Below are 121,896 nucleotides of genomic sequence, written 5' to 3' on the forward strand. Positions count from 1 at the left end.
AATCCATACAGACATCAAATTCCAAAGACAATGAGGCAACATGAAGTTTATATGAGCTAAGGAGAGGGGTAGGGTCTGAGGAGACAAAAAGTAGGAAGGCCACTAGCAGGAAGGTGAAAGGAGATGTTTTGGAAAAAGTTTGCTCTATTATACAGGTAAGTTTCTTAGGTAAATGGGAGTTTCTGTTAATAGCTCCCTTTCTGGTACGGGCTCTTCTTTCCAATGTATATCCAGGCAGTTGAGAATCAGGAAGAGGGCTTTTCCTCCATCTGCTGTGTTCAGATTATATTTAACTCAAAATAGTGTTCATGCCAAGGAGACCCACCTTGGGGCAGCCTGCCCTTGTACAGCACAGTGTCATCTAATATCCAGTACTTATCCAAATTTCCCTGATTGTTACAAAAAAAACTTTAAAATAGCTGGTTTGTTCATGTTGGGATCCGAACAAAATCCAAACAAACATGCAGCAGCTGATGTTTATGTCACATTAGTCGCATTTAATCACAAAAATCCCTTTCCCCACATTTTTCATACCATTGACTTGTTGAAGAAACCATCACCCTAGTTTTAAGCCAGGTTTTAGTGAGATTTTCCATATTTGTCACCGAAGTAGTCTTACTAATCCAAGGGGAGAAATCTAAGGAGTGAAGAGATAGTGTCAAGAAGACAGGGGATTGAGCAGATAGAAGGGAAAAGGAAAAGGGAAGAGTTCGAAGTGATTCTTAGATTTCTGCCAGTGGCAACTACTGGGGTAGGAAAACACATATAGAACAAAAAAAGAAAGAAAGAAAGAAAGAAAGAAAGAAAGAAAGAAAGAAAGAAAGAAAGAAAGAGACTCTGTGCACACCAAGACTGAGAAAGCAGATGGGAGGAAGGGAGAGAAGGAGGAAACTACAAATAAAAAGCCAGAAAGGTAGAAGAGGTAGAAATCAGGAGAGAGTGGGGTCATGGAAACCAAGGAAATTTCAAAAAGGATGAAACAGTGGAAAATGCCAGATACCTGTAGGTAAACCAAGTAAGATGAGGGTCTAATGTGCCCATTGAATTTGACAAGTAGGTATGACATAGGCAGGCCAGGCCGGAGGACCCAGAAGGGGTCCCATAGGACCAGCCAAGGGGGTCCTTGGCTTCACGTAGGATAGAAATCAAACATCAGCTGGAAGGAAGTGAGAGCAGGGTTTACTGAAGATAGAGAAAGAATGCAGATACAGACAGAGCATCTGGGAAATTGGGAAAGGAAAGGAGAGTGAGTCTCTCCTTTGCTTGGGGTCTGCGGGGTTTTTTGAGGATTGTGGTCTCATGTACGTGTCCTCTCAGGCAACCAGGAACAAAGACAAAGACAAGTATCTAGGCATCCTCCATAAGTCATTTATGTCCTGCAGCCGGTGGTGGTTGTGTCAGGTATCTGGAGTCAGGGGTCTGGAAAACACACATGACAGTCTTAAAGTGACCTGGTCACTCCTCAGATGTTATCTACTGTGCTGGAAGCTTCCAAAGAAATCATGAACTCTTTGACCCTTACAAAGAGGACATACCTATTATAAGGCATGTGGGGTGGGGTGGGGGGGGGTGCCGGTCCCAGCAAAAAATAAAAATAAAAAAAGGCAGGAAAATGAACAAAAAAGCAATTCTTCATGGAGTCCCCTTAGTTTCCCTATCTCAGGTGCTCACTTGTGACCAGAGCAAAAATAGTTTCATCCGTCACCTCCCATCACACACTCTAGAATATTCTAAAAAATATTCTTTTAAAAAAAAAGTATGAGTTGAGCAATGTGGAATCCTATTCCCCTGTGCACTGATATCAGACAGTTTACATAGCACAAAGAGAAGGCAAAAAAACGAGTTAATTTGGATTTTATCATCCATCAGATGATTAGTTTTTTAAAATGACTATTGCTCACTCCATGATGGCTTGGATAATTGCTACAAAGTTCATCCCTTGGAACTTAAGTAGGAAGACAGTGAAATACTCTGCCTTCTTCCCCGTAATAAAATTCACTGAACTACCTAAGGCAAAGAAATACAGCTGAGGCGTGGTTTCAGGACTGTATTTCTAATCTGATAGGAGATGTTAAAACCAAAGAAATAAGCCTCCAGGAAGTCACTAGGGGATAAGCCAAACAAAAATGCATTTTCAGTTTTTCGCTTCAACACGTATTTTCAGTTGACTGACTGCCAGTAGCTGGAAAGCTGGTTCTGGCCTATGTCAAAGGCAGTGAAGTAAGTGCCCTTCATGGAGGTGTCCACTCATGGAAAATGGGAATCTACATCATGTAGGCTCGTCTAATGGTCACCCAGAGCAGCTTCTGCTGTCCAGGTGCCAGCTAGAGATAATCCCATGAAAGAAAAGCTGGCACCCGTACACACATGTTATTTTCTGGAGCCAATTTACATTTTGTGCTTTTGTCTATCTGAGCCAGAACAGCATAAACAATGCCAAACCCGGTTTTCTGATTATTTTCAGGCTGATTGAATCTGGCACATGACATGGTTTTATCTAATTAACCCACATGTGGTACAAAACAAAACAAATTTGAAATGGAAAGCTCTTTCTGCTTTTATTGAAAGACGGAGGTGAATATATAATTATTTTGTCCTTGTCTCTCAGCCAGATTTATAGTTGAGAGAGGAGGTCTTTTTCTACCAGATAGCAAAACAAGTTCTTTGTATTACCTGACTATTATAATTAGAATTTATTATGTTTGACATGTTCCCGAATCTGGCCCTTCCTTTTTCTCTCTCTGTTCCAAAAGGAGAAGAAATGTGTGGAAGACGTGTTCCTAATTGTGGTATAATAAGAAATATAGTTGATCTTTGCCCCTGGTTCCTGTCACAGATCTCCTAAAACCCTTGGAATTGCTTCAGCAATACAGAGGAGCATCTCTTGCTATCCAAACTGAGCTGCTTTGGAGCAGCCTGAGTTTATGCTAATGAGTGGCTTAGGGTGGGGTCCCTGGATAGCCTCAGGATAAGGGAGTCACAAAAACCAAGTAATTAGAAGGTTGCAAATTTCAGCCCCACCCACCAACCTCTGCGAAGGAGAAAGGGGCTGGAGGCTGCATCTTAGGCTGTTAAAAAGTGCTGAACTAGGAGATTTGATGAGCTTCCAAGTCGGTGAACTCAGGAGCATCTTGCACCCCAGTTCTAAGGGGATAGAAACTCCTGTGCTTGGCACTCTTCTGGACTTTATCCTATGCACCTCTTTATCTGGCTGCTCATCTGTATCCTCTATAGCATCCTTTAGAGGAAACTGGTTAACAAAAGTAAATGTTTCTCTGAGTTCTGTGAGTTACTCTAGTAAATTAATCAAACCTGAGGAGGCAGTCTTAGGAACCTCCAAATTCTAGCCAGTCTATCAGAAGCACAGGTAACAACCTGGACTAGTATTTGGCATCTGAAGTGAGACTGAGGTTGCAATTTTGTGGGTCTGAGCCCTTGGCCTATGAGAGGTACAGATATGAAAAAGGGAAGATCAGAAAAACCCTGTGGTATTCAATCAGAATCAGTGTAAATTCCGTTTTATATTTATCTCATAGTCTATCTGTATAAGTTTCTATTGCTACTATAAAATTACCACAAATTCAGTGACTTAAAACAATACTCATTTATTAATTGGCTCTTAGTTCTGTAGGTCAGAAATCCAAGGGAGTTCAGTTGGGTTCTATGTTCAAGGTCTCACAAGACTAAAATCAAGGTGTCCGTCAGGCTAGGCTTTTATCTGGAGGCTCTGGGAAAGAATCTGTTTTGGTCAGGTTGTTGACAGAATTTAGTTCCTTGTGGTTGTAGGACTGAGGTCCCTGTTTCTTTCTGGCTGTCAGACAGGGCCATTTTCAGCCACTGGAGGCCACCTGCATTCTTCAACATATTGTCCCTTCATCTTTATCTTTAAGGCAGCAACATTATGTCAAACCTTCTTGTGCTTCACATCTTTGACTTCTCTTCTGCTTCCAGCTGAAGAAAACTCTCTACTTTTAAAGAACTCACCTGAATAGGCAAGACTTACCTACCTGAAGCATCTGATTTGGGGCTTGAATGATATCTGCAAAACCATTTAAGAGCAGTACCTACATTAATGTTTGATTGAATAAATGAGAGACAAGAATCTTAGGGCAGCTATCTTTAGAATTCTTTTTTTCCCCATATTGTTATGGGAATCATGGGAATTAATCCCAATGGATTAAAATATCTGTATGGATGGATATGGAAGAGTGTGTGTGTATGTGTGTGTGTGTGTGTGTGTGTGTGTGTGTGTATTTCCTATGCATGTCTTTGGAAAGAGCTTAGAAACAATGATACCCCAGTAAAAATATATACACCTTGCACTCAAATGGTTTCTAAATATCATTCCTCACTAAATGGAGAGAGGGTTTCTTGGATAATTGTATGGTTAAAGCAGGAAAAGTACAAGATAAGCCTGGAACATCTTGTAACAGAAAGTGAGGAAGTACTCAAAAAATGATGGGGACATGTCAAAAGTATCAGGAGCCAGCATGAAGGGATTTCTCATTGGCCAAATGTGGCAATCTAAATAAATAATGATAATAATGGATTATACCCCATTGAATAAAATAGATACCCATGAGTCCTTATTTGTATAAATGGATATATAAGGGAGAAGAGAAAACTCTTCCTTAAAGCAGAATGTCACCTAATAAGTGTTGAAGAGATGATGGAGCCAGAAATTAATTTTGCAATCACAAATGACTCAGGAAAAAAATATCAGTGAATGTTAAAACCAGTGTGTAAAAGTCTGATGAGGAAAGGGATATTTACATAGTCTCAGAGTATCTTCCCACAAATGACAGACCAGTTGCTTATTAATTATTCATTAAGTATACAATGGAGAAATTGAACATGTACTATTTTCAGCAAACGATAATAGCATGACCAATATTGGAATAAACTGCCATAATACATTTCCCAATCTGATGTACTGCGGAAAAAAGACAACCTCTGTTGTATTTCTGCCAAAATGCATAGCTTTATTGGAATCTTGAGGAACCATCAGACAAACCTTTGCAAAGAACACTGCAGAATTACTGGCCTGTACTCTTCAAAAAATGTCAAGGTATGGGGCGCCTGGGTGGCTCAGTCGGTTAAGCATCCGACTTCAGCTCAGGTCACGATCTCGCGGTCCGTGAGTTCAAGCCCCGCGTCGGGCTCTGGGCTGATGGCTCGGAGCCTGGAGCCTGCTTCCGATTCTGTGTCTCCCTCTCTCTCTGCCCCTCCCCCGTTCATGCTCTGTCTCTCTCTGTCTCAAAAATAAAAATAAAACGTTAAAAAAAAAAATTCAAAAAATGTCAAGGTCACTAGCAACAAGGAAAAATTGGGAACAGGTCTAGCTTGAAAGAGATAAGAGTTATGACCGCTAGATTGTTCTAGACTGGATCTTTGATCACGAAGAAAGGGGGCATGGGGAAAACGTTTGCTCTTTGTTTGCTTAGTTATGAAGGATTTTTTGAGGCAAGTGGTAAAATTTAAGTGGAATATGTGGCCTAGATGGTAGTGTTAATTTCATGATTTTTATGTGTATACTATGGTTATGTCGAAGAGTGTCTCCATTTTTAGGAAATGCATGCTCAAGTATTTACGTGTAATGGGGCTGTGTGTTGCTGAAGGTTGAATTGCGATCCCCCAAAGAGATAATGTTGAAGATCTAACCCTATCCCTGTGAATGTGTCCTCATTTGGAAATGGGATCTTTGCAGATATAATCAAGGTAAAATTGAAGGCATACTGGTTAGGGTGGGCCCTAAATACGATGACTGGTGTCCTTACAAGGAAAGAGAGATTTAGAGGCACATGGACACACAAGGAAGGCCATGTGATGGCAGAGGCAGAGATAGGAGTGATACAGCTAGAAGTCAAGGATTTCCAACAAATACCAGAAGCTAGAAGGCAAACACAGAACACATTGTCCCTCAGAGTATCCAGAAGGAACCAACCCTGTCAACACCTTGATTCCAAGCTTCCAGCCTCCAGAAATGTAAGAGAATACATTTCCGTTGCTTCAAGCCACCCAGTTTATGGTACTTTTGTTACAACAGCCCTAGGAAACTAAGATAAATCAAATCACTTGCTTGCTATTAACAGCAGCATCTTATGTATATGATTTTCTGAACTTGGATATTTAAGAGGAACTGAAAGAGCTATACAATAATGTATTTCCATGTACATGTAAAAATATTTGTTATTTCCCTAGGCACATATCTTTTATCCACATACCAATGGAAGTCTTGCAAGTGATGTCACTGTGTCTGCTGTGGTCAGAATATGTGTGTTAGGGTTGAAATCCTAACCCCCAAAGGTGATGGCATTAGTGGGTAGGCCTTTAGAAAGGCAGTTAGGTCATGTAGGTGGAACCCTCATGAAGGGGCTTAGTGCTTTTATAACAGAGATTGACAGAGCTTTCTCCGCTCCTTTTGCTATGTGAAGATACAAAACAAGAAGTCTTACCCAGAAGGCCCTCACCTGACCATGCTGGCACTTTGATCTTGGACTTCCAGGCTCTGGAAATGTAAGCAGTACATTTCTGTCTATAAGCCACCCAGTCTGTGGTATTTTGTTATAGTAGGCCCAAACGGACTATGACAGTATCTTTTAATTTTTATTTTCTTACTGGATAGTATCTCCTTTAAAATGCCCAATACGATGAAGCAGAGTAAGATAGTGCAGAGGGTAGTAGAGAATTAGAGGAATTCAATTTGAAGCCCACTTTGGGAACTGACATAACACAGGTAAAAATGCCTAACCATGTCTGACACACACACAGTATGTACCCAGTAAATGTATATGTAAATATGTGTGCGCGCACACACACACACACACGTGTGTGTGTGTGTGTGTGTGTGTGTGTAAGAATTCTTATGCAATAGTTCTGAATTGCTTGCTTGAAATTAAAGATCAAGAAACTAACATTCTTCACAGGTTGTGTCAGGGTAAATAATGAGATAATAAATGGAAAATTTCTTTTTAACCTTGAACCTCTCCTGCAGAGAACATTTACATTATCCGTAAAAATGCTACCATCACACTACTGCATGCTTACAATACTATTTATAGATCCAGATTATTGGGTATGCCATTGTTAACTTGTTAAGTAATAACTATATATAAAAAAAAAACCTTTATGATTTCCAGTGCGGAAGGATCGCATTTGGCCCTGAAGTCATGTAAAAGCAAATGGGGAAGAGTGGTTTCACACAGAGGGAAACAGGTTCAGAGAGTCGCATAATTCGCTCAAGGTCATGCCGCTTTTAAGAAGAGACAACATGGGGAACTTTCTTGTTTAAAATTCCTAAAGTACCCGTGTCAGTCATCTCTTTGGAACACATCCTAGCCAGAAGTAAACACCTGGTTTGAAGCACAGATTGTTGATGGTACCAGAGAACGAATCCACCTATTACTATCATAACAGAATACTTTTGTTTGCTTCATTTATTTTCCCAGCGGGTTGAACATTCCTCTTGGCATATTCCGTAACTCAGGAGCATGGTTTTTTTTTAATTTTTTTTAATGTTTTTTAATTTATTTTTGAGACAGAGAGAGACAGAGCATGAGCAGGGGAGGGGCAGAGAGAAAGAGGAGCATGTTTATTTTCTTGGATTAAATACACCCCCTAGAAGGGAATAACAGCATGATGATGCAAGGCCATTTGCGTCTGAAAAGCATTGCTGACACACACAACTAGGAAATACAAAACATTGGTTTTTTGTTAGGGTCCCGACTTCGTGTTTTGTGGCAGCCTCTGTGTGAGTATGTGAGGTTTTGAGACCAAATCTACTGGGTTGTTTTAATCTGCCTTGAGCAGTAAAGAACCCCTATCTAGTACTGACAGAGTACGAACTGTGCCACTTTCCGCACATTTTTCTTGTTCTTCCTACTTTACAGCCGTGATAAGTTATTGAATGCACAAGGGAGTATGGCTGATGTGGGCTTGCTCTTCAAAATACTTTTATTTCTATAACACTGTGCCACAAAACTCATGTCATCAAGCTGACGTCCCCATATTCCAGCCACAAGAACAGTGTGAACTTCTCAGGGTCAGCTGCACGGGGGCCAAGCAGAACCCACAGAATCTCTGACAAACAGATTTCCCAGATGTGTGTTCAGAAGGAGTTTTGAAAGCACTGTCGAACCAGAAATTTCTTACATCCATAAACAATGTTTATATCCTTACCTTTTCCACATTCTCCTAAAAAGTGTCAGGTATTCCATTCACGGAACAGCCTGTGTTTTAGTACACTCTGTGTGCATATTTTGTTATCCTTTGTTCACAGGCCAGCCGATGAGTCTGCTCTATGTGGTACAACACCTACTCTATCACAAACCTCAAAAAAAAAAAAACCCCGAATTGTTGTTCTGCGAGCAGCCAGCACCTAGTCTAGGCCTAATGTTCTGAGAAATGACCTACGGGAAGCAATACAAATATAAGTTCAAGACTTCTCCCTATATATATATATTTTTTTTTTTTTTTCAGTCTTCTAAGCTGTTGTTTTGTTACAGTTTAGTAACCTCTCTGTAATGTCCTTCTGGACAAAAAGCAAGCCAAGAGCTGCTCCTAAAGGAGCTGATAAGGATGCCTTATGAACTGTAGTGTTTTTCATCTACAGTGTTGATTCTCAACTGTGGCTGTACATGGAAATCCCTGGCAAGTATGTAAAACCCCCAGTGTCCATGCCGTACCCCAGACCAATGAAATTGGAAATCTGGGGTGGCACCCAAGCCTCAGTGATTCTAAAGCTCTCCAAGTGATTCCAAAGTATAGCCAACATTGAGAATCACTGAGCTAGAATATAAAGAGTTGGTTCATCAACTGCAGTGTTGGTCAACAGCTTTTCCACCTTGTCTGTGATTGTGTTCCTGATCGGACTTGAGTTTCAGAGGTTCGGGTATGTCTGTTTGTTCTTACACTCTCAGTGTTCACCCCACACCACCAAAACATTGGCCTGACTCACTAATGCCCACTCCTGGATACCTATACATTCTTACTAACTCATGGGCCTAGATCTGGAGTAAGCAGGGAGAGAATTCTAGTTCTCCTTCGATATTGATGTTTCTCTTCCATAGTGATAAAATTCCTTCTATAATTTAAAACTAGGGAAAAGGACACCCAAATTCTCTTTTCTGTTTAAACTCACTTTCTAGGTAGTCTCATCCAACCACTTGACTTTAAAAACACTTTATAGAAGCCAGTATTACTTTGATTCCTAAACCAGACAGAGACCCAGTAAAAAAAGAGAACTACAGGCCAATATCCCTGATGAATATGAATGCAAAAATTCTCAATAAGATACTAGCAAATCGAATTCAACGGCATATAAAAAGAATTATTCACCATGATCAAGTGGGATTCATTCCTGGGATGCAGGGCTGGTTCAACATTCTCAAATCAATCAAAGTGATACATCACATTAACAAAAAAAAAAGAGAAGAACCATATGATCCTGTCAATCGATGCAGAAAAGGCCTTTGACAAAATCCAGCACCCTTTCTTAATAAAAACCCTTGAGAAAGTCGGGATAGAAGGAACATACTTAAAGATCATAAAAGCCATTTATGAAAAGCCCACAGCTAACATCATCCTCAATGGGGAAAAACTGAGAGCTTTTTCCCTGAGATCAGGAACACAACAGGGATGCCCACTCTCACCACTGTTGTTTAACATGGTGCTGGAAGTTCTAGCATCAGCAATCAGACAACAAAAGGAAATCAAAGGCATCAAAATTGGCAAAGATGAAGTCAAGCTTTCGCTTTTTGCAGATGACATGATATTATACATGGAAAATCCGATAGACTCCACCAAAAGTCTGCTAGAACTGATACATGAATTCGGCAAAGTTGCAGGATACAAAAATCAATGCACAGAAATCAGTTGCATTCTTATGCACTAACAATGAAGCAACAGAAAGACAAATAAAGAAACTGATCCCATTCACAATTGCACCAAGAAGCATAAAATACCTAGGAATAAATCTAACCAAAGATGTAAAAGATCTGTATGCTGAAAACTATAGAAAGCTTATGAAGGTAATTGAAGAAGATATAAAGAAATGGAAAGACATTCCCTGCTCGTGGATTGGAAGAATAAATATTGGGAAAATGTCAATACTACCCAAAGCTATCTACACATTCAATGCAATCCCAATCAAAATTGCACCAGCATTCTTCTCGAAACTAGAACAAGCAATCCTAAAATTCGTATGGAACCACAAAAGGCCCCGAATAGCCAAAGTAATTTTGAAGAAGAAGACCAAAGCAGGAGGCATCACAATCCCAGACTTTAGCCCCTACTACAAAGCTGTCATCATCAAGACAGCATGGTATTGGCACAAAAACAGACACATAGACCAATGGAATAGAATAGAAACCCCAGAACTAGACCCACAAACGTATGGCCAACTCATCTTTGACAAAGCAGGAAAGAACATCCAATGGAAAAAAGACAGTCTCTTTAACAAATGGTGCTGGGAGAACTGGACAGCAACATGCAGAAGATTGAAACTAGACCACTTTCTCACACCATTCACAAAAATAAACTCAAAATGGGTAAAGGACCTGAATGTGAGACAGGAAACCATCAAAACCTTAGAGGAGAAAGCAGGAAAAGACCTCTCTGACCTCAGCCGTAGCAATCTCTTACTCGACACATCCCCAAAGGCAAGGGAATTAAAAGCAAAAGTGAATTACTGGGACCTTATGAAGATAAAAAGCTTCTGCACAGCAAAGGAAACAACCAACAAAACTAAAAGGCAACCAACGGAATGGGAAAAGATATTTGCAAATGACATATCGGACAAAGGGCTAGTATCCAAAATCTATAAAGAGCTCACCAAACTCCACACCCGAAAAACAAATAACCCAGTGAAGAAATGGGCAGAAAACATGAATAGACACTTCTCTAAAGAAGACATCCGGATGGCCAACAGGCACATGAAAAGATGTTCAACGTCGCTCCTTATCAGGGAAATACAAATCAAAACCACACTCAGATATCACCTCACGCCAGTCAGAGTGGCCAAAATGAACAAATCAGGAGACTATAGATGCTGGAGAGGATGTGGAGAAACGGGAACCCTCTTGCACTGTTGGTGGGAATGCAAATTGGTGCAGCCGCTCTGGAAAGCAGTGTGGAGGTTCCTCAGAAAATTAAAAATAGACCTACCCTATGACCCAGCAATAGCACTGCTAGGAATTTACCCAAGGGATACAGGAGTACTGATGCATAGGGGCACTTGTACCCCAATGTTTATAGCAGCACTCTCAACAGTAGCCAAATTATGGAAAGAGCCTAAATGTCCATCAACTGATGAATGGATAAAGAAATTGTGGTTTATATACACAATGGAATACTACGTGGCAATGAGAAAGAATGAAATATGGCCTTTTGTAGCAACGTGGATGGAACTGGAGAGTGTAACGCTAAGTGAAATAAGCCATACAGAGAAAGACAGATACCATATGGTTTCACTCTTATGTGGATCCTGAGAAACTTAACAGAAACCCATGGGGGAGGGGAAGGAAAAAAAAAAAAAAGAGGTTAGAGTGGGAGAGAGCCAAAGCATAAGAGACTGTTAAAAACTGAGAACAAACTGAGGGTTGATGGGGGGTGGGAGGGAGGGGAGGGTGGGTGATGGGTATTGAGGAGGGCACCTTTTGGGATGAGCACTGGGTATTGTATGGAAACCAATTTGACAATAAATTTCATATATTAAAAAAAAAAACACTTTATAAGCTAATGAGTTCCAAACTTGTATCTTCAGTCTGGACATCTTCCTTGAACCCACACTTGAACTTCAACAGCTTACTCTACTTGGATGTCTAAACTCGACATGTCCAAAAGTGAGCTCATGACAATACCCTTCCTCACCACCAATACCAGAAACACCCGTCTCACAGCCTTCCCTAACTTCATTGATGGTAACTCTATCTTCTAAGGCTGAAAACCTACATATCATCCTTGACTCTTTTTCTACAAGTCAAATCTAATCTGTTTCTGTTCATCCTACACTTAAAATCCTGTTCATTATACTTTTAAAATATATCAAGAATCTAGGCATTTCTCACCACCTCTACTGTGTGTGTGTGTGTGTGTGTGTGTATGTGTGCACATGTGCATGGTACAAGCCAACATCATTTCTCATCTGGATTATTGCAGCTGCCTCTCAACTTGCCTCCCTGCTTCTACTCTTGCTTTCCTTCCTATCTATTCTCAAAATATCGGTGACAGTGACCTTGTTAAAACTTGCTATATCATGTTACTCCCCTGCACCAAATCCTCCAAATGCTTCCCATTTCACGCAGAGTAAAAACCAAAAGCTTTACTATAACTTAAAGGACCCTATATGGTCTGGCCCCATATTAGGCTTTTATCCTCATTTCCTAGTACTCTCTCCTTTTGCTCACATCAAACTTTTTGTTGTTTATCAAAGACAGACATTCTCTCACTTCAGGATATTTGACTATATTCCATTTTCTCAAGGCTGAAATTCAGCTGGGTTTCAACATGGGGCCCTAGGGAATGTTTTTGAACTGTATTAGCCTTTATTGGGTGGGACATATGCTGTGATTGGTCAGTACCTGTGTCATATTGGTTGTTCAATGTTTTGAGTATCAACATGCTCTTCCTGTACCCTTGCATCCCTGAGATCCCTGTTGAGAGGTCACAAGAAGATATTCCCTGGCCACCCTATCTAAAATTTCATACAAATTTTACTTCCCATTCAATTTCCACTTTAATTTTTCTACTTGTACTTGTATTAGTTATCCATTGCTGCATCATGTATTACCCCCAACATATAGTGGCTTAAAAAAAACATTCAGTATGTGTTTCCCCCAACAGTTTCTGGAAGGCAGAAATTCAGGAGCAGCTTGGCTGTGTGGTTCTTGTTCACGTTGCACCAAGATGTCAGCTAGAGTTAGAGTCATCTTGATAGGGGCTGGAGGTTACACCAGATGGTCGTCTTCAAAGTTGGAGGAAACTACTTAACGGCAAGAATAGCAGAACACAAGAATCATTGGGGGCCACCTTGGAGACCAGCTACCACAATACAACCACTGGTCCCCACAGGTTCACATGCAAGTTATCCTCATCTCCTCCCAAGACCCCCTCCCCCCAAGTCTCATGCCATTACAGCATCAGCTCAAAATTAGACTCTTGTTATCTAAAGCAAGTCTGGTGCAGGTGAGACTCCACACATGTAGTTCTTGTGTATAGCTCATCCAGTATGGTTTCTCTTGACCTGAGACCTGTGAAGTAAAGGGTCAAGTTATCTGCTTCCAACATATCCCACATAAAATGGTAGGATGTGCATAGGCTAACCAGTATAGGTGTTTACTCAAAGGGGGAAAATGGGAGGAAGTTGATGCCATTTGGCTATAGCGATTCTAAAATCCAGCAAGATAGGGGTTGGTACTTTCTTGATTAGGACTCAAGGCATGAGAATAATTGTTTGTGGCATTTGGCTACACACTGTGGGCTTTAAGTTCTGCCCTTTGAGTTATCTTTCCTTTTCCATGAAAAACAACCCATGTATGTGGTTGCTGGTGTTCCCCGCCTGATCTCTGTCATAATGAGACTTTTCATTTCATCATGAATCTGTCCCTTTCAGTCCAAACTGGTGGTATTTCTGAAAATGCAATTGTCTTAAAAAGTCTGAGGGGTTTTTTATAAATCTTACTTGGGCTTATCCCATTGGACAAAAACCATATCTTGTCTTCTGTCTTCTTTGGTCTTCTGCCAGACTGTTAAAGGACAACATTTATAAGCTTCTGAAAGTTTTATTCTTTGACTGAATGGTTCCTTGAGATATTTATTTCCTTGGATCGTTCTGATGTCTTAACAAAGGAATTAATAGTCACTCTCGCATTTTCCACTTTAAATCAGGCTTTCATGATGGTTCTCTGATTTGATCTCTTCCTGGAGCCAATTCTCAACCTTAGCATAGTTTGCCATTTACAGAGGTTGAGAACTACCAAAATCAGCAATTCCTAGCTCCTTTTGGGGCAATAACCTTTCATTTAGGTTATCTCTATCTTCCCACATCTTACTATAAGCAGCAAGAATGAATCAGGCAGGACCTTCCACCTTCTGCCTGGCTATCTCCTTACCCAGCTCACTTAGGTCATTAGGTACCTTTGCTTCCCATGTCACCACAGGTAACGGTGCTGCTATCTAACACCAAATAACAGGGACCCCTTCTATAATGTTCCTAAACTTGTGCCAGCATTTTCCTCAAAGACTTTCCAGCCTCTGCCCTCAGACCAGTTCTGAAGCCAAGCCCATGTTTTCATTTTAGACTGCACCACACTTCCAGGTGCTATAATCTATAAGTTGTTTCCTGCTGCATTACAATTTACCCCAAATTTGGGGTAGGAAGCGAGAATCACTGGAGGCTGGCTTGAAATCTGATTACCTCAGTATTTAACAGTATCTAACACATTACATATTTTACTTACTTGCTTTGTGAGTTGCCCATCTAGAATGAAAGAATGTGGCAGAGGGATTTTTTTTAATGTTTATCTATTTTAGAGACAGAGAGAGACAGAACAGGAGCAGGGGAGGGGCAGAGAGAGGGAGACACAGAATCTGAAACAGGCTCCAGGCTCTGAGCTGTCAGCACAGAGCCCAACGCGGGGCCGGAACTCACAAACTGCGAGATCATGACATGAACCAAAGTTGGACACCTAACCAACTGAGCCACGCAGGTGCCCTGAGGGATTTTTGTTGGGTTTATCCACTCCTGTAGCCTCAGTGTCTGGTTTATACTAGATACTCAAGAAATGTGTGTTAGGTGACTAAAGTAAGACTACACTTCCTGGCCTTTCTTGTAACTAGGTGTAGCTGTGCAACTAAATTTGACCAGTGAAGTGTGAGCAAAAGTGATGAGTACAATCTCTGGGTTGTACACCTAGAGGTAAACTCGCCCTGCAGTTTCCCTTTCTCCCTCCTCACTGGCTGGATTATTTATGCATTTGATGTAGATAAGGGAAGCACCCTAGAGAAGGCAGAGCAACACAATAGAAGCCTGGACCCTTGACACCATAGTAAGTAACACCATCACTGTGCCAGCCCTGGTCTGCGTGTGCTGGGACTAGCACCTAAGAGACAATTTCTAAGCTGCTAAATCACAGTTATTTTGAGTCTGGACTATTGCAGCTGAACCTGTAGTTTAATCTAGGTGACGTGAGTGAGAGGGGCTGGATAGAAACACCATCATGCCTGAAAAGAGCTTGAGGAAGTAAGAGAAATGGCCAACTAGCCCTTTAGGACGACGACTATAGAACTTCTCATATGTAGTATTACACTGTAGGAATATACCACCATTTATTCGTCGGTTATCTTGTCTTTGCCTTATTTCGCGTAGTTTTCTGGTTTTGTTAAGATGTAATTGATATCCGTCGCTGTATAAGTTCAAAGTATACAGCGGGATGGTTTGATTTACAATCCATCTACTATTGATAGGTATGTAAATAGTTTCTGTTTTAAACTCTGATGAATCAGGCTTGTACTGGACTTGGTGAGCACGTGAACAGTGGAATGTCTGGGTATGAAAATACTCGGCCTTAGAAGGTTCTGCCAATTTTCCAAAAAGGCACTAATTTACCAGTCCTCTAGTGGAGCACCAGAATTTCAGTTTCCCATCCTGACGCATGGTAGCTTTTTTTTTTTTTCATTTTAGTAATTCTGTTGAGTGTATAGAGGTATCTCATTGTAATTTCAGTTTGCATATTCATATATTTACTAGCCATTTGGCTGTCTTCTTTTTTTTTGAAGTTTATTTACTTATTTTGAGGAGGGGGGAGGGGCAGAGAGAGAGAGAGAGAGAGAGAGAGAGAGAGAAAGAGAGAATTCCAAGTAGGCTCTGTGCTGTCAGCACGGCCCAACGTGGGGCTTGAACCCACGATCCCAGAGATCATGACCTGAACCAAAACCAAGAGTTGGAGGCTTAACTGACTGAGCCACCCAGGTGCTCCTGCGAATTTAAATAGTATTGATCATTATATTTATTGAGGATACCATGTTGGATACACGGTACTGAGCACTTTATGCTTACCTAACATGTATGACAACTATCTTCAGTAGGTTTAGAACTCATTCCATTCTATAGTTGAAGAAACTGAAGCCCTGAGATGTTCAGTGGTTCACCCAAAGTCTCTCGTGTTATAAGTAGTGGAGACAAGATCTAAACACAGGTCGATCTGACAAAGCCTGAAGCGCACATGCTGAACCCTTGTTGAATAACACGGGATTCACTCCCTTTCTTCAGACTGCATGAAACTTCATTATTGTAACCATTTTCATCACCCTCCCTTTGTCAGAGATTGTTTTACTGGAGCCCCAAAAGAGAAGCCATATAGTTGGGTGGCTGCTGAGGACTACTCAGGAGAGTCTTGAACTCTAGCCGCTGTGGTATGCCTGCAGGGAATTCCTACCCCACATCGCACTCTTGGAAGCCTGCAAGGCCAAGGGAATTTCTAACATGACTCCTTTCTACAAGTAAAGTAAAATAGGAGGATCCTAAGTTTTATCCATAGAAATGGAACTCTTGTTGGCTGCCAGAAGATATTGGGGATGGAATACTGCCCCAAAATGTCTACAGAGTGCTCAGGGCCTTCCAGTTATGCCAACGGAATTCCAGCTTCACTGGGGACTGTACTCCTGTGACAGGCGTTTATATATTGGTAGGTAAAACTATATACTGCTTTATTTCTATTCTGAAAGGGATTTCAAGGTAAAACACACTGAGGATATAGCTCTATGATGTTTTAGCAATTGAAAGCTGGGAGCTGGTAGAACTAAAGTTAAGAACTCTTTGAGGACAAATTTAAGTATTATTGGAAAACATATAAAGTGCTTGCATTGACAGCTCAAAAAAAGCCACAACACGATCTTCCATTTGTATGGCATCAAGGTGCAATTTACGAACCACTTCCACAAATGTTATCTCATTTGGCCTTCACAAACCCCCGAAGGTAGATTGGACAGCTGGTCTGATTATGATTAATATTTCATCTTACAAATGAAGCAACCAAAGCTCAGAGAGTTTCAGTGTTTGCCCGAGGTCACAGAATTCTTAAATGGCTCTGCCAAGTCTCAAGTTCAGGTCTTTCTGCCCTTTGCCCCTATGCCATACTCTCTGTTACATACCTGGCTATACTTACAAAGGATGTGAATACCCACAGGAGTTGGCTTGGAGTTAAGACGTCAGGACAGTCAGAAGTTCCCTAAGAGAGGGCATTTTTGGAAAAGGCATAGTGGTGGGGTTTAAAATGGGTAGTGCTATGGAAAGTTTCTGTTTGGTTCATTTATCATGGCTAAAGAAACTCTTCAGGGGAATTTCTCTCCCATGCCACTGACAGAGTCTTCAGAACTTTCCCCAGTGAAGGGAAATTTCTTTCATCCCTGTAGCCAGCAGAGGTCTGGTGACAGCTACCATACAGTGTGACAACTCAGAGATGGAAGCCATTACGTTTTCCTCAGATATGAATTTATAAACAAAGAAATGCAGCCACCTTCCAGAAGATCGCAAATATTATTAAAAGCACATTTCTCCTCATTTCCCCAAGTGACAGTATTCATTGTCATCAGAAAAACAGAGCGAACAAATGTACATCTTTCCGTTTCTACACTATGAAGCTCACTATTTTAACACAGTTAAAGAAGAGGAATTCTAACCCAAATTTAGCATGTTTTCTATTCACAAAAATTTGACAAGTTGTACAAAGCACTGTCTATTGTAAAGATTATTTGACCACGTAATTATAGGGATGAATGTTGGAGTGCAACGGTTTTTATTAATGTTGATTCTAATAGGTTTACAGACTTTGCCATAACCGTTCTGGGAAATAAGACACAGCTGCTCGTGGGGAAATTATAACAAATGAAAAGCATTCCAAATTCTGGATTTTGTCAAAAGATATATATTGTCACAATCATCTTCCAAAATGTAGAAAGCTCTATGTGGACTCAGAAGACCTAAATTCGGTTCTGCCACAAAGTTGTCACACAATACTGGAAGTCACTTGACTTCTCTAAGTCTCTGTTTCCTTCTGTCTAAAATGAGGTGATCTTAATCAAGGGGTTAGCATAAGAAGGTTCTGTCTGTTCCCCACTGTAGCTGCTGGGTCTGATGGAGTGAATGGTCTGTGCTTATTATTAATAAATATTTATTACCTGAACTTAAGGTGACTTATAATTGTAGCATTCCATGATTTATGGCATAAATTTAAAGAATTTCCAAAGAATGTGATATTGCCACAAATATGCTCTTATGCAAACACACACAAACACACACACACACACACACACACACACAAAATGAGGAGTGCCTAGTAAAGTAGTCACTGATTCACGTAGATCCTTTGTTGAAAGAGAGAAATGAAATCTTTAACTGCTATCCTCACCCTACTGGATTAATCTAACTTTTTACTGCAGAATCAAATTTAAGGAAGCATGACTTTTTGGAATTTTCAGAAATTAAGATCTTTCTTTCTTTCTTTCTTTCTCTCTCTCTCTCTCTCTCTCTCTTTCTTCTTTCTTTCTTTCTTTCTTTCTTTCTTTCTTTCTTTCTTTCTTTCTTTCTTTCTTTCTTTCAAGTAGGCTTCATGCCCAACACAGAGCCCAGGGTAGAGCTTGAACTCAGGACCTTGAAATCAAGACCTGAGCTGAGATCAAGAGTCCAATGCTTAACCAACTGAACCACCCAGGTACCCCTAGAAACTAAGATTTTCACTGAGACGTTTTATGACAAGAAACAGCTGAGAATCTATGTCTGTATTTATTCACACTAATGAGAGAGTAATCGAAGGCAACTAATTTAAAAACCAGATATGTATCTTCATTTAGATCCTTGGAAGATAAAAGACATACTTGGATATGTTAGCATAAGCCCAAATTGGTGAAGTTTCTTTTTGATTTCATCTTATCTTTAATCTTATCCCAGCACGCTGGGCTAAAACTGCTCATTGTAGCCTTGAATTGCCATTTCCTATCAATGTCTCATTTTACAACGTTTTCCTTTGTGTATCCTTTTGAATCCTCTTTTTCTTTCCACTTTAGCTTCCCTCTTCCCCAACCAAAATATCTTTTGCTTAGATTAAACTCCTTTACCTAAGGAATGAATAAATGATTATTTCCCGGATGCAGTTACATTTTAAAAGAAAGCCATTTCCTAAGGGAATCTTTAATTGGCCAAATTTCAGGCCATTTAACCATCTCCCTAGATTTCAGGTAATCCCCCTTGTCCCTTAAAATATACAGGTAATTGTCTAGTACAATGATTCCTTGAACTTTCAAAGCCATGGAGCTCTTACTCAAACAAAATCAGGTAGCAATCCAGTAAATAGAAGAGATAAGGGCTGAGGCAGGGGTGGGGATCCAGAATCTTCTCCACTCTCCCTATTTCTCTCCACTAGCCATTGCTGCAGAGGCACACATCTCTGAGCAACCCTAGTAAAAGGCCAGCCCATATCTTCAGACAAATACATAGACACATAAGGTGAAAGAATATGTGATATGCAAATAGATAACCCACTGTCAAGTATCTTAAAGGAGCCTGTAATGTCTACTGCAATAATAAACCACATTCACATTTTTTAACACTTTAGGAATGTAGCAAAATGACAAATGAACAGAATAAGCAATCTAGATTTTGCCTATTATCCTCTATTTCTATTTCATGTTTGAAACTTGGGTGTGCTACGCGGTCGGGTTTTAAAATAAATACGGTCAACTGAGTGTATTCCTTGAAGTCAGCATTACTCGTACTAGTTCCTTTAGAAGAACTGATTTTCCTTTATTCAAACTTTGAATTGAATCCAATCACCAAAACAACTTCTTTCTTATCCTCTGAAATAAAAGTTCCAGTGGTATTTTCCCAGCAGTTGACAATTTGAAGAAAATTGCCTCCAGGAAGATCACCCAGATCCACTTTTGGGGGGACTCTGGAACTGCTTTTCTCACCCTGCAGGCACCTACAACCCGGAAGTTCCCCAAAGTCTTTCACCCTTGCCAGAAACCTGTCCCTCCTCTTGGTTACTGATGAATGGTTCCGCTTTCCTCCTATACACAAAGCTAAAACCTTATAGTTACCATCAAACAGCAACCATTAAGTTACTGGGACTCTAAGCTAGGCATATTACCTAGATCAGGATTTTCCAACCTCAGCACTACTGACTTTTTGGGCAGGATGATTCTCTGTTCTGGGAGGCTGCCCAGTCCATTACAGTATATTTAGCGGCATCCCTGGCCTCTACCCACTAGATGCCAGTAGACATACCCCTCTCCCCCTTCTAGGCTTCACAAAAAATGTCTCCAGGCATCGTCAAATGTCTGCTGGAGGCAAAATCAACTGCGTTTGAGAAGCGTTGATGTGGATTGTCTCTTTATTCCTCACAGTATCCCACAAGGTACATATTGTAACTTCATTCCACATAATGCAGATCAGGAAACTGGGCCTCTAGGGAATTGAGTGACTTGTCCTTGGTCATGGCACCGGTATGTGGCAGAGCTGGGTTTCAGAGTACCGTACAAACTGTCTCCCCATCTGTCCCATTTGCTACCTCTGGAGCTCAGGTCCCTTCTGCATCTAGTTTTTGTTTTTGTTTTTTTTTTAATCCAACTATGTTAACCTTTCATTTGGAATGTCACGGTTTTGTCCCCTCCTTCCTATTTCCCATGCTGTTGCCTTAGCTCAGATTTCCCACCTAGATTATAATAACTAGGCTTTTAGTTTCTCTCTCAGATTTCAGCCTCTTCATTTTTCAATCTGTCTTTCACATTGCTGATAGAACTTTCTCAAACATATTATTACATAACTGCCCTACGGGAAAACCTTCTGTGCCTCCCACATTGCCCACAGCAGGGTTCTCAAAAGGTGGTCCCAAACCAGCCCCATAGGTATCTCTAGGAAACTTGTTAGAAATGCAAATTCTTGGGCAAGCTGAGGGCTAGGCAGCAATGATTCTCCAGGCAGCCTTGCTAAGTAATTGATCAAACATTCAAGAAGTATTAATTTCATACCCGGTCTGTGCAAGACACTGGGCAATGATTCGACTATGGAATGGAGATTTTTTTCCTTCCAAATTTGGACTTGCAAGACTCTGTATCTGTAGGTCTGGGGGGTGAGTCTCAGCATCCCTATTTTTAGAAAGCTCCCAGACGATTCTGATGTGTAGTGGGTTGATCATGACTGTCCTAATGCTGGCTATACAAAAATGAGAGAAATCTCTTCCCTCCCATAACCTATGTGGTAGGAGACACGTAAACAAACGCTAATGCCGCCATCATAAATAACAAGAGCTTGCTTCCCCTCTTTTGGGCTTTCTTTGGCTTTTGATTTCACTTTTGGCTTTTGATTCCACTTCACATTTCCTTTAACTTGAAAGTATGTGCACAACAACGTAAGGCAAAATTTTGTTCAGATGATTTCATTTATTCACCTAATCTCTGGCGTTCCAAGGTTAATCTATTGTTCAGGGTCTCAAATTTCCAGCAGTAACCTCAAATTAGGGGTTACCTATTACACAGCCCTAAAGTATCTTTGAGGGTTCTAGTCCCCTTGCGGCTACCCCCTCATCAGGCGTCCGTGGTTGATCACAGGTCTCTTCATTATCCTCTAAGGTGGCTGCGAGACCTTGAACCACCACGGGTAGGGGCGGAGCAGGCTCACTTCTCCCCGCCAGGGCGGCGCAGCGAGAGCCTTCACCCGCGCTGAGGTCAGAGGGCGCCCGAGTGGAGCCCGAATGGGGAAGTCCTCCGGGGCGGCGCACCTGCCGCTGCTGGCGGGAAATCGAAACTCAAGCTGTTGAAACCGCTGCCCCTGCCCTTTCGAATCTCATCTCGAGACTCCCGAGCCGTCCCAGCCCGCGTCCCCGCCGCAGCAGCGGCCGGGCACCCGCGGACTCAGAGCTATGTTCACCCGCACTCGGGTGGTGGGCTCCGGGCTCGGCGCCCCCCCGGCCCCCCGCCCGGCCCGGGACCCCCCCGGGCGGCCTCGGGAGCCGGGCCAGCTGCAAGGTCCCAGACCGGGTTCGCAGGCGACCGCCCAGAGCCCTTCGCAGGAGAGCCCACGGCTCGCCGGCCAGCGGTGGTACGTACTTAACAACCTGGCTTGGGGGCGGGAGCCCAGACCTCAGACAGACTTGCGAGCACTTTCTTGATCATCGGAGTTTGAAACCACGGGGGCCCAGTAACGGGGTTTCTGAGAGAGTGCAGGCTCGTTTGCCTACCCAAAAGCTTTCAGGAATTACTACCTTATAAATTGAGTGTGCCAGTCTGCGGTTCTTTGCTAAATAACAGCTCTCGTTCCTTTCAAGAACATTGCTTCCCCGATTCTCGTGACTGGCTACAGGATTGAAAAGACGTGTGGAGAACTCGCCTGAGCTTCCTACGAACTTTACAGGTGTCTCCAGAACTCATACTCTTTAGCATGAATTATTGTTTTCCTTCCTGGTTTAAACCATCAATGCCCTTAAGTGGTGTCTCCGCGTCAGCTGCCAGGGCAAGGGCGGAGAGGGAATGTGTTATGGGGTAGATGCTCCAAATGCTGGCTCTGGGAGCACGCTTGCATCTCAACCAAGTTCCCAGATAAATGACCTCTTAGGACCAGAGGAGTGGGACCGGGTGAGGTCGAGAGTGGCCGCAGGGTTTCCTGTCATATAGGTAACCTTGACCTTGGTCTTTGGTTCAGAGTCTACAGTTGGTACCCTGAAAACGTTTGTTACGCCGCGTCAGTGATCCTCGCTTTCCTCCCAATGGAAGGAGCTTCTTTAACAGGATAGTATGGCTACACAGGGCTCCGGAAGTGCTGCTTCTGTGCATTGGAATCCTCTGAATAGTTTCATTTTCAGTTCCCCCCTTTCCATCAACTTGTAGTCGCACAAAAGACCTGCTGGTTGCCAAGGAACAGTGTATCACCATATGACCCGTAAACAGTAACTTTTCTTTCATCCCTTAACTTTGAAAGAAGTCATGAGTACTGGGCTTTCGATATTATTCCACTTAGGGTTGCCCTTAGATGGGGTGGGTGACCCAGGTGGTTGCAGTTAGAGATTGCCGCATTTGTCACCTTTGCGGAATGAGAGGTGTCTTGCTACGATAGAGGTTCATTAAATTCAAGTAATCTCAGTAAGCTGTAGCATTTAATGTAGCAGAGGTCATGGGCATACAGTCTCAGGTTGATGATGAACGCCCTTTACATGCCTTTTTGTTGTTAAAGAGCATCTAGTTAGATACAATCATTTATTTGCAAGCTCATATCATCTCATAAATATTAGCATTTGCATCTTTCTGTTTTTTCTTTTCCTTTTTTTTTCTTTTTTGGCTGTCAACATCCCCAGAATCTTGCTGGACCAAACTGCTCGGAAAGGGGCGGTTTTCTAGTTCATTGTCCAGGCCTCAATACCTGAAGACCTCACTGCATACTATTTTGTGATTTTTAAGATTTGCCGATAGACCATTAGAGAGTACATGGGAGAGTTGGCTTTCCCAGAGCTCTTTTATTTATTTTTAAAAAATGCGAACCGGTCGCAATAAGTAGAGCGTTATAAGAGTCATTCCCTTTTAGGTGTTCAGTAGAGGAGATCCTGTTTGGACCACTCCGAATTCTTACATCTCCATTAGTCACTTCTATTGTTTATTCTCACTTATATCCTTTAATGGAACTGGAAAACCAAGGAAAATGGTTGAATGGTAAATAATATCTTAGTAAAATGCACACACAAACCCTAAAAGAGGGCTTTATTCTTTTTTTTTTTTTTTTTTTTTTTTTGAGCAGAATTATAGCATTTTCTGGTGGGAAGTAGAGAAAAAGGAAGGATGAAGTGATTAATAAGCTTCATTTGTTCATTTTCAATATGCGCTTATTTACATGACAAAGGATTGGGATTTAACCTTGTATTGTGCACATCTTTCCATTAATTCCTTAGGGAAGTGCCAGTGAGGGCACAGGAGCATGGGCTTTGATGCCAGACTCCATGTTCTCATTCTGCCATTACTTGCTCTCTGAACTTCAGCAAGGTGCTCAAGTACTTTATGCCTCAGTTTCCTCATTACTTAAAATGAGATAATACCAACCTCTGAGGGCTTCTTTATTTGTGTGTAGGTGTATGCGTAGAACAGAACTTCATGCCTGGCAGGAAGGAAATGTCCAGTAAATGTGGGATGCTGACAACCTTAAATTCATTTAACAGATGTTAATTGATCAAGTACTGTGCCGTCACCCTGAAGCGGAGTATTTGTACATTGTAAAAACACACTGGTTCAAAACACCTACTTCCATGTGGAGATGTTAAGGCAATCTCTTAATATTTTAAATGACTCCTGAGAACCTCCAAATAGACTCTAAGGCAAGGCTGTGTTCTTGACTATGTTTGGATTTAAATAATTATAAGTGCTAATTCATGTTGGCTTTCCCAATTATTTTTAGTTGGTGATTTTTATCTTGTCCCTAGGTATCATAAGCAATTTACACAGACTTAAAGAGAAGAAAGGCTTATATATACTTTGAATCCAAAGTAACAATTTACCTTCACTGTCCCTTTCAATATTTTGCTTTTGTAAAAAAATTTTTTTAAATGTTTGTTTATTTTTGAGAGAGAGTGAGAGAGCACTAGCAGGGGAGGGTCAGAGAGAGAGAGAGAGAGAGAGAGAGAGAGAGAGAGAATCCAAAGCAGTCTCCAGGCTCTGAGTGTCAGCCCAGAGCCTGACATGGGCTCGAACCCACAGACTACAAGATCATGACTGGGGCTAAAGTTGGATGCTTAACCAACTGAGCCACCCAGGCGCCCCAATATTTTGCTTTTTTGTAAATATCTCCCACTCACTTATATAATTTCTAGATAAGTATATGATTAAAGCATGGGTTTAATCTTATATATGAAGAAGGAGATTTTTCACCTGACTTTACCCAATTCTGGGCAATAGACTCTTGCTTGTGATAGCAACACAGGGTTCCCTCAATTCAGGTACTTGTCTATAATCATACCCGGAAATAGTCCTTTAGCTTGATGCCATTTAAAGTAAATAAAAAGATATTCTGAAAATGAACCTATAATGTGGAATTTTGCTATACAATTTACTTTAACATCAGGTGAACTGAATTTGTATATAAATTAACATATTTGTGGCCTACTTTATGCTGAGAACTGAAGAGAGTTAAAGATAAGCAATAAAATAACACATGTAACAGTTAATATGTGAAAGTGTGTTATGTATATGAACTCAGTCCTCACAACAATCCTGTAAGAAGAGAGGATATCTAGCTCTGGATATTTAATTACGAATTCAGGGACAAGTAACTACTCAACAAGAGATAAGCCCTTATATGGCTTATAGTCTAATTGATGGGGTACACAGTTATTAGATAATTATAGGAATAACACTATATGCACTATAAAGGAAAGCCAGGGTCTAAGTTCGTCTCGGGAGCAGGAGAAGCGTTACCAAGAAGTGATGTTTGCGCTGCAGTCTACAGGCTGGTTAGAAGGCGTGTGGTTTTTTTTTCTGACATCAAACATATTATTCCAGCACCAACCAGCTTCAGTTCAGTTCAGTTCTGACACTACCCAGAGTGAGTGCAGACCCCACAGGTTAGAGCTCAGTTTCACAAAACTGCCCCTGTTTCAGACACCCGCCACAAATGGGGTCCCCAAACTACCCACACTTCTGCCTGGCTGACTACAGATGTGGGGGTTTCCATGACCTCTCTTCCCCTAGTTTTCTAGAACGAATCAGAGAAATCATGGAAACTGTTGTACTTACGATTACAGTTTTATTATTAAGGATACAATTCAGGAACAACCAAATGGGACAGATGCAAGGGTAAGGTAGGAGGGCGGGGCATTGCACAGAACTTCCATGCCCTGTTTAGGTGGGCCACCCTCTCCGCACTTGGATGTGTTCACCATTCTGGGAGCTCCTCAGTCCTTATTCAAGAATTTTTATTTAGCTCCATTACACAGGCATAGTCGATTAAATCATCCTCTAATCTCATGGTTGGTTTTCCTGGCAAATCACTCCTATCCGGAAGCATTCTGGGGTCCTCTCGTTAGCATATAATCAACACTCTTATCACGTGGAATCCCAAGGATTTTTGGAGATCTGTGCTGGGAACCAGGGTTAAGGTCTAAGTATTTATCTTTTATTATACCACAGGAGTTTATGTGGCCCCTATGACAGCCAGGGAAACTTTCTGTTCAGATGTCCTTCAAAAGAACTTACTGTGGGGAGCATAGTCAACTGTTAGCCCCAGCTGCCACCATCCATTATGCCCTTTGTTCTGAGAGCACTCTTATTCTGCACCCTTCCGAACTTTCCAGGGTACTCATGTAAGCGTGTTCCTGGCCTATGTGGGACTTCTCTATTGGGCAGCTTTTGCCAGAAGACTCCCCACTGAACTCTCCAAGATTTTCTCAGAACTATACAGCAGTCGGAGGCTCTTCCCGCTCAATCCCCGCCTCCCCTGTCTCCTTTCATAGGTATCAGACCTGCTCATGTTCTTGAGGCTTTCACTGCCTACCCGTGTGCATTCCACTTTGGTCCTTCCTAAGCGTTTTCCTCCAAAACATCTTGCATGTCTAATCCTGTCCTGATGTCTTCGAATTGGAGGACCGAAGCTGACACAGCCTCTCAGATACACCACAGCCCTGATTACTAACTGCTTAGACTCGATGCTGTTGAAGTGCTATATGAGTATACTAGGGAAACTCACTCCTTTTTCTTATTTCCTCCCTTTGCAGTTCTAGTTCCCTCATTTCCTCATGCAAAACTTCAATACTTTTCCCAGTTTGCTGTGCTCCAGGGAAGGAAATAAACCTGGTAACTCATACCCTTTGTCCTTTTCCCTTTGTCCTCAAAGTCTCAAGGAACAGTGAAGGGAAATAAAGGATGGCTTGATAAGACCACTTATTAATGGCCACTTCCCAATTTTTCTCTCTTTTCTCCTTAAAGAACACTGTGAAACATTAGTATTAAGCATTTTATAGATATAGGATGGGGTATAAAGTGGAATATATGATCATATAGTCATTAAGTTATAGCGTTCAATTTTTATGAGCATCACTATTGGAATAATTGTTGAGTATATTCTGAATCCTGAAATATAATGTCTTAGGTCTAAGACAGATCATCAAAAACTTATGTTCTTGACTCACCTCACTTGATTCTGAACTGGCTACATAATATAGTCTTAAATTAAGTACAAGTTTTTACAAATTTATAAGAACTGCTTTCGCTATTTCTTCTTCACCGCAATGCCCCAAATTTCTCTTCTGAATCCTCATATGACTCTGAGAAAGTAAGCTTTTGTTTATAGATGTTAAATGGCATGAAAGCATCAGGTTATTATTCCTCCCTGGGGATGGAGAGCTCCAGGCCCTTTTAGTGCTATGAAATAATAGTACATGGGAAGAGAAAAATCTATGATTGATTCCGATGAGTAATCTTCTTGACGGCTCAATATAGATGGCTATTCATTAGAGGACTATAACTCAATCTTCAGGCAAGGCTCATAAGCATTCAGAAAGTTTGTAAAACAACAGTGTTTAACTCTTAATGATAATTATATGGCTCAATGAGCTTGTTAGGTGTCTCAATGATTACTATATTCTACTAGCAAACTAATCAGGAGAACTCTGCCTATCTGACTTATTTTTGAAATGAGCTGTATGGCAAAGCATTCCAATACTGTGGTAGCTTAAAGTAAATTACTTGTGACCTAGAATAGTCAAAGTGGGCACCCCGAGAGAATAAAACCGAAATAACAATCAATAGCTTGAACTCTTATGTCTTGAACTCTTAACCATGTGCTAGACCTTGTACTATGCATGTCCTATAATTGCTTTTTCTTGATACAGTAAACACTTTGCCACTTTACAGTTGAGGAAACTGAGTCTTTGGAGATTAAATGATGTCCCGGAGTCTCATGGCTTTTTTTTTAGTAAAAGAAGCAGCACTCAAACCTGAGTCTATCTACCTAAGTCTAGATCCCGAACATGATACAGAGCGGGAGGAAGGAGTGGGAGCGCAGCTAGCTAAGCTTCCATCAATTGTCATATTTTCACATCAAGAAAATAGAAATTCTGTAGGCTAAAGGGAGTGGCATAGTACAAACGGTAATGTGACCTTTATGTACAGCTTTAAAATTATTTGGACAAAGAAGTCATTTGCAAGAATGAAGTTTCTGTGGGGGTTCTCTTGTCTCTGCTGCTTTTCTTAAATGGCAGCTTGGTGGGCTTGCATTAAAATAATTCTCTTACTGTTTCTGTTTATGAGCAACCTAAACAGCATCCTGACTTCCAGTGATCTTTCAGACTTCTGACCAAAGGCTAGTGTATGCAATGCATCTGACGTTCATGATCTGGTACAGGTGTGGGTATGTAGGAGTTTATATATAACTGAAGAATCTTCACAAAACAACTCTCACCTTTCTTCTATGTGATGAACACTGACCTTTTCTACACTCATTTGTTAAAAATAAGCCCGTTAAATTGGTTTCATGACCCATTAGTGGGTTACCTGTATAGTGTGAAAAGCATGGTTCTGTGCGTGGCAGAAGAGATTGCTGGGGTGGATGGAAAGGAGAGACAGTCTGGTTTGCTTAGATCCACTTTCTCTTCCTGTTTAGACAGGAGGATCGAAATTATGGTTGTGTTTAGAAGGAATTTCCAACTTTTCTGCACTGGATTTCACCCCTCGGTATGGAATACATCTGGCAGTCCGCCAAGTCTTGGGGCGCAATCACTTTTGCTCAAATACAATATCAAAAATGAGTGGGCATTTCTCAAAAAGTCTTTGACAGCTGAAACAGTGAAACAATAAATCAACAGGATGATGAAAGCCTGAAAATACATAATACCTGCAATAATCAGTAGACGCATAGCAGAAATGAGAAAAAAGAAACTTAGTTCAATTACACAGTAAGGTTACTTAACTCAAAGTCAGTAGAATGCTGTAAGGTTATACATATTGTTAAGGTTAATTGCGTCTATTCAGAATCTATTTGAATCTGAAACAAAAGCTTAACAGGAAAAAAAAAATCATCAAAGATGAAGACTGCTTTTGAAGGGTCTGTTCTGTATCAGAGAATCAGCTAATGACGATCTTCCTTTGTTCTGTAATGTTCATAATTTTCCCCCAAATATGAAACTTAAAAGGCAGTCCGTTAAAATCCGATAGAAAAACTAAAGACGTTTATCATCATTAAAACTCAAGGGCTAGTATTGCCCAGTGTATATTTGACTGGTGCACCAGAGAGTGGAAATCCTATGCCACCTAATCTTCTAAGCAAATCTGAGCCCCTGCTTGAAGTCTTAATTTTAAATATTTCCTCATTGAAAAATTCTTTTTTTTTTGGAATGTTTTCCCTGATTGTAAAAATAAAGTTATGTCTGCTTATTATAAGAACTCAAACATTACAAAAATAATATACAAAGTGAAAGTTCCCCGCAATTCTAATCCTTAGAAATAAACACTTCAAATGGTTTGATATGATGACATTTAAATTAATTAATTAATTAATTTTAATGTTTATTTTTGAGAGAGAGAGCGCATGAGTGGGGGAGGAACAGAGAGAGGAGACACAGAATCTGAAGCAGGCTCCAGGCTCTGAGCTGTCAGCACAGAGCCTGGTGCGGGGCTTGAACCCATGGACCGTGAGATCATGACCTGAGCCGAAGTCAGATGCTTAACCAATTGAGCCACCCAGGTGCTCCAAGACATATTTATTTTTAAAGTGTAGGCTGTGCTTTTTGACTCTTTAGGCCAAGTAGAAAGTCTTAGAGCCATTATGCCTTCTGATTTCTATTGCCAATAGAAGGTGACAGGCAGGAGAAGATATGTTCTCTTTCTAATCTTTATTTTAAAATGTGATTGCCCGCTAACTTACAGGCAGATTCTATTCTCACATTGATTTATTATTTAGTTGTTCAAGGAAACAGTCCTTGTTCTAACAATGGAATCTTGGATAATATCTTTTATGTAGTACTCTTCCCCCCCGTTTCACCTGACTATCTAATCATGAGGAAGTCATCAATGTTTCACATTCAGATTGTGAGGCATTCTATAAATTCTATTAGACAGTTTACCTGGTGTATTAGGGTTCTCTAGAGAAACAGAACTAATAGATTACATATATGTACTATATATTATATAGATTATCATTATAAATATATAATATTTATTACATATATAATATGTATTATATATGTAATATGCTTATATATTATATATGTTTGTATTAAGAGATTATTATTTCATATATATAAAGAAATTTATTATAAAATTATAAGGTATTGGCTCACATAATTATGAAGGCTGAGAGGTCCCACGATCTGTCATCTGCAAGTTGGAGACCCAGGAAAGCCACTGTGTAGTTGGAAGTTGTAAAACTGAGAGCCATGGTGTACATTCCCCTCTAAGTGTGAAGGCCTGGGAACCAGGAGTACCAAGGGCAGGAGATCAATGTCTCAGCTCAGCAGTCAGGTTGAGATTGGTTTCCACCTTCCTCTGCCTTCCTTGTTCTGTTGAGGCCCTCAAGGGACTGGATGATGCCCCCCCCCCCCCACCCCAAGAGGAAGGGCCATCTGCTTTACTCAGACCATGGATTCAGATGCTTACATTTTTCAGAAACACCCTCATGGACAACCCAGACCATGGATTCAGATGCTTACATTTTTCAGAAACACCCTCATGGACAACCCAGAAATAACGTTTAGCCAGACACGGGGGTATCCTGTTGCCAGGTCAAGTTGACACACAAAGTTAACCATCACACCTGGACTCTTCAGAATTGTTAGTCATGAAAGGAAGAAAAAGTCAAGGAAACAGTCCTGGATTATAGGAGTCTATAGAGACTTGTCAAAAAACAGGCGTGTGTAATCCATGATTGGATCCAGGGTGTGGTGGGGGTAGGGAAGAATACTTAAAAAATTGGAACAGTTTCGGGGCGCCTGGGTGGCTCAGTTGGTTAAGTGGCCGACTTTGGTTCGGATCATGATCTCGCGGTCCGTGAGTTCGAGCCCCGCGTTGGGCTCTGTGCTGACAGCTCAGAGCCTGGAGCCTGCTTCAGATTCTGTGTCTCCCTCTCTCTGACCCTCCCCCATTCATGCTCTGTCTCTCTCTGTCTCAAAAATAAATAAACGTTAAAAGTTAAAAAAAAAAATTGGAACAGTTTAGAAATTTGTACAGAGACTACATAGTAATATTAATTTCCTTGGGTGTGATAGTTTTTAATGTGTAAGTAGGGGAATGTCTTTGTTCTTGAGAGACACAGGTTAAAGTATTCAGGGTTATGCATTAATGACTCTGCAGCTTGCTTTTATATGGTTCAGAAAAAATAAACATGAAGGGAGTGAAAGAAATATGGCCAAATGTGAGCAATCGGTAAATATAGGTAAATAATATATGGGTTTTCATTTTACTAATATTTAAATTTTGCTTATAGGCTTAAAATTTAAGATACAAAAATAATTTCAGGTAATATTCTAAAGTTTGTTATGCCTCTCTCTTTTTTCCTTTATTCTTTTGGAATCTGGATAAATTAAAAGGAAGTTTGTCATGGAGCTATATACTTAAGATTTGTGCATTTTGCCTAAAAATATTATATCTCAATAAATAATTTAGCAAAAAACCTGGGCTGAGAACCATGCTGTCTTTTACAGAAGACTATATACTAATCTTTAATGAGAGATTTATCAACACTACTTTGTTTCATGTAGTGGTTCTTATGACTCCTAAGACATGGATGAAAGGAAAGAATCAGGAACTAGGATATAGATGTGAGCGGCAAATGCCAGAACCAGGAGGTAAAAAGACAGAAAAACTAACTCACATACATTGTTGAAGAAGATGGGGCAAAGAAATGGAATCGCAGCATATGATTCAGGGCTAGGTTTTATTACATATGGTAAAAGAGGTGTCATATTACACATAGGTTATATGTAATTATTATATTACAATTACATATAATACAATATCTCCAATTAGGTGCCTTGAGCAGAGATGGCTTTGTCTATTTGTTTCTCGCCTATGAGAGAGGTCTGAAGGTAGCTAGCCTACGGGTGATGTAGTACAAATAACAGGAAGCCATAATAGAACATATATTTTCTAGCATTGTCCTAAGTACTTTATGTCTGTACTCTAAGAAGTAGGTAGTGGTTAGCCCCATTTCACAGGTGAAAAAAATAGAAAAACTTAGTAATTTGCCCAAAGTTGTAGTTAGAATGTAACGGAATTAGGGTTTAAAGCCAGGCAGTTTGGCAATAGATTACCACTAATGTGGAGGTTTTATAGTCCCAGAGCACCAGATTGCTTTTGTCTTTCTGTTCTGCCATTTTTAAAAATGTTTATCTATTTTGAGAGAGAGAGAGAGAGAGAGAGAGAGAGAGAGAACGCACATGCACACGTGAGGGAAGGGCAGAAAGAGAGGGAGAGAATCTCAAACAGGTCTGCACTGTCCGTGCAGAGCCCGACACTGGGCTGGAACTCCCAAACCGTGAGATCATGACCTGAGCCAAAATCAAGAGTTGGATGCTTAATTGACTGAGCCACTCAGGTGCCCCTCAGTTCTACCATTTCTTTTCTTTTTTTTTTTCATTTATTTTGATAGAGATAATAGAGAGCAAGTGGGGGAGGGGCAGAGAGCGAGGGAGACAGAATCCCAAACGGGCTCCGTGCTGATGTGGGGCTCAAACTCAGGAACCGTGAGATCATGACTGGAGCTGAAGTCAAGAGTCAGATGCTTAACTAGTTGAGCCACCCAGGTGCCCCATTTCTGCCATTTCTGATGCATATCTTCCATATTCAAGTTGCCTCATCGACCAAGATACCTGTCTGAGCACCAGCTACCACTTCAGCCTTCCAGGTAGGAGAAAGCAACAAAAAAGCTTTTCCTGCCTGTTTCCATTTAAAGGAGCTTTCCTAGAAACCTTTCTCAATAGCTTCCCCTTACATTTCAGGTTTCCCAAACTTAATAGCATGGTCACACCTAGATATAAAAAAGGTTGTGGACTGTAGTCTTTTAATTGGGTACTTTGTGAAGCTGAATACTACAAAGGTGCCATTTAATAAGAAGGAGGTGAAAAATCAATGGTTGGGTAGGGCCAGCATCTCTCCTAGTTTAAGAATTGAGGAGAGTCAGGCACCAGAACAGAAATTAATCATTTGATCATACTGTTTCTGGGATTTTGGAAATGCAAATGAGATAGCTAAGGAAGAAAAATTTAAATGTCCACATTCCTGTTCAAAGTATTGATTTTTGAGGACTATTGTTTATTTATTGTTTTAGAGTTTTGTTCTGGTTAATATTCTTTTTTTTATTTATTTTATTTTTTTTTAATTTTTTTTTAACGTTTTATTTATTTTTGAGACAGGGAGAGACAGAGCATGAACAGGGGAGGGTCAGACAGAGGGAGATGCAGAATCTGAAACAGGCTTCAGGCTCTGAGCTGTCAGCACAGAGCCCGATGCGGGGCTCGAACTCACGGACTGTGAGATCATGACCTGAGCCGAAGTCAGCCGCTTAACCAACTGAGCCGCCCAGGTGCCCCACGTTCTGGTTAATATTCTGTGCAAAGCTGTATTTTTATGCTTTGTACATGGTGCAGTATTGTTTAAAACTGTGAACAATTGAAACACCTGACATAGTTGAGTGGCTACATTATGATGCATCCATGTTGTGAAATACTATGTAGCCATCTAACATTAAGCTTGTTACATGAATAGTTGGGAAAGCACCTACAAGTGAAAGTAAGACATAAAATTGGACTTAAAATATGTTTGCAATGGTGTAATAATATGTACAGAATATAGATTGGACTGAAATTCACTCAAATGAAACTAATTGTAATCTCTGAGGCGTGGGATTATGAGTGCCTTTTAAATACTGAAAAATATATTTTGTGATTTTCTTCTATAAGCATATGTCTTTCAAAATCAGAAATAAAAGATGAATTTTCTTTTTAAATGTTTTATGCAGAGATTTAGATAAAAATCCCTCATGCCTTGCATTTATCTCTGACCCAGGAGTCTCGTGGCTTTTGCCAGTATCTATGAAACAGTAACATGGCTAAGGTTAGCTTGTTAGGTTAAGCAAGTAGTTTGCAAGTAGGCTCAAATCAAGTCCCAGATCCAACATCTCTATGTTCTGAAAATATGAATTCAATTTCATACATTTTGCAAGTATACCTAACAGTTGGTCCCCATCTCCACTCCCATCATTAGTTTTTGGCCTCTTAAAGATGGTGAGTCTCAATGATACTATGTTTCATATATATTCTTTGTATCTTTAGAGTGAATCCTTCTTGCTTTTCTCAAAGCCCTTATCATTTATGTCTGTATATGTGTTTTAAGTGATGAAATGTGACATCTTTCAGGTCTACCCTGTATGGTTGTGCAGGTTGGTAACTACACAAACTTGTCTGGCAAAGGTAGTAATTTGGAGCTGAAATACATACCAAACCATGCACCCTGGTGTAGGGTTACCTCTACCTGAAAGAAGGAGCACTTTTCTCTCATTTGCATAAATTTACCATATCCCACTAAACCATGAGCCTACATAGGAATGCTGGGATGGAAGGTGTGTGTGTGTGTGTGTGTGTGTGTGTGTGTGTGTGTGTGTGTACGTACACCTTTTCGACTTTCCATAAAGTTATTCTATGCACAAAGGTGCTGATGACCTGTGGTCTCTTGCGTACCTTTTCCCTCTGGGTGTCTGTTCTGCCCTCTGGGTATCTATTCAGTTGTCCACCAGAAGCTGTGAGTTCAAGAACTAACTTGCTTCACATCAGCTTCTTGGATGTGTAGACAATGTTTTGGGCTCTGCAGATTTTGAGGTCAAAGAATTCATGAGCCCTTCCTCACTGGAGTTGTGGAGTACTGGATCAGGGTTGGTGTAACAGGTGTAGTGGTTAAGTATGATTTACTCAGCCGGATCTTGTTATTTTTTGTTTTTCTTGGGAATATGGTCTGTTGATTAAACTTTTGGAAACCTGAATGCTTCAAGTTTTGACACATGTTGGCTAAAAACAGTAAGCTTCAGATGCCTATATTGAAGGTCATATAACAAAAACCAATATGGAAAGCCATAGCAAGAAAATCCAGTGCCTTTGATTAACCAAAAATCTTTTTTTTCAAGTCCATGCAAGGTTAAGGTTTTCTTGAACTGAGTTTTTTGAAGAATGGTAGACTTTACATGTCTCCTACACTGCTTGAAAAGATCTGTTTGTTACTTAATCTTCTGTTTCTGAATTTTTGCTCCTGTGTTTCTTTTTCAGTCAAACCAGTGTTGTTCCTAATTAGAAATTTAAATTACATCTGCTGCAGTTTGTACACACCAGGGGATATATTTATGTAATACTTTTAGCCAGCCAAGATATTTTTCATAACTTCAGCATAACATTTTCATAGGGCGCTTATTGATGAGATGTTATAAAAATTGTGCAAGAATGGACACGAGAGAAGCAGTTGTGTAGCTCAGGAGAGACCTTGCAAGAAAACCATTTCTTAAATATATTTTTCTTCTCTCTCTTTTTTTTTTGTATGGCGCAAGAACACATTTTCTCTTTGTCTTCTGCTCTTCTTTATATGTTCTCCCTCAGTATGTCTCCTGGATGTGTGCTGTTGGAAAGTGAAAATAATCTTACAAATTGCGAGATTTCATTAAATTTCAATGAGGTAATTAAGGAAACTCATTTTCAAAGATATACATTTACTTCAGTGGCTTGAATGTTGCTTAATCGGGAAATGCCCAGAATACTAAATATAGGTAGGTTGGGCTTGTCTGGATCAGCATCTTTGAGAGTCAGGCTGTTGAAAGGGAAGACATGCAGGTTAACACAGCAGAGGCCCTTGCTGTGGGTGGAAATTAATTGGCTGAAAACATGAATAAGTTATACTTGTTATTCATGTCAAGAAAAAGGGAGGGGAGAAGGGACAGATATTTGTATCTACCAAGGCATTACTCTCTGCCACATGATAATAAAAAAACCTAAAAAGCAGATCCTTAGAAGTAGGCTCCTCTTTCCATAGCAAGTCAGAGGACTAGAAGCCCAAATACTTGCCATGCTTTCTTCTGGATATTATGTTTCAGATTTGGCAATTTCAGCCGAGAAAATGTTACTAAGAAGGTTACTAAGGAATTCTCTAACATGAAACATTTATTACTGGGACCTCTCCTTGAGCCTGGGGTTATGTTAAAAGGCTCTCAAGTTAACAGGCTTTGAATTTAGGGTTGGATAATTCTTTCCCTCTTTTCATGGCCCCACACTGTAGGCTACACAAATTGCGATAGATTGACCGCAGTTCCATTCCTAAAACTAAAGACGCTACTGTGATGTTATCAGACTTGAACATATTCAGATTAGATATTGTGGAATAAGATCTTTTACCTATAGCATGATTTTTCTTTTCAGATCTTTAACGAAATTTAAATTTTGGGCATAAGGGAGGCCCGTGGGACTTGGAAAATTCTCTGTGAAGCTGCTCTTGGTAAAGCCCTAGCAAAGGAACCCTTCTTTGGCCATGTCAAGACCCTGTCTTTTAAACCTCAGCTGGCTATACTTCTCATTTCTTTCCCTCTGTGACTGTCCCCCACCTTGAATTTCTACTTAATGTCCTCTTACTTTGACACTTGTTTGGATATTCTTGTGGTTTGCTCCACAGGCTTCAGAAATTGTTCCTAACTAAAATATAAGCTCCATTAAAGTGGTTGGTCTGCTTTTTCATATCTCCCTTCATTCTTCATAAACCCCTTAATGTGAGTCCATAAATAGGTGCTCAGTAAAGTAGGTTACTTTGGAAGTCTACCAAGAGGCTGGAAATGAGTGACGATCATATCTTCTACTCTCTGTGTCAAGCTGAAGGGTTAGCTGCAAACACCCAACTAATCTAAAACAGAAGTCCTGCATTTGAGTCTGAGTACCAATGCTTAATTAACCTTGTGACCTTCGGTGTGTATCTGTATCTATATCTTTATCAATGATTTAATCCCTGAATTCCCATCAGTCTAAATGTTCAAATATAACTTGATTGATCTACAGCAGTGGTTCTCACAGTGTGGTCCCTAGATCAAGAACATCAACATTGTGGCACCTGGGTGGCTCAGTCGGTTAAGCGTCCGACTTCGGCCCAGGTCATGATCTCGTGGTCCGTGAGTTCGAGCCCCGCGCCGGGCTCTGTGCTGACAGCTCAGAGCCTGGAACCTGCTTCAGATTCTGTGTCTCCCTCTCTCTATGACCCTCCCCCATTCGTGTTCTGTCTCTCTCTGTCTCAAAAATAAATAGATGTTAAAAAAAAAAAAAAAAAGCACATCAACATTACCTGGGAACTTTAAAAATGCCAGTTCTCACCCCTCGCCCCTGCCCCCAGACCTACTGAATCAGGAACTCTGCGCTTTAACTGACCCTCCAGGTGATTCCGATGCGTGCTAAAGTTTGAGAACTGCTGATCAGTGTAGAGTCAAATCCCTGGGATGGCGAGAAGCTCTGTGCCGCGATGTTGAGTAGGGTCAAATCCCTGGGATGGCGAGAAGCTCTGTGCCACGATGTTGCTAGACTTGAAGGATTGTGCAATCATGTCACGGCGAGCATTTAAATCCAGTACCTTGCGTTTCATCTTTAAGTACAATGGCTCACCATTGCATCATATTCAAGTGTGCAGCCATTACCCACAGAATTGCAGCTCCCAAGCTCCTATGAATTGAGGAGTGAAAAATCTTTCTTAGGGTGGACAAAGAATATGCAATGGACAAGGGATTAATTTTCAGTAGCAGCCTCCTCATTTTGTATTCATAACATTGTATGCATGTGAGGCTACAAATGCAATGTCTGCTGATATATGTTAGGTAATTGGGCATCTTGCAGCCCCATTTGCATGCAAAGGTGATTGTACACTTCCCATTTACAAGTCTAAAATTAAAGCCCAGTTTGAAGCAGGCTGAAGTCTCACTGCTAGGAAAATAACAAGATAAGGAAGAAATGACTTCTGTTAATCAGCACTTTTGGCCTCTACTGTTCAATCTTTGCTAATTTGTCCTTTGAAATTGTACATTCTGTGTTGACGAGAGAGAATTCTAAGAGTATCTGGGGTTTTTTTAAAAAAAAAAAAACCTTCACTTACAAGCTGATTATTCATAGCATTCCCCTTAAAATTGTACCCACACATATGCTGCAGTCTGTTGCTCTGTGAGGTATTGGTGCTCTTGTGGGGCCACATCCATCATCTCAAAGAAGAGCCTCTCTCCCCCTGCCAAACAGATTTACAGACTGGGTCTGTGGCATCATTTCATTTCAGTTCAGCCCACAGTCATCAAGCAGGTACCCTGTGCCAGGCATTGTGCCAGAGGCTGGGTGTGTACAGATCAGTCCAGTTCCAGCCCTCAAAAGCTCACAGTATTTTAACAGCCTCCTGGAATCTCAGTGTTGTGTATATTTGGTTAAATGCCATCTTCCCAGATCCGCACCCCATGAATTAAAATGCTTCAAGGATGCTGCTCTGAGCTCCTGATTCTGTTCTATCTGTGTCCCCAGGGGAATAGGAGACCTAGTAGATCCATGCCTAGGAGAGTCAAAGCCTGGAAGCACAAGATGTGGCCACGTGGCCACTCAGATGGGTCATGAAGACAAGGTGGCTGCGTTGCAAGTGGCATGTATTTCCAGTTTGTAGGAACAAAGAATGCATGAATGTTTTCTGTACTCCCAATGTGGGTCATGATGGAAGAGAATGCCCGGCCAAAGCCATCTCAAAGGGACTTGCCCCTGAGTGCCACCTGGAGGAACGGTGGATCCCTACAAAGACAGTTTACTAGAGCGAACTGTGAAGCAGTCCCTTGTCGGTCTTGATCAGTTGCTTTATATTTCCATATTTGGCCATGTGTACTTGTTTTACTTGACAACTAGATTGTCACCTCCCAGAGAACAGAGCTGGGTCTTAAGAAGATTATCTTCCACAGTACCTATTTGATGGTGATGATCATAAATACAGTATATTAGCAGCAAGAATGTCTGGAAGTTATAGGTATTAGTTTCTCATGATAATCAATTTTTTTCCTCTTTATTCCAGCACAGGCGCATATACCTTGATAACACCAAATGAAAACCGAAGAAATCAGATACAAAGGAGTATGTATATTTATTCATTTAACATTCAGAATGCTTCTCATCTTATAGAGTAGGATTGATTTACTTTGGTTTATAGTTTTATTTTCTGATACGTATAGACTCACCAAATCTTACAGAGTTTTTTCTTTTTTTAACTTTAGCAGCTTTAATTATAGCTTTTAAAATTATTCTATTGTTAATCCTTCTAAATTAGTTTCTCTATGTTAATAGCAGAACTCATAGCACAATGGCAAATCTCAGATTTCTGTTGGACTTAAACAATTTCACATCTACTGCCAATAAATTATCTAGTTCCCATGAAATTGGGTTGACTGCAGATATTTTTACAGGACTATGAATACTTGCAGAGCAGATGAATTATATATGAAACAGATCATGACATAATTTGTCCCTTTCTTGATCTGTCCTGTCCCATCCCTTCATAATGGAATTTTTCTTTAACCTCTGTGCTCCCATAATTTTGTAAGTATCAGAGTCTGCCCTCAGCTGTTTTTATTTGAAAGCGTCCATTTCCTTGTTCTAGATTACAACCTCTTTGAGGGCAGGGACTACACTTTACTCATTTTTGTCCTCCTTGTACCTAGTGGGTACATAGCCTATTTGAAGTTGTACCATAAAATAAATGCTGCCATTTAAATTACAGCATTATAACTTAGAGGTAGATGGAGAACTCAAGTTCAACCAGTTCACAAAGAAGTTATGAGGCCTGTTCAATTCAAGCTGTGGGGCTAGCACTGACATTCTGTGCTCTCGTGTATTAGATCTTTTTTTTTTAATTTAAAATAATTTTTTTTAATGTTTGTTTATTTTTGAGAGAGAGAGAGAGAGTGTGTGTGTGTGTGTGTGTGTGTGTGTGTGTGTGTGTGAGTAGGGTAGGGACAGAAAGAGAAGGAGACACAGAATCTAAAGCAGGATCCAGGCTCTGAGCAGTCAGCACAAGAGGCCAACACGGGGAACAAACCCACAGGCCGTGAGATCGTGACCTGAGCCGAAGTCAGACGCTTAACCGACTGAGCCATCCAGGTGTCCCTCTCCTTTATTAGATCTTGATAGGAAATTTAATATTGTGACTAAGAATGGACATACAGGCACAACAGGGAAGCAGGTGTCTAAATTAGAGACTCGACTCTCCACCAGACATGTTGCACCCTGGGTGGTACACCTGCATCAATGCAGAGTATGATGGTCACAGCTATGCATACAGAGACTGTGGGTATTGCCAGCAACTGAACCAGCGACCCAACTGAGTCCCAAAGGTTCTCGCATTTTACGAGCTTGTGATTTAAATACTTTCCATGAATTTATGCCTTAGTGTGGTCTGGATTTGGGGTATGTTTCAGAAGGTTCCCCCCCCCCCCCCCAATTAAAAATACTACATATGGACGTTTGAAACAATGGGGTCTAAGGTGGGGGAGATCTGGATGCGCACTGAAGAACAGAATTAGTATCTCGGGCGCCCCCTGCTGTCATGCAGAGTGTGTATTTGGGCAGTGAGCACTGCTCCACCTAGAGGAGGCTTTCCTGGCTGGTGGTATGGAGTGCAAGGGGCTGGAGCCCTCACCCCTAGTTGCGGTAAGCTTGGGGGACGTTCGAAACACAGTGCTGTGGGCATCAGAATTCTCTGGGGCTTTGCTTACTGTGTGCAAAGAGTTCTTACTGACATACGAATATTCTAGTTTTATACACACTCTCTATAGAAAATTCAAAAAGCTAATTGGATCTAGGGTTTTAAAAATGCCAGAATGAGAGGAAAAACAAAACTCCTTTATTTTAGTAAGAGGTCAGGATTTTCCAAATTTGGACTTTCAGTTCATACTCTTGGAGAGAGAGAGAGAGAGCCTAAGGGGTGGGCACAGCGTCGCCCCAAAGGGTGCCTTCCTTTCCTGGCTATTTTGTGCACTCATGCTTGCATGGAGTTAATTGCCCTCTGATGCTTGTTTCTTGTGCTATCAATGGAACTGTTTTCTTTTCACATTCTAATAATTGATGATTTGACATTTCTCACCTGGCTTAGTTGCTGAGAAAGAGCTGGAAAATCTTGAGAAGTGGAAAGAACAACAGCGAGCGAAGCCTGTTACCCTGGTCCCAAGGCGCTTAGGTAAGCCAGTAAACCAGGTGCCTGGATCTGGGGAGACAGGGCCACCCAGGGATCCTGTTAGCGCCTTGCCTGCATCTGTCTTTGAAAGTGCGTTATTGGTTTGGGGGTCATTGTGCTGCTTGGAATACAATGCATTTAAACTTGAAACTCTTAGGTATGCAGGTATGTTGTTTTGGATCTTCTGCGAGAAGCAAATGTATGATGCCCCAGTTATGTGGGAATAAAGTGATGGCTTAATTGCTGAATAATTTAGAGTCTCTTAGAGGATCACTTCTGAAGAAAGTACCTGGGACGCTGCATATGCCTTTTCATAGCACTAGACAGGATGGGAGTAAAAGCTATCACAAGCATATTAATCCTGGCAGTATTGAATGCTAATGGGAAAAAAAAAAAACAGATGGAGATTCAATTCTAAAATGAAGATGAGAGTGAGCTGGGGACACGGTGGTGGGTATAAAGAGAACTTCACCTGTGTTTTCATTCTACAGATAGAGACCTTTGGGCCCCCAGAGCACATGCCAGTGTGATGAATTGTGTGGGCTGCCTGTGCCTGGTGTTTGAATCATTCAACAGGGATGCCACCTAATGGGAATCATTCACATCCTTTCTTCGCTTTTCCTTTCTCCAGCAGCAGCTGGGAACTGAAAAGACTGGATACACGGTTCCCACAGATTTCGTTAACAACAAATGCATTAGAGTCAGGGGCTACTTACTGTCACAATAGTTTTAGGAAAGTATTTTTTCCAGGACAAAGGTAAAAATAAGCTAATTCGGAAATGATTTAATGGGTGAACGTAATGGTATTATCACTATCATTCCATTGTATTTCATGAGCGTCTAGGAGGTAAAAAAGAAAATCCTAGAATATATGAAACTTTGAGATGAGTTTGGAACAAAGCCTTCACATTCTTAGACATCTGACTTTCATTATTTCTTTTTTTAAATGTTTTTATTTATTTTTGAGCGAGAGACAGAGCGAGCACATGCATGAGAGCATGAGTGGGGGAGGGGCGGGGGGGGGGCAGAGGATCTGAAGCAGGCGTTGTGCTAATAGCAGCAAGCCCCACGTGGGGCTTGAACTCACAAACTGTGAGATCGTGACCTGAGCTGAAGTCTGGATCTCAACTGAGCCACCTAAGAGCCCCTTTCTTTATTTGTTTTAACTCTCCACTCCTCCCCTATTCATCTACCCTTTAAACTATTGGAATAGTTCCAGGAGATACTGACAGTGGCTGTAACATTAGATAATAGCTTCCATATTCCTCACTGTTTCTTTCCCTTTCCCCAGTTCCCCACAACAGAGACCGAAGGGCCACAACCGACTAGGCCTTATATATCTTTGGGGACTCAGAATAAATGTCTCTGTGGTGTGTTTATCAGTTCAATTACAAAAACTACAGTGAATGCAAATTGTTTTAATGCATCTTCTGTGCGAATGAATCTTTCAGAGAACTGACACTTTTAGTGACCAAAGCACCAGAGAATCATTTCAAAGGAATCTTTATAATACACATACCAAGCTTGCATAAACACCAAGAAATCCCTAAACGGCAATTCTTAGATGATTGGCAAGCTGCAAGGATTTCTGTCCCCGAATTATTTTAGGTTTAAGAGAGAATAGGCAAATAATGTCACTTCCATATTTTTCTCTTGAGTACCTCAAGAAAGAAAACTAAGGGGTATGGATTGACAGTCACTAACTAAAATATTAGTAGTTTTAAAAACCTGGTTATAAAGACTATGTAATTTTCTGGTGGCAAGACCCCTGAGGATATCCTACACTATGCTACTAAAGAATGAGGCAGTAGGGTCAGGAGAAGACAAGACAAGCAAAGCAAAGCATCATCAGCCTGAGTAGGCTAAGGAATGGCCATCCTCAAGTAGGAGGAATGTTCTAGAGTATTTTTTATTTTAACATTTTATTTATTTTTGAGACAGGGAGAGACAGAGCATGAACAGGGGAGGGTCAGAGAGAGGGAGACACAGAATCCGAAACAGGCTCCAGGCTCTGAGCTGTCAGCACACAGCCCGACGTGGGGCTCGAACCCACGGACTGCGAGATCATGACCTGAGCCGAAGTCAGCCGCTTAACCGACTGAGCCACCCAGGTGCCCCTGTTCTAGAGTATTTAAGACCGGCACTATTCAGCATGTACCATCAGGTGTAAATTCAGTCTAAGTGAAGACGTGACTACCCACATGACTGAAAACCTTTGTAGGATTCTCCTCTTCTTTTAGGCATATGGTACCATGCTCTGTCCAGAGCATGTTTCTCTTTTAAGAAATTCCCATCCTCTAATGTCTTGTTAAGAAAACTGTTTATATCCTCATTTCCAGGGGCACGAAAATGTTAAAGAAACTCATGGCGTAGACTTATCATGTATTAATTAGTCTCTGATGGCTGACATTTCAGCTTAATATTCATGTTTCACCTTTGTGACTTTTTTCCCCGTAGGTGGAAGCCAATCGGAAGCTGAAGTCAGGCAGAAACAACAACTCCAACTGATGCAATCGAAATACCAACAAAAGGTCAGAATCCATCTCTTTTAGTTCAGTTTTGGCAAGGAATTTGAGTACTGGCACTTTCAGTCGCCATGAAATAATACATTTACCAAAAGCATAAAACCTTGAAACCGATTACAAAAGGAAACTCTCAAAATCAAAGAAGTCAGGAAGTAAGAAATGAAGAGACGACTCTCTAGACTTCTTATCCAAGCCGTACATCAGTCAGCAGGACCCTTCACAAAGGGATTCATTTTTTATAGTTCAACCCCTGCCACGTTTTGAAGGTTTTGCACCAAGAACGTGGGTTTGCACAAAAGTAGTACAGAAAAGATTGAAGATGCCAGTGACGTTTTAAAAATAATGAGGCATATGAGTTTTATAATAAGGAAATATCATCTGCTGTCTCTCCTCCCCAACCTGGTGGGTGGGGTGGGAGGACAGAGAGACAGAGACCAAGGAAGAACCATGAGAGAAATGTCACGGACAGGAGATGCAGCCTGACAGTTCTCTGTGATCTTAGTAGTGGGAAATGCCAGCCTATCATCATGGCGAGGTAGAACACAAACAATACTGTAATTTGTCTCTCATCATAATTTCGTGTTCCAGAGGTTCAGACTGAAAAATAGTAACTGTTTTTTGTCCTCTGTAATTTCAATACAATTTAGCTAAAGAGAGAAGAATCTGTAAGAATCAAGAAGCAAGTGGAAGAGGCCAGAATACAACAGATGAAGGCAGTTCAGAGACAGAAGGTAAGATAGTGGAACGGATGGTGAGCTACCACTGACCGAAGGCTCCCTGTGTGTGCCAGGCTGTCTTCTGCACACCGCCCATATGCAAATTCGTTCAATTCTCGAAACAGCCTTACGAGTATAGATTATTCTTATTACTTGCATTTACAAATGAGGAAACCGACACAGAGAGGGTAGGTAACTTGCCCAAGGGTTCACGGCCAGTAGATAGGAGAAGTAGGATTCAAATACAGGCAGACTGGCCTCAGCGCTAGGTTTTTGTTTTTGTTTTTGTTTTTGTTTTTCCTGTGTTTGTTTAGTTCTTTTGAGAGAGAAGGAGAGAGAGAGACAGAGGGAGAGGGAGATGGTGAATCCCAAGCAGGCTCTGTGCTCTCGGTGCAGAGCCCGACGCACAAGCACAGCTCAAACGCAGGGAACTGTGACATCGTGACTTGAGCCGAAATCACGAGTTGGATGCTTAACCGACTGAGCCGCCCAGGTGCCCCTCAGAGCTGGAGTTCTTAGTGACCACACAATCTCACCTCCCAGGCAAGTGATCAAGTAGTGGCTGTGTATTTGACCAGAAGGCAAAGCGGTTAGTAACACCAGCAATTCACGGTGCACTGCCTTTTCCAGGGTGAGTGTTAGATAGGTGAACATGCCTCTCTTACCGGTGCAGGAAAAAGTGTTTTTTTTGCATTTGCATTTGCATTTGCATTTGCATTTGCATTTCAGTATTAGTGACGTGATAAAGCTCACAGTGATGTGTTTAGTTTTGATAACTCTTTCCGGAGCTTGGCAAAAAATATCTCTTAAAACATGCTTTTCTGCTACAGAAGAAGGAAGAATGTAGTGTTGTTCTACCCCCACCCTTCTTCCTCCTCCTATTCCCACAAGGTCCTAAGCTGTAGTAGGTTTTAAGTATTGGAGGTATGGGGGCGAGGGGTTGGCTCATGATACTGACCACCAAGTATGGCACCTGCTGCAAATATAAGTCATGGAAACGCACTTCCTATTCTTGCTGTCCTCCTGCCTGTCTGTCTGTGTAGCTCTTTCTCCCTCCCTCCTTCCCTTTCATTTTTTCTTTTAAAGATTGAGTGTTGGTCAAAATTTAAGCCTGGTTACCAAGCAATGGATATTTTTACCAGTCACAGTTAATGAAGCCAAAAGGTGATGGCCTGTAAAACACATGAGAGTGTATGAGCCTTACCTGCTGTTTACCTGGCTGGTGAGCAGACTGTCTTTCTTTATAAGGTGTCTTGTTATGTTGTATGATCTCGGGCAGCTCTCTGCCATGCCTCTACACTAAGCCCCACCTCCTCTTCTTCCCTCACGGCTCCGGGAACATCTGTCAAGTGCAGAGATGTGGGCTCTAGGGTAGAGAGAAGACTGGACGTCTGCATGCGGAACTGTAATGAGATGCTGGAGGTGTAAGACAAAAGAATATAGGAACTTTGCTCACAAAATTTGATTTGGCAGTCTGTTTCCAATTGATCAGCTATTACACCTTCACTGAAAAGATTTTTGTGACACTAATTTGTTTTTAATCTCTAAAAACATGATTTTGTCTTTCTACCTCTCTGTTCCCCATGCTTTTTCATCCAACCGCCCCCTCCCAATTTTTCTTCAAAGGGAAGTTCACACTTTGGTCTTGTGATTGTAGAGGAGACGGCCCCTTTACATAGTCCTTCTGCATTTCAGTTGGAACTAAGAAAATCGTCAGATCATCACCAGGAATTGAATTAAGAGTCTTGTAGATCCTGAAGAACTACTGTGTTGCAACTTCTTATTCTAAAAACCATTTACTAGTTGTCATTTAATACCCATAATTAGCTGACTTGTGGGTTATTTATAGCTCATTTCTTCATGGGATCAAATAATGTATACTATTCAGAAATGTTAGTGGCCGAAATGGTCTTCATTTTTTTTAAGCTTGTTTATTTATTTATTTTGAGAGAGAGAGGGGGTGGGGGAGAGAAAGGGGGCAGAGAGAGGGAGAGACAGAATCCTAAGCAGGCTCCACACTGTCAGCACAGAGCCCAACGAGGGGCCTCAACTCAGGAGCTGGGAATTCATGACCTCAGCTGAGATCAAGAGTTAGATAGATGCTTGGGTGGCTCAGTTGGTTAAGCGTCAGACTTTGGCTCAGATCATGATGAGCCCAGCATTAGGCTCTCTGCTGTCAGACTTATGTCCCCAACTCTCGCTCTGCCCCTCCCCTGCTGGTTCTCTCTCTCTCTCTCTCTCAAAATACGTAAATAAACTTAAAAAAAGAATCAGAGTCTTAACCAACTGAGCCACCCAAGTGCCCCTGAAATGGTCTTATTTAACATTGAGTAAAAGCAGCATTTTCCTCTTTCCAAGTTGTACTATAACACTAGGTGTATAACAATCATTAACTACAGAAATCTTAATTGGATTTGCTTTTCTAATGTGATAATTGTAATGATTATTGGTATAATTTTGTCCAAAAGTGAGAGATGGGGAGAGAAAGTTGATATGTTGATCCTTCCCATTCAAAAGATGTTCCTTGAACCAGCCCCATGGGCATCACTTGTTAGAAATGCAGAATCTTGAGATCCCCAAACCTTTGAACCAGAACCTGCATTTTAATAAGCTTCCCAGTTTATTCTTGTGCATATAAAATCGAGGAGCATTAATGTAATCTACATAACAAGATAAGGAGCAGCCTCCCCTGGTCCTTCTACGGACCTGATTTCTTTGGTTAATTGCCCTGCGCTGCCACCGTGACCTAGCTGTTCTTATTGTACATAAATCTGTGGCTTTTCATAGTAAATGTGAGCCTATTTAGTAGCGTGTGTCAGATAAAAGAAAAATGGACATTAGCCATCTAGAAATGGCATACTTCACATTGCCAGTGTGAAAATGGCCAAGGGAAGCAATAATGGCTGTGCTTATGGAGCATTTATTCTTTAAAATGCATGGCAAACACACATATGGACACCAGCCTGCAAAATACCGCCCTCCTCCCCAGGCGAATGGCTACTGTCCAGGAACTCCGAGTCAAGTAGAAGCTGAGCAGCCTGTTGCCACCCGAGAACCCCTAGCTTGGCCTCTTGTCTTAACCCTGTTGCCCTTCAGTTTTCCCCTCTCCCAAGAGGGGTCACCTCCCCCCCAACCCTGGGCCTCTAATTGCTTACCACCTGTGTGTGAGTGAGGGTCAAGTAGACTATTCTCTGCTAGCACATGGGGGTGTTCTTTGATCTTTAATAAGCAGAAGGTTGTGAAAGGCAGCCAGCCCTTTAGTATCCGATCTTGTCAATGGGTTCAGGAAGAGTTAGCTCTATAGGTGAAGGGGAAACTTGGAAAGGGCACTAGGATACGTTAGTCAAACTTTTATTCCAAGTCCTAGACTAGGTTGATGTTATGTATTCTTCCCCTGGTGTACGAGAGCCTCCTCAAATCCACCTGTGAGAGTGGATTGTTACGTTTTCAGGATTTTTGTAAACTAGTTGACTTCACTGTGGTAGCTTGAAACCCTCCCTGTTGGGAGTATTTTCACTACGGAAATCAGTAAACGCTACAAATCAACTTTCCCCTCCTCCTCTTTGCTAGAGGAGGTTGCTGAGTTTATCAGTATACCCCTGCTTGGCCCTAAGCGAGAGAGGGCCTCGCTCACCTCCCCCCACCACACACATTCCAAAGCCAAGTGCCTGGGGGCTAAGGAGGGCAACAGTTTCATGAAGTATCTGGCATATTATATGTCTGATACTTATTGACTTAAAACTAGATTATAGCCCATGTGGTAGGCAGAGTAATGACCCCTCCCCTGCCCCTCTGTTCTAATCCCTGGAACCTAGGACTATGTTACGTTACGTGGCAGAGTGGAGGGATTACATTTGCAGGTGGAATTAAGGTTGCTAATCAACTTACCTCCAGGTGGAGCTCTGCACTCTCCAGGTGGGTCCAGTGTAATCACAAGGGTCCTTAACTTGGAAGAGGGGGGCAGGAGATTGAGAGCGTGAAGAGATGTTAGCAGGGGGAGATTTGGCCTGCCGCTGCTGGCTTTGAAATAGAGGGAAGGGACCATGAGCCAAGGAATGTAGATGACCTCAAGAAGCTAGAAGAGGCAAGGACAGAGATTCTCCCCTGGAGCCTCCAGAAGGAAAGCAGTCCCGCTGACGCCTTGATTTTAACCCAGTGAGACCATCTTGGACTTCTGACCTCCAGAGCTGTAAGATTATTAGTAAACTCGTGTTTTTTGAAGCCACTAAGTTTTGGCAAATGCGGCTTCATAATGATGTTTTCATTTCTCTTCCTGGAATTCCATGAAACAGAATACCTCGAAAATTAGAACGTCAGAGTGAAAGGAAGTCGTTACATAAAAGCAGTGTACGAGTACTTTGTACATACGACTACACATACAGGGGTATAAGTACTTTCTTTGCCACTGGATCCTGCAACATAAGTAGACAGATTTTCATAATCCTCCCAGAAAGCCTTTTACCTACAATTCTGCACTGTGGGAGCAGACCTCCACTGCGGTTTCCCCCCATAATCCTATTGATTAATTAGGTAATACTTCGATTCCTCCTCCAACCCCCCCCCCCCCCCCCCCCCCCCCCCCCCCCCCCCCCCCGCTTTCATAATACCCACAAACTTGCAAAATGAAAACCTTCCGGTTCCGTGTTAAAGAACCTCCCTACCTCCCGGATTACTCTGATTCTGCCTTTGTTCTACTTCTGTTTGAAATAATATTACACAGTGGCATCTAGTTTGTAAATACTTTCACTTAATACACAGAACCTCCTGGGGTCTCATAACGTCAGAAAGGGCAGAAGCCAGCCCGAGATCTGAGTGGCACCTGATGACTCTCCTTGTTTTTTTCCGCTCAACCAAAAGTCATAAAGCTGATAGTTATTTGGAGCACCGGGAGTCACTGGGTTTTATGCCGGCCCTGAGAAACCTTGTTAGTTAATTTTCATGCTGTAAACTGAAGTAGGAACCAACGAGTAGAAAATAAGTAGATGCAGAGATGCATACTTATACACATTTTTAAGCAATCATGTGTCACTATTTCTAGCAAGCATGTAATAGCAAGGGCTAACAGTTTAAGACAGATTGCAGGGTAAAGCCACACTGAGGAACCACTTTCAATATTGTCTTTATAAATTAGGAAAAATGTCCATTTCTGACATCTCAAGGAACACTAGTATTTCCCAGAAATATGGTTCCTATGTTTTGCATTTCATGGTGGATGAATTAGTGTGGGCAGTTAGCGCCTATTGTTAAAATCTAGTAGGATCCTGTTAATCCCCTAACGTTGGGATGTATGTCTTTGAAATATAGAGGTAGTACTAAGAAGGTAAGCTGTTAGCTTCTCTATGCCTCACTTCCCTTATCTGCAAAATGGGTACAGTAATAATACAGTGGACCGGAAGGCTTAGAGGATACAGTATGTGCAAAGCCCTTAGTACAACGCCTAGTACGTAGTAATCACCGACTGGGGGTTCCTTAACCTAATTCATTGTAAAGGAAAAGAAGTGCTTTAACACTATCTCATTTGAGTCTGTTGTATCAAGCTGTTTTGTGGAAGGCCAAGAATTATTCTTGTGTTACATATGAATTGGTTCCATTTTTTCATTTTTACTAAACCTACACGAACGAGGTTGCTGGCGAGAAACAAACACACATGATGTGTGTGTGTGTGTGTGTGTGTGTGTGTGTGTGTGTGTGTGTGTTGTAATTTTGCCCCACCAGATTTGTGGGCTTCCCGCTCAGCTGGGTCTCTAACAATACCTACTCTGCATTCCTGGCCCACCCCTAAGTACCAAGATCTTCCTCTCCTCATGTTCTTCTTACTGTCTTCTTTCATTTTCAGCTCACGATCTCCTTTCTCACTTGCTAGGCAAAAAAGTCCATCAGGCATAAGCACCTTTATCTTCCTGTTTCCTTTACTCTTCCTTCGCTGTTTTTACTCCTTTCCCATCTCAGGAGAAAAAAGAAAGTGTTTTCTTCATTGCTACGATAGATGCTTCCACCTGTGTTTGTTTTCTCCTCTTTCATCTCCTCAGGAACCTTGCTGCCCCATCGGTTAAGCCTCCTTTTGTCCTGTTTTGTCCCTGTCCCACCCCCACTCCCTCAGTCTCTTGGTGTAAAATCCTGCTCAAATCTCTTCTTTTAAAAACAAAGTATCTCTCCCTGTTCTGGTTTCCTTTCAACTCCTCTGTGCCACGCATCGTGGTTCAGCTGCTTGAAGGCCTTTCTACCACATTTGGTTCCCAAGTGCCAGTCTGTGAACTGACTTCTAGCAATCACCTGAACCAAAGAATCTCGTGTTTAAAAAAAAAAATGTCCCTTAGCTGATGCTGAGCGCAGCTGGCCTAGGAACCTGCTGTCTTTGTGTTCTCCCCTCTAATTGTCCCTTGGTGGACTGAGTTTGACTTCTGTCTCTAGTACTCCACGGTACTGATCTAGCTAAGAACACCAGAGGTGCTCTTAATTGAAAAAACCACCACCACCAACAACAATGGAGACTCTTTAATTCCTACCTTACTTAAACTCTTCGTAATATCATAACTGTTAAGTACTCTGTCCTTCGAATTCCACCCCTCTGGATTTCCAGATCCGTTTCCCTCGTGTTTTTCTGCTACTGATGTTCTATCCAGGTGCCACCTGTGGGGCCGTCTCTCATCCCTGTGCCTGTGCCACCATAGTCTTAGGTAAAAGTCCTCACTTTTACACATTTAAGGATTAGTTATTGCTTGTGCTGGCGATTTTTGAAATCTGTATCTCTAGCCCATATTCCTGAGTCCCAGAACCATGTATTATACCGTATGCTCGATAGTTCTTTCCAGATGTTCCCCAAGTAGAGCTCAAATCCAGTAAGTTCAAAATGAAACTTCTGTTCATTCTGATGCTCTTAATGGCCACCCTGTACCATTCCCCCTTGCCTCACCCATTCTCTATGGATGTAGTCCACCTCCTCTTCTTTTCCCCCTGTCCTATTATATCTGGCCCCTGAATGTTTCTGGAATTTGCCCGTCCTTCTCTGTCCCTGTTGCCTTAATTTGGGACTCCTAATTTATGGGCCGATTACCGTGAGAACCGCTCCATTGGTTTTTATGTTTGTGGTGCTTTCTGCAGCTCACTTGTCTACACTGCTTCCAGAGTGAGCTGCTTACTGTCCTGCTTAAAATAACATAATGGCTCATCATTGCCTTTACTGAAGCCCAAACTCCTTCACTTGGCATATAAATTCTTTTGTAACCACCCCTTCCCTTTTCCTCAACCTTATCGTCCACCGTGTCACTACGAACACCTTTTAATTTATCCATGAGCTGCTCCAGGCTTCCTTAAATTGGCTAATTCTCTCATGCCTTTGTGTATTGAAAAAATTGTAAGTTATGGGAATATCCCTTCCCTCTCCGGGGCCACCACTAGCCCATCATTGCCTTTGTGCAAATTACAGGCAGATTCTTCATCCAGGTGGTCAGTTCTGTGGGTGCTCAGGTTGGTGATTGATAGTACTTTTGTGGAACATAGAAAAAGATACTTGTGCTGCGCTGAAGCACCCTGTGCTGGGATCTAGGGTTTGGTGAGCTGAATGCCAGCCCTCCTTTAGCCTCCCCAATCCCTTTGCCGGCCCCATGGGTAGTGAGCAATCTGTACAATGGAGTTAAGTTAAGCCCTGTTCCCATCACCTCTTCCTCCTCCTGGAAAACTTGCTTAGATTTGTCTAGAATTTCTACCTCTCGTTAGACCATGGTTCATATCCTTTAATTTGGTCATTAACCCCTTGGTGAATCTGAACAAAGCTATGGATGAGCCCACTCTCTGTAGAAATGAGCATACTCTTAACACAGAGTTCATCATGAACCTAGGGGTTAGAAACTACATTCTGAATGTCACTCAACTTGGCTCCTGTGCCCAGGGTGGGGTCTGCCACTTAGTAGACACTGAATGAATGTTCATGGAACTGTTGAAAGAGTACCTACTTCCGTGCTTTTTCTCTGTTCATATTATTTGCAAACCTCTAATCCTCCAACATATTTTACAGACTGTCATCGTTGGTTCCTTGTCTGCGTTCCCAGCCAGCCTCTGAAATTTTCCATAAGAGGCACTACTCTGCTCATATGTATTCTCAGCATCTAACATAGGACCAAGCATATAATAGGCATTTGATAAATGTTTGAGCAAATGAGATTTGGTAATATTAAATGATTTGTTTAAGGTCACTCAGTGAGGATGAATCTAGAGCTGGTTACAAAATTTTTTCTTTTAGACCCCATGCTTCTAGACATTTTATACTTGTGTATATATGTATAAGTATGGTTGGATGACTTCTTAACTCTGTGCAAAATGAAAAGACCTAAACAGTATGACCAAACTTAAGTATTTGGATTATTATACTAAAACAGCTCCTACGTTGTTAGGTATTGAATATAATTTTTTTTTGCAGATACTCTGGTATTTTGCAGTACTTCTCCATCAACCTCTGAGAGATAAACAGACCTTTGTTGGACAGAATTTAGCTACTGAATAACTCATGAGTTAAAGGTTATCAGTTATTCATGAGTTGAATTCAATGCTAATCTATTAGTGACAAGATTAAAACTGAGTTTCCATTTTGTGACCTTGCTAAAGGAGCCCCGGTCTCCAGATCCTTGTGTGGTTTTCTTGCCATTTTTGAAGTAGCATTTCTAACAGTAGTCTAATGAATACCTACTGCTTGCTTACTGTCTTTTACTGCCCCCACTTTTTTCCAGAGATGTAGGGGCTCCTCACAGTCCACCATTTTGGTCTCATGAGTCAGGATTTTTTTCTAGGTTGAGATCCTGTTGATTTATTTTCACAATTCTCTATTTGTTTGCTTCCTAGAACTTGTTTAATTAATAATCCAATTGCTTTGTATTCTAATTGGTTCCTTTGGCAGTAAATTTCGTTTATGTTTTTTTTTTTTTTCCTGAAACTGAAATCCTCTGTTTCACTTTTCAAAATGGGACCAGTAAATGGTTCTGTGTGAATGAAGACTTTTCATGGAAATGAACAATATGAACTGTTTTCCCCCCTCTTTGAAAGATGGGAGCCAAACTAATGTCAGGGTTTAGAAATGATGAGTTCCATTATTCCCTTTTCACAGGTCTTCCTGCCAGGAAAATCCAATTCCTTTTATTAAAGCAAACCCAGCTGCTTGCTGTCTCCCTTGGATTCATTTAAAAGTTCAAGTCTCTCCTGTGTTGTAGAATTTGTTTCAACTCCCCATTAAGCTTGTTTTCTAAGAACTTTACTTGTTTTTCATAGGCAAGTTTTAAAAAAAAACACAACAGTTTATGTCATAGTGAACAAAAAGCTCCAGGATTATTTAAATTGGATTAAAATATGCCAGAGCCTTGGTGACTGTAATCTCAAATATGAAGTCCTTTGTTTCTAGATTCTCCAAACAACTAATTAAAAAAAAGAACTCTTTTCCATTCCATTTTTTATGACATTTGCTGTTCAGTCTCTCAACAGCTTTAAGTATATGATTCTGAGTCAGAAGGGACTTGAGTTGGCTTACTGAAAATCTTTTTCCGAATGCTTTAGTGGGATGTGGGTTTATATGTATAAATTTTTTATGAACTACTTAACCATTGCTTATAATTTTCATTTAACATACTTGGTGTGGAAATTTCATGTTTCCCTTAAAACATCTTGAAAACACTTCTTAAAATATAAATGTTGCTATCATTTGAAGTAAAGAATGAAAATGTGAATACTGATTCTGTGATTATACCAATCAAGTTGGGAGAGGGGAACCATGGAAGGAACTTGGGACTCCTCGCTTTCAATAAATAGTGATGATGGGTCGAAAGAGCACATCTGGGAGCAAACCATAAGAGACTCTTAAAAACTGAGAATAAACTGAGGGTTGATGGGGGAAGAGGGGTGGGAGGGAGGGGAAAGTGGGTGATAGGTGTGGAGGAGGGCAACTGTGGGGATGAGCACTGGGTGCTGTATGGAAACCAATTTGACAATAAATTTCATACTAAAAAAAAAAGAAAAAGAAAAAGAAAGGGCACATCTTGGAAGTCCTGGTAGGTACCAAATTGAATAACTGAGGCCACTTGAACCTAAGGATTTGGGACCTTGGGTAACTTTAATACCACGATTCTGCCTCAAGTTTCCCTAATAGATTGCATTTTGATACTTGCAATTTCAGAGCAATAAACTAGAGGAGAAAAAAAGACTTCAAGAAAACCTCAGAAGAGAAGCATTTAGAGAGCACCAGCAGTAGTAAGTTTGTATCTTCAGAACTTTGTACGTTTATAGACATTGTTTACTCTGCTTTTGAATTCTAGGTAACTTTCCAAGACCTCTGGTATTGGATTATGGGCTGTTATATTAATTATATAATTGAACTCTGTCATTATGTAAGGTTTGAGTTTGGATACCTCTGTACCCACCAGAGTATTCTTCATTGATTTGAAATAATACTGCTAAATTTGAGAAATCCTTGATTCTAAATAACTTGGAGGGCTGATTCTTTGGCAATCCAAGGTACTTCTGATAATGTTGACTTTCAAAACACTGATATAAGGAAGATAATATTTGAAAAGAAGCACTCTCAACAATAGCCAAATTATGGAAAGAGCCTAAATGTCCATCAACTGATGAATGGATAAAGAAATTGTGGTTTATATACACAATGGAGTACTACGTGGCAATGAGAAAGAATGAAATATGGCCCTTTGTAGCAATGTGGATGGAACTGGAGAGTGTGATGCTAAGTGAAATAAGCCATACAGAGAAAGACAGATACCATATGGTTTCACTCTTATGTGGATCCTGAGAAACGTAACAGAAACCCATTGGGGAGGGGAAGGAAAAAAAAAAAGAGGTTAGAGTGGGAGAGAGCCAAAGCATAAGAGACTCTTAAAAACTGAGAACAAACTGAGGGTTGATGGGGGGTATGAGGGAGGGGAGGGGAGGTGATGGGCATTGAAGAGGGCATCTTTTGGGATGAGCACTGGGTGTTGTATGGAAACCAATTTGACAATAAATTTCATATATTAAAAATAAATAAAAAATAAAAAATAAATAAAAAAATAGGGATGCCAGTATCTCTCCCATAAGCCATTTGTAAGGATGAAATAAAATAGTTTACATAAATGGCTTAAAAGTACCTGAATTCTATGGAGACAGAAATGAAACTTACAGGAGTCCTTGTTGAATGGATGAGACAACTTATATTTTGTAGAGACTGGGTAGTGATTCTGGTCCCACCCAGAATTGGCAATTGGCTTCCACTTTCAGATGGATTATCATCTGACTTCCTCCTGTTCTCTCTTCCCATTATTGTACCTCATTTTCAGAATTTCAGATCATTCTAATGTGGGTGTGAGCATATGTGATGCCCTAACACGTGTTGCTCTTCTAAGTACAGGGTCCTCTGTTTTTCTCCTCGTGCCGCAATTATCCTGCCTCTATCCTCAGCAGCTGCTCCTTGCTTTGAGTCTCAGAGAGAGGAGTGGGAAGAAGTTTCTCAGGGCTTTACTTTGCTTCTTGGCAAATTAGGTTACTTGGCCTCTGCTACCCAGGCCACAAAATGGGAGATGGGGTGGGTTGGGGACAAGTGCCAATGAGTAACGTCATCTTTTTAAAGTTAAAATAGGCATTGCCCTCATCTGAGTCATTGATTCCATAGCATGTCTTTCCCCGCTGTTCTTCTAAGATAGGCATGGGGGTGAGGGAGCTAGTGGGAAGCTAAACACCAGGAAAGATGAACTGTCTTAGAGCTGGCAGGAGGGAGGCAATAGATTAAGGGTGTATTATTGCCTTTCCCTTCATTGCTTAGAGGATGGATGAGTGTATTTCTAGGCCAACCAGAGGAGTTGAAGGCAATAAGGGTACAGTTGTAGCCTAGAGACACAATAAGAACAAATGTATTTATCCCCGTGTCATTCTAGTTTTAGGCTGGAGAAGGGAAGGCCTGCTTGCCAACGAGGGGTCTTAAGTACAGGACAAGGAAGTTGAACAAACCCATTCTCTGGAGAGTTTTAAACATGGTAAAGTGTAGAATAAGAGGTTCTCAGAGTCTGAAAGGACATGGGAGGTTGTGATACTCAGTCACCTTTCTTTCATAATCCAGCTTTTTTTATTTTTATTTTTGAGAGACAGAGAGGTGGAAAGAGGGAGAGGGGAAGGGGGGAGAGAGAGAGAGAAGCCCCCTCCCCCCCCACCTCCTGTGTGCACAGGGGAGGGGCAGAGAGAGGGAGACAAAGGATCCAAAGCAGGTTCTGCTCTGGCAGCAGAGATACCCGTGCGGGGCTCAAATTCACGAACTGTGAGATCATGACCCGAGCTGAAGTCGGACGCTTAACTGATTGAGCCACCCAGACGCCCTGTCTTCCAGATTCTTGAGGTGTGTTTTACTAAACACTGGAGATCAATCACCCTTTTTCTCTGAAGAAAAAAGTTTTACCCTTAGCCGCCTCCTATACCATCAGTGGAGCTGAATTCAATTACACGCACATTTCACTCTTGCTCTTTCTTCTGCTTATCACGAAAGTCCCAGTTAACCAGGAAAAAGGAGTTGAGCAAAAATGAGAAGTATCTCAAATTGATTTTTAAAGCGTATTGAGAAAAGTAAAAAATAATGTGAGGGTTTTTTTTTTGAAGAGTATTTTGTTTTGAACTACTTTTGAAATTAAAAGACTAATAGCTCATGAAATGAATGATCATTATATAGCTAGAAATATGAAAGGGACTCCTTGGAAAACATGGACCCTCTGTATAACAAGCCTTTATCATACCTTCTTATAATCGATTTTTTATGGTACAAAAATTGTCTAGGAGAACTGTTAGGATTGTTTTTTAAATTTTTTTTACATTTATTATTTATTTTTGAGAAACAGAGTGAGACAGAGCGTGAGCGGGGGAGGGGCAGAAAGAGGGAGACCCAGAATCTGAAGCAGGCTCCAGGCTCTGAGCTATCAGCACAGAGCCTGAGGTGGGGCTCAAACCCACGAACTGTGAGATCATGACTTGAGCCGAAGTTGAACGCTCAGCCGTCTGAGCCACCCAGGCGTCCCAAACTGTTAGAATTTTAATAGCACAAAGATTTCACCAGACCAACCAGGCTACTCTCCATTCCCCAATGCGCCCTTCCCGCACCAAAAAATTTACATTATCCTGAAGCTGTCAAACCAAGGAACACAAAATAGAACACAGCTAAAATTCTTTGAAACCCGTCAATACCTCATGTCCTTGCTAGTTTCAGCATGCTGTGATATGTGGTTCAAATAGCAGACCAGGAATGGTGGTATGTGTGTGTGTGTGTGTGTGTGTGTGTGTGTGTGTGTGTGTGTGTGTGTGTGTGTTGTAGAGGAGTGCATCCATGGACTCGAGCAGACTATAAATCTAAGCTGCTGGAGAAAAAGCTCACGATAGTATCCTGGGGCACCACCATGAGAATCTTAATGTGCTCTTTCTTAACACCTTATTCCTGACTTCGTTCATTTGCTTCTGATTATTTTTAGTGTTGTCAATTATTTAGCTAACAGGCAGAAAACTAGGCTTTTATTGACATCCAAAGGGACTCTCCTGAGTGTAATAATGAAGGCAGTTTATTGAATGCCTGTGAGGTTGCTTTCTAATTGTACGCATTAATCTGCCCATGCAAGCTGGCTGGAAATACACAAGCAGATTGCGTGTGCAGATGGAGCACACAGGATGGCTTTTGTGAAAAGACCTCTGGAATGTACTTCTGCAGTACGGTCTTTTCCTTAAAAATCGAAGGACTGTGACTATTTCAATTGGCAGCTGAGAGCAGACCAGATTAATGGTGCATTAAGTCTGCTACCCTGGCTGGGGACAGATTCATTTCACAATTTAGAATTAGTTCTAGGATTCTTGAGCATGAAAAGCAAAGGGCAAAAATAGGCATCTAACCTTGGTGTAGTTTCCCCCATTATTTTTACTCTCTGTAACTACCTATAAAAAGTCAAATGTGGCACTTTTCAGGAAGGCCTTTTCTATTAATCATTATTACTGGTGGGTTTGAGGTGATAGTTAATAAACTTTTGATTGTGCTTTTTAAAAAATATCAAAGGGGGGCGCCTGGGTGGCGCAGTCGGTTAAGCGTCCGACTTCAGCCAGGTCACGATCTCGCGGTCTGTGAGTTCGAGCCCCGCGTCGGGCTCTGGGCTGATGGCTCGGAGCCTGGAGCCTGTTTCCGATTCTGTGTCTCCCTCTCTCTCTGACCCTCCCCCGTTCATGCTCTGTCTCTCTCTGTCCCAAAAATAAATAAAAAACGTTGAAAAAAAAATAAAAAATAAAAAAAATAAAAAATATCAAAGGGAGGATGTTGGGATATAGGTGATTTAAAACACAGAGTAAATACATCTCCACATTTAAAAATTTGAATGGTAGCTGATTTGGGGGGTTCTAGTCGTTTTTCTAATTATGTTTTTTACATATATAGAGACAAGTTTGAATTTTGAGCCTATTTAACCAGTGGCGGGGGCTCACATAGGGTGGGAGCAATGGGATACATTTTGTGTGTGGGTCTTAGGAAAAAACAAGGTTCTCTTAAGGATATGCTGGAGAGCTAACAATTGGGTATCTTCCAAACATTTGAAATGTTAATTCATATCTAATAACCATTTAAAGTAATAGATTATACATTTGCACAGTTTTTTTTTTAAATACAAAATGCTTGGCTCTTTGAAATAAGCAAAATAATAATAAAAGCTGCTGTATTGCTGAGAGCCTCTGGAGTATCAGGAGTATTAGGTATATTATATGCATTTTTTATTTTTTATTTATTTATTTTTTAATTTTTTTTAGCGTTTATTTATTTTTGAGACAGAGAGAGACAGCATGAACGGGGGAGGGTCAGAGAGAGAGAGGGAGACACAGAATCTGAAACAGGCTCCAGGCTCTGAGCAGTCAGCACAGAGCCCGACGCAGGGCTCGAACTCATGGACCACGAGATCGTGACCTGAGCCGAAGTCGGACGCTAAACCGACTGAGCCACCCAGGCGCCCCTATTATATGCATTTTTTAATCTAACTTTCAGATCAGCCCTATGAGGGGTATATCCTCCTCATTTTACAGATGGAGGGTTGAGTAAATTACCTGAAGTCCCTAAGACCATAAATGATGCAGCCAAATCTTGGTCTTGAGATTTGGGGGTCCAGGGGGGCTGGGGAAAAATAGGTCATTGAGAGGCATGATATAGTTGGAAGGTCAGGAATATCTGGCTAGCGTGGGGGGTGATAAGCCCTGGAGTTAAGGGGGGGGTGGGTAAAGTTCAGTTCAGAGAGCAAGATTTGGCCAGTGTTGACTTCTGTTTCCTTCTACCAAGATGTACATTTTGCCTAGGGTAGGTGAAAGAAAAACTGAGGAAATAAGTTGATTTTCTCTGATTTTCATCATAGATGAGTGCTATCCTTTTCCAGTCCCAACACTGGGTTAGTACCACACTTAAACTTACTGTAGGGTATGTGGGTTTTTGTGATCTTTCCAGGCAGTGCTCTGCTCCTACGTACTGTTTCCAATATTTCTAGGGGATGGGTGGGGGGGGGGGGATGCTTAGTTCTTTAAAAAACTAGTTGAAAAAGCTCTTGGAACCAAGCTCATTCCAAAACAGGACCTTCCTATTCCTAAACTGCCAAGCACTACCTTGAGCTCAGCCTGTCGATTGAAATGTTGGGAAGTTTACTTCATTTCCACCATCGGAACCATGCATCTCTTTTATTTCCATTTGAATAATAGTGTGATTAGGTCCTAAGAGGCACATCTTCATCTATTTTAGTTTTCTAAGAATGGAGGATCTAGGCAGGTCTGCTGAATATGCACACTTAGGCCCCAAGTTTGCCTTCTAATGTGCTCACAAAACTTCTAATGCCCTTCATGGGAGCTTGCAAAAGACACTTAAGGGCTAAATCGATCCCTTATCCATATGGTAGGCTTAAATCCAACTTCACATTTTATAATCCAAGTAAGGTGAATTGAAAGTCATCCTATTCATAACTTTCTATCTTATGCTAATGAAGTGAACTTATAGATACAAAAATCCCCTATCTATTTTGTTCAGAATAAGACTGAATATTTTATGGGAAATCTGATCTGAGAGAATCCTTGCCTACTGAATGTTAAATCATGCTGATGGTTAAGACCGTATCAATATTTCTACCACTGTCCGTTCTTCCTGTGGATGTCCCAGCACACATTAACTTTTTCATTCCCACTGCCACCACCTTCCGATAGGTATTCCTCACATTCCACTTGCATTATGGCTTCTGTCTCCTTGTCATCCCCTGGCATACTCGAATGGCTTCATTGCTGTCTTCACCAACTGTCTTTTTCTGTCAGTTATCTTACATGTTTTGTTGGATTTCATTTTCTAAAGCACGGCTTTCATCATGTCACTACCCTATTCTAAAAGGGTATTATTTCCCATTGCTTATAAAATGAATTCTAAACTTCTTAGCTGCATCTTGGGGGAGCTGTGGGCCACCTTGGTAAGAAGATGTCAGAACATGCTAAGATTTGGGCCTGTGTCAGGTGACTGCAGGAGACTTTGCGGAAACGGGGCTTCATTCTGGGTTGAACGTTATCAGGAGGCAGGGGTGATTGTGATTAGGTATCTTTATTTTATTTAAAAGGAGGGAAGACCTGAGTCGTTAATTGCAATTGTAATGTAATTGATAAAGAAGCACTGTCACACAAATCAGGTAGGAATTTGGGGGTGTTTGGTCACTTTGGTGGTTTAGACAGGTTCATGTATCTTTTTTTGCTCAGACATGTTAATGAGGGGGTCTTATTTTTGTCAATATCCATCACAGCCCCAGGGTGACTCTTTTGATGTTGATACTGTGTGAATTGCTTTCACCAGGAGAACACCAAGGCCTAGCTCTGAGTGCTAGACTAGCTCCTGGATGTCAGGGACAGCTTCTAGCTTTCACAATATGTAATTAATAATTAGTAAAAGGTGAGAGTTGACTAATGTCTCTTTTATAAACTAGTTTCCCTTAGTTATCTCATCACTGTGACCTGGTATACCTGGGGGGACATGTGTGCACCTCCCCTCCATCCTTCAGAAAAGCTGGCTGCAGAGCCAACTTTATCACTTCTGTGTGAGTTCTAAGATCCTTACTGAAAAAAAAAAAATTAACACCAAATGAACTCCGACCAAACAAAGAATGAATCCAAGAAAAAGGAAGGGAGTAGGTATTAGAACAGTTGTGAACAAAGAATATAGTGACATGTATAGTCAGGTATGTGATAGACTTTTCTCTTTTCTAAAAATTAAGAATAAGCATGATCAAATTAATATAGAGGATTTTAGTGCTAGAAGAGGCACAAGGAAGAGGAGATAGGAAGTAACGTTGAGTATTTTTTTCTTTGTACGAGTGAAGGCTTGTGAATTCCGCATATTGTTAGAAGACTAATATGTGTTTTATGTGTTTAATTATATGGGATATAGGAAATATAAAAACAGGTGAAAAATACAGTGAAATACAATGAATACAACGAAAATTTGATCATCGTAACATAAGGCAGAAAAGAGGAAGAACTATGAACAAGTCAGCAATCACAGAAAAGGTATACACGCCAAATCTCCTTATTAAAAGAAACACTCTCGGGTGGCATAAAAAGATGAAATTCTAGCTATCTGCTGCTATAAGAGATGCCATAAAACAAAAGAGATGAAAATAAAGGAATGGAAAGTATAACCATAAATGCTAACAATAGAAGGCAGATTAATTAATATCACTGTTAATAGGAGACAAAATTAAATTCAAGGTGAAAAGCATTCAACAGGATGAAGAGTATTTTATAGAGATAAAATATGTCAGCCAAAAGATAATGTGAATAATGGGTCTTTATCAATTTGAAACCTATAAAACAAACTGCTAAAGTCTGTAATATAGATAATGGATTTGTCACATTCTCTCTTTTTTTTTAAGTTTATTTTTGAGAGTGAGCAAACATAAGCGGGGGAGGGGCAGAGAGAGAGGAGACAGAGAATCCCAAGCAGGCTCTGTGCTGAGCCCACAGAGCCCGATGCAGGGCCTGAACTCATGAACCGCAAAATCATGACCTGAGCCAAAATCAAGAGTTGGACGCTTAACTGACTGAGCCACCGAAGCGCCTCACATTTTCCTTTTTACTTAACTAATCCTCCATTGAAATTAGCGGATCATGTGAACCAAAAAACGATACAAGGAATAGAAGATTTGAATAACAATCACTCAGTATGATTATATAGTTATAAAGTGTTGTACCTAGTTTATGAAAATACAAAATCTTTACAAATATTGACGTAACTACAATTGGCCTTGACTAAGGTTTCAGAGTTTCTCAGAAAATCCCCCCAGTACTCCCAAATCCTAGAGAACCACCATTCCTAAGGAAAATGTAATAAAATCATAATTTAAGCAATAAGAAATGTTAATGTCAGGGGTGTATGGCTGGCTCAGCTGGAGGAACATGTGACTCTTGATCTCGGGGTCAGGAGTTTGAGACCCATATTGGGTGTAGAGATTACTCAAATAAGCAAAAAAAAAAAAAAAAAAAAAAAAAAAGAAATTTAATGTCTATTCACATAATTTTTTTCTAATCACTTTTCTGAATGACTGTTAGGGTACAAATTGAAACCAAAGCTGAAATTACAAATTACTTGGGGATAAAAGAATACAAGTTTGAAAGTATCCCATATTATATAAATCTATAGAATGTGGCTATAAAATTATTTAGAAAATAGTTTTAAAAGCATTTAGTAAAAATAGAAACAAACTAAACATCGTATTAAGATAGTAATAGAACAATAAAATAAGTACAAATAGGTAGAAGGAAGGATAATGCAGGAAAAAAAGTTTTAAAATGTTTATTTATTTTGAGAGAGAGCACATGTGCAAGTAGGGAAGGGGCAGAAAGAGAGGGAAAGGGAATCCCAAGCAGGTTCCGTGCTGTCAGCACAGAACCCCACACGGGGCTCAGTCTCAGGAACCATGAGATCATGACCCGAGCTGAAATCAAGAGTCAGATGCTTAACTGACTGAGCCACCGAGGCACCCCCACCCCCCAAATTTGTTTTAATGATGTAGAAAACGAATTTATCATCTGTAAATTAACCCCAAAACTAGTTTTTTGCTTTTTTAAAAAAATTCTTATAAAATTTCAGGCCGATTTTGAACTTGTCTGATTTAAAAATAAAAAAAGAAGAGCCCCAAGGATAAGAAAGGAAGTACAACCAGAATTCTGGAAGAGCAAAATACTCCTAATTATCCTACTTCTAATTGTTAATTTTTTGTCACCCAGATTTCCTCATTTATTTCCTGGGGAAAATATACATGACTAGACTTGAAGCCTGAATAGAGTAATAACTAGAAGTGGAAGAGAAAATACAGTTTGGCTTTTACCTAAAAAAAAAAGCCCAATTGGGTTTTTGTTTTGTTCTGTTTTTGTTTTTTCAGTGAGTTCTACTAAACCTTCAAGGAAGGTGTTAGATTTCATTTGAAATCCTAAGAAAGAAGCCAGCTTTTCCAGTGAAGTCTGGAACAGGGTGATGAGAATGCTTGTTATTACTGCCCTGTAACTAGAGACTGTTTCTATTTTTAACAAAGAAATAATCTAAATATTGCAAAGAAAGAGATCGGTGTCTCTGATTATCCGTCTAAACCATCCCGAAGGGATCAACTAAAAAGTTACTGGACCTAATACTAACAGTTCAACTAACATGAATGAATCTAAAGCCAATATGCAAATATTTGTCTATCTTCTATACCATCAAAAACTCATTAAAAAATATAATTAAAGAAAAAGCCCATTTAAAATTATCATCCACTGTAAAACAGGTGAGTCGAATAGATAGATCCTACATAAGATACCTAAAAGAAGATGAAAATAAATGTAGACCATTAACTCTAGAAGGAAAAAAAAGTCAGTATTATAAAGATAGTTCTCCTGAACAGGACCTTTTGTGGAATTTGATAAATCAAGTTTAAAGAGAAAATACTAAAAAAAACGATACACTTGAAAGAGAGAAATTGAATGGGGTTGGGAGAGGCTTGTTGTACCAGGTATCATGTGTATTAATATAAAAGTATGGTAGTAATAAAGTGTTATCAGCATTATAATAAATCTATTCAGTAAAGAATCTAGAAGCAGGCCCATGAATATAAGGGCATTTAGTATTTAGGACTTCAGCTATTGATAAAAGTATCCTTTCAAATCAGTGTCAAAAAGACAATTTGACAAATTGTATTGAGCCAACACAATTAGAATATGATGAAGAATGTTTTTGGAAAGGAGATTCTACCCCCAAAATCATAAGTCACACACATAACTCAGAAGCCATAAGGAAAAATACAGATTTGACTGCAGGAAAAAATTGTGGTAGGTGACAACAGTGAACAGTATTACAAGTGAGTCTAGGAGAAAATATTTGCCTCAAGAGTAATGGACAAAGGCTTAATTTCACAAAGAACTCTTATAAATTAGTAAGAAAAAGACAACTCTAGAAAAATTGACAAATGGCTTGAACTAGCAGTTCAAAGACAAGAGATATAACATCAATAAAAATATTTAGCCTCACTGATGATCAGAGAAACATAAAAAATTTTATTTTGACACTGGCCAAAATGTAAATGTATTGATAGTATCTAGCATTAGGCAACGGGCTTTCATGTATTCAACTGTGAGCACCTGGTATAGATCAAGCACTATACTAGGTTACTAGGTTCTAGGCATGTATGATGAATAAAGCAAATCTAGCCCCACGACCAAGTGTGGAAATTCAGATAATAAACCAGATGACCAAGGAATATATAGGATAACAGACTATAATTCCTATGAGAGAACATAGGGGAAGATAATGATCTCTACCAGTGATCAAGAATACTGAAACTGGGAGGGGAGAATGTAGGGGAGACCTGCATCTCTGAGAAAATGACAGTTGAGTGGAGGGATGAGAAAGGAACGAGTCCTGCTGAGAACCAGGGAAGTGGGTCCTAGGCTGCGGGAGCAGCACCCAGTATATTCGGAAAGGAAGCTGATATATTTGGGTTGAAGTGGGGGAAGAGAGATCATGAAGTTGACAAGATTGATAGGAGCCAGAGAAATCATGCAGGCCATGGCATATAGTTTGGGTTTTATTTAAGCTACAGGAGCAAACCTCCAGAAGCTGTTTTATTGTTTTTAAAGAAGTGATTACTGTTTGCTGTGTCAAGAATAGATTTGAGGAGGCAAGAATGGAAATGGAGAAGCTAGAGACAACATTATGGCGGTAGTCCAGGCAGGAGTTGGTGTTGGCTCTGGTCAGAGTGATGTCCGTGTTCATGAATTTCATGTGAAGCCTGTCTACACCCCTGCCCCCATCCTCCTCCATGTCTACCATCCCCAAACACCTGATAGGTTATTTTTCCCCAAGTTTGATTCACTTGCTCTGGTGCCCATGCAGAGAAAGCAGATGGTCGACTTTATCTTAGAGAGTCAAAGACATTTGTAAAGGAAAGATTGTAAAAATGCACTGTGGGCTCTAAGCTGCACAATAAATAGAGATGGGTAGGAACTGATGGTGAGAAAAAGGGAGGAATGATGGCTTGGAAATCCCAAACCGGGCAGAAAATGGTTGGAGTGACGATGTTTGTGCCAAGAACACGGAATGATAGAAAGTTCTGTCCAAGAGTGGTGTTTGTCAGTTCTTCTGTTGGAGGGAGGATACTTGTTCATGACGGTAGAGTTTAGGGTAGGACTCTAGGAGTGTGGCTGAGGCAGACTGAAGAGGTGTTGGAGATGAGAAAATAAAAAGTGGAGCCGGGGAGCTGGAAGGCAAGGAGGAGATCCGGGACATCCATGTCTCCAACAGTAGTTGAGATGGGGAGGAAGCCTGGTCGTGATGAATGAGAGATGCTTCGGACCAGAAGGTTTGGAGTGTGTAATAGCAAAGAGGGGAGAAGAATGTAGGGTATACTGATGTCAAGGGCACTAACCGGAACAGACTTTTTTTTTTTTTTGCAAGTGATGGAGGGAGAAGTAATTGTCTGAAGTAACATGAGGAGCAAAGAAGAGGCCTGTGTTCCCACCCCCCCTCCAGGCACTGAGGAAAATGTATGAGAAATAAGATGCCTCCATTTAGGGAACTAGGAGGCAAATGCTGTCTTTAGGTTTTGTCTTCTCTTGGTTTCAGGTAAGGAAGAGAGCTGAGGGAGATTCCTTTTTTTTTTTTTTTCTTCTGAAATAATTTTCAGCTTAGAGAAAGGTTACAAAAATAGTACAGAGTTTTGCACTGAGACTTTCTAGCTTCCCCTAATGTTAATATCTTGTATAAACCATAGTACATTTATCAAACTAGGCAATTAAGATTGACACAATAAACTACAGGCTTTATTAGAATTTCACCAATTTCTCCTCAATGTTCTTTTTTCTATTTTAGGATCTGATTCAGGATCACATAATATAATTAATGGTCATGACTATTTAGTTTCCTCTAGTCTGTGACAGTGCCTCATTTTTGCCTTATGTTTCATGACCTTGACACTTTCAGTCAGTACTGGTTAGTTACTTTGTAGAATGTACCTCTAATTTGGGTTTATCTGATATTTTCTTATGATAAGATTGAGGTTTTAATTTTCAGCATACTAAGAGGTGATCCTGTGTCCTTGGAGCATCCTATCAAGAGGGTATATGATGTTGATGTCCTCATTACTGGTGATACTAACTTTCATTATTTGGTCAGGGTGGTCTCCACTGTAAAGTTAATTGTTTTTTTCCCTTTGTAATTGATATTTTGTAGTTGGTGGAAATACTTTAAGACTATTCTAATATCCTGTTATCCTCAAACTTTTCCCCACTGATTTTAGCTTTGAGTGCTTATAAGTATATGAATGTTTTTTGTTCACACCCACTTATATGAAACTGACTCAGTCAAAACCATCTCAGTTTAGTTTATTCGATAACCCATATTACTAAGCACAAAGCAGAGACTGAGGAAGAATTTGTTGCTGGCGCAAATGCGTATGTGAATGTAAGAATGATTACTTGCTCACCTAAACCTCACAGTGGCCAAGTTCAGGTTTGTGAAGCTATTGTGAAAGACAGGAAGAATGTATTGTTAGTCCTCCTAGAGAAGGATTCCTAAGACACGCTAAGATTGTGTTTCCAAATGTGTGTGATAGCATGATTTAATCATTAAGTCAGAATCATGTGGACCTCAGAGAATTACGCATATTAAATATCCATCGGTACCTCTATAGTAGATCCCAAGATCACCAGGGGTGCTTTTGAGAAACACGGGTTCCCGGATCCGATACCAGACATGCTGAATTGGAAAGTTTAAGTCTTGAGTCCAGGGCTTAACAAGAAGCAGCGTAGATGGTTCTTATGGTGTCAGCCGCACGTGGGTCTTCCTGTTGGCATTTTGGAAATTATTGCTCTAAGGAATCCAGAATGGTATCTGCAAAACTTTTCCCCATAAGCACCACAATAGTGTGTATGCTTTTTCTCTCTTTGAGAAGCATTGCAAAATCACAGAAAATATGTATCAATCACGAAGGTCACACTTACGATTTTGCCTACATTTGTTTCATTTTTAAAAAAGAAATTAAATGGTATAGTGATGGCTAAAGTGTTAGTTACCCTTTCACTCTCATCCCTTCCCTCTATTTTTTCTCTAACAGCAACAGTGTTCTGGTGTGTAACATTTGTCAGTGCCCTTCAGCAGAAGACCACCAGGGACATACCTGTAGTTGAACATTATGGGTTTATTACAAACAAGGAAAACATGGGACACCTGGGTGGCTCAGTCGGTTAAGTGTCAGACTTCGGCTCAGGTCATGATCTCATGTCTCATAGGTTCAAACCCCACGTCTGGCTCTGTGCTGACAGCTCAGAGCCTGGAGCCTGCTTCGGATTCTGTGTGTTCCTCTCTCTCTCTCTCTCTGCCCCTCTTCTACCTGTGTTCTCTCTCTCTCAAAAACAAACAACTAAAAAAGAAATAGGGAAAACACACACTATAAGAAATGGAGGGATATCTCAGTAAGAGTGTTAGAAATAACTGATGAGGATTTAGGTTTCAGTTAGGTAATTTGGGGAAGGGTCTAAAGAAGCAGGAGATTGCTCTAGATTGTGTGTTGTCGGCATGTGGGGACAATTCTGTGATTGGATGTCTCACTAAATGTTACCTATAGGGAGGACAGCCTAGATGACTATGACACTGTAATTGGTAAGGAAGTCTGCATTCATTTAGCAAGATGGGGGATATTTGGTAATTTGTGAGGTCTACTTGGGTAAAGTGGATATTCTGTGGGACCATTTATGTCCATCAGTAGAACAACATGGCTTAGCTGTAAACATCGGATTAGTTTGTAATAACATTGAGATTAAGATGTGTCAGAACAGTTCCTAAATATCTTGGGCTGCTTTTCTTTTTCTCATCATGTACATTGTTCCAATTTTATTACATATATGTGAATCCACACAAGGTACAGACTGTTGTTTTATGTCCTTCAGATACTTTGATCACTGTCTCATACCTTTACAACTCCTCCCCCCACCCCGCCCCGCACCCCAACTGGATACTGTTTTTTGAGATTTCACCGTATCGATTCTTGATGTAGATCTAGTTCATTCTCTTCTTCCTTTCCATTCTCATCTTCCCCTCGCCCCCACTCCACATCTTCTTTCTATCTCTGGGTCTCTCTCTCTCTCTCTCTCTCTCTTTTTTTAATGTTTTATTTATCTTTGAGAGTGAGAGACAGAGCACTAGCAGGGAAGGGAGCAGAAAGGGAGGGAGACACAGAATCCTAAGCAGACTCCAGGCTCTGAGTTGTCAGCACAGAGCCTGATACCGAGCTGTGAGATCAGGACCTGAGCCCAAGTCAGACGCTTAACTGACTGAACCACCCAGGTGCTGCCCGCCCCCCTTTTTTTTAAATTCTATATCTGGGACTCTTACAGCAGTGCTGGATTAAATGACCTTGTTCAGGTGTCTTTAAATACCTATGCAAGAGTTTCTCGAGAGTTGGTACCTAGGCATTATGCACATATTCATCTCTACTAAGCACTGTCAAATTACTCCCTAAAGTGGTAACACCAATTTTCCCTTCCATTAGCAATTTATAAGAGGACCAGTTTTGTAAGACACCCTCCCCAGTATTTGGAAGGTTCATGCTTTTTTATGCTCTGAGCCTAGGTAGCTCCTAGGCCTAACAGGAAGACAGCTCCAGAAGGAAGCCCCTTTCCCACCTTCCCCTCCCCTGACTAAAGTTCTGAAATAGCTGTTTAGCGGAATCCTTGAGAATCCTTGTTTCTCATCTTCCTCAACTCTTCTTGGCTGCCTCTTACACTTTTGGAATTGATCACTTAATTGAGAAATGATTCTCTTGTACATATTTCTTTTCTTTCTTTTTGTTTTTAATTTACATCCAAATTAGCATATAGTGCAACAATGATTTCAGGAGTAGATTCCTTAGTGCCCCTTACCCATTTAGCCCAGCCCCCCTCCCACAACCCCTCCAAAACCCTCAGTGTGTTCTCCATATTTATGAGTCTCTTCTGTTTTGTCCCCCTCCCTGTTTTTATATTATTTTTGTTTCCCTTCCCTTATGTTCATCTGTTTTGTCTCTTAAAGTCCTCATATGAGTGAAATCATATGATATTTGTCTTTCTCTGACTAATTTCACTTAGCAAAATACCCTCCAGTCCCATCCACATAGTTGCAAATGTCAAGATTTCATTCTTTTTGATTGCCGGGTAATACTCCATTGTGTATATGTGTGTATATATGTGTACACACACACACATATACACACACATATACACACACATATATACCCACATATACACAATGGAGTATTACACTATATATATACATATATATATATACACACACACACATATACACACATATACACAGTGGAGTATTACAATATATATATACATATACATATATATACACACACACACACACACACATATATATACACACACACACACATATACACACATATACACAATGGAGTATTACTATATATATACATATATATGTATACATATATACATATATACATATATGTGTGTGTATGTGTGTGTATATATATATATATATATATACACACACCACATCTTCCTTATCCGTTCATCCATCAATGGACATTTGGGCTCTTTCCATACTTTGACCATTGTTGATAGTGCTGCTATAAACATTGGGGTGCATGTGTCCTTCAAAACAACACACTTGTATCCCTTGGATAAATACCTAGTAGTGCAATTGCTGGGTCATAGGGTAGTTCTATTTTAGTTTTTTAAGGAACCTTCATACTGTTTTCCAGAGTGGCTGCACCAGCTTGCATTCCCACCAACAATGCAAAAGAGATCCTTTTCCTCTGCATCCTCGCCAACATCTGTTGTTGCCTGACTTGTTAATGTTAGCCATTCTGACAGGAGTGAGGTGGTATCTCATTGTGGTTTTGACTTGTATTTCCCCGATGATGAGTGATGTGGAGCATTTTTTTCATGTGTCAGTTGGCCATCTGGATGTCTTCTTTGGAGAAGTGTCTATTCATGTCTTTTGCCCATTTCTTCACTGGATTATTTGTCTTTTGGGTGTTGAGGTGATAATTTATTTATAGATTTTGGATACTAACCCTTTATCTGATATGTCCTTTGCAAATATCTTCTCCCATTCTGTCGGTTGCCTTTTAGTTTTGCTGATTGTTTCCTTAGCTGTGTTGTACATATTTCTTATGTTATTAGGGTAGTCTAGGGGTTGTGACAGACTTTAAAGTATAGAATAGTTTGAATACTATGTTGTTTTTTCTTGCTCATTTAAGGAATGGGTGAACAAGTTTGGGTGGAGGCCCTCTCCACTCAGATATTCAGGCACCAAGCCATATGGGCTCTCCTACCTTCAATATACAACTTCTGGGTTTGTGCTGGGGGTTGTCTTTACTCCAGCCAGCCAGAAAGAGAAAAACATATGGAGGTGCATGTGTAAGAAGTTTGTAATTAGTCCTGGAAGGGGTGTGCATCACTTCCTTTCACAGTCTATTGGTCAAGACTCAACCCCGTGGCCAACCTTAACTGAAAGGGAGGCCAGGGTATGTAGTCAAGTTGTGTCACTAGAATAAGAGAACATGAATTTGATGGACATTTAGCAGTCTCTGCTGCATCTGAATTGCATGGAAGTGAGGTTAGGATAAACTATGGGAATCACCTTAACAACAAACACAAAGTACCCTTGAAGATCTTAAGTTGGATGTGAGTGAACTAAATCTTCTAAACCAAGTCTGACTTAATTGGTTCATCCACTCTGTGGAGAGTAAAGGAAGGAGTCCTGTATTTATGCTTATGTCAGAATGATGAACAAAAGAGGGTCATCCCTTCTACAGGTGGCAGAGTCACAGGGATGACAAAGAGCAAGAAACTCCCAAGGGAAAGGTGACCTAGTGCTGCAGTCAGGGTTCTCAGTCTTGTTGGACTTCCCACCAGGAGATTCTCCTGGGGGGAGGGGCAGAGAGAGAGAGGGAGACACAGAATCTGAAGCAAGCTCTAGGCCCTGAGCTGTCAGCACAGAGCCCGACGCGGGGCTCGAACTCACCGACCATGAGATCATGACCTGAGCTGCAGTAGGATGCTTCACTGACTGAGCCACCCAGGCACTCTGAGATTCTCCCACTTTTGCCCTCAAGAAGGTTCTTCTGTATTTTATTTTTATTAAATGTAACCATAATTGCCTACAAGTATCCCAGGTCAGTTTAGTCAATATATGGAAATTACATTCTATACCTAGGCCTATACTAACAGTTGAGAAATACCAGTCAGTTAGTTTAGTAACTTGGAACGTGGCTTGTCAATATGGTTCATCTTTGGGAATAATCCACATTCTCCACAGACCCGTACTTGAATTCCTGTGGCAGTCCTGTGGCCCTGTCATTATGATTTAATCCTGTGGCGTAAGTGGGGCAGTGATAATTGGTAGAAGGGCCATGGCAAGTGGTTGGCTATGCAGGCAGTTTTGTCCTAGGCACCAGCGGGTAAGAAGCCACTGTCAGAACACAACGTGGGGCTGCCCGTCAACTTGGTCTGAGGTTCTTTCCTTGTTTATCGCAGTGTTTCTTTTTCACCGCTTTTCCTAGGTCTGAACTCAGGATATTCAGAAATCTCATCCAAACTTCTGGCAACTCTCTTCTTTTAACACTTTTGACTGATGACTTCATAAAGCCCCAGACAGTGGGGCAGCTTCCAGGCTCTGAGACTTCATTAGTCTCCTTGTCTATTCTGGGCAAGATAAGCAATCCTAGACAAATGGAGAGGCTATTTGTTTCCAGTGCCGAAGCCTTATGTTTCTCAGGGTGATGTACGTCGCTTACCTTTTTGCTCTTCCTTTCCCAGCTCAAGCTTCTGACCTTGTTCAAATGCCATGTTCTATCTAAGTAATTATTTGAAGTGATGTTGGCATCCCTGTTTAGTTTTGAATTCCTTGTTTTGGTTTTCCTCCACTGGATACCATTTATTTTTACCAGACCATTGATGCGTTTTTGGGTGTCCGTATCTTAAGTGCTTGACAAGTTGAGGACTAAAATATCAGGGGGGAAGAAGGGGGGTAACTGAGGGAAGGAGGCAGGCAGTGAGAGGGCTGTAAGAGGCTGGTGCAATATGCATTAGGCCTCCATGAATGAAGTATTTGGTTGTGCATCGGAAATAAGGGGGGAAAAATCCCACAAATTACATGGGGAAAGGACAAAGAAACGGAGATCAGTGGTAGGCCAAATGGGGAAGTCACTGAAATGAGGTCTAGGGAACAATTCTAGTGTTCTCTGCTTGACATAGGTGAGAGGAGAAATTGGGGTGATGGTTTGGGGTTTTTAAGGGAAAAACAAAGACCTTCTTAAAACTGAGGCTATTTCTCGGCCAATCTTTCTGAGCTGACAAGAGATGTCGGAAATGCAGGCCAGAACCAGCAGCATTTCTTACCTTCCATGGAAGGTACAAATCAAATGCGAAGGTGTGTATGTGGGCATGTGTCTGTGTAAGGGGCCATAACTGCTTTCAGAATCCCATAGGGGCTCCACGATCCATATGTGGTTAAGAGTTACAGGATTGGAGGGCCTGTATCCCGAGAGCAGCCAAAGCCATGAGGGCAGCGAGAGGAGAAAGCGGGCGAAGGGCCACAGGAAACCAGCGTGGAATGCGGTCTCACAGGGGACCCAACGTGCCACGGCTCTATCATGCGGTCTGAATGTCAGGCTTTAAATACTGAGACGGGAAGTTAGGACCCCACACTGTAGAATCTGAGGGAGCATTTATCTCCATGTCAAGGAGATAGAAATGAAATCCCAGTTTCACATGCCACAAACCTAATTTTATACTTTTCAGATGAATGTTCTTCAACAAGGCGGTCTTATGGTAGCATTTTATTTTGGTTTTCTACGCGACCTTGTTCTCACACTAACCTTTTGTTCTACCCAGGACACTTTAAGTCGTCACCCAGTGAATGTCTTGGCTAGTATCCAGAGGCACGATAAGTGATGATATTTCTGTTTTTATGAAGGCCCTAACACCTGTTTGTGTCCCTGCTAGCAAAACTGCGGAGTTCCTGAGCAGACTGGTCACAGAGTCGCCAGACAGAAGTACCTGTCAAAAGGCTCTTCATGACCCACAGTCTTCAACTTGGGTAAGTGGGAGGCCATGCAGGGTTGCTGTCTGGTACTTTATAAAGAGGCATTTGGTGAATGAAGGCTAAGGGCACAGAGTGAGCTGTGTATAATAGATGGCTGGAACTAAAGGCAGATGGACCTGGTCTGAAACTTAACTTCAGCTGTTGCTTCCTTGAGCTATAAAACAATGCTTGCACTTGGTTATCTACATTACGGGCACCTGGACTAAACACCACCCTTTGAAAAGCCTTTGATCTCATCCAGTCATCCATCCATTTATCTGTCCTCCAAATTTTATGTTTACGTAAGGTTACGTAAGGTCTACCAAGTGCATACAGTTTCTGCCTGGAAGGACTGTAATTTGGGTGGGACAGTTCATTGTCTGGGCTGCCGTGGGTACTGCAGGATGTGGGCACAACATGCTGGAGGTGTCCCCCAGACATCAAGACATCCAGAAATACCTCACATGGGAAGCCAGCAGAATACCACTGCAGAAATTTGTATGCTCCATTGGAGATCTTGGACATGATTCTTTGAGTGCTGAAGGCACTAAAACTTTTCAAACAGGGAAGGTTCAAAGTCAGGTTTGTATTTTAGTGGGGTCACACTGGTAACCATGTGAAGGATGGCTCTGAGGGAATGGAGAGGCAGAGAGGCCTCTGAGAGGTTCTGCATTAGTCCAGGTAAGGAATGATAAAGACATGAAATAGGGCAGTGGATGGGAGGATGGAGATGAGAGCACAGGTCAGAGAACCGTTTAAAAGGTGAATGGAAAGAGCCTACATGTCCATCAACTGACGGATGGATCAAGTAGATGTGGTTTATGTATACAATGGAATACTGCTTGGCAACGAGGAGGAATGAAATCTGGCCATTTGCAGCACCGTGGATGGAACTGGAGGGTATTGTGCTAAGTGAAATAAGTCAGTCAGGGAAAGGCAGATACTGTATGTTTTCACTCATATGTGGATCTTGAGAAACTTAACAGAAGACCATGGGGGAGGGGAAGGGGGAAAAAAAAGTTGGAGGGAGGGAGGCAAACCATAAGAGACTCTTAAGAACTGAGAACCAACTAAGGGGAGATGGGGGCTGGGGGAGAGGGGAAAGTGGGTGATGGGCATTGAGGAGGGCACCTGTTGGGTGAGCGCCGGGTGTTGTATGGAAACCAATTTGACAATAAATTATATTAAAAAAAATAAAAGGTGAAGTTGGCAGGGCCTTGGTTATTGACTGGTTAACTGGGGACAACAAAGTAAGTATAATTCAGGATGCCTCTGGAAATGGTTGTAGCTGAAAGAAAGGATGGGTTTAAGTTTTTAAGTGTGTGCTTTAGTGACCATGATTTAACATGTCAAGAAGCTATTATGACACTCCTTGGGATAAGTTCATTGTACTCTTACTTACAAATGTTTAAATGTTCCTCCCCCCACCCTCGTCCCCCACTTCTAAGGTGGTGCTCCAAAGTCTAAGATTTGCCATGGGTCCTGTCACATCTGTCCTCTCTCCTCTCACTGCAGGGCATGAAAGGACAGACTTGAAAACTGTAGGTAGAGAGCTAAATCCTGTGTAGAGACAGTCCTTGACATCTGTCCAGATACCCTGTGGCCGTGAGGGAGGGAGAGAAGACAGGAATTGGATAACTTTATCAACTGGGTGCTTGGCTGCCAGGATGGTCTTGACTCTGTTTGAAGGCTTCCCGAATCCTACGAAACACCCGGCAGAACGTGTGTGCCTGGCCTATTGATTTTGGTTTGTTTCTTCAATTTAACAAGATCATCCTGAATTTTAATATTGTCCATAACATGACTAATGTCTCCCAGGACTGCATTTTCTGTGGATTGATTAGTGCATTAGTCACAAGATCCTCAGAGCTATTAATAGAAAATATGGAACAGCATTGGACCCAGGATGATTCTTTATGAACTGCATTCAATAGCTGCTCCCATTTCGACAGCAAACTATTAATAATTTGTTGGTGTTCAATATATTTAAGTGACTTTTTTTTTTTTTTACCAATATTGTACTCTTCTTCTGTCTAATCCATCTGCATAGAATTCCTCTGAGAATGCTTTGCAGAACCATTTCTAATGCTTTAGTAATGACACGCCTTTACAATGCACTTTTGTAACATGGAAGGAAGACACCTGTAGTTTGCCTTAACTGTGGTCAATGTATAGAATGTCAACGCTGTGTGACCCCCATTTCTATGGGGGTGTGATAAGCTACAAGCTTTCAAGTTTTTTTTTAAAAAATTTAATTCTCACATAATGTACCTTTTCAGAGAAAGTTGTTCTTATTACATTTATTTACGTGTGGATCTTCCATGGGCAGCTGGGAATTTAATACATACTCTATAATTACATCAGTGGAAAAGACGGCAAGAATATTCCTTTAAGCGATACGGAAGAGAACTTCAGATCAAAGATACTTACAGTGTTTACTTACACATGGATTGATACAGTTCTCTGTACTGTGTGTGTGCCTGTGAGAAGTGCCAGAAAATATGCCCCCTTCCTCAGTCATAATCATTGAATATTTCTGGTTGTACACTAAATGGTTTCCAGTCTGCTTTGTTGCCTCTTGCCGCCTCCTCTACAGCGAATAGTCGTTTAAAAACATCTCATCCGGTTGTTCCACTGCCCGTGGCTCCCTGTATCTTCAAGGATAAAGTCAGAATGTCTTAGCTTGAGCACAGAGCCCTTTCTGCCCTCTGCCTTCCTCCCTTCCCTCACGACTCCTTTCTGTACGTAGAATCTAGGTCTTGGCTGCTCTAAGTAGGGTCCATGGACCAGTAGCGTGGGCCTCACCCGGGAGCCTAGAGGGGTGTAGATGAAGCTCAGGCGCCACTCCAGTCCTGAGTATGAAGCTGAATTTTAACACGGTCTGTGGCGACTTGTGCACACATTAATGTCTGCGGAGCGCTGCTCTATAGCTTGTGCCTTTCCAGCCATTTCCTCTCACTTCTGCTTGGAACTCCTCGTGCGGATGGTTTAATTTTTATCCACATGCCACATGTTTTTTCAAAAAAAGCCAACACTTGAAGGCCTGTGTCCCTTGCACTCCTTTAATCTCACTCCCGCTCCCAGTATTTTAAACTCTGTGTATTAATTTCCCATTGCTTATAAAATAAGGCCTGGGAGCGCCTGGGTGGCTCAGTCAGTTAAGCGTCCGATTTCGGTTCAGGTCATGATCTCGCGGTCCGTGGGTTCGAGCCCCACGTCGGGCTCTGTGCTGACAGCTCAGAGCCTGGAGCCTGTTTCAGATTCTGTGTCTCCCTCTTTCTCTGACCCTCCCCTGTTCATGCTCTCTCTCTGTCTCAAAAATAAATAAATGTTAAAAAAAAATTTTTTTTTAAATAAATAAAATAAAATAAGGCCTGGCGATGTAATGCACAGCCTGTGGCCACAGTTAACAATACCGTACTGCGTATTTGGAAGTTGCTAAGAGAGATCTTAAAAGGTCCGTCACAAGAAAAACACTTTTGTAACTACGTGTGGTGACGGATACTAACTAGACTTATTGCCGTGATCATTTTGCAGCACACACGAACGTTGAATCATTATGTTGTACACCTGAAACTAATATAATGTCATGTCAGTTATGGCTCAATAAAACAATTTTCCATCGCTGGTGTAACAAATTGCTAAGGACTTAGTGGCTCAACACAGCACAGAGGTATTGTCTTATAGATCTGGAGGTCAGAAGTCTGGAATGAGTATGAAGGGGGTAAAATCAAGGTGTCAGCAAGGCTGGCTGCTTCTGGAGACTCTAGAGAGGAACCTGTCCCTTGCCTCTCCTAGCTCTCCTTGGCTGCGGGCACTCTCGCCCCCTGGCATGTGGCTGCGTCCAACCTCTGCCCTCCTCCTCGTGCCGCCTTCTTCCTGCTCTTTGGCTTTCTTGCCTTCCTCTTACAAGGACCCTTGTGATTCCACCCGGATCATCCGGGGTCCTTTTCCATCTCAGAATCCTCAATTTCTGCAAAGTCACCTTTGCTAGATAAGGTGACGTTCCCAGCTTCCAGGGATTGGGAAGTGGGCATCTTTGGGGGGGCCATTATTCCTCCCACCACACTCGCCTAAGCGGTTTCTTTGTTATGTGGATCCACGTGCCTTTCAATGTATGTATTGCTGTTGCTTGGCTAACCAAGTTCAGATCTTGTTAATGTATGCCTTCCCCTCCATTCCCCTAATTATTCAGTATTTCAGGCTTTCTCTTACTGTCATGACTACATGAATTTTTTTCTCACTGCCAAGCCAGTTAGTATACTTCACCGTTTCTTTCTGTTACGACTTCTTAAAATTTTTGCTTTAACATTTGCTTGGTTTCCTCTGAACGTTTGACTGGCTTCCTTCAGATTTTGTGACCGTTCCACAAAGTGTCTCTAATGCAGATTTCCATACAGTTTTCCGTCTTGTGTCTGTCAGGTAACTTGTCAGTTTCGGATTTCTTTCCCTTCTGGAAACATCCCTCTTCTGCCTTAACCTGGCTGGTGGTTCATTTGGCCTCCCACACAGCGGTTGTTCTGGGACTTTGCTTTCACAGAATGGTTCTCAACCTCCTCTACACATCGGAATCATCTGGGGGACTTTAAAATTCACTGGTGCCTGGGTCGTACCCCCAGAGATCCTGCTGTATTGTGGCCTGGGCTTCAGGGCTTTTAAAGCTCCCCCGGTAATTCTAATGTGCAGCCTAGGATGAGAATCATTGTTTTAAAGTCATCTGGGGAATTGTTCTTACTGCTTTCCTATGTTGGGTCCCCTGATTTCTAGGCCTCCTGTCTTCTATTTTCTTGTTTTATTTCCTTGTTTTGATGGAGCATATTATTTAGTAGCTTCCCAGGAGAAGATGTATGGTCAGGTCATTGCATATCTGAAGGTATCTTTATTCAGCCCACACACTTAGCTTGTAATTTGCTGGTAAGTAATCCAAATTGGGAATCATTTTCCTTCAGAATTTTGAAGGCCTTTCTATTCTACTTTTGCGTATTTGTTCTTGAGAAATCCAAGGCCCTCTGAATTTCAGTCCTTATATATAAGGGCTTTTCCTTGCTTCCCCTGGAAATATTTTAGTATCTTCTTCTTTTTTCTGGTATTCTGTAATTTCATAATGACATGCCTTAGTATGAGGGTCATTAATATTCATTTTCAGTCTGGAAACTCATTTCTAGTTCTAGGTGATTTTCTTGTGTTATTTCTTTGATTTATTTCTCTTCATTTTCTCTAAGGAATTCTTACTGAAATCCTAGGCCTCCTGGATTTATCTTCATTTTTGCGAAAAAAAATTTTTTTTCTCTTTTAATTTATCTCTGACATTTTTTTCTACTTCTTGGCATATTGGGTTAGAAAAAAAAAAAAAAACCAGTCCTTTCCCCACTGAGTGTCTCCTTTCCTCTCACATGACTACCACATGCGCACTTCTGACAACAGATGTGGGGGGACTTGCTTTACCCTGAGTAATTCTGCGACGCCAGCTGGGGATCCTACAATTTAATTCAGTTCTGACACTGTCTATCTGGAGGTTCCCAAGGTAAAGGGACCCGCAACCCTGCCCTCCCCTTAAGATGCCAAATTACAAGTAGTAGGTCCCCAGGTTACCCACAACTTCTGTCTAATATGGCTACAAATTGGGGGTTCCCATGACCCCCTCCTGGGTTCCATTAATTTGCTAGAGTGACTCACAGAACTTGGGGAAACTTTTACATTTACCAGTTTACTAGAGGATATGATAAAGGATACAAATGAACAGCAAGATGAAGAGATACCTAGAGCAAGGTCTGGGAGTGTCCTGAATGCAGGTGCTTCTGTCCCTGTGAGTTGGGATATGGTGACCCTCGCAGTGTGAATGTATTCACTTACCTGGAAATTCCCCACCCTCAAGTACTTTTGGGATTTTGTGAAGGCTTCTTCACACAGGCAAGATCAATTATTAACTCCATATCCATCCCCTTTCCCCTCTCTGGAGGATTGGAGGGGATGGTTGGGTCTGGAAATTCCAAGCTTCTAATTGTGGCTTAGTCTTTCTGGTGACCAGTTCCCATTCAGGAGCGCACCCAGTGAGCCTCATTCGAACAAAAGATGCTCCTACTGCCCTGACGGCCTAGGAAATCACAAAAGTTTGAGGAGCTATGTTCCAGGAACTGGGGTGGAGACGTGTGTGTGTGTGTGTGTGTGTGTGTGTGTACATACACGTATATTTTTTTCTGTTTTCTCACACATTTTCTTGAGTATCTCCTAAATATTTTACTGGTCACATTTTTGTGAGGGGAGGGAAGATCTTTTTATTTTCCAAGAACTTCTTTTTTCTCTGTTGCTTCGTAAAAAATAGCGACCTGTTTTTGTTTCATGGATGCAATGTCCCCTTCTAGCTTTCGGAAGGAACCATGCGGGGAGCAGAAGACGACTCCAGAGAAGGGGGCCCAGAGGCTCACCACTTAATATGCAGCATTTTATACAGGCCTTTCATTCTCAACCTGGGTGTAACCACTGTGACCTTCTGTGCTAGGTGTGTCCGATTTAGTTTATCCAGAGAATACACTTCTGATTTACTGTCTGGGTTGGGAGAATTAGCGCCTGAATTCTCAGGGTGGGAGCTGGCGTAGGTACTTTCCTATCATCCATCTGTCATCCTTGATAGCTGTTCCATGCATGTCTTGGGCCCTCATGTTGTTCTGTGGAGAATATTGGCTTCTTGTGGGTATCCTACATCCCTACCAGAACACCTTCTGTTTTGCTCTTTTCCTCTTAGTCACTTACCATTTCTTCATCTACTTTGTCTTCATAGATTTTTGTCTGAGAATACAGATGTCTCTTGGTTTCTGAATGTAGAGCTTGTTTCATTTTCTCTTCTGTTTAGCATAATTAAAAAAATTTTTTTAATGTTTATTTTTGAGAAGGGGGGCAGAGAGAGGGAGAAACAGAATCTGAAGTAGGTTCCAGGCTCTAAGCTGTCAGCACAGAGCCCGACACAGGGCTTGAACTCAGGAACTGTGAGATCATGATGACCTGAGCTGAAGTCAGACGCTTAACCTACTGAGCCACCCAGGTGCCCTAAATTTAGCATAATTTTTGAGAGAAGGATGGTGCAGAAACATTTTTACTCCACCGTCTTGAAGTGGGGACTTAATGTTTGTCAGGGATTGATCTGTGATCTCCCAGGCCATCTCAGAATTCATATGTCGAAGTCCTAACCCTCACTACCTCAGAATGTGACCTTTCTAGGAGATTGGGTCTTTATTAGAGGTAATCAACCTCTAATGAGGTCATTAGAAGGGGCTGTAATCCAACAGGAAAGATGTCTTTATAAAAAGGGGAAATTTGGGATGGACACGCATAGAGGGAAGATGATGTGAAGACACAGGGAGAAGGTGGCCATCTACATGCCAAGGAGAGAGGCTAGACCCTTTCTTCACAGCCCTCAGGAGGAACCAACAGCACAGATACCTTGATTTTGGACTCCAAGCCTCTAGAACTGCGAGACGATAAATTTCTGTTTTTTAAGCCTCCTGGACTGTGGTACTTCACGGCAACCCTTAACAAACTACTGCAATGCTATTTTTCCTTTGTTCACACACTGCCCCTCCCCCTGCTTAGTCTGTTTCCTATTCACTCTTTAAAACACAACTCAGTGTCACCCACTTTGAGGAGGTGTTCTTGATCCAGTTTAATTAAATGTCCTTTTTAGCTTCTCAATCCTCAGTCCTCGCATCAGCCTTCCACACTAGGCTATTAGTGACTTGCTGTCTGAGAGATCATGTCTTATGACAGTGCCTGCACATAGAGGCTTAAATGTTACTTGTTGACTGGACGTATTATAAGCATAGCTTTTGGGGTAAAGCAAGTAAAAACGTGTATTTTAATTGAATAACAAAAATTTAGTATTAGTATTATACTAATACTTAGTGATAGTGAATACAATGTTTTCAATACAGTAATACTTCGTGTACGTGATCACAATGACAGAAATTTCTGGGATTTAGAACTGAGAAAAATAGTGATCAAAGGTTTTTTTCCCCCCTGTTATGTTTGAACAGAAACTTCCTGTCCTGCCTGGGAATCCTACCTCAGTAAGCCTTAAGAAAGCAAGTAACTTTGAACTCTTCATAGTTGATGTGCCATGTGACTGCCCTTTTAAATGACATTTTGTGTCTAATCCCTCCTTTTTTTCTCCTGAGTCAAAAACTAGCACCCATATTCTGATAAAAGACCAATTAAGTGGTTAAATTTTTTGTTTTGAATTTTTTCATTCATTTCGTTTATTCATTTTTGAGAGACAGAGTGCGAGCAGGGGAGGGTCAGAGAAAGAGGGAGACAGAATCCGAAGCAGGCTCCAGGCTCCGAGCTGTCAGCACAGAGCCTGACACAGGGCTCGAACCCGCGAACTGTAAGATCATGATCTGAGCAGAAATCAGATGCTCAACTGACTGAGCCACTCAGGGGTCCCTAAGTGGTGAACTTTAAAAGGAAGGTATGCAAATAGAATTTAGGTTCTCACTTAAGCCATCACATCTGCTTTCACCGAGTATTTTACTACTGCTTTTAATCTCTTGAGCAGAAGTTGTGTCCCCTGGTCCATTTTCCTCTTTGAGGTCGTATGTGGAGTATTTGTGGCAAAGACTAGCTTTCTCTAGTGTAAAGCGAAGAGATCACTGGAGAACCACTCTCCACTTTGAGTGTCTTATCACAGTCTTCCTGTGTTTAGGACTTAGATAGGAGAAAATCCGAGGATATGTTTGTCTGTCCCATGAAGCAGGGTTTGAATGTGTGAGGACTTGCTGAACACAGCTGGAGTTCCAACATTCCAGTTGGTAGTGCTGTAGATGATCCCATTCCGAAAGCCTCCCCTCTTTCTGGCAAGTGCCTATTATTTGATGGAATATAATATGGGTTTTTACAGTGACATAAATGGGGGAATGAATTAAGAAGTGCTTGAGAAAAATTATAGTAAGGAAAAAGGCGGGAACCAGCCTTCATAAGCTTTATGGATTATTAGTGTGAAGAACTAGGCCTGAAATATGTCGTCTGCTGCCATGATGCCTGCTGGTAGTTTTATGACAACAGTGGAATTTCCTACGTATTAGCTTATCAGGCTGCCCGCAGAGGGTGGGCTGCAAATCACTGTGAGCAGAGAAAGCATATGACAAATGAACAGACAAACTACTTGGAATCTCATAAATTCCAGAATGCATGGTCACTTTGCCAGTGTGTGAAACCGCGCCATGGTGGGTCAGTGGGGCTGAAGGACACCTTACTGCATGTGTTGGTCCTCCTAAGGCCGCCCCTTGAGACTCTAATTCAGCCAGAAGTAATGACTCCTGTGTTCCTGAACAGCCTTTGTTTTTCTTCTCAGAAATAAAAATAAGCTTCAGGTACTGCTTAGGGAGGCACAGACTTGGAAAGAAATGCATCTCTGGAATTCTATGGTATCAGTCACCAGTTGACAAGCTATTTAATAGGGTACCATTAATGAGCAGTAGGCATGTCAGTGCTTCTAAAGTCACTGTCTCTATTGCTTTTCTCTGATATTAAATTATCAGCTACTTGGAATATATATATATATAATATATATATTATATATATATTATATATATATTATATATATATATTATACACACACACACACACACACACACACACATACACACACACACACACATACAGAAGAATATAGCTTTGCTGGGCAAGGCCCACCTTCCAGAATCTACATGTGTGAGGCATTGTTTGAGTTCTCTATATGTTGGATGCAGCAGCATTTTAGCTGAGCAGCAAAGCAGTACGAAGGGCTGAAGGAAGGACATTCCAGGCAAGGATGAGAACAGTGGATTTGGGGCTTCAGCGTCAGGTAAACAGGAGTTTTAGATCCATCTTCGCCTCATGATCTTGTCAAGTTGTTTCACGTATCCAAGTCCATTTCCTTATTCACAACATGAGGATAATATCTACTTCATAGAATTTAAAGGTTAAATAAAATAATAGAAATAAAATGCCTGGCAGTTTAATGCATTGACACTGCCGTAAGTGATGTAAAGTCTCCTCTTCCTTGGTTAGCTTATTCTGAGTCCAGTTGGATCTCTGTGCTCTCTCCTTACCAGAGTCTAGTTAGAATTGTTGCCAGTTAGTTGGAATATCCTTGAAAAACATATTTAACTTTCCTCTGTTTCAATCCTTATCACTAGAAGAATAAACCATGTTGATTATCTCTGAGGGGACATTTTTTTTAGGCTTAATTAAACAAACATTTAGATCATCCTTTAAAATGTGCTGGATGATTATGCTTATACTAGCCTTCTTTTTATATATCCCCAGGGACATCTTCAGACGATATGCATAAATCACTCAGTAAGCAAGTGTGTATGGAGAGCTTAGTGTATGCTTAGTACAGAGGTTGAGTTATTAGAACCAGTCCCATGGTAGGGAGACTAGTAAATTGTGGTGGCGATGTTTTTCCTATGATTTTTTTTTTCTGTACATTCACAGGCCAGAAGCTGGGCTTACAAGGATTCTCTAAAGGAAGAAGAAAATAAGAAATTGCAAAAGATGAAGGAGGAACAACGTCAGAAGGTAGTCACAAGACCTTATTGCTCACTGCTAATTGTTTGATTGTAGTACTAGATAATTTTTAAGGTTTTCTGAACAGAAATACTTATATATATGAAAATTGTGAAAAAACCCATTAAATATAAAAGGTGAGATTTTGGTGTGTTTTAAGAGTATGGTGGGGTGTGGTCAAAACTTTGGGTCAAAACTCTCATGACACTTAGCCTCATGGGGTTTGCCGTCTAGTATGTGTGCTGGAGGGAGGCCAGCAGTTTGCAGAGAAGTTCTGATTTGCAAAATGTGATCACTGTCACTGCCATTTTTTCAAACCAAAGATGTATGAAATTACAAATCATGTCCAGAGAATAATGAATAATAGATATCCATACAAAGTTATGAAACTGGCTTAAATGTTCACCTAAAAATACACCTGTTATACAACAAAAGATACTCCACACATATATACGAATTTGTGAGGTATTCCAAATTATTTTGAGCAACAGAAATCAGGGAAATGAAGGCAGAGCTTCGTAAGAAGAGCACTTAAAGGGTAATTCTCGTTAGAATCTAAAACTTCTGGTATGTTGACTGAAAACATTCAATGTTGTGACTTGATGGTCATACCTGCCTTTCCTACATCTGCTCAGATGGGGCCAGCGGCTCCTCAGCAAGGGATCAGATGATGATCAGTGGTTAGCTCCAAGGCACCACCTCATTCCAGATCCTTTAAAGAAGCAAAATAGACTATTCAGCTAGTTGGACACCATTGCCTTCCCCATCATTATTTTCCAACTTGCCATATTGGTGGCTGATAAATCCTGTCCTTTCGTCCAGAATCTCTCTCAAAGCCATTTCTTCATTTGTACAATTAACTTGACTTCTAACTCCCATTTGATTTCCTTGATTCAGTTCAAATTATTTTCCTTATGCCTTTGCTGCACAACATAATTTATTATAGCAATTGTGTGTAAAATCGTTTTATGAAATAGGCTGTATGTATCGTCACTGCTATAATTTGACCCTTCTAAGTGCTACCCTCCTTCCAACAGTGGTCCACCCCTTCCTTGTTTGTTGTTTCTGCCAGCATGCAGTCTAAATGACTGTGTCACTCAACTGCTTTGTGCATAGGAGGTAATAATTAAATCATTGAAGGAAATAATGTAAGTTGTGTATTTAGTTATTAAGTTACTATGTAAAAAAGGAAGAAACCAGAAAACATTTTTATTCCTTCGTGTTTTTTTTAATATCTTTGTTTTGACAAAGACCTCATAATGAAAGCACAATTAAATAATATTATAGTAACAGTCAGCAGTAATTAGGACATAGAAGCTAAGTCTGGTATATACTCGTGGTGTATTTTCAATAATGTCTGTCAAGTGATAGGTAAATGTTAGTCTGTTTCTGTGACCTCTGAAGTCAATATCAAGTCCTGAGGTGTTTAGATACTGACGAGAATATTGTGAAGTCAGCGTAGGATATGATTTATATAAAAATAACTTCTAGTGAATTTTAAATAGTACTTTATAAAGTTTGGGGGCATATTTGGAACGTGAAAACCATTAAAAGTAGAACATTTCACAAAGAGAATGCTCAACAGATTAGAAAATCAGATCTGGGATTTAATTTTCAGGTTGAGCAGTTATTTTAAACAGTGAGAATTAAGCTTTTTATTTCTTAATCTTGTTTTTCTTCTAGAGTTAGACAAATATTGATACATACATATTTTCTGGTTATTGACTGAGCGTATGTTTCTTTTGCATAAATTATTTCCCTTTACTTACTGTAGCTTTCAGTAAAATGAATAACTTTGACATACACATAATTCCATCATTAGAGTTTTCAGTATCAGTAGAATACATAAAGGTATTTACCTTATTTTTATTTCTCTTCTTTTTTCCGCTCTATTATTTACATGTCCACAGAAGGGCATTTCTTGATTGGTAGAGTCTCATTCCGTATCACTTCAATGATTTAGCTCAAAAAAATAAGGATCATGTTTATGGTAAGAAGATACAGGGAAAAAAAACATGTATAACATCACATCTATTCATGTGTGTGTTCTTTTCATTCATTCAACAAATATTTAGTGAATTCCCCCTATGAAGTGAGTCATCAGCAAATAACCTAGGTTAGGTTGAGATGATAGCACATTTATTTTGTTCTGTGTCTCTTTCATATTCTTTCATTACTCTGGGAACAGTAGGTTCTTCTTTAAAGTTACCCTTTCAATATTTTACATTTGATTCAGTTTCTTCTAGAAATTTTTTTATAATTCCCCTTTCCCCCTATACACTCAATATGTTCTCTTTTCACTACTTTGTGTGTGTGTGTGTATGTGAACAGTTACACTTACTCTTGCCTTTCTAAAATAACCCCTTCCTTGATTCTGCTATCCTCAGAGATACTATCTTTTCTGCTTCTACCAGAAAAAAAAGACAAAGACAAAGGTAATCTTCCTGTAATCACATATTTATTAGCCATTTTGCCCTTTGTTCCTTATGTTCTGGTTTATATTTAGCAATGATCATACTGAAACTGCTCTCCAAAGGTAAATCCCTTCTGACCATTCAATTCAGTGGTCTTTTGCAATCCCTGTCTCTCTCTCTAACTCTGTAACAGTATTTAATACCACTTTAAAGCTTTCCTTTTCTGGCTTTTTTTTTCACTCTATTACTCTGGTGGATCTACCTCAGAGTAATCTATCCCAGTATTCAGCCAGCCAGCCAGCCAGCCAATCAACAAACATGTATTGAGCTCCTATTTTATTTGGAGTCTTTTGTAAGATGCTAGAGCAGGATAGACCAGAACCCTAACCTCCCAAAGTTTACTTTTTAATGGAGGAGATAGACAATTAAAAGGAGACAGAGAAATAAAACACTATATTTTTAAATTTATAGTGATCAATCACTTTGTAGTAATGAATGCTGTGAAGGGATAAATTGTGTGTTGTGATAACTTCAGGGTGATGTATTGAATGCTATCGATTGCCTGCCTTTCTCTTAAAATGCTGATTTTTTTTTCCCTCAGTATACATTTTACTTGGCATGGGCCATGTTTCAGAGAAGGCAGGCACTTCCCGGTTCCAGGGATCCAATCCCAAAAGGTCTAACTGCTCCTGGGAGTTCCATTCTCCTCAATGTGATTGGTTCAGCTATGGACATAGGAAATAGTTCCAACCAATGAGACTTACAGGAAACCTGTCATTTAGTTCAGATTTTTATCAATATGAAATGGACTAGTCTTCCTATTCGGTGATTTTCAGCTTTATTTCTTTTTTTGTCTTTTTATTTTGTCTGATTCTAATATTTTCTCTGCTAGCTTTTTTGTTAGAATTTGGCGATATCTTTTTCTATCACTTAATTTGAACCTCTCTGTGTCATTTGGTTTAAATTATATTTCTAGTGATAAAAAGTGGCTGATTTTTTTTTACCCAGTATCATAGTCTCTTTTAATTTAGTATATTCTCATTTATTGTGATTACTAGTGCTTTTGCACATATTCTTGGTACATAATTTACTTTGTAGCTATATTTTCTTGTTTTCTGTTCTTTATTTTTTTTTTTGATTCTTTGAATTTTCTCTGTTCCATTTATTTACCTTTCCTCTTTTCTTTCCTCTCCTCCTTCCTTTCCCCTGGCTCCCTTCCCCAGTAGTAAGAAATTTCAGTGTTTTTATTATTTTATTTTTTACTTTCTATAATTTATTTATTTTTTATAATTTACATCCAAGTTAGTTAGCACATGGTGCAACAATGATTTCAGGAGTAGATTCCTTAAGCCCATTACCCATTTAGCCCATTCCCCCCCACACACAACCCCTCCAGCAACCCTCTGTTTGTTCATTTAAGAGTCTCTTATCTTTTGTCTTCCTCCCTGTTTTTATATTATTTTTGCTTCCCTTCCCTTATGTTCACCTGTTTTGTATCTTAAAGTCCTCATATGAGTGAAGTCATATGATATTTGTCCTTTTCTGACTAATTTCTCTTAGCATAATACCTTCTAGTTCCATCCACATAGTTGCAAATGGCAAGATTTCATTCTTTTTGATTGCCAAGTAATACTCCACACACACACACACACACACACACACACACACACACACACACACACATACCACATCTTCTTTATCCATTCATACATTGATGGATATTTGGGCTCTTTCCATACCTTGGCTATTGTAGATATTTCTGCTATAAACATTGGGGTGTATGTGCCCCTTTGAAACAGCATACCTGTATCCCTTGGATAAATACCTTGTAGTGCAATTGCTGGGTCATAGGGTGGTTCTATTTTTAATTTTTTGAGCAAACTCCATACTGTTTTCCAGAGTGGCTGCACCAGCTTGCATTGCCACCAGCAGTGCAAAAGAGATCCTCTTTTTCCGCATCCTCCCCAACATCTGTTGTTGCCTGACTTGTTAATGTTAGCCATTCTGACAGGTGTGAGGTGGTATCTCATTGTGGTTTTGATTTGTATTTCCCTGATGATGAGTGATGTTGAGCATTTTTTCATGTGTCGGTTGGCCATCTGGATGTCTTCTTTGGAGAAGTGTCTATTCATGTCTTTTGCCCATTTCTTCCCTGGATTGTTTGTTTTTCGGGTGTTGAGTTTCATAACTTCTCTATAGATTTTGGATACTAACCCTTTATCTGATATGTCCTTTGCAAATATCTTCTCCCATTCTGTAAGTTGCCTTTTGGTTTTGCTGATTGCTTCCTTGGCTTTGTGGAAGCTTTTTATTTTGATGAGGTCCCAGTAGTTCATTTTTGTTTTGGTGGCCCTTGCCTCTGGAGACATATTGAATAAGAAGTTGCTGCAGCCAGGGTCAAAGAGGTTTTTGCCTGGTTTCTCCTCGAGGATTTTGATGGATTCCTATCTTACATTTAGGTCTTTCATCCATTTTGAGTTTATTTTTGTGTATGGTGTAAGAAAGTGGCCCAGGTTTATTCTTCTATGTCGCTGTTCAGTTTTCCCAGCACCACTTGCTGAAGAGACTGTCTTTATTCCATTGGGTATTCTTTCCTGCTTTGTCAAAGATGAGTTGGCCATACATTTGTGGGTCCATTTCTGGGTTCTCTATTCTGTTCCATTGATCTGAGTGTCTGTTTTTGTGCCAGTACAATACTGTCTTGATGATTACAGCTTTGTAATACAGTTTGAAGTCTGGGATTGTGACACCTCCAGCTTTGGTTTTCTTTTTCAAGACTTCTTTGGCTATTCAGGGTCTTTTCTGGTTCCATACAAATTTTAGGATTGTTTGTACTAGCTCTGTGAAGAATGCTGGTGTTATTTTGATAGGGATTGCATTGAATATGTAGATTGCTTTGGGTAGTATTGACATTTTAACAATATTTGTTCTTCCTATCCAGGAACATGGAATATTTTTCCTTTTGTGTGTGTGTGTGTGTGTGTGTGTGTGTGTGTGTGTGTGTGTGTCTTCTTCAATTTCTTTCATAAGCTTTCTATAGTTTTTAGTGTGTAGATTTTTCACTTATTTGGTTAGATTTATTCCTAGATATTTTGTGGGTTTTGGTGCAATTGTAAATGGGATCAATTCCTTGGTTTCTCTTTCTGTTGCTGCATTAATGGTGTATAGGAATGCAACAGATTTTTGTGCATTGATTTTATATCCTGAAACTTTGCTGAATTAATGGATCAGTTCTAGCAGTTTTTTGGTGACATCTTTTGGGTTTTTCATATTGAGTATCATGTCATCTGCGAAGAGTGAACGTTTGACCTCCTCCTGGCCGATTTGGATGCCTTTTATTTCTTTGTGTTGTCTGATTGCTGAGGCTAAGGCTTCCAATACTATGTTGAATAACAGTGGTGAGAGTGGGCATTCCTGTCTTGTTCCTGACCTTATGGAACTGAGACCTTAAGCTCTTAGTTTTTCCCCATTGAGGATGGTATTAGCAGTGGGTCTTCCATATTTGGCTTTTATGATCTCGAGTTATGGTCCTTCTATCCCTACTTTCTTGAGGATTTGTATCAAGAAAGGATGCTGTGTTTTGTCAAATGCTTTCTCTGCATTTATTGAGAGGATCATGTGGTTCTTGTCCTTTCTTTTATTTTAGTATATGTGCTGCCAAAGCGAGCACTGTCCTTTCTTTTATTGATGTGATGAATCACAGTAATTGTTTTGCGGTTATTGAACCAGCCCTGCATCCCAGGTATAAATTCCACTTGGTCATGGTGAATAATTTTTTTAATGTATTGTTGAATGCAGTTGGCTAGTATCTTGTTGAGGGTTTTTGCATCCATGTTCATCAGGAAAATTAGTCTATAGTTCTCCTTTTTAGTGAGGTCTTTGTCTGGTTTTGGAATCAAGGTAATGCTGGCTTCATAGAAAGAGTTTGGAAGTTTTCGTTTCATTTCTATTTTTTGGAACAGCTTCAAGAGAATAGGTGTTAACTCTTCTTTAAATGTTTGGTAGAATTCCCCTGGAAAGCCATCTGGCCCTGGACTCTTGTTTTTTGGCAGATTTTTGATTACTAATTTGATTTCCTTACTGGTTATGGGTCTGTTCAAATTTTCTATTTCTTCCTGTTTCAGTTTTGGTAGTGTATATGTTTCTAGGAATTTGTCCATTTCTTCCAGATTGTCCATTTTATTGGCATATAATTGCTCATAATATTCTCTTGTTATTGTTTGTATTTCTGCTGTGTTGGCTGTGATCTCTCCTCTTTAAATCTTGCTTTTTATTTATTAGGTCCTTTCCTTTTTCTTTCTGATCATACTGGCTAGGGGTTTATCAATTTTGTTAATTCTTTGAAAGAACCAGCTCCTGGTTTCATTGATATGTTCTATCATTTTTTTTTTTTTTTTTTTTGGTTTTGGTAGCATTGATTTCTGCTCTAATCTTTATTATTTCCTGTCTTCTGCTGGTTTGGGGTTTTATTTGCTATTCTTTTTCCAGCTTTTTAAGGTGTAAGGTTAGTTGTGTATCTATGACCTTTCTTCCTTCTGTAGGAAGGCCTGGATTGCTGTAAACTTCCCTCTTATAACTGCCTTTGCTGTGTCCCAGAGGTTTTGGGCTGTGGTGTTATCATTTTAATTGGGTCTATGTACTTTTTAATTTCTTCTTTAACTTCTTGGTTAGACCATTCATTTCTTAGTAGGTTGGTCTTTAGTTGCTAAGTATTTGTTACTTTTCTACACTTTTTCTTGTGGTTGGTTTTGAGTTTCATAGCATTGTGGTCTGAAAATATGCATGGTATGATCTCAATCTTTTTGTACTTGTTGAGGGCTGCTTTGTGTCCCAGTATGTGATATATTCTGGAGAATGTTCCAAGGGCACTGGAGAAGAATGTGTATTCCACTGCTTTAGGAAGAAGAGTTCTGAATATATCTGTTAAGTCCATCTGGCCCAGTGTGTCATTCAAAGCCATTGTTTCCTTGTTGATTTTCTGTTTAGATGATCTGTCCATTGTTGTAAGTGGGGTGTTGAAGTCCCCTACTATGATGGTATTATTATCAATGAGTTTCTTTATGTTTGTGATTAATTATATATTTGGGTGCTTTCACATTTGGAGCATAAATGTTTACAATTGTTAGGTCTTCTTGGAGGATAGACCCCTTAATTATATAATGCCCTTCTTTATCTCTTTTTACAGTCTTTATTTTAAATTCTAGATTGTCTGATATAAGTATGGCTAGTCTGGCTTTCTTTTGGTGACCATTAGCATGATAGATGGTTCTCCATCCCCTTACTTTCAACCTGAAAGTGTCTTTAGGTCTAAAGTGGGTCTCTTGTAAACAGCACATAGATGGATCTTGTTTCCTTATCCATTCTGTTACCCTGTGTCTTTTGATTGGAACATTTAGTCCATTGACATTTAGAGTGAGTACTGAAAGATATGAATTTATTGCCATTATGTTGCCTGTAGAGTTGGAGTTTCTGGTGGTGGTCTCTGGTCCTTTCTAGTCTTTGTTGCTTCCCATCATCCCCCCTCACCCCCCAGTCTTTTCTCCCTTCAGAGAGTCCCCCTTAAAATCTCTTGCAGGGCTGGTTTAGTGGCTACGAACTCCTTTAATTTTTGTTTGTCTGGGAAACTTTTAATCTCCCCCTCTATTTTGAATGACAGCCTTGCTAGGTAAAGAATTCTTGGCTGCATATGTCTCTGATTCAGCACATTGAATATATCCTGCCACTCCTTTCTGGCCTGCCAGGTTTCCATGGATAGGCCTGCTCTGAACCCGATCTGTCTTCCCTTGTAGGTTAAAGACTGTTTTTCCCTTGCTGCTCTCGTGATTCTTTCCTTGACTGAGTATTTTGTGAATTTTGAAGTGATATGCTTTGTTGATGTTTGGTTTTTGTTGGATCTAATGGGAGTCCTCTGTGCTTCCTGGATTTTGATGTCTGTGTCTTTCCCTAGGTTAGGAAAGTTTTCCTCTATGATTTTCCCTCATAACCCTTCTACCCCTTTTTCTCTCTCTTCATTTTCTGGGGCTCCTATGATTCCGATGTTGTTCCTTTTTAATGTCACTGATTTCTCTAATTCTTAAATCATGCTGTTTTGCCTTAGTCTCCCTCTTTTTTTCTGCTTTATTGTTCTCCATGAGTTTGTCCTCTATATCACTGATTCACTGTTCTGCCTTATCCATCCTTGCTGCTGCAGCATCCATGGAGATTACAGCTCAGTTATAGCATTTTTTATTTCATCCTGATTAGCTTTTACTTCTTTTATCTCTACAGAAAGGGATTCTAATCTGTTTTCAACCCCAGCTAGTATTCTTATTATTGTGATTCTAAATTCTGGTTCAGACATCTTGCTTGTATCTGTGTTGATTAAGTCCTTGGCTGTCATTGCTTCTTCCTATTCTTTTTTTGGGGTGAATTCCTTCACTTTGTCATTTTGAAGGAAGAAAAGGAATTAATAAGGTAAAAAAAATTAAAATTAAAAAATTAAAAAATTAAAAACAACACAAAATAAATCAAATAAAGGATGCTTGATCTTAGGTGTGTTATGGTCTGGTTGTTGAAAGGAGCTTGATAGATTAGAGAATAAAGGGAAAGATAAGAAAAGGAAAAAAAAGGAAAATGTTTGAAAATTTGAAAAAATGAATACAGTGTAATAGAAAAAAATGAAATTGTGGCAGTATAAAAATAGAATTTGAAATATTTACAAAAAAGGAAAACATTTAGTGGAAAAAAAATAAAGAAAAATATTTTTAGAAATGGGAATAAAAAATAAATTTTTTCTCTTTCTGTATTCAAGTATAAGAAAAGAAAAGAAAAAAAAATTGAATAGATGGACCAGCAAACAAACTGAAGTACAATTGAAATTACATCAATTTCCCCTAGAAGTCGAACTATGAAGCACTTTGTAGTCCATAAACTAAGCAGGTGGAGAGACTTGTGTTGTTCCTGAAGAGCAAGGTTGGCCAAGTTGGGCAGGGCTTAGTGTAATGGCCCCATTCTCCACTAGATGGTGCTGCTCAGCTTACTGGGGTGGATTGTTGTGGCGCCTGTAAGATGTGTATGCGCATGTGTGGGAGGGGGAAAAATGGCGTCACCCAGCTACCCAGTCTCTAGTATTAGAACTCTTTGCTCTCCTCAACCAGCAATCATGCTCTTTTGTCTCTGGCTTCCATCCACTCCCCGCTTCTACACTGTCTGTGACCAATCTGTTAGGTTGCCAGGCGGCACTTCCCTCCTAAGTTTTATCTCAGCTGCGGCTGAGTTTCCCAACCCCTCACCTCTGAGGGACTGTGGCTTTGACCTGCTCAGTCCCTCTATGGGAGCGTCTCACTAAGCAATAGCCGAGTACCAGCCAACCCCCAGGAACATTTGGGAGACCGCGCTGCTGATGTCCAGAGACTGCGGCTGGGTGCTAGCCCACTCAAGAAAAAGTTCCACGATCATGTAGCAGCGGTGTTTTGGGGGTTATGGAAAATCTCAACACACATCTGGTGCCAGGTTTCCCCCTTAATGTCCTTGTTCCAGCACCAGGTAATGTGGCTGTTCTCTGGGGTTCACTGGGACCTTTTCCTGTGGGGCTGCTGAATAGCCTCTACCAGATACTCTCCCAGCAGGGCAACTGCCTCTGCCCGTGTGGCCTGAGGACCCCTCGGACCTGGCTCTCTGCTCCTGGAGATTTGCCCTTCCCACCAGAGCACCACCAGTATCGAGCTGCGGAGTTTCAGACTCTGCACTCCCTGTTTATAGAGTCTTAATGGGATTTAAACTCTCTCCTTTCTCCTTTCTCCCTTTTTTTCCCAGTGCCTTGTGTATTCTTTCTTTTCTCTCTAGCCGCTTTTGGGTGAGGGGTGGGGGGTGGGGGGCAGTGAGGGGGGTGCTTTCCATGCTCACCCCTCTCTCTGTCCTCTCTCTGCAAGCAAAAACAGGTCCCTGCCCTCTGCGGCTGTCTCCCCTGGTTCACCTCTCCATGCTGCTGGTACCTGCAGAGTTCTGTGGTTCAGGTTGTGCGGATTGTTGTGTTAATCCTCAAATCAGTTTTCTAGGTGTGCAGGATGGTTTAGTGTTGATCTGGCTGTATTTCAGGGATGAGAGACACACAAAAAAAACTTCCATGCTGTTCTGCTATCTTGGCCCCTCCACCTAAGTGTTTTTATTTTTAATCTTGTATGACCTTTGACCCATTTAATTTCAAAATATATATCTCACTTTAGGGAAATGTCTCTTTTATGTTTATTCTACTCTATCGTCTCTGTTCTTTATTTCTGGGATGTGTATCAAATGGATTTTGGAAATCTGTTCTTTATATATCTTAATTGTTTTCCTGATACTTTCTGTCCGTTTGGCCTTTTTCATTGCGTTCTGGGAGAAATCTTTGATTAGATCATCCAGCTCACTAATTTATTTCATAAGTTTCCATTCTGCTTATTTGGCACATGTATTGAATTTGTTTCTTTACCAAGATTGCTGATTTGTTCATGACCATGTTATGTTTTAACAGTGCCATATTCTTTCTAGTCTCTTCATTGAGGGTAATTACACCAACATTAAAGTTTTCGATTTACTATTTTAACTGTACTCTTTTCCTTTCCATTTTAAGTTTTATCTCCTGTGGTTTTCCTTCTTAAATGTACGATTCTTGGTTATCTTCTTTCTTTGGGCGTGCTGTCAAGTGGGGTATGTGGGAGCTCGGCTTCTGGGAGGAGTAGCCTCTTTTCCTCCTATAGTCAGTAGGCGTCAGGGACATCGTCCCGTTTCTCTGAGCCCAGACACCCCTCCTCTATTCACTGGTTAGCCAGTGGGCCATGTCCGTGCTGTCTCCTGTGTAGTGCAAGTGTGGGAGGAGAAAGGGCCCCGTTCCTAGCTGCTCTCACTGCACTTCTCCAACTCATCCTCTTAATGACCACCTCAGTATTCCCTCCTGGAGCTCTTTCAGAAGCACAGCTAACTCAGTCCAGTTTATCCTACACACTTGTTTCCCTGTGTAAGTTATCCTGCCTCCTTCCTACCATTCAGGAACTTAAACTTCTGATAGGCCAGTTGCACGTACCGATTTTGCATGTTTATTGACTTCTGTGTAGCCATTTGGAAAGTAAAAACAAGCCAAAAAGTAAGAAAACACTGAAATAATTGGGTGGCAGAGAGAATTATTGTAGAATATATCAAAAAATTATGAGAGCATTTTATGGGGCGTGCTTGCAAAGTTGTATTTTGAGATGTTGTACTCAGAAAGGAAAAATCATAGCTTTTAAATCCAATCAGTACTGAAAAAGAAATGAATTAAGCACCCAATCTAAGAATTTAGAACAAGAACAATAAACGACACTGAAGGAAGTAATTAAGATAAGAAACATACATTAATAACAACCTCAAGAAACAGCTGTTGTAAAAATCCAACAGTTTGTTTTTTGATAAGGTCGCAAAATGAATAAATCTATGGCAAGTCCAATCAAGAAGAGATGAGTAAAAATGCAAATACGCAACATTAGAAATGAGGAGCCAGGACCGTACATTTGGAAAAGATTAAGCTTATATTACTAGAGATAATGGTATGCTAATAATTTGAATATGTGGATTAAGTGAAAGATTTTATAGGAAAATATAAAACTCTAAAATGACTCAGAGTTAAAATACATACAGACAATTGCAAATGCATGTGATCTGCAAAGTTTTATGAGAATTACTCTCCCTCAACAAGCTAAACTTGGAAAATTTTACAGGCAAGTTCATTGGAATTTTCAAGGAACAGTTTTTTTTCCCTATGCTTTACAAATGGTTTTTGAGCAAGGAAAGAGATTAATGTAGAATTAATATTGAACTCGAATCTCTATATGTCACAGCCTGATAAAGGGAGCACAAACATGGAAACTTGTAGAAATTAACATTTGAAAGAAAACTTTAGTTAATGATATTTTTTTCTCTTAGATAATTTACTAAGGCAAAGTAAGGTTTATTCTAAGAACATAAAGATGACTAGCTATATGTTATAACTTTTTATATCTTTTCTCTCCAGTAGGGTAGGTTATGAAAGAAAATCCATTGGATTTTAGCAACAACAACAACAAAAACAAGCATTGATAAATTTTAATCTTTACTACTAATTAACAACAACAAAAAAATTATCATGAACTAGATATTTAAAAGATTGTGTTAACATACATATAGTTTTCCAAACCAATAACCAACATTAATTCAATGGTGAAATATTAGAGCACTAAACAGTATCAGGATATCTGCAACACCTACTACCAACCAGTATTGTTCTGGAAATTCTAACCTAGTGCTTCATGGGTTAAAGTTATTTGATGGAAAAAAAATTTTTTTTAAAGCTGAAAACTCTTAACATAGCGTGGAACAAAGTTTGGGAATTGTTTTAGCTAACTTGATAAGGCAAAAATACAAAACGGACCTTTTCTAATTATTGGAAATAAGTTATTATTTTTGGGTGAGAGCAATTTGCCTGTACAGCCTAAGAGAGTCTACTGAAAAATGATTAGAACAAATGAAATAAAAGAATTGGTTATAAAATAGAGGAATCAACAACTTTCTCAAATATCAGCAAACATTAATTAGAAAATATAATAGAATAAAAAGTCCTTATCAAAAGGCAACTATGTAAAGAAATTACTCCATTCCCTCCCTTCCAAAAAAAAAAAAAAGTGAATAAGCCAAGAAAAAACCCCAGAACTTTCCTATGATCGTGTCAGTTTGAATAATATAGAGATGGGTGATGGTTCCGAGTGGTAAAATTCAATATTGTCATAACTATAGTTCTGTTCAAGTTAATTTGTGAGGTTAGTGCAACTCCAATAAAATTTTCAGGGGAATGAGGTGGTTTGAAAAGACTGTTTCTACATTTCAACCATGAGAATAATCACAAGACTAAACAAGAAGCTTTACAGAATATGGATAATAATTTGTGTGTGTGCTGGGGCAAGGAGAGCTTAAGGTATTAGCTGTTTAAAAATATCTGAAACTCCCTTGTACTGCTGTGTATAAGAGGTGAACTGAAGGGCTCTTTGACAATATCAAATTATAGTTTCCTAAATGTGAAAGTATTAGGTACAAAAGGTGTAAGTTTGTTGTGTGGAAATAATCAGAGGTCAGAGATGAACACAAGGTGTACATACAGTGTTGTTTATTTTCAAAATGATATTACTGGAAAGTTTGAAACCATTTGTTCAAGAGGTAAGAGAGGATTTTGAAGTTCAGAATACCATGGCGCAACTGCTGTGGTTTTTTTTTTTTTAATTTTTTTAAATTAAAAAAAATTTTTTTTCAATATATGAAGTTTATTGTCAAATTGGTTTCCATACAACACCCAGTGCTCATCCCAAAAGATGCCCTCCTCAATACCCATCACCCACCGTCGCCTCCCTCCCACCCCCCATCAACCCTCAGCTTGTTCTCAGTTTTTAAGAGTCTCTTATGCTTTGGCTCTCTCCCGCTCTAACCTCTTTTTTTTTTTTTTTCCTTCCCCTCCTGCAACTGCTGTGTTTTAATGACATGGGAATGTGATCACCCATATAAAAATGAAACAAATAAGTTTTATTAAAAATAGACTCTGGGTGAATTTTGAAGGCTGCCTCTTCTTCTTGTACTTTGTGCAGATTATTTCATCCCCCTAAGCTTTATTATGTACGAGAGTTATTTGCCCCGTGATACTGTTTCTAGGGTCAGCGGAGAGAAAGCTTGTAGAAAGTTTATCTTAATGCCTGGCACGTGATAAGCACGTGATAATGCGACCTGGGGTGCTGATAGGAAGTTATAATCTGTGTGTATAAATCAAGAGATGAAGGAAATACACTGACATGTTATCAGTAGAGAGATTTTATGAGTGATTATTATGTCTGGCTTTATCGCTTCTGTACTTTCTACGCTTTCTACAATGAATAAGTAACTTTTATGAGAAATATTTTTTTTAAAAGAAGAAAGTTGACAGGCAATATTTCTGGGCTGAGAGAGAGCTGTGTGATTCAATGATTATTAGTAGCTGGAAGTCCATATGTCTTTAGATTAAAATGCTAGAACTAACAATAATTAGTAAAAGGGGAATGCCCATTATTGCTATTTTTTGACTCCCCTACTTTACCCATTAATATTTACTTCCTCTGATTTGGTTATCTCCTCTTAATTTCTTGAAGTAGTTTCCACTTTGTTCCCCAGTGAAGGCCATCTTTGCCCTTCTGGGCAAAGGTATTCCTGTGGGGGGCCCCAAAAGCAGGAGTTCTCTGAACTGCCCCCTCCCCCTGGAGCTCTCTCTCTTCTATTAAAAAACATTCAAAGGAAGGGGTTCTTTAACATTCATGACATCACCTCTCCTGCTTCCACTGTCCTCTTCCTCTTGAGTTGAGAGAACATCCTCTCCTGGGAAAAGTTTGTCCTGGCCAGGTGATGGCACTTCAATGTTTACATAAAGCGGTCAAGCTGAACCATGTCGGAACGCGCCTCACTGGGATTCAGACATGATTTCAAAATGACCCTATCTTCGTCTTCAGTTACTGCACGAGAGCCTTCCTCTGGAGTATCCCTTTCCTTCTGGCCTCATCAGGTTTCTCCAGTGCCCAACTTTCACACACCTGGCTGTTGTGTGGTTGACCCTTTGGTTCAATGGACCACAGAGAAGTGATTTCTACAACCTCTGGCAGGAAGTGGTGAGCCCTCTACTTCTTGCTGTTAGCTTGGGCCCCGGCACTGATCCTTAGAGCTCCCCAGCCCCGTAGCCCGTCCTCTGGCAAGAGCAACCCCCCCCGCCCAACACACACCCCAGAAGCGTGAGCAAAGGGAGAGGCATGGATGGCTGTGTTGTCTGCATTTCCTCCCACCACTTTGGCCAATGTTCACAGCAGATTCTGCTGTTAGCATCTCCAAAATGGTATTTTATTTATCCTATTACTTTAGTGCCCTCTTAAGTTGGAGCTCTGTTAACGTAGGGAGACGTGGGAAGCGTGGGGAGACGTGATCTCTTTCCTCTGGGAGTCTTCACGACATGCTTGCATTGTTGAGCCACACCCAGCACCATTTACTGCTTGTTTCTCGGCATCCCTTCCTTTGTAGCCCCACGCCCTATTGCTTGAACTGGTGTTCAGCAATACATTTCTTTGGGCTCTGTCTCATCGTTGCTTCTGGGTCTGTCTCCCTCACTTGCACTTTGGCTTCCTTCAGGGTGGAGCTGTGTCTGTTTGCATCTGTACCTTCAGCATGAATCCAGGTGTCTGGAAAACGCTCGCTGCTTAGCAAATCGGTGTGGAGCGGGACAGGACTTGACAGCGCCTCAGATGCCGTGTGTCACATTCCTCCTGCTTAAGGCATTTTGATTTCCTTAACGTCCAAAGCTCAGCCCTTGGAACAAGAACCACTTATTTGTATCTGTCCAACTAGATATTGCACTTCTGTATGAGAAGCCAGTAAATGAACCGAGGATGTGTTTATAAGGCATGCAGATGCATCTGCAGTGGCTATCAATTCAGCAGAACAAATGAATTAGTCGAAATTATCCTTCGTGGTACCAAAGGAGAACCAGCCTCTTCCTAGTAAATACGCTTTGCTAGATATAGAATAATAACCCTGAGTGCGGTGACGCCAGAGCCTCCCCGCTGCCATCTGGACCAATGTTCTTGCATGGTGATGCCTCATCAGCTCTGCCCTGGTTTCCCGCCTGCTCTGGGTTTTCTCCTCTCCCTGGCCTTGCTCTGTCATAGGATGATGCGTGTCACTCTCTTCCCGTCCCCCTTTCTTCCTGCCTGGCAGTTCTTGGCTTCGTAATGTAGTGTTTTTGCTTTTTTGCACCTTCATGTATTAAAAACTGTATGAATTGATGAGGATTTTTTTTTTAAAGTTTGTTTATTTATTTTTAGGGAGAGAGCTGCGGGAAGGGCAGAGAGAGAGAGAGAGAGAGAGAGAAGAGAGAGAGAAGAGAGAGAGAGAATGCCAAGGAGTGCAGAGCCCGATGTGGGGCTCGAACCCACAAACCACGAGATCATGACCTGAGCCAAAGTTGGACTCAACTGACTGAACTGCTTAGGTGGCCCTCATTAGGATTTTTAAATAGAGGAAAACCTACAGAGCCGGAAATGGTCTCCCACACAGATAAACCTCTGTGGTTGGTATGAGAAAGTAATATATGCACATGGATTAAAAGTCAGAAAGCAAAAATTATATACGATGTTAAAGCTTCCTGCCCTGCCCATGCACTCCACGCTTCTCTCCCCAGCGATAATCACAGTTAACATTTTGGTGTATGTTTCTTTTTATAAAATTGTTTTAAATATGATACACATCTATAGATAAAAGTTGAAATGGATATATGTGTATCTTTTCTATTCACGCGGAACAGTCCCAAGAAAAGTGCTCTGAACCTACCTTTTTTTCTATTTATTTTATTTATTTGTCCCATAAAAATTTTTTTTTTTGAGTATTTGACACACAATGTTACATTAGTTTTAGGTGCACAACTTAGTAAATTGATAAGTTTATAATGTTATATGTTATACATTACAAGTGTGGCCACCCTCTGTCCCAGTACATCACTATTAAAATATCATTGACTGGGGGTGCCTGGGTGTCTCAGTTGGTTAAGTGTCCGACTTCGGCTCAGGTCATGATCTCGCGGCGTGTGAGTTCAAGCCCCGCGTCGGGCTCTGTGCTGACAGCTCGGAGCCCGGATCCTGCTTCGGATTCTGTGTCTCCCTCTCTCTCTCTGCCCCTCCCCTGCTCACGCTCTGTCTCTCTCTGTCTCTCAATAATAAATAAACATTAAAAAAATTAAAAAATATATCATTGACTGTATTTTTATGTTGTACTTTTTATTCCCATGACTTGTTCATTCCATAACCGGGAGCCTTCACCCATTTTGCCCAACCCCAAACCCCTCCACTCTGGCAGCCATCAGTTTGTTCTCTGAACCTTTTATTACTTAATGTATCTTAAAGATCCCCCCATAGGTACCTCTCCTTCTCTCCCATCTACCTTATTCTTTGTATCTCCTGCATTGTATTCCATTATGTAGATGGTTTAACTTTCTGGTCCAGTTCCTTATTAATGGGCAGAGACTTTCTCTTGAACTTTTACTGTTTCAGTAATACAACTGTGACTATCTCTATACGTATATCTTTGAACAGTTCTTCAAAGGATGTGTATGTTTTACATTGATTGTTGTTGCTAAATTGTCCTTCAAAAACTAAATTGGTTTTCACTAATTTAGATGTACCACCAAAGTGCTTGAGTGTACTTGATTCCCTGTCAATCTTTTCTAGTTTTTGCCAGTATGATAGAAAAGTTTTCTCTCCTTGTTCCGATATTTCTTGGATTGTGTGTGAAGATGATGACCATTTTGAATTTATAAGCAATCTGTACTTTGTGAATTTTCTCTTCCCATCCTTTAGTTCTTTTTCTGTTTGGTTGTTGTGTTTTGTTTTTTTTTTCTCATTAGTTTAGATGAAGTCTTATCAACCTCCTCAGACCTTTCTTGAGCCTTGATCTAAAATTGTAACTGAGTCTCACCTCAGTGTGTTCAATCCTCTGCATAGGATTACAAATGGATATATTTCCCACTTGTTTGTGGGTTTCTCTTTTTCTGGAGTAGAAACTCTTAATCATGGATCTCATCTGTCTTGTTCATTATTGTATCACCATCACATAGATCCACACCTGGCTCATGATAAGCATTCAGGTGTTGTTGAGTGAATGAAAGAATAATTGAATTAGCCTATATGGGTTATAAAAATTTTTTGTTTGTTTTCTAATTTTGTTTATGGAATTTTTCCCAGCGGCAGCTTTGGATTGTTTATGCAACCACATTTATCAATAATTTTCCTTGATGATTTCATCAAATTTCCTTGTTCCACATTTATAAATAAATTTACCTCTGCCTCCTTTAAAGACCCCTGTGGCTCCATCTTTTAAGTTCAACTGTTAGACCTCTATAAAATTTATTTTGATATTTTAAAAATCTAGTTTTAATTTTTCTCACAACAGTTGGCTAGTTCCTTGTCATTCGTTGAATTGGCTCTCCTGCATGCATTTAGCATACAACTTTATGGTAAACTACATTCCCACGGGTTTCTGGCCTCAGTCAGATTGTTTTAATTGCCGCAGTTTCATGATATGTTTTCATATTTGGCGAAGCTGATCTCTCTCCTTTCTTTTCGGTTTTTCATGGTATGATTGCCTATTAGCTTTTTTCCAGATGAATTTCAGAATCATTTTGCCAAGGCTGAAAAAATATTTTAAAGCAATGCATAATAGTATTCACATATACTCAGAATATATGCCTTGTATAGTTTTTGTCTCATGTTTCGAGCTGATGAGAATTTAATTTGTTCAGAATTCATGTTATTAAACTTAGGATGGGCTGGATATCAGAAGTTGCTTGTTGGAGAAATGCATGTGAGAAGAGTTGGCATCCTTTGGCAAGAGGGATTTTGATTTAGGCTGGATATGCTCTGTTAGAACTTTTGAGTGTCAGTGGGTGCTATATTTCTGGGTGTGGCGTTTATACTTGAGTGTGATGAACTCCTGACGAGTTATCCTTAATCTTAACTGCCTGTTTTGGATGCATCTTGCAAGAGACACTAGATACAAAAAAAGCCTAAACTTTAGTCTTTATTTTGCTACTAATGAGCCATTTAGCTCTTGATAAGTTAAACTGAGTTTCTGATCTTGTTCCCTCATCTGTAAAACGAGCATAATCTGCACTCAATTCATTCACTCATCAGATAATACCTTATTTTTCTGCCTACCTTTGGGAATTACTGTAAGGAACAAATAGCAGAATTCTGGTAACATTTTTGTTTGAAAATGTTAAGTCCTGGTTAAGCATTGTTCCTTGAAAAACTTTTCATTTGCTTACCTCCAGTCCCCCTCTCCCCAAATCCCATCGAAAAGATGATAAAGGAAAAAAAAATTAAAGCCATAAGCCAGGAAGAGCAGAAAAAAAACCCAAAACAAAACAGGCCAGCAATTGCAGCAAAGAAAAGAAATCGGCAGAATTTCGGGAGCTGAAAAGTAGAGCAGAAAAAGCCAAAACCCATTTGCAAGATGTAGTGAGGTGCCAGTTGAAGCAGTCCCAGTGCCATTCTGGAATTGGAGGCACCTGGTGCGTCCAGAGCTGGGGTTGAAAAGATGATGATGAATTGGAAGTCTAAATGAGGACCTGTAGGACCCCAGGAGCCCCTCCCTTGCCACAGAGAATGTTGGAAAATGTGGTAAAAATGAGGGCTGAGGAAGGTGATGTACTTGGGAGGGGAAGTTGGGACTGGGATGGGGGTAGTAATAGAGACATAAATCTTCTCCCATAGCAGGAAGTCAAAAGATATGTTTTTTAAAAGTTAAGACATAGAAGACTTTGCATGCTATTAAGAAGGAGGCAATTGAAAGGTGAAACTACACATAGGAATTGAAAGTGATTCTGTGGGAGGGGCGCCGGGGTGGCTTAGTTGGTTTAGCGTCTGACTCCGGCTCAGATCACAGTCTCGTGGTCTGTGGGTTTGAGCCCCACATTGGACTCTGTGCTGACAGCTCAGAGCCTGGAGCCTGCTTCGGATTCTGTGCGCCACCTCCCTCTGCCCCTCCTGTACTCGCACTCTGCCTCACTCTGTCTCTCAAAAATAAATAAATGTTAAAAAAAAAAGAAAGAAAGAAAGTGATTCTGTGGTTGATGGGGAGGACAGGAGCTTCTTCTTTTTTTTTTTTTTTTTTAAGTTTATTTATTTATTTTAAGAGAGACAGAGACAGGGTGTGTGGGTGAGTGGCAGAGACAGCAGGGGAGAGAGAGAATCCTAAGCAGGCTCTGGGCTGCCAGTGCAGCACCCAATGCGGGGCTTGAACTCAAGAACTGTGAGATCATGACCTGAGTCAAAATTAGTGGGTCGCTTATCTGACTGAGCCACCCATGTGCCACCTTTTATTTTTGTATAAGCCTTGGTAGTATTAATAACCAGCACGTTGCTTGGTAGACTTTTAAAACTAGGTACATGTATTATAGTGACAAAAAATAAAATGAAATAAATGACTTCATGCCATTGTAGAAAAGTGAGTCTCTAGCACAAGGCTTGCATAAATGCCTGTAGAATAGTTGAGTGAATATTATTCAGTTATTTAGAAAACTCTTTTTCCCTTGTTGATGGTGCTAGATAGGAATTAGAATTAAATAGTGTTCTTTATGGATTGACAAGTAATATATGTGGAATATCACAGTATATAAAACCAGTCTCTTTATTTTGAGGACTATAGCATGTCAGAAGGCCTTTGAATAAAGTTAAAAAAAAATACAAAATGTCAGTCTGGACTTTGGATTTACTTTATACTTTTAATTAAGGAAGTTTTAGGGTTAAAAATACATGTGTTGGTATGTTTTTATCAAGACGTGTCAGTATTTTCTCTACCAGAAAATTCTCTGACTCAGGCATTAATTTATGACACAGTCCTGATAACTCTCTTCCCTTTGCCTTTTTCTGTTTTTGAGAAGAGGTTAAAAATCAGTCTGCCTCAAGGAAGGCAGTTGAGTACTGGAGAAATCCTGGCACCTAGTTCTTTGGTTTAATATCAGAAACAGAGTAACAAAGTTTGGAAGTTGCCTCTTCTAAGAGAATAACTGGAATGTCAGAAGCAGAGGTCTAGTTGTAGTAACATGATCTCCTACCTGAAGCAAAGTACCCCTCCAGGGAGCCCTAAGTTCTGCTGGTATTAGAAGTAACGAGTCAATAATTGGTAAGTTGGTTATTTTCCAGGTTGAAGGATGTTTTACCAATGGAATTGTACTACAAAATTGAGTCCAACATTTATTTGCAAGTTACTATAATTTTGGGGGAAAGAAATGCTAGAGAAATACGCGGAAATAGTATTGTGTGGCATTTCTTCAAGAACTAATTTGATTTTTCTTTGTAAGACACAGGTGAGTTTGACTCACATTGCACTTTCCTCTGTGTATGTTGTACCTATTAGTCTAATATCTTGAGCATGCACACTGGCTTTTTAATCTTACGATTTTACACTCACAGAGCTATTGTTTGAGGCACAATCTTTTTTGCTACCTAGTTATATAAGAAAATTCACATGGAAATGGTACTTAAGTAAAAGTTTCAAAAATGAAATATTATACCAGCTAAGGTTAAATATGTAATTGATTTGGGTATCTTCTGTACAACCATGTTACTTGAAAGCCATATTTTAAAACTTTTATTGTTCGTAGAGTGAATTACTGGAATTTAACCGGCAGCAACAGGAGGAAGAGAGAACCAAAACCCACCAGGCTGAACACAAGAGGTATAAATGGCTAATAAAATTAGCATCTTTGGTTAAAACAATTACTTATAAAGTTTCTGCAGTTGTTTTAAGACATCACTATAGTTATATTGAATGTGTTTTAGAACGTGTATTACCTTTTTAATCTTTATATTATTGGGGTATTATATGTATATGAGGATGCCCACTGTTACGCGCATGTGCACGCGCACACTCACACACACACACACACACACACACACACACACAAAATCCAGTTTTTCTGGATAGGTGGCATAAATTCACACTAGAAAACAGAATCATGCTCTCAAGCTATTTATTTGGGTTCTACTTAATTTGCCTCCCAGGGAACAAAGCATTTTAATACTTTGAGATGATCCTTTACTGTTTGTAGACCATTTTAGAATAATTGAACTCATCCAGATGGTGAGATACTCGTACGAAAGCTCAGACAAGAACTATCTTATATTGACTAACATATTGGGGAAAATAGCTTAAAATAGAACCACGAAGCAAATTTCAAGTACTCTCTGTCTTATTCCTAACACCCAGTAAAATATCATACTGATATTGGCCTGGTATACTGACTCACATTGGTATACGGATATCATAGATACCTGCTATCTAGGGATAGATACCAGATACCAGATAGATATCAGGGATAGATACCTGATATCTAAGGATAGATATCTATCCTTATTCTAGGATTCTCCTGGGGGCACTTGGCTTATCCCAGTTTACTGCAGTGTGGTTGAAGATCTCAGAAGTATTTAATGTAGAGGCTCTCATGATCTAAAGGAGCAAATTCTTTTTCTAAAACCGAGTGCTTTCACTTACAGGTTTAACCTTCCCACTGTTGCTAATGTGTGGTTTTAAATTGTGGTGCTTTCATTTTGTAATTGAGACTTTAAAAAGTGTTCACGGAAGCTCCCGATTCTGCTGGAGCTGTGAACTATGGATGGGTACTCATATTCTTTTGACTGGATTGTTGTGCTTCCATAATCCAGTCAAATAGTTTTAAAATGTCAAATGTGAATTTATATGTTTTTTTCCAATTAAAAGAAAACATCAAAACTCTGAGACACTGGTTAGGCTATTTTGTTAGGTAAGGGGTAACGGTTACTGCTACCTTTGTTTTTGTTTTTATTTTAATAAAGTAGGTTATAAACTAGCTTAGTCTCTTATTGGTTTTTCTCATTTTCTGTTTAAAATTCTTTCTATTAAAAAAACTAAATAGGGGCGCCTGGGTGGCTCAGTTGGTTAAGCATCCGACTTCGGCTCAGGTCATGATCTCACGGTTTGTGAGCTTGAGCCCTGTGTCAGGCTCTGTGCTGACAGCTCAGAGCCTGGAGCCTGCTTCGGATTCTGGGTCTCCTCCTTTCTGTGCCCCTCCCATGCTCATGCTCTGTTTCTCTCTGTCTCTCAATAATAAATAAATAAACATTAAAAAAATTTAAAACTAAATAGTGTATTTCTTTAACACCGGTTGTTAGTGATAGCCAGTTATTTCTCTTTATTTCTCCCCCCCCCCTTATTTCTCTTTATTTCTGAGGACTGATTGGATTGTAAAGCTTTAAACATCTTAAAGATAGTGTGATATGTCACATTAATAGGCCCTGTTGCTAAGAAATTCATCTTCAATGGGCCTCCAATAAAAATGCAAGTTATTTGATCAGAGGTGGAAAAGATTACTTTCTTGTTATAGGAAACTTGGCCCTCATTCTTTAAGTGTATTTCCATACTGCTGCATACCTAAATATTGGGGGGGGGGACTATTTATTTTCTATACTTTATTTTCTCTTTTTATGGATTCTAGTTAAATATAGATACAAATTTAATAGGAAATCTCTCTGGGCAATAAACTCAGTAACCAGTTTTGAGATAACTGATCAAGGTTTTACACACATATTTTATGTTCTTAATCAGTTTTTGAAGACAGTGTGTGTTTGTATTGGGCTTTAGAGTTTATAGTGAGCTTTCCCATATTATATGAAAATACTCATTTGGTAGTCTTATAACGAATAAAATGGTGTGACCATTTCTGCTGAGGGCAGCAACACCAACTGTGTGTGTGTGTGTGTGTGTGTGTGTGTGTGTGTGTGTGTGTGTGTGTGACATAAGTCAGATTCTCTCCAGGGACATAATTTTATTGGAGTCAAAAAGACAATGTGCTTTCTACTGTTTAGAGGTGAGTGTTATAAGAGAAAGTTTATGGTATTCCTCACAAGTTTTTCAGTGTATCCAATACTGACTGAGCTTGGCTGCACCTGACCTGACCCATCATAACTTTTTGAGCAAGAGAAGAAAGTTGAAACCTCAGAAAGAAAAGACAGAGCATGAGGGTCAAGGACTTGAAAGGATCTGGGCCATGAGCTGCAAACTGGAGTGAATTGAATCAATTCATTGAAACTTGAACCATCCTTAAGTAGTTTTTATCCATATATATATATATATATATATATATATATATATATATATATATATATATTTTAAATCTTTATTCACTTTTGAGAGAGAGAGTGTGAGCAGGGGAGGAGCAGAGAGAGAGGGAGAGACAGAATTCAAAGCAGGCTCCAGGCCCTGAGCTGGCAGCACAGAGCCTGACGCGGGGCTCAAACTCACGAACTGTGAGATCATGACCTGAGCCGAAGTCGGACGCTCAACCGACTGAGCCACCCACGTGCCCTGGTTTTTATCGATATTAACCCTTAGAAGAAAATCCAGAGTACTGCAGTAAAGGGCATGCACTTTCTAACGCTAGTAAACAAAACTATATAAACAGGTACTTTTTCTTTCGTTTGTTTTTCCTGATTCCTATTGAGAATTCAATCTCTTTAGTAAGTGACGTCCTCTTAGTAACTGGTGCTCAGAGGTGAATCATACCATTTGCGTACATGACAAGCCATCAGTCCTCCCAGTGTGTGAGCAAACTGAGAGCAGTTCTTCAGCCTGTACTCACCACCTTTGGGGGTTTCACGATGCAACTGCCGTCAGAGAAGCAGACAGATGTGGGGACCACGCACCTGCATGATTCATGTATTCACCTTTTACGTATCAAGGCACACTGTGTGAAGGCTTTGTTCTAGGCCCTGGGAACAGGCGTAAAATAGCAGAGAACATCCCTGACTGCATGGAAATTACAATCTGGAGACGAGAAATAGAAGTCAACAAGTTGAGAGCAGTGGTATTTCAGACAATGATATGTACCGTGAGGAACACATCCGGGGTGAGATTAAGGGAGAGATTGGAGGTCATAGTTCCTCCATGAAGAGGTAGCATGAAAGGACAAGAGACCATCACATAGAGATTGGGGTCCAAAGTATACACTTAGATGTCCCCTGTTATCTGGTATGGGAGAAAATGCAAAGGCCCTAAAGTGGGAGTGACTTTGGAGTTTGAGTCTTTAGTGATTGGATTGTAGATGGTGAGGAAGGGAATACGGTGAAATGAGGTTGGCGGGAGCCAGGAAGTACAAGGTTTTGGAAGCCAGTGATTTTATTCTAAGACTAATGGGAAATCATAGGAGGGTTTTAAGCAAAAGGAAGGCATGATCTCTTTTATAATTTAGTCAGGTGGTTGTGTGGAGACCAAATTATAGAGGGTGGGAGTGGAAGCAAAAGCAAGGCGTGAGAGGATAATGATTTGGACTAGAATGATGGCCATGGAAAGAAAGGGGTGAATTCAGGATGTGTTTAGCGGGTAGAGTCAACAAAACTTCTAGTGGTTTGGATGTGGGGTGGATGGGGGATGTTGAAGGAAAGCCCATCTTTGCTGACAAAAATACTAGATGAAAACAGTCCCAGGCACATGGGCAATCCAGAATACCCTTGGTTGTGTGGTTAAGGAGGATGAGGATCAGTTTTCTCTCTCTCTCTTTTCTTTTTCATCATGATAAGTGTACTCTTTAATCTCCATCATCTATTTTATCCATACCCCACCCACCTCCCCCGTGGTAACCATGTTTATTCGTGATAGTTAAGAGCTTGTTCCTTGGTTTTCCTCTCTCTCTCTCTCTCTCTCTCTCTCTTTTTCCCTTTGCTTGTTTTGTTTCTTAAATTCCACATATGAGTGAAATCCCATGGTATTTGTCTTTCTCTGATTTATTTCTCTTGGCACTATAACTCTACCTCCATCCGTGTTGTTGCAAATGGCAAGATTTCATTCTTTTTGATGGCTGAATAATATTCCCTTATGTGTGTATGTATGTCCATTCATCTATCAATGGACACTTGGGCTGCTTCCATAGTTTGGCTATTGTATATAATACTTCAATAAACATAGGGGTTCATGTTTCCCTTTGAATTAGTGTTTTTGTATTCTTTGGGTGAATACCCAGTAGCACAATTACTGATCATAGGGGGTAGATCTACTTTTAAGGGTCGGATTTCTCTTAATATTCAGGTCTCTAGCTCAGTAACATACTGTTCAATCTGCATGCTGAGAAGTCTAGAAAAGGGGACATAAATGTCATACTCTTCAGTGAACCAGGCTGACTAGAATATGGCACTTGGGTATACTTTATGGTGAGAGAGGAAAAAAGAAAAACCTTTCTAGCAGCTAAGATGTGACTACCACCTGATAGGTCTTAAAGTTGTTGAGAAAATAGCAACCCAGTAAGCCAGAGAGAGCATTCTGGGTCAACGTGCAGGTGGCATTTTAGCTAGCACTGAACATTTTAGCTAGGCACAAAACAAACCCAGCCTCTGGCTTTGCCACCCAGCAGTCATTATCCTCAAGGTTCCCAAATTCCCCAGTCATTGACTTATAGCCACCTACCATGACTACTTCCTGTTAATCTTCATGACTGAAAAGGAGGCTGTGAATGGGGCCTGCCTACCCTTCCTTTCATAAACATATATTGATCTGCTGCTATGCATCAGGCACTGTGTTTCTTTTCTTTTAAAATATTTTATTATTTTGGGGAGAGCACAAGTGGGGAAGGGGCAGAGAGAGGGGGACAGAGGATCTGAAGGTGGCTCTGCACTGACAGGCTGACAGCAGTGAGCCAGATATGGGGCTTGAACTTACGAACTTCGAGATCGTGACCTGAGCTGAAGTTGGGTGCTCAACCGACTGAGCCGCCCAGGTGCGCCAGACCTGTTTCTGCCAAGAAGCTTATGGTCTTAATGACGCTATTCCTCAAGAATCAGTTGACATCATAGGGTACCTATTACAGCATTGTTTCTTCAGCTTCCATGTCCCAGACTCAACAATACATGGGCAACTGAGAGCATGGTGTTGCCTTTAATTTACTTTTTTTTTTTTAAGTTTGTTTGTTTATTTTGAGATAGACACAGTATGAGTGGGGAAGGGAAGAGAGAGGGAGGGAGAATCCCAAGCAGGCTCCATGCGGCCAGCACAGAGCCCAATGTGGGGTCCGAACTCATGAATCATGAGATCTTGACCTTAGCCAAGACCAAGAGCTAGAAGCTTAACTGATTGAGCCACCCAGACACCCCTAATTTACATTTTTTAATTCAAAAGTTGTAATATGTAACACACAGGAAAGTCCATGGATTAATTATAGGGGGAGCCTCTAAGTAGCCAGCTCCAGAAGTAGAATACAACCATCACCGTATGGTTATTCTGACCTTTATGATAATCATTTTCTTGCCTTTCCTTAAGGTTTCACCTATGTGTTAAATTTAATTTCTGAAATCGGTTACTGCAAGTATCAGCAAACACGAGGGAAAGCTCTGCCCATTCTTTCTTTTGAAAGGTCAAGTTTCCCTCTTCTGATATTTCCCCTTTCTTATACTCTCTTCCCATTTTCCTTCTACTCTTCACTTACAAGATTTACTTTAGCGAGACTGACAGTGGGGTACAGGGCATATGGGAGGGACATCTGTGTTGCAGCAGCAATGCCACAGAGCTACTTCGGGTTCCCCTTCACGTTTTAGGTCTTGCTGAAGCTTCCGTCTTCCTTCAGCCTCCGGAGCTCACACCTGGCATGGCCCGCAAGGAGACAGTTGCTCAGGAACAAAGCTCTTGTTGAACTGGTAGAAGATGAGGGAATGAAGCTCTGAAGTTCGGAACTGTTCCCCCTCTGCCCACATCTGGCACCAGCTCCAGCCGATGGCTCTTAACAGCCTGTCATATTGTCATATGGTTAATGTGAGAAGAAGTTTCTATAGATTTCTTCTAAGCGGTGGGGGTAGGGGAAAGCAATCCCCACGGTCAGTTCATACAGCACCTTAGGTTCTCAAAAATCTCTCAGCCCTATAGCATGCTTTCCACTTACACACATTTTTCATTGTTTTAAAGGGTAAATAATGCTTTTCTGGACCGACTCCAAGGCAAAAGTCAACCAGGTGGCTTCGAGCACTTTGGAGGCCATTGGAATATGAATAGTGGTAACAGCTGGGTGAGTTTTTTCTTGTCTCTTAAAAAAAATCTTTGAAAGTTGAAAAGTAAAAACAATGAGAATTTTAAAAATATGTTGGGCCTTCTCCCAAGATATTATTTTTTTGGTGTGCTGTTCAGCTGTGTGATGGGCAGTCAGCCAGGGTGATTACTGTAAATTCCACAATAGTTTCTAGAGAGAAGGAGAAAGTCCAGGTTTCAGCTCTGGCCAATCACAATAAAAAATGACACCTGCCCTTTGCTCTCAGGGTAATTGCCTGGACTGTAAGGATTTTTTTTTTATCACCCCTTTCCCAGACCCTACAACAAAAACAAATGAAAAAAAATTTTTTCAAGAAGACTTTAAGTGCAATATGGTTATAAAAATAGTAAGCATTCTCTAGTAATATAGTCTTTCGGTGAAACTACCACATCAAAGAAACCAGTATTTAATTTTTCACTACAAAATGATTTTTAAAAAACCCTACAGCAAAAGGCACTTTCTGAGAATGAAATGTCTTTCTGGATTTCTGTGAAGAAAACATTGCAACTGTGTTGTAATATGTGTTTAATGTGTTTTGCGTGCACAATATATCATTGAACCCACACCAGATCTTCTGAATGTATGATTGCAGGGTTTGCAATGCATACAGAATCAAAACTAACTATAGTGGGTTTTATAATTTAATTTAAGCCAAGTACATATGTACCTACTAAAAGAAATGGAACAGGTAGAGATCTTTAAACTGGTAAAATACAACAAAACAAGTGCTTGCTGGCCCGGAAACTCTAGAGATCACCCTTTAATAAATATTTGATGGACAAAAGATAATTTTTGAGAAGACAATCTGTTGGAAATCTTATGGATGTTTTCTTGAAAGGCGTTTAGTAGTTAAAATTGATGGATAGATCTAACAGTTCTCTTCAGTGTATACACTGGGCATGTCTTTCCACGACGCGTGCCCACGTGTATCACTGTGGCATTGAGAATAGGGACAAGATGGAAGAACAAGAAAAGAATCAACACACAGTATCTTTCCATCATGAATTACAATTTACAAATTATTGACTTCCTTGTAAGAATATGTGAGTAGGAGTCATGTGGAAAATGGGGCATTGTGAGTGAGTTTGAGACGTTATCCAAATTCGTGGAATTTGTATGTCGTGAAACACGACTGGAAGTTTGATTTTGGACAGGACTTGGGAACTCTCTGCACGTTCTCTCCTCTACCTCTACCAACTCTCAAAATTTAGAAACTACTTAGAAAAATACATGGGATTGCGGGAAGGATAATGGGAGAGAGTAAATGAATACCACATGAACTGCTGTTAAGGGAATGAGAATTTGGGAATCTGGTTCACCACCGACCATTGGTAGGCCCTATGGAAGTGAGCTCTGAATCTCTGCTTAGATTCTTCATGGGTAAAAAGAAAGGAACATCATTTTCTCATGATAGGAGTGAAGGCTATTAAAGTTTCCTTAGTAGGACAATCAGAACCAAGTCCAAAGTGGTTATCGGCTCTTCCCTTACTTGAAGGAAGCTGTGACAAAGATGAGAGTTTCTTCAGGCTCCCAACTCCACCTCCCTATAGACATCCTTACCTATATGCCTGTTTTTCCTTGGAGACCAGATTCTTACTCCTCCACCTACTGAGGGACTTTGCTCTAATGACACTCCCCTCTCTTCCGAATCATCAAATATTCATCTCAACTAGAAAATTCCCATCAGCATAAAATAGAGACACAAATTATATTGATATCCCCCTCCCTCTTGCTACTGTTCTATTTCTTTGTTCCTCTTTCAAGCAGAACTCCAAGAGGTATCTGTCCTTCAGCTTTTCTAATTTCTTTGTTCCCATTTCTCTTACACTTATTTAAATCAGAATTAAGACCTTATCCATCCAACCATAATGCTCTTGTCATGGTCATTTACAATGTCCACATTACAAAGTCCGGTGGTTATTTTTCGATCTTCGTCTTTTGATGTACCAGCATCATTTGTCACGGCGAGTCATTCCCTCCTCTCTGAAACTGTTTACTTGGCTTCTGGGGCACTCGTCTGTCCTGAGTTTCCACCAACCTCAGTGGCTACTCCTTTTCATTCTCCTTTGCTGAATCCCCTGCATCTTGTCCTCTCACCATTGGAGCACCTCAGAGATCCACCTTGGACCGCCTTCTGAATTTTATGTTCACTTAATACCTTGGTGGCCTTCTTGGTTATCATTACATTAAATACAATTTTTGTGCTTATTACTCCCGTGTTTCTTTTTTTTTTTAATTTTTTAATGTTTATTTTTGAGAGAGAGAGCAAGCACATGAGCAGGGGAGGAGCAGAGAGAGCAGGAGACACAGAATCTGAAGCAGGCTCCAGGCTCTGAGCTGTCAGCACAGAGCCTGACCCAGGGCTTGAACTCGAGAACCGTGAGATTATGACCTGGTCATACTAAGTGTCATACTTAGTCAGACACTTAGCCGAATGAGCCACCCAGGCACCCCTTATTACTCTCACATTTCTAATTCCAGCCTCTACCTCTTCCTTGACTCCAGACTTGCATTATCGATTTGTCCACGCAACATCTCTACTTGTATGTCTAATGGACATTTCAACCTTCACATGTCTAAAACTTGGTAGGACGTGATTGTCCTACTAAGGAAACCTTTGATCCGCTCTACCCACAGGCTCCATCTGCTCTCTTTGCTGTTTATATAATGGTACAACCCATCTCACATCTCATAACTGATCCATCAACAGATCTTTTTTTCTTTTCCTTCAAAATATATACAATCCAGTAGCTTCTCACCACTTCCACCACTATTACCCTGCTTCTAACCTCCATTATGTTTATCTAGATTCTCGAAAAAGTCTCCAAGATGGTTTCATTGCTTCCACACTTAGCCACTTAGAACCTATTCTCAATATAAGAGTGATCCCTTTGGAACAGAAGCCAGATCCTGTCACTTTCCTGCTTGAAATACCCCAGTGGCTCCCATGACTCTCTAAATCCAATGGAGTAAAAGCCAAAGTCCATATAGTCACCTACAGGGTGCAACCTGATCTAGACCCCACTTTACCCCACTGGTGCTCTCCTGCCACTGCCCTTCTTTCTCATTCCTCTCAGCCATGATAGTTTTCTTGCTTCTCTTTGAAAACTTAAGGACCTGGATGCTTTCACCTTAAGGCCTTTGCACTGGCTGCTCCTTCTGTACCTTTCTCCATATGATTTATTCTCCAAGCATTTTGTAGAATTCCACCCCATTGAGGTTTCCTTGGCCATTTATTTAATGCTGCCACCTGCGCCCTCATCCCTGGCTCTAGCCATACGTTTTCCAACCTCCACTTCCTTTTCTCTGGCACTCTGCAATTTCTTACATCTTTCTAATATTATTTGCTTATATGTGTTGTTGACTGTTTACTCTTAGTCTCTCCCTGTGATAATGCATGTTCCGTATTGTGTCAATCAGGGTCCTTTGATTGTTTTGCTCACTGATGTATCCCAAGCATAAAACACTAATTGGAACTTAGCACAGGCACAAGGAAACAGGTGGCTGTGATTGAAGGTTGGCCAAACAACAAAGATTTAGGACCAAATGATTTGATATATCAAAATGCTTAGATACCAAATTGAAAATAGCTGTGTATAAAACATTCAATGGACCAAATTTTGGATTTGAGACAATAAGGGAAAACAAGAGACAAAGACAAACAAAAAGATTTGAAAAAAGAACAAAATAGAACTTCTAGGAATAAAGAAATTTAATCTTTGGAATTAAAGCACTCAATGAACTCATCACAATAAAAGGAATTCGAATTAGGAACTAAATCAAAATACCATTTCTCATCTATTATTTTGGCAAAAGAACAAAAGTTTGGCAATATACTCTGTCTGTTGGCAAGGCTGTGGAGATAAAGGTTCATTCACACACTGTTGGTGAGAATTCAAAATGATGTAAACACTATCTAAATTAATTTGTCACCGTCTTTTCATAAAATAAAAACCAGACCTAGACATATTGCAGAAAAGTTGTACGAAATGTTGAAGGAACAGATAATTTCAAATGTCTAGAAAGTTTTCCAGATAAATGAAAAAAAGAGAAAATATTCTCTCAAAGGGTTAAGCAAGTGAATATAACTTGAATCAAAATTACACAAACACTATACAGAAAAAAAATGTATGTAAGCTCACTCATAAACAGATTGAAAATATCACAAATTTTGACAGATTTATCACAAATTAAAAAACAAAAAAACTGAGATGGTTTATCTCATAAATTATAGGAAAAATACCATATGATCATCTCAATAGATACAGGAAAAAGAAACAACTTGATACATTTCAATATTCATTTGTGGTAAAATTGCTAACAAAGGAGGAAGAGAAAGGACATTTCTTTAGCTAATAAACTGATCGAAATCCTATAATAAAAATACATCAAAAGCATTTCCTTTAAATCATATATAAAGGTTGAAAGGAAAAGAAACATTTATAATTAATAGATGATACAATCATTTACTCAGAAAATCTGAAGGAATTGATATTTAAGTTATTAGAATAAACGAGGAGCCAACAATGTTGGTAGATGCAGGATCAATATGTAAAAACTCACTTCATTTTTATACATTGTGAATAAACAAAAAATTTAATAAAAAGATAAACCAAAAATGCACATAACCTTTAAAAATATATATAAATTTTTTATAGAAAGACCCTAAGGAACAAATGAATGAAGAAGTTATACCTTGTTTAATGGGTAGAAATAGGAATGAGCTCTCAAATTATCTATAGATTTCATTAAATCCTAATCAAAGCAAAGAACCAAGAATAGCCAATTCACTCCTAAAGATAAAGAAATATGTATGGGGACTTAGTTAAATATTTAATATTGTCTGGAATTGGCCCAGGTGGACCCAGCCATTTCTGGAATTCTGATGTATGACAGAAGGCAGAGCACATCATTGGGGGAAGATGAACTGTTAACAAATTGCTGGCAGGACAAATTGAGAACCCACATGGCATCGTAACCAGTTAATTCCAGATGGATTAAGGCTTATAAGTAGAAATGAAGACTTTTTAAATTTTAGAATAGACTACAAAATGGAGGATTTTGTAAGACCCCAGGTATAAACCAAAAACTAATGATAAATATGCATTAAAATGAAACATCTGTTCATCAAAGGACACCGTACAAAAGAAAGAAGTCATATATGAAGATTTTGTAAATAAGTGGACAAAACGTTAGTATACAGAGGTGTTTAGACTGTGTCATTTATTTAGAAGTTGGTTGCTGACACTTGAGCTACCCTGGGAATGATCGAGAAGAGCTCACAGATAGGGCTTGGAGGAAATACTGGAATCAGTAAAAGGCTCAAAAAGAAGAAAAGGAAGAAGGCAGAAAATATGACAAAACAATAATGAAAGCCAAAGAGAGAAAAACTTGATTTTTGAAACATCATATAAGCACTTAAGTAGTAGGCCTTTAATAAGTATATTTTGGGTAGACAAATGAGATTGATCTTTATCTTTAAATCTTTAACATTTAAGTCACATTCTTCTCATATTGCTTTATATATATGTATTTTTTCTTTGATAATTTAAAATTGCTGTTGCATTTAAAAACATTTTGGTTTTCTCGACCCCTCTACTTTTCATGAGGTACGTAGGGTAGGATGTTGAAAGAATCACTTCAAATTCTCTTTGATGTCAGTAGGTGAGACCCTTTGAAATGCTGTGGAACCCTAAATCCTATGTCTTCAAGGGCATTTGAGCATTTGCCATGACCTATGAGGCAACCTGAGATTTTAGTTTCCCAGAATGTTAGAACAGCAATAGTCTGAATGCCAAGTGTGACTTGGCCCCAGCATTCTGGAAGCCTGATGGAGAATTCTTGATCGTTTGCACATGGTAGGGGGCAGAGGGAACTCATTTAGTCCATCTCCCTAACTCAAGGTCCCCTTAGAAGTCAGCTTTCTGTTGTATAATATGGCGCCATTCTACTCCATACATTTCCATTTAAATTGTTCTGCTTCACACTGTGCTTGTCCTGTCCTTGCTGTAACTATGGAGGTGGGTGACAATATTTGTGAACACTATTATTTGTGACCTATGTTAGCCTATCTCTAAGAACACAGCTGATGAGCTGTCATTCAACAAGCCATTACATTGTTGACAGAGACTATTTTGTGAATCCAATGCAATGGGACTTGAAAATTAAAACATGTCACTGGGACATTAAATCATTAAAAAATAGGCATTAAACTCAATATAGTAAGAAGAGTATTCTTTGAAGGAGCTTCAGATTGGACTTTAAAAGGTTTTGAATTTTGTTTTGCTGCTTGCACTAATTTTTGTTTTCTTTTGCTTCCAGGATGTATGAGAAATATTTACTTACATCTGTCCTTTGTCAACGGACCTTGAAGAACATCACTCAGTGCTTTTCCTTCATGCTGCTTTGTTTATCCTTACTGTTTTCACCTTGACTTCAACTGCCCACTCACTCAGCTGATCACGTGGGAATGACCCGTTTTCCCCTGTCATTATTTACACATGCTTGCAGGAGCTGATTGCTGAGCTCATACTTAATTTCTACTTCCAGTGAAATGTTGCACTGTTTTTCTCATTGGTTTCACATCTTATTGGAAGTATAATTACAGCCATGTTAGTAAGATGAAAAAGGAGGGAATCATTTGCTGCTTTCAGGTGTATAAGAGCTATATGGGTGCTACAGGCTTATCTCTCTGAGTAGCTAACTCTTACGTAATTCTCAGATCAGGTTTGGGGAATCTTGGGCATTTTTTTGGATTTTAAGCTCTACTTAATCCAGGGTACAAACTTGAGAAAAAGATAAAAAATAAATCTTTTATATTCTTTTGAACATGCTTTGAAATAAATTTTGAAATACTTTTGTGTAAATGGTTTGTTTTATTTTTAATGAAAGGCTCTTGAGTTTTTCTCTCTTGATGGGTCTCATTTTTATATTCTTCTTCATAGTTCATATAGATTAATTGTAAGACCTTAATCACTATCGGATATGCCTTTGGTCTTGATTTACTTACTAATACTGTTCCTCTGCTTTTTCATAGCGGTTCAGTTAATTCCCTGAAAGGATGTTGTTTATATGAAAATCAACTAGATACAGATGTAGATACAAAGTGTGCTTTATAGGTGTTTGGGAATCCTGTCTTTTCTCTATGCAACCTATTTATTATTTATGATAGCTAATTCAGTAGGCTTCTCTATTCTACTTTTGTGACCTTTAACCAAGTTAAAAAACCTTAGAGTATAAGAATATTGGTTTTCCATGCTTTATGCTCCACCCCACTCCATGTTATATAGGAAAGCATTGCATTTAGTCATAGAATGAAAGTTGGAAGAGAAAATAATTTTTGCAGGTGGGCAATTAATACTGTTTTTTTAATGACGGGTAGTTGACATACAATGTTATATTAGTTTCATGTGTATAGTTTAGTGATTTGACATTTGTAAACATTGCAAACTGATCACCACAATTAGTCTAATTACCCTCTATCATCTCGCAAAGTTAATACAATATAATTCAGTATATTCTCCATGTTGTACATTCTATCTCCATGACTTACTTATTTTATAATTGCCAGTTTGTGTTTCTTGATCCCTTTCATCCACTCCCCCATTTCTCCAAAACTCCTCCGACAACTTCTAATCTGTTCTCTGTATCTGTGTGTTTGGGTTTGTTTGTTTTGTTTATTTGTTTGGTTTTTAGGTTCCACATACAAGTGAAATAATGCAGTATTTGTCTTTCTCTGACTTATTTCACTTAGAATAGTGCCCTCAAGGTCCATCCATGTTGTCACAAGTGACAAGATTTCATTCTTTTTTATGGCTGAGTAGTATTCTGTTATATACATCTACCACATTGTCTTTATCCATTCATTCATTTTTTTTAAAGAATTTTTTTAATGTTTATTTATTTTTGAAGGTGAGAGACACAGAGTGTGAGTGGGGGAGGGGCAGAGAGAGAGGGAGACACAGAATCTGAAGCAGGCTCCAGGTTCTGAGCTGTCAGCACAGAGCCCGACGCGGGGCTCGAGCTCACAAACCGCGAGATCGTGACCTGAGCCGAAGTCGGACACTCAACCAACTGAGCCACCCAGGTGCCCCTATCCATTCATTCATTGATGGGCATTTAAGCATTGTTTTCATATCTTAAAAAAATTTTTTTTAATGTTTGTTTTTGAGAGAGGGAGAGAGAGAGAGACTGTGAGCAGGGGAGGGGCAGAGATGGAGACACAGAACTCTAAGCAGGCTTCCAGTCTCCGTGCTGTCAGCACAGAGCCTGACACAGGACTCAAACTCATGAACCGTGAGATCATGACCTGAGCTGAAGTCAGACACTTAACCAAATAAGCCACCCAGGTGTCCCTCTTTTCATATCTTGGCAACTGTGAATAATGTGGCAATGAACATAGGGGTACATACATCTTCTCCAATTAGTGTTTTTATTTTCTTCAGATAGATATCCAGTAATGGAATTGCTGGATCATATGGTGGTTTTATTTATAAATTTTTGAGGAAACTCCATACTGTTTTGCATTGTGGCTGAGCTAATTTATATCACTACCAACAATGCACGAAGTTTCCCTTTTTCTCACATCCTTGCCAACACTAAATTCTTGTCTTTTGGTCGTAGCCATCTGACAGATGTAAAATGATATCTCCTGTTGTTTTGATTAGCCTTTCCCTGATGATTAATGATGTTCAGCATCTTTTCATTTGCCTGTTGGCCATCTATATGTCTTCATTGAAAAAATGTCTGTTCAACTCTTTTGCCAATTTCTTATTTGAGCTTTTCGTTTTGTTTTGTTACTGAGTTGTAGGAATTCTTTATATATTTTGGATATTAAACCCTTACTAAATACATGATTTGCAAATACCTTCTTCTATTCAGTAGGTTGCCTTTTCATTCTGTTGGTTTCCTTCACTATTCAGAAGCTTTTTAATTTGATGTAGTCTCATTTGTTTATTTTTGCTTTTGTTTCCCTTACCTTTGGAATCAGAAAAAATATCCCTAAGACTGATGTCAAGGAGCTTACTGTAAAAAAGTTTTCCTTTGGGAGTTTTGTGGTCTCACGTCTTATATTCAAGGCTTTAATTGATCTGGGGTTAATTTTTGTTTATTGTATAAAATAATGGTCTAGTTTCATTATTATTATTTGCATGTAGCTCTCCAGTTTTCCTGGCGCCATTTGTTGAACAGTCATTTACCCATTGTGTATTTTTGCCTCCTTTGTCATAAATTAATTGGTCATATATGCACGGGCTTATTTCTGGGCTCT

At 40.2% G+C, this 121,896-nt stretch overlaps 1 protein-coding gene across 3 annotated transcripts; it reads left to right on the forward strand.

Moving 5' to 3' along the window:
* The first annotated feature begins 21,807 nt into the window (after positions 1-21,807).
* Positions 21,808-119,486, forward strand: EPSTI1 (epithelial stromal interaction 1). Of its 3 annotated transcripts, none has more exons than XM_042977205.1 (12): positions 21,808-22,090; positions 39,055-39,113; positions 41,128-41,211; positions 43,666-43,739; positions 44,381-44,464; positions 54,606-54,679; positions 73,976-74,069; positions 82,082-82,114; positions 84,525-84,608; positions 106,191-106,264; positions 112,508-112,607; positions 118,950-119,486. In XM_042977205.1, exons 1-12 carry the CDS (start codon positions 21,912-21,914, stop codon positions 118,956-118,958), a joined length of 948 nt encoding a protein of 315 aa, XP_042833139.1. In that variant the 5' UTR covers positions 21,808-21,911; the 3' UTR covers positions 118,959-119,486. The 3 variants fall into 3 exon arrangements, with proteins under 3 accessions (XP_042833139.1, XP_042833135.1, XP_042833141.1); XM_042977201.1 differs by having other exon boundaries at positions 21,812-22,090; positions 82,082-82,129; XM_042977207.1 differs by lacking the exon at positions 82,082-82,114 and having other exon boundaries at positions 21,812-22,090.
* Positions 119,487-121,896: the final 2,410 nt, after the last annotated feature.

Source organism: Panthera tigris, chromosome A1 (assembly GCF_018350195.1).
Source record: "Panthera tigris isolate Pti1 chromosome A1, P.tigris_Pti1_mat1.1, whole genome shotgun sequence".
NCBI lineage: Eukaryota > Metazoa > Chordata > Mammalia > Carnivora > Felidae > Panthera > Panthera tigris.

What these genes read in the sequence shown, in the direction of transcription:
- EPSTI1 (XM_042977201.1), top strand. Translation starts at nt 21,912, where the DNA reads ATGTTCACCCGCACTCGGGTGGTGGGCTCCGGGCTCGGCGCCCCCCCG. An exon ending in AAGAAATCAGATACAAAGGA is followed by an intron (nt 39,114 to 41,127) that starts GTATGTATATTT and finishes CACCTGGCTTAG; the next exon opens with TTGCTGAGAAAGAGCTGGAA. An exon ending in AATCGAAATACCAACAAAAG is followed by an intron (nt 43,740 to 44,380) that starts GTCAGAATCCAT and finishes AATACAATTTAG; the next exon opens with CTAAAGAGAGAAGAATCTGT.